The following is a 142550-nucleotide window of genomic DNA, read 5'->3' as shown; positions in this document are numbered from 1 at the left end:
ATTAATTTCCAAACTTCAGAAATTCCTGATTTTGATCAAGTTTTTACAGTGCAAAACGTTATGTAACGTTTTATAAACGTTGTAACGTTTTTGAAACGTTTGTGTAACGTTTTGGTGCAGCTCTCAGACTTTTGAAGGCTCATCGTTACCAACGTTTCTGGAAAACGTTGTAACGTTTTAGCTCAATCAGCTCATTTTTGAGCTGCCACTATAAATAGACCGAAGGGATCACTTTCAAATCTAACCTAGCCGTCCCTAAACTTCAAAAGAGGCGATTTTCTGAGAGCTTGGTTCCACCATTGTTGATTGAGCTTAAAACTTCAATATCTCTCAATCAATCTCAAACAACCTCAAATCCACTTCACTAATCTCTAATTAGATTAGGTTAGAGTGATCTATTGAGTGTTTCTCTTGTTCTTGAGTAGCTCGTGTGACTTCCCTTGGTTGTAAGGGCTCGCCGGCGCTCATCTCTCGTTGGCCGTGACTTCCCGTTTTGTAAGGGCTCACGGTTCACAATTGTAATCCTTTCATATTGGGTAATAGAAAGGCGCACCTAGAAAGAGGTTGCGACGCCCCGGAGACGTAGGCCATTGTTTTGCCGAACTCCGTTATCATCCCGCGTGTCAATTTCTCTAAATTCATCTCTTTTACTTTCAATTGCAATTTATTTTCAGTTTTTGTTCAATTAGAGGTGCCCCTTAGTGTAACAGTTTAAATTTAGTTAAAAACATGCTCACCACACAGACTGCTACATGGTTTATCACATTAAAACTAAATAAAATCTTAGCAATTTGTTTCCTTATTTCTCCTTATAACTATCTTCTATTCTTACAATTAAATTATTTCCTTATTTCTCCGTTTCCTCCATTTCATTTCCCTGCCATCTATAAGAACTAATTAATCTACGCATGCCATGTTTTGTTAACTCTCAATGAAGGTTTTTACAATAATCAATTGTCATTAATATGTGTAGACTAACTTATATAGAAAGTTTTTTAAATACCGAAAAATTAACTCACATAATGAACAAAGATAGAAAAATACAATCCAATATACGTATTTTATGAAATAATTAATAATACCACAAGTTATCTAGAGAATAATCATTATAATGAATATAAATAAATATAAAAAAATTAATAATAAGAATATCACTAGGTATTCTTTATACGAAATTATTCAGATGAGGGTTTCAACATAACAAATTTAAAATGTACAATTTGGGTTATCAATTTTTAAATATAAACAAAAAAATAAATTTTGCTACAAAATATCGTAGCATTATAGAGAATTTTTTATTTTTAGAATTTATTAATAATATAAGAATATAGATTCAGTACGTTAATTTTTTATGGCTTAGAAGACGCTGAGAGGGTAACTCGGATTTAAATTTTGGAATTGAGTTAGTAGTCTCGGTCCAAAGTTTAAGTCTGAACCACTAATTCGGCTTCAATGTTTGAATCTAAACTACTAACTTGGTTCGAAAGTTTTAATTCAAACCAATAACTTAGAGCCTTCTAGACCATTGAAATCTAATATACTCAATCTATTTTTCTATATTATTTAATAATAACTTTTAAAATTCAAAATTCTCTGGCAAATTTTTTGTGCTATAAAATGTTCAAAGTTTACTTTTTCATTTATATTTAAAAATTTATAGCTCAAATTGCACATAAAATTTATTGTATTCGAATTCTCCTCTATACAACTTACTTTTTTTTTTCATAAAAGAATATCTAATGATAATTTGTTATAAATTTATTTTACTTGTAGTATCATAATATAAGAATGGAGATTTCATAAAGACAAACTGTATTTTTATTGACCACGTGAGTCAATATTTCTATGCTTAGAAATATTAATGACGGATCAAGTATTTTAATTATTGTGAAAATCATCATTGAGAAGTCCAAAACGAGGCAGACCAGGATTGGTTAGTTTTCATAGATGGTAGAAAAATTCTGCCCATCTGTCCACCGGTTACGGGTGTCAATGGGTACGGTACGGGTCGGGTGGAGGCATTTTCATACCCATACCTATTAAAATTGACTATACTCATACCCATTAAAAATTGATTTTACCCTACCCTACCCTTACTCGTTAATATTATCGGGTAACGAAACGGTAGCGGGTGAATAACGGATAATATTATTATAATAATTAGTTTTATTATATTTTACAAATTAAACATCAAAAACTCATTTATTTCACAAATAATATTATTATAATAATTAGTTTTATTATATTTTACAAATTAAACGTTAAAAACTCATTTATTTCACACATATGTAATTGTATTTCTAATAAAAAATAAAAGTAAATGTGCAGTTAATTACAACTAAATTGTTTTTTATAAAGGAAGAAAATTCAAAACCACAAATATATATTTTGTTAGTTTGTAATAATCTAGAAGTCAATAATACGATAAATTATCATAAAACTTTGTTCATGAATTGAATGTTTATATCATTTTGTTGCCTTGAGTATTATTGCATTTATGGATCATTTCGAGTTCATGACTGAAATTGTGAAACTCCATAATATAGATGATATATACTCTTAAAAGGTCACTGACCAAGGTAATTAGCAGGAACACTAATTACCGCTATAAGGTTAGTATGTGGATTAAAAGATGGTTAAGTTTTACAAACCACTTGACACGAGATGTCATTTTAATCACATAGATACATGTTCTAGTAACATGGTATTTGACAGACCCCGAATGAGACATTAAATAGAATTGTGTTCGTGTCATTTATGTTTTCATTCAGTGTCACGTTCTACAGTATGAGGTATTTATCGTTCCCACTGAGAAATGTGTATGTGTGATTGTTATCCACCATTGTCCGTAAAAAGCAGTCATAACGGTAGCATTTCCATATGTATAGCTTAGCTGAGGAAGTGATAGTCTGCCAAGAATACTATTTGTCCCTCGTATCTCCATACGAGCTATAGCATCACTGAGCCCCTTGGTAGAGTTAGATTATCTGCATGCGGTATAATTACAAGAGTAATTATATTTGATAATCTACTCAAGATCAAGAAAAGATTCAGTTAGCAAGGATGACACCCATCTACCTTGAAACTGATCTGATAGCTATGAGACAGAAGAACAGACACAAGTAAATAGTTTACTGGATCGTGATATTGTACAGTACAGCATCATCTGTGTAATTGGATGGTCATGATGTGTTGCCAGATACCACTCATGATTATAGAAGTTAAAACAGTTTTAACTCTGTTTACCAACATAACACAGATCCTATTGGGTCACACCATATAGGAGTTACTCGGAGAATCTTACTGATTAATTATAAATTGATTATAATTAATATTAAGATGGTTATAATTAATTATACGTGATATAATTAAATTATAAATGTCATTTAGAATGACAAGCAGAAACAACGGTTAATTTATAAACGTACACGTTACGTTGTATAAAAGTTACCGAACAACAACCGAAAAGAAATATAATTGTATATGACAATTATATATATTTGATTTGGATTTTAATTTGTTAATTATGGATTTGAATTATGGGTTTAAAAGCCCAAAAATAATCAAAGCCTTAATTAAAATTAAAAGCCCAAAGTCAAAACCCAAAATCAAAGCATTTTACTATTCATGCCTTAATGGGCCAAGGGCAAAATGGTCATTTCACACCTATGCCACCTTGCATGACACCTTAGGGTGTAGAAGCATAGAGAAGAGTGTGGAAGGGGTATTTTGGTCATTTCACATATTAAAGCATGAGGTGTGAAGGTATTTTGGTAAATAGATTTGTTTTGAGGGGTATTTCGGTCTTTTGCGAACCTCCTCAAAACACTATAAATAGAGGGGTGAGGATAGAGAGAAAACTTACTAATTCACGTGTTAATCTGATTACTTCGTTAATCGGTTTTTCTCTCTTCCCCGATTTCGTTTATTACGAGATTCGAAAAAATATATTTTTGCAAACTCTGCGGTATTTCTTGTTTTGCTTTTAAGTGAAACGGAATAACTTGGAGTCTTAAATATATTTAATCTGTCCCTTTTCGGTGAATAGTGTTTCTACAGAATTCCGCGGTTTACAGTATTTCTGGCAGAAGAAAAAAAATGCTCTCCGGTTAGTCCTGGTGGATAACCGATAGAGGTATCACACGTGTGATACTCCGAGTCGATTCCTTCCCTGATGTAGCTCTTCTCGCTCGGTCTGCATTCCAACTGTGATTTGGAAAGAAGGTATAAACATGTTATATTAATCTATTTAATTGATAAATAGATTTAAAGCTTTAGAAAATCTATTATGGAGTAGATCTGTAAATAGAATTAAATGGATCTTCCTGATTCATTTAATCCGTAGCTTAAGGTAGATGTAAAATTTTTTGTTTTACTCTTTCCGCACCTTAAGCTAAATCAATGAGTTTGAATCGTGAAAAACCCAACATATTTAGGTGGGTTGAAAATTGAATTGAATATACATTTAGATTTTATAATTACCCTATAGGGTAACGGGTACGAAATAGTCATTACCCATACCCTTACCGACTTGGTTAACGAAAAAAAATTCTTATCCATATCCATACCCAATAAACTAACGAAATAGAAACCTTACCCATACCCGCCTTATCGAATACGATACGGGTCGGATAAACAGCTAAAAAGGTACCATTGACACCCCTACCACCGGTGGACAGAGGATTTGATTAATTCATTTCTTCTCTTCCTCTATAGTTTCGACAATGAAAATAGAAACAATCATATCTTTTTGTGTTTTGTTTAGGATTATTGTATTTTGGTAAATAGATGAATAGCAGATCTTGTGCTGACAAAAGCAATAAATCTTTCTAATCTGAAGAAAAAATGAAGAATATGTAGAACTTTTGTGTAGAGAAATTTCTATTGTTAAATTTTATTTTTTGAAAAATAGTGGTATTTACCACCGATTTCATTTGAAATAAAAAAAAAACCATTGCGTATCTGACCTGGTACCTAAAATTGGTAACAAAAAAAATACGACAAGTCTGTACAGCTGTTCAAAACAAAAAACAGAAAAAAAGGAGAAAAAACCAAAGACAACATAACATGTCCACAAAACTAAGTACTACAGATTTAATAAGTCTTCATCCTCTTCGTCGCCATACATTGAAGATAGGGGGTTGCCATCCCCAGAACCCTGCACCAGAAGGTCCAAAGCTTAAGTCGGTTCTGGACTTCTGTTCACTTCCAATAGAAGGAGATCTGAAAGATCCTTAACATCAAAAGACATTATAAGATTTAATTTAAGGAAATAATCATTACCTCTAGATTTACATCAAAATTGAGTTAAAGAAATAATCTTATTACCTATAACCTTAATAGAACAAGGGGTACTATCATTAAAACATAATCTATTTCGTTCTAACCAAATTATCCATAGGACAGCCTCTCTTAATAATTCAATTAATAATCTATCATTGAAAGGAATAGAAGCATCAATCAACCATAAATCTTCTAAAGTATAACAATTATAACTAAAGTTATTATGCTCGGCTATCCAGTTCCATATTAAGCTAATGTAAAAATAATTTCATCAATAATATATATGTAGAGAAAATCCTTATTTGAATTATTTAATTATATATTTTTTTACATATCATCTCCTCTAAATCGTTTAATGACATGTCTCGCTTGTGGAGAAAATTAGATATTGAATCGCAATGATATTTAAAAAAAAAATTCATGTTATATTTGATTCTTTTTTTTTCATTTGTTGTTGTTTCTTTTATTGTTATTTATTATTTGGATTTCCTTTTTTTTTTCAATTTGTCTTTTATTTTCATTTAATTTTTTTTAATTTTGTGTTAATTTCAAATAAAAAAGTCTCTTCATATTCTATTCAATCTTATAATATGTCTCCGTTGCAATGCACATGCACGATACTAGTATTAATATATGTACGATAAGATAATTTCGAAAGATGAAATTTAAGTGCATTAAATTATTCTAAAAATAAAATTATAACAGATGGAACCTGATTTACTTACATACACATGACAAAAAGCATGAAAGTTTAACAGTTATTGAAAATAACAATTGATTGTGAAACTCAGAAAAGCTCTTAAAATGACAGTTGAGAAGTGATATTGAGTTTGAGAAATAAGTTGACAACATATATAGGTGTCAATTTAACATCTAAAAAAAATGAAGATGAAGTTTAATAGTCCGGGCCTGGGCCTGGACCTGGGCCTAGTCAATTTGGTAGGGAGAGGGAGAGCACCTGATACGGCCCAACTTTATATACTTAGTTACTGGGTTTAGACCCAATTATCTATCTCCTCTTCTGCATCATCACTGTTCACTCCCCCAAATTCAAAATCCCGCCTCCTCCTCCTCCTCCTCCTTCTCCTCCTCCGCTTCTCGTCTAGTCTACTTCTCATTCAGCAGGAGCAGGAGCAGGAGCAGGAGCACGAGGAGTTGGCTTCTCATGGAGAAGATCTCAGTAGGAGTACGATTCCGACCGTTAGCATCCAATTGCGACTCCGATTCGTGTCGTAAATGGCAGATCAGCGACAAGGTCATCTCTCTCTGTCATTTCAACACTCCGGTCTCGGGTTTGACCTTCTCCTTCGGTATCTTTCTCTCTTCACCTAGCAATCACAAATTAACATTAAATTTTCTTTCTCTCTCGGGCTTGATGTTCACTGGTTCCTGGTTGGTAAAGAGAGAACCAATTGATAACTGACTCTCTAAGATTTCTGTTTGTCCGTTTTACTTTTACCTGATATATATGTTTACATGTTTCTTTTAATGCAGACCATGTGTTTGATCATAGTTCAAGTAATGTAATGGTTTATAACGTCCTCATCAAATCCATTATTACTGCTGCCATTGATGGCTTCAATGGTAATTTCTGATGGCTTCTTTTATTATTTTATCTCACTTACCCATTACCCTAGTGGACACAGACACAGATCGTACTTTATGCACAAATCATATCTTCATGCAAACCCTTTCTTTTATATTCTTCTAGATATGCATGCTCCAAAACATTTTATCTTTCATGCATACCAGCACAGAATTTCACTGGCATGATATTGCGTGCAGTATTGTTGTTGTCTAAGCTTCCGGGAAGCCTCAAGTAGAGAACATTTAGCCTTGATGTTAAGCAATAAAACAACAAAGATGAATCAAGAAAATATAAAATTTGGACTGGACCTGGATCCTAGAAACAAAAACTTCATCCATACACCGTTTAAGGATAACAATATTTTGTAAAGTTAAGCCCCTCTAAACCTTCTCTTTTACAGCTATCCCTCTAAGTTCATTCAAATTCATTTCAGGGACTGCATTTGCCTATGGTCAGACAAGCAGTGGTAAGACTTACACAATGAATGGTTCTGACAAGGATCCAGGAATAATCCCTCTAGCCATTAAAGATATTTTTCATACCATCCAGAAGGTATTCGATGAAATAATAATAAAAATTGATTTCTCTTTTTGTACATCTTGAATTCAAATTTGTTATTATTCTTTTGGACGATTATCTGTAGCAATGATGTTCTCACAGTCACAGAAATATGGAACTAGTTAAAAAAGCAGCTTTAAATATTATTCTTCACATAAGTTTCTATAACTTTGAATTTTGTAACATAAACACAGCTAAATTCTATCTTCTCTTGTCATATATTACTTGCAACTTGAGAATAGAACAATAAAATGCATACACTGAAGGTAATAATTAGTATATGTGATGATTACATAATGCGTATTCATGATTTATTTATGATTTTTCCTAATAGAATGAATTTTTATGCATTCTGCAAAATTCCAAAATTTAAAAACCTTCTGAATTATTTATTTATGGTATAGCTCTCTAAGTGTATTATATTGATTTCCACATGCAAATAGATTCCGGAGCGTGAATTCCTAATTAGAGTTTCTTACATGGAAATCTATAATGAAGAAATCAACGATCTTTTGGTGTTGGAGAGTCAGAAATTGCCAATTCATGAGAGCTTGGAGGTATGATGTTTCATTTCTAAATTTCTCTCCTTTTACTTATTGACTTTATATCATGAAGTGTTGTAATAGTTTTGTGGCATTTTGGCTGGTATGTAGCTTAACTTGGATATTTTATGAGAAACCTAAAACTTTCATGACCATTTCCTGATGTTCTATGCAATAAAATGACACGCATGAAGGTAACCACCAAGAATTCATGAAGTTTTATTTAAGACAAGAGTCTAGTACATGGTGAAATCAGCTGTAAGCAATCTAATATATGTGCATGCAAACATGCCTTATAAGCACAGTTTTGCCAAGGAAATGCTCAAAAGAGCGCCGGCATGGGTGTTCTGTTTGGAAATCTGGTTTAATAATCATAGTGAATAATAGCAAATATCATATATGGTACACAACTTGTTGATGAGATACTTTTGTCTAATGGTATTTGAATTATAGCGTGGTGTGTACGTGGCTGGGATTAGTGAAGAAATTGTTAGCAATGCTGAACAAGTGCTTCAGCTTCTTGAGCTTGGAGAAGGTACTGTTCTTATAAACAAGAAGAGTATTAGATTTTGTCCCTTGAATATTTCAAAATATTCATGAATATCCTTGCAAAAGAAGAAACATTAGTAGGCTCCTAATGTAAGTACTTCTATTCTAAGTTACCAAAACTACCTTTCTTGTTCTTCCACATTATACTGTAAAAAAGGGCAATGAGGAAGGTGCCATTACAGCATCCTTGAAGAAAATAAGAAAGTATTTAGTATGCGTGACTTCATCGTGAATTTAACAGTACATGTGATATTCTCTATCATAGAATGAAGATTTTTCAGGGAAAACTTCTAAAAGCTACAAGCAAAATGTTATTTCATTTATACATATTTGTTCTTTGGTTTCGTTAATCCCCTTGCATCTTATTATTCAGCAAATAGGCACTTTGGAGAAACAAACATGAATGCAAGAAGTAGCCGATCACACACTATATTCAGAATGGTACAAAATGCATACCCTAATTTCTTTGTGCCTTTTCTTTTCTTATGAATAAATAAATAGCACATTACTTTCTTTTATAGGTCATTGAAAGCCGTGCGAAGGAAGAAAATTCTTCTAAGGAAGACACTATCACAGATGCCATACGCGTGTCAGTTTTGGTACGTTTCAGATCCATCTGATGATTACCAACAAGAAGTTGGCTACTGAAACATGGTTTTAAGCCCCAACAAAATCATTTACATAGGATTAAATCAGTTGTAAATACACAACAGACCAAGAAAATAGCTAAATGGGACTAATAAGAGGTTTTTATGATTTCTAACCAGAAACAAATATTTTGATTGTAGAACTTGGTAGATCTTGCCGGTTCAGAGAGGATTGCCAAGACAGGTGCAGAAGGGGTTCGTCTTAAGGAGGGAAAACACATCAACAAAAGTTTAATGGTTCTTGGCAATGTTATTAACAAACTAAGTGAAGGTGGAAAAACAAGGTAGCATAAATCCATTTAAATTGCGTAGAATATCATCGGTATCATCCTAAATTGTATAAGGTCAATTTCGTGTGTTCACCTGCCAAATTGTGACATATATATCCTTGCAAAATGAGAAATCATCATGCATTCCGTAAAAACATAACAATATTTCAAGCACCTATGTGTTAACCTTTATTGCACTGTTAAAAAAATAATCCCTTCAAAATTATCTTCTTTCCTCCATATCGAAAATGACAAAGATTAAAGCAATTTTTTATTATTTTACTAAATTAGTTGTTGGAGTATAAGGAGAATGTTCAGTGTTATTCAGGGTCAGGTGTGAGGAGCTTCTCATTTTCAGGGATTTCTTATTTTTCAGGGAGGCCTCGAGGGACACATGAATTTGTTACACCTTTAGTATATATGTCAGTATTCTTAGGCCACAAACTTGTCTTTGAACATAGCAGACCACTCTTCATTGAGCAATCTATATTGGTTCCATTTCTTGCTACAGCAATAAATTGTTTATCTTCCTTTATTTTTTATTTTTTTATAATTACCTAAGATGGGATTACCAAAAGACGGTGGTTTTACTTGTTTATATGCTACCTTAATGGATAAGTTTTTTTATGCAGGGGTCACATTCCTTACCGTGATAGTAAGTTGACGCGCATACTCCAGCCTGCTCTCGGTGGAAATGCAAAAACCTCTATAATTTGTAATGTTGCACCGGAGGATGTATGTGCATTCTCTTTTCATGTCACTGAGCTAGGTTAATAATTGCTATTATGGGCGGGCTTAATACAACAACAAACAGTTGATGCTTAGCAAAAGTATTATGTTCTGTTCATACAGGTGTTGGTATTGTGCCTGTAAGTTGGCATGGAAACAGTATCCACGATATCTTTTCTTGGTTTTGTTTTACATTTTGTTCATGTATTGGCTTACCAGGTGTCTTTTACCGTTTATGAGTATACCATAGGTCTAAACTATAAAATATAAAATTAAGTTGAAAATTTGAAACATCCCATTTCAGCTACTAGAAACTTCAGTTTTCTTTTTGCTTTTTTTCCCTTCCACAGTGAACAGTGTTTTACCTACTAATTAATGATCTGGTCATTAAAATAGGTGCATATAGAAGAATCTAGGGGGACTCTCCAGTTTGCCAGTAGAGCCAAACGAATCACAAACTGTGTTCAAGTTAACGAGGTACGCTTGTTTCTAAGCTGAATAGTTTTGCAAATTAGAGAGAACAAAATTATATACAGACATTGAGAGTTGTGTCGTGTTGGTATGTAAAACAGATCCTAACAGATGCTGCTCTCCTGAAGAAGCAAAAGCTAGAGATTGAGGAGCTTAGGAAGAAACTTCAAGTTGTTTTTTCTCTTTCTTATCATGTTACATATAGGCATCAATTTTTTGTGGCATTCTGCATTAGATATATTATTAACTTCAGGTACCTTTGAATGATAGGGTTCCCACTCCGAGGTGCTCGAACAAGTGCTCTTAAAACAAAGAAATGACATGCATAAGGTTCATCCTCAGTATAAAATTCATGTTAACAAGTTTTTGATGCATTGTTCATGGGTTGAAATATTTAATGCTTTTTGATCGGTGGTGCAACACCTCAAACTCAGTGAGAACTTTTCTTTTAAAAAATAGTACTTGTTCATAAAATATGTGTTTTATTGTTTAGTCCGAACTGGAGAGAGATAGGCTAGCAATGGAACTGGAGGAGGAAAGAAAAGCCCGCCATGATCTAGAGCAACGCATATTTGAGCAAGAAAAGAAAATAGAAAGTCTCATGAACCACTCTATGTCACTGCATGTCTCCAGCGCCTCCACTCAGGTAATGGTACTTAAATGGTCGTTGGTGGTATATGTAGGTATATATTGCTTGTGGAATGGTAACCCTTCTCTTATAATTTATTTTAGTTGATTTGTGGATATATGTAAGTTATATTCCAAACTCCACATTTAGACAAAATTTTGCCAGATCTAAGAGTGATCTGACCTTCTGACATGTCATTTGAAAGAATTGTTCCTCTGGTATTGATTCAGTGCACTACTCCTTGGTACCGGTGACCTGAATTTTTTTTCTTTGTTGAAAACTAAATGCTGATATGTCAAGATCCATTGCCAGTGGTATTGTGCAGCACATGATTCTTTTACTGGTCAAAGCCATACAACCTGCTAATGGGCTTGTTTCACAGCATATCGTATTTCACAAATTTATTAATTTTACATGTTAATTTGGCTACTGTGTAGAAAAAGGTTGGTGAAAGAAGTGCAACACCTGACGAGACACACTTATTGGAGTTTGATTCCTTGAAAACTCCAAATTTCAAACAGCCATCAATTGATTTTGTTGTGAGGAGGCCCAACTATAAGGAGCTGGAGTCCAGCCCAATCCCTGACAACTTTGCTGGTGTGGCAGGCGAAGATCTCTGGGCTCGCCTCAACAATGGGCGCATTACTGATCTTGATGCACTTCAGATGACTCCTGGCTTGCCAAGTCAGCTATTTCCATCCAGCGAGACCTCTCTTGTAAGTGTAATGTGTTGCATCATACATAAAAGAACCTAGAGGCTTTTTTGTGGTTTCCAATCATGCAGAGTTCTTTTGTGGCATACCGGTACCAAACTGTACAGGCATGCATGATGTTGCTGATGTAGCTTCTCTTATGTGATCCAGTTCCAGTACTGGTTCATCAGTAATGCATACTTGAGACATATTGGCTAGTATTGTACTATGCTGTCTGTATTGTATATTTAAACCCTGACCACTGCCCGTTATAGTAATATTAATTCACTGGATGATACTGCAAGGATGGAATATCTTTTCATGTTCATTCAACTAATTTAGTTAATCCAACCATTATCTTATTGAAAATAGGGTGTCCTGTCGAATGAAGAGAAGAGGTGCCCAAGGCTTGAAGAAGAGTTAGACAATGTACGAAAGCAAAATGAGGTATTAACAGAACAATACTCTAAGCTGGAAGAAGAGAATAATGTCTTGAAGGAAGAGAAAATTGGCTTGGCAGATGATGTTGCATGTCTGGAGAATGAAAGGAATCAGCTGAAAAGTGAAAAACAATGCCTGATTAAGGAGCTGAGAGAAGAGAAAAGAAAGCTGAACGATCTCAGAGACGATGTGCGTAATTTAATTGCTGCATTTTCACAAAGGGAAGTAATGCTGACCTCCCTTTGTACTAAATCCAGAGCCATTGTTGAGAACATCAAAACAGCTCCTATTGCACCTCCTCCTGACTCCTGAGTAGTTGAAACGATAATCTGACGGGTTGTGATTGCAACTCAAGTTGCATTTGACTTGATAGTTCTAAAACTAGGGCATGTTGCTTGTACAACCATAGACTAATATAGTGGAGGATTTGACATGCACTAATATTTCATTATCTATTTTATTTTATTTTTATTTTCAATTTTTTTTTTTGGTCAATTTAAAGAAAATATAGGAATACTAGCCTCTATTATGTAGTACTACTATAGGAATATTGGTAAAGCTTGGTTCCTTTTCAGATTATAACTTAAACACCAAAAGATTCGATTTAGCATGTTGGCATAAGCTTCAAAATTGGATCTAAGCATTAAAAAAGAAAGTGGGAGAAGGAATAAATGTTGTACAGCAAGTGTGTAAAATATATATATATATATATATATATGTGTGTGTGTGTGTGTGTAATATGTTACAGTTAAGGGGCAAAGAGAAGATAAGAATAAGAATAAACATGTTTGTTGAATGAGTTGGGCCAGTTGGCTTTTCCACAAGTGGGAAGTGGGAACCACAACATAAGAAGTCGGGTGAAAATTAAATTAAATTAAATTAAATTAATGGTAATCCGAATCTCAGGAAAAAGACATCAGAACTGGAGGAAGTTTCATAAAGCACAATGCAGTACTTTTTATTTTCATTTGGCTTTATACATGACAAAAGTTGGAGAATTTAAATAATATATCTTTCTATAAGACGAAAAGCGTCACCAAGAAGGGAAAAAGAAGATACGGTGGTTGTTTTTATAAATTATAATAGAAGATAATTTGTCATTTAGTGCGGCGAGTAGTTGATAGCTTTGTCTTGACATCCTCAGTTCAGTTCCTTTTATTACTTGTATTGCATTGTTGGGAGTAGATTTAAATAGTTGTCTTGTTTTGTTTATTACAAATTTATTAGGTAATAAATCAGCTGTTATTTCTGATCCCAACCATTCAAATTTTTCAGTACGTGAATCTCAATGAATAAACATTTTCATGTGTGCATCTTAATGAAGATCAACGGTTGAAATTAGAATAACATGTTCCTGTTATTCCTTTGAAATATATAATAGCAGATTTATTTCCCTCTTGTTAGGTGTAACTAGTGTATGAATAAAACCCGTTAAGGGTATACCCGCCCGTACCCGCCCGTACCCGCCAGCTAGGGTACCCGTGCCCGAGCCCGGGTATGGGTCGGGTACTCGGGTATGCGGGTACGGGCAAAAATCGGACCGGACCCGTTATTTTGGACCAATACCCGACCATACCCTACCCGAGTTTACCCGTACCCGACTAAACCCGTACCCGTATACCCGAGTTACTGTTCATCCCATTTCAAAATTCAAAAATTCTGATTTTTTCCCCCCCAAACCAACAAAAAAAACCAGAAAAAAAGGAAAAAACCAGAAAAAAACCAGAAAAAAACCAAAAAAAACCAAAAAAAACAAAAAAACCAGAAAAAAAAACAGCAAAAAAAATAAAATAAAATAAATACCCGTACCCGCCCTACCCGTACCCGTACCCGCCTTACCCGTCAAGGGTACACGGGTAAGGGTATAGGGCGGGTAGGGTATGGTTTTTGAAAACTATACCCGCCATACCCGTACCCGAATACCCTTCTACCCGAGTATACCCGTACCCGAGTTGTACCCGTACCCGAGTCGGGTATACCCGGGGTACCCGTACCCGCCCGAGTATTAGAACACTAGGTGTAACTCACCATACTTTGGTCACGGTCTGCCCAACGTGACTGACAACACAGTGTTGCTAGTCATATGTCACATGATTATTTTTTTTTTAATCAGCTCGAGGGTGTTCGGCAAGTTGGTTTGGCTTAAATTTTAAGCTCCACTAAGGAAGAGGTGTTTGGCAAGATAAATTTAAGAAAGTGAATCTTTAGCTTTCTTAAGGAGGCTTAATGCCTTAAGCCATGTAGAATGGTGGCTTAAAAATTAGAGCAAGCTTAAGAAAGTGGGCAAAAGGAAGCTTAAGAAAGTGGTTTTAAGCTTTGCAAAGGAGCAAGTATTTGGCAAGCTTAAGACTCCTTAGAGCACTAAGGAGCTCTAAGGAAGCCTAAGCTACCCTTGCCGAACACTACCCTTGGGCTTCAATGCTTAGGTTGAATGCACGGAGTATCCTCTCATATATTATATATGAGGGGATCAGGTTTTTCAAAATTGGGGTTTGGTAAATTTATGAAACATACCAATAAGGAGCGAACAGAGCTAATTAATTAATTTGTAACGAATAGTTGGAATATAATCTAAAACTCCTTTAGCTAAGTTTGGCCATCTGAACTCGTATGCACAAGGGCACGATTTTTGTAATTTTACTTTCATGAGTAATAAATGTTGATATAATAGTTTTGTGAACCCTTCGGTTAAAATTAAATAATGATATTTTTTGAAGATTTTTTAATTTTGATCGGACGTTACACATACAAGCTATTGCAATATTTGTATTGTATAATATATGAAGTCTTGATCTACGTAATATATAGAATTTTTTTTATAAACCATAAACAATTAAATTATTTTTACGGAACCAATATGATTACTTTTTTTTTAAAAAAACCATAAGGACTGGACGGTCCGTCCGGTCTCAAAATCAGTTTTTTCCCAGACCGGACAGACCGTTCGGTTTCACATTTTTTAAAAAAAAAAATAGAATTTTTAAATTTTTATTTTTTGTATTAAAATATTAGAAATGTTGAATATATTTCTTTAAAAATAGATGAAATACAATATAATTTGATTTATTAGAAAGACTGCAACAAATAACCCGGATCAATATATTTCAGATCGGATTTTTCACGGCTGTAAGAAAAATTAATATATTTATTTATGTGTTATTGGAAAAAAATAAAAATGCTTAGATTCTGAGTTATTGACCCCGGCTCAAAAGTCATTTCTAGGTAATCCATAAAATATTGTGATCCTTCTAGTACATTTAATTTATGAAAAGTTGTATCTATTTTTGAAAAAAAACAAAAACTTTAAGTTATTTAATGATTATTATTCAAAAAGAATTTTCAAAATAGATACAACTTTTTATAAATTAAATGTTCTAGAAGGATCACAATATTTTCTGGATTACCTAGAAGTGACTTGAACCGGGATCAATAACTCAGAATCTAAGCATTTTTTTTTTCTAATAACACATAAAGAAATATATTAATTTTTCTTACAGCCACGAAAAATCCAATATGAAAAATATTGATCCGGCTTATTTGTTGCAGTATTTCTAATAAATCAAATTATATTGTATTTCATCTATTTTCAAAGAAATATATTCAACATTTCTAATATTTTAATACAAAAAATAAAATAAAAATTTTTAAAAAAAAAAAAAAATGTGAGACCGAACTGTCTGAGGAAAAACTGATTTTGAGACCAGACGGACCGTCGGGTCCTTATGGTTTTTAAAAAAAAAAAAGTAATCATATTGGTTCTGTAAAAATAATTTAATTATTTATGGTTTATAAAAAAAATTCTAATATATAGCATTCTGTTGATCTTTATAAAAAAAAAAATACAAAAGACCAACAAAACCAAAAACAAAAACAAAAACGGAGCCTATCATCCTTGTGTATTTTGTTATTTACCAAATGGAAGGACACGACAAATATTTCAATAAATAAGATAAGAAAGGATCCAGACATTATTTTTTTATTTTAAAGGAAATCTGTCGTACACATGCATTTGATTAAACAGCCTAACACAAGACAAGAGGACAGCTAGCATATATATATATATAATATATATATCTCTAGTTTTAAAAACAAAAAATTATCAACAATTTGATTACTTCTTGAGGTCTCTTCAGGTCAACAACAACAACCCATGTCATGTGTGACCCCAAAAAAGAAAAAAAGAAAAAAGTTGCAACTCACGGTCACGTTCTTCTCGAGTGATTACGCAAGGCCACGGTTAAGAGTCTATCTCACCATTTAATTACTTCTTTATTGTTAATCTAGCTGTTTAATGTCTATATATTAAGTGAAATTATATTATCAACTGCTTATTTATTTCTTCAAGCTTTTATAGATTTTGTAACATCTTTATTGTTAATAATTATATATTTTTAATTAGGTGATAAATAAATATAATATTTTTAACATTAAAAAATGAACAGTAAGATAGACAGTTGCAAGGAGGTTTCCAATACACAGATGGTTCTTCAAGTTCCAAAAATTTTTTGTTCTTAATTTTAATCTAAAAAAATCAATTTATATATATCAAAATTGTTAGACTGTTAATATATGTCTATTCAGAAATAAAGATAGAAATCCGTATCGACGTGGAGTCCAATATATATATCTGATGAGAAATATATATGCTTTTGTTACTATATAAAATTATAAATGTCCACGCGAATGTTTGTGTTATTTTTCTCACTTTAATAATGCATTGATGATATATATTAAGAATAATTATATGAATCCCTCCATCATCCTCTCATTTCTTAAAGGAAGCTGATAACAGTACCTGTGCTACAGTACCCGCAGGGAAGACCACCGAAAATTAAATGTAAAAAAATAACTTTTTGTGGGGATCGCAAAAACTCCACAATTCAATTTTTTTCCTAAAGTATTAATATCTATGCATGAAAGTATTTATACCTATGACGTGAACATTTATTTATTATGCGGGTACTGTAGCGCGAAGATAATAGTACCCGCACTGTTCACGTGAGGGGACCACCGAAAATTAAATGCAGAAAGATAACTTCCTGCAGGGACTGCAAAATCTCTACAATTTTTTTTCCATATTATTAATATCTACGTAATATTTTTTTTCAAATGAGATCCATGATGACGTACTTTCAGACTCGTCATCGCACAAGTATTTATACCCCACCGTACAAGTATTTATACCTATACTTGCAAGTATTTTTTAAATATGACACTGAAAGTATTAATATCTAAGTATTGAAAGTATTTATACATTGAAGTATTTATACGTATGAGGTTAACTATTTTTGTTAGAGGAAGGCTGACGCAGACATGATTGGAGAACTCCAAAAAGGATGATCATAACAAGTCACGCATCAAAGTATTAATATTTTTTTAAGTGTTAATATCTTATCTTCTAAGTATTTATAACTATGGAGGTATACATATTTAAGTTTTTTTTTACATATGACACTGAAAGTATTTTATAACTATGAAGGTATACATATCTAAGTATTTTTTACATATAACACTGAAAATATTAATATTTAAGTACTAAAAATATTTATATCTATGCATTGAAGTATTTATTCCTATGAAGTCAACTATTTTTGTTATAGAAATGTTAACGCAAGAACAATTGCGGAGATTGTAAAAGAGAAACTATATAATTAATGGGGACCATAGATAAATGATGCTGCTGAGATTTTAGAATAATAATTAGTTTAGACTATATAATTACTGGGGACCATAATATATTATTTCTCTAAGTGCGGGTACTGTAGCACGATTACTGTGGCGCGGGTACTATGAGCGTACTAAAATGATTATTCTTTCTTAAACCCCCCCCATACACCTTTTTAGAGGTGAATTCTTTTTTCAATGTTGTTCATATTTCTCACAATCTATGAGGAATTTTGCGAATCTAAAACCACAAACGCATTCTACGCAATTTTATCTTTCAAATGAGATCCATGATGACATACTTTCGGGCATATCGTCACACAATTATTTATACCCCATCGTGCAAGTATTTATACCTATACTTGTAAGTATTTATCCCTATACTTGTAAGTATTTATCTCCAATTGTGTTTAATTTTCATAAACTAACTTAACAAACTAGTTTAATTAAATTTATTCAAAACACTGTGGTCTTCCAAGTTTAATTAAATTCATAGGTATAAATACTCGGAAGATAATAAATTAATACTTGCAAACCAAGATATTAATACTTGCATGTCTAACTTGATATGACTATATGAGGGGACCACTCAAACTGCATTGGGAGAATAATCATCCACGTTTTAGAGGTGATTTTTTTTTCTTTTTTTAATGTCGTTCACATTTCTCATGATCTATGAGAAATTTTGTGAATATAAAACCACGAACGTATTCTATGCAATTTTATCTTTCAAATGAGATCCATGATGGCATACTTTCAGGCTCATCGTCACACAAATATTTATACCTCATCGTGCAAGCATTTATACCTATACTTGTAAGTATTTATCTCTAATCGTGGACTCCGCATCTCTGCATCAACCTTCTCCAATCGTCCCTGTGTCAACCTCTCTCTAACAAAAATAGTTGACTATATAGATATAAATACTTCAGTGCATAGATATAAATACTTGATGTTAATACTTTTAAATGTCAGCAATGTCATATGTGTAAAATACTAGGTATAAATACTTGCGTGATCACGAGCTCGAAAGTATGTTATCATGGATCTCATTTGAAAGATAAAATTGCGTAGAAGACGTTCGTGGTTTTAGATTCACAAAATTACTTAGAGATCATGAGAAATATGAACGAGATTAAATAAATAAAATTGGGAGGATAATGGAGGAATGAGAATGGAGGAAAAATTATCAGCGCCCATATATTAATTAAGACATTAGCGTTTATTTTTCTAAAATTTTACTGTCGGCATGAGCTGCATGTGAAAAAAAATATTTGTGTCCACATCATTGTCCATATAAGCAAATTATTATGATTACTTCACCATGATAAGGTTTGTCCGTGACGGCTTTACCAAATATTTTTTTATTTCTGTAGTATATATATATATAAATGAAGCGCATCTCCTTCTCCATCTCTTCGTCTTCTATACCTAGCTCCCTTCTTCTTCCTCTAATTCCAGCATGGCACATCCCTCTTCTACATCTTCTCCGAGAGCACGGCGCCTCTATGAGCTTTTAGAAGAACAGCAAGAGCCTTTCTATCTAGACATGTACCTTTTGGAAAAAGGATACTCTACGAGATTCTTAGATGAAGGTCCAATCATGTGTTGGCCTGGAAATGAAAAGAGAATGCTTCGGAAGTTTACTAGTAGCCAGTTCAAAAGAAAGAGGAGAGAAGGTTTCTTGAAAAGAATACTACTTGCAAAACTTGCGCAAATAAAATACCCGAAAAGGGCATTGGATAGGGATGATAATATTAAAAGTGATCAGGAATTTGAGCATAATTCAGAGAGAATATTTTGTGAGCACAAGATGGATATTAAGCAGCTCAGTCCAGTTTCAGTATTTGATTTGGCTTCTTACACAAGCTCCCCTGCTAGCCAGAGTAAGTTCAAATTAATTGCTTACCTTTTTTATATTTCATGTTTCAATTTTTTACTTCATCCATATATGAATTGTTTCATTTATTTTTCTTCCTTCAATATATGCAATATGTATACATTGGTTTTGATTTTGTTTTTTTATTGCATTCATGAGTAGGTAAAGAAAAGCATATATATGTTCTAGCTAGCTAGATTCCATTGATTTTTCATAAGAATTGACAGTATTGAATTGTTTATGATGTTTCAATTATATATATATAGGCGAAGAAGAGAAAGCCAAACCCCCCAAAACAATCATCTTAGACCCCAAAATCATGGATATTTTCAATAAGTTAGTTGAGACAGCATACACCCCTGATTTTGAGAAGACTCTAAAACCTCTTGATGATCAAGACCAGTTCAAAAGGAAACCTCCATCTTCTGTACATGTTAGTAGATACAATCAAGAGAGAATTTGGGACTTTGAAGGCCAAAATTTGAGGTCAGACGAGAAAAAGGAATCATTAATGGATGTACAGGAAAGGCCATCTGATTTATTGGAAAACCATATAATTGAGTTGGAGAAATTAAGAAACATAATTATATCAAAAGATATTACAGAGACACCCAGGTGGAGAGAATTCAGCTCTGAAATTGAAGGAATTGCAATGGAGATTGGAGATGCAATACTTGATGATAGTATCTTAGATATATGTAGTACGTTGTACTGTACATTGTAGAAATTAATGCTAATCCATGTATAGTTAAATAGAAAAGAGTGTAATTAAATATAATATTTTAATATAAGTCGACCTATATATGGACATGCTAATAATTAATAATTAAGTATATATAGAAGATACGCACAATAATTAATTAATTGTTTGATTAAAATTGTAGGTGAGTTTGGTTGATTAAAGTTAAATAAGAGTTCACACTTTCTATTAAGTTTTGTGTTATGATTGTGATGTTCCAACTTTAGTTCCTTGTCAACTTCTTTTAGGTGCTAGCTAAAAGCAGCAGCTGCTTAATTAATTATAATCATGCTCCAGTTTCTCGATCGGTTGATTAATTAGACTACTTTAATTTGGAACATATTTATGTCATGATATGATGGATCAATTATTATGTTTCACAAGCCTAATTAAATTAATGCGGTATTAGTCAATTTTAAGTTGTTGGTTCCATGAAATATATATACATGCATGGTCACACAGACACAGGGCACTTGTCATAGATGTTAGAACTTCATTTTCTTCTCTCGATCTCTTCCTTAATTTTTTTTTATCATCCTAGCTAGCTAATTGCTATTTTAATTTATATTGGTTGCTGATACGTACTACTTTCTAATTATTGAGGAATCGAAGGATTTGATCTTCTATGGCACTAATGCTAATGGTAGTTTGAAGCCAAAAAAATTATATATTAAAAATCCCTCATGCAGTCATGCATGCTTCACAACTGACAACTTACGACTAACGATCAACAGTTAATTTGTTTGATATATATTTGTAGGAAAACAATTTGCTAGATCTCTTCGGGAAAAAGTGAATGTAAAGAACATAATTAAGCAGTAATATATTAGAAAAAGTTAAATTTCATGATTACTAATTAAAAATAATAAGCTGTCATCTTAGCAATTAATTAACTTGACATTTTAGTTGAATTATGAATACAAAAAGATTACGATTTTATTCTCTTATTGTTAATAAAGATACAAAAGAATTAACAATCAAAACTTTTGAGTAATAAATTAATTTAAAAATACAAATATTGCGGACATGAGAAACAAAAAATACATTTGTAAATTAAGACAATAAGAGGCGTTGTGTTGAGGTTGAGGTTGAGGTTGTTCTGAATCTGATGAGTAGGAGTGTAGAAATTTGAATCCAATCGATCCAACAAGACACCGAATCTCATCTCGTGAAAGTGAAACAATCGAAAGTGCGCCAACTCTTATCTGGTGGTGGGCCCAAACATATATAATTCATGTATTCATGTTTTGTTGGCCCAACCGCCTCTTTATTAACACACCACCAGTGGGAGTGGGACACGCTAGCTTCTTTCTATAAATTAATAACCTCATTTTAAATTGTGTTGGACTTGGAGTTTAATGATATTTTCATAAGTGCAAAAATTAATTTTTAATTTTTAAATATGACAGTTCAATACAATCTATACATTTTACAGTCTGCGTATAAAAGATGGTACAATTTGATACCAATTTCACCGTTAATTAAATTCTCAAAGTTCATGAGCACATTCAAAGACTCTTCTGTTATTCATGCCTACCTCATTCATATTTTATATTCTTATTTTTCTTTAATTTTGATTAAATATTTTTACTTTTATTTTAAGAACTTTTAAAACAGGGATAAAAAATTAAGACATATTCTTCAACTTTTATGAATTGGTTGTGTATTTAATTTTATATAATTTAAATAATTATTTTTTATTTCATCAAAATATTTTTTTTTTTGAGGAAAAACCTTTAGGCACTATATATATTATTGGTATGCATCATATATTATTACTGATGTGCATCATATAATAAAATTCACAACAAATATATTATTATTGGTATGCATCATATATATTATTTTTTTTTTTTTTATCACAGTCTGTAGGCAACACACCCACCTCACAACTCTAATTTCGTGCAAACACATAATTCCATCCAATGACCTTGTGAAAGAAGGATTATACCACTTCCAACCATAGTGACAAACGAAAAATTCAGGTTCGGTTCGGCGGGTTCAAATTTTCGTAATTCGGGAATGATTCGGTACAATATGGAAGTAAGAAAACCCCCGCAAAAAAAATGGCATTTTTTTCGCGCTTTTCTCGCGAATAAAATGTGATTCGCATTTTATTCGTGATTAAAATGTATTATAATTTTTGCGTTTTAAACGGAGTTCGATTCGAAAACATAAAAAAAAATGTTTTATACGTGAATTATACACGAATCTTGTTACTATGCTTTCAACTGTACTGACACAATGGTGATGGAATGCATCAGATGAATATACAATATACGTCACATATTTTAAAATTATCTTTTATCACTTTTAAATTTGTGTTGAGTTAAACTATTATCTTCTTTTTTTAAGCTCAAGTTAAACTATTATCAGTAGTGGATCCTTCCCAAACAAAAAAGTTGAAATACCTTTGATATCAACAGCTTAGAAATACTGATCATATGGTGCTTGCTTAATTATATTCTGCCTAAGAGACAAATGCAGTGATTAATAATTTTGAACTTAATTACGAGACATCAAAAGTGGCATTAGAAGTTTGTCCTACATATTATTTTTCATTTTTGTGGATATAAACTGTTCGGATAATTAACAATCAAGGTTGATTTTTGATATATCAAGATGCAAAATTGTAAATTGGTTCACTATTAAGGTATAAATAGAGGTGCTACCTTATATATAGTATACAGTATTCAAAACGAACAAGTAACAATTTAATTAATAATTTCATCAAGGGACTATGATGATATAATCATAATGTAATGAGTAGAGTTCTTGGTTTTGTACTTCAATTATATTCCGAATTCTTATCTTCATTTTCAAAGTCTAAACAGTCGATCCAAATCGTTTAACACGGTTTTCATATTAAAATATAAAGAAATGTTTTGGTACCCCGAGCCATCATACTTGAGCGCGTCCCCCAAGTAGTTTAACAGAAAAAACTTCCAATATTATCTAACTTCCATTAATTTCCAGCGTGAATATCAAAACATTTAAAGCTATGTTTATAACATTTTACAATGCTACTTGCAAGCATGTAAACCTCTGACTTAAAACATTAAAATTCTAAATTTGCATAGTTTTAACTCCTAATTACTTTTGTTTTCAAGTCAAAAACGGAAAAAAATCCTTTTACCCACTCTTTTTTATTTTTTCTCTGATCATTATAATTTATTTTTCCGATGATCCGTGATGATTTTTACGAATCTAAAAATACGAACATTTTATATTCGATTTTATATTTCAAATAAGATCCATGAAGAAATACTTTTGAGTAATTTTAAAGTCATTTATTTTTTTTTAAAGTAAAACTCATTAGCATTTTAAATTTTCAAGTTTTTAAATCTCAGTCTACAACCATTAAAATTTTCAAGGCTTTACATGAGGTTTATATGCTTTGTAAATGCAATGTTATTGTTGAGGTTTATATGCTTTTAAATGTTATTGTTGAGGTTTTAATTCTTTGTACATGAGGTTTATATGCTTTGTAAATGCAGTGTTATTGTTGAGGTTTATATGCTTTGAAATATTATTGTTAAGGTTTTAATTCTTTGTACATGAGGTTTATATGCTTTGTAAATGCAGTGTTATTGTTGAGGTTTATATGCTTTGAAATGTTATTGTTGAGGTTTTAATGTTGGGTTTTTGGGAACGGTTCAAACCCATTTAATTAGCTTAAGCTGCAGAAAGAGTAAAACAAAATTTTTTACATCTAACTTAAGCTACGGATTAAATGAATCAAGAAGATTCGTTTAATCCTATTTACAGATCTACTCCATAATTGATTTCCTAAAGCATTAAATCTATTTACAAATTAAATAGATTAATATAACAATTTATACCTTGATTCCAAATCTCAGTTGGAATGCAGACCGAGCGAGTAGTGCCTCACCAGGGATGGAATCGACTCGTAGTATCACACGTGTGACACCTCTATTGGTTATCCACCAGGACTAACCGGAGAGCGATTTACTTCTTCTGCCAGAAATACCGTAAACCGCGGAATTCTGCAGAAACACTATTCACCGAGAAAATGATGAAATAAATATATTTGTGTCCCGAAGTAACTCGGTTTTGCTTAAAAGCTAAACCGCAGGATTACACAAAATATATTATTTCCTAATCTCGAAATAACCGAAATCAAGGAAGAGAGAAAAACCGATTAACGAAGTAATCAGATTAACACGTGAATTAGTGAGTCTTTCTCTCTACCCCTACCCCTCTATTTATAGAGTTTTGAGGAGGTTCGCAAAAGACCGAAATACCCCTCAAAACAAATCTATTTACCAAAAGCCCTTGACACCTCATCCTTTTATCATGTGAAATGACCAAAATACCCTTGCCACCTCACATGACACATGTCAACACATGGGAAGTCGGCACCAAGGTAAAAAGACCATTTTACCCTTGGTCCATTAAGGCATGAATAGTGTTGGGCTTTGATTTTGGGCTTTGACTTTTGGGCTTTTAATTTTAATTAAGGCTTTGATTATTTTGGGCTTTTAAATCCATAATTCAAACCCATAATTAACAAATTAAAATCCAAATCAAATATATATAATTGTCATATACAATTATATTTCTTTTCGGTTGTTGTTCGTGTTAGTTTGTAATAATCTAGAAGTCAATAATACGATAAGTTAATCATAAAGCTTTGTTCATGAATTGAATGTTTATTTATATATCATTTTGTTGCCTTGAGTATTATTGCATTTGTGGATCATTTCGAGTTCATGACTGAAATTGTGAAACTCCGTAATATAGATAATATATACTCTTAAAAGGTCACTGACCAAGGTAATTAGCAGGAACACTAATTACCGCTATAAGGTTAGTATGTGGATTAAAAGATGGTTAAGTTTTACAAACCACCTGACACGAGATGTCATTTTAATCACATAGATACATGTTCTAGGAACATGGTATTTGACAGACCCCGAATGAAACATTAAATGGAATTGTGTTCGTGTCATTTATGTTTTCATTCAGTGTCAAAGTTCTACAGTATGAGGTATTTATCGTTCCCACTAAGAAATATATATGAGTAAGTGTTATCTAACGCTGTCCGTAAAAAGCAGCCATAACGGTAGCATTTCCATATATATAACTTAACTGAGGAAGTGATAGTCTGCCAAGAATACTACTTGTCCCTCGTATCTCTATACGAGCTATAGCATCACTGGGCCCCTTGATAGAGTTAGATTATCTGCATGCGGTATAATTACAAGAGTAATTATATTTGATAATCTACTCAAGATCAAGAAAAGATACAGTTACCAAGGATGACACACATCTACCTTGAAACTGATCTGATAGCTATGAGACAGAAGAACTGACACAAGTAAATTGTTTACTGGATCATGATATTGTACATTACAGCATCATCTGTGTAATTGGATGGTCATGATGTGTTGCCAGATGCCACCCATGACTAACAGAAGTTAAAACAGTTTTAACTCTGTTTACCAACATAACACAGATCCTATTGGGTCACACCATATAGGAGCTACTCGGAGAACCTTACTGATTAATTATAAATTGATTATAATTAATATTAAGATGGTTATAATTAATTATACGTGATATAATTAAATTATAAATGTCATTTAGAATGACAAGCAGAAACAACGGTTAATTTATAAACGTACACGTTACGTTGTATAAAAGTTACCGAACAATAACCGAAAAGAAATATAATTGTACATGACAATTATATATATATGATTTGGAATTTTAATTGTTAATTATGGGCTTGAATTATGGATTTAAAAGCCCAAAATAATCAAAGTCTTAATTAAAATTAAAGGCCCAAAGTCAAAGCCCAAAATCAAAGCCCAACACTATTCATGTCTTAATGGGCCAAGGGTATTTTGGTCATTTTCACCCCTATGCCGACTTCCCTTGTGTTGACATGTGTCATGTGAGGTGGCAAGGGTATTTTGGTCATTTCACATGATAAAAGGATGAGGTGTCAAGGGCTTTTGGTAAATAGATTTGTTTTGAGGGGTATTTTGGTCTTTTGCCAACCTCCTCAAAAGTCTATAAATAGAGGGGTAGGGGTAGAGAGAAAAACTTACTAATTCACGTGTTAATCTGATTATTTCGTTAATCGGTTTTTCTCTCTTTCTCGGTTTCGGTGAATAGTGTTTCTGCAGAATTCCGCGGTTTACGGTATTTCTGGCAGAAGAAGTAAATCGCTCTCCGGTTAGTCCTGGTGGATAACCAATAGAGGTATCACACGTGTGATACTGCGAGTCGATTCCATCCCTGGTGAGGCTCTACTCGCTCGGTCTGCATTCCAACTGAGATTTGGAATCAAGGTATAAATTGTTATATTAATCTATTTAATTTGTAAATAGATTTAATGCTTTAGAAAATCAATTATGGAGTAGATCTGTAAATGAATTAAATGAGGTTTTGATGCCGAAGGAATACTGAAGGTGGACCGCCTTGGAAGGTTTCCTGACATACCTCGTTTAATTTTTAGCTTAACTTAACCGTAAATTTTTGTTTTACACACTTCCGCTGTTAAGCTAAACTAATGGGTTTGAACCGTTCCATAAGACCCAACAGTTCGGTAACTTTTATACAACGTAACGTGTACGTTTATAAATTAACCGTTGTTTCTGCTTGTCATTCTAAATGACATTTATAATTTAATTATATCATGTATAATTAATTATAACCATCTTAATATTAATTATAATCAATTTATAATTAATCAGTAAGATTCTTCGAGTAGCTCCTATATGGTGTGACCCAATAGGATCTGTGTTATGTTGGTAAACAGAGTTAAAACTGTTTTAACTTCTATAATCATGGGTGGCGTCTGGCAACACATCATGACCATCCAATTACACAGATGATGCTGTACTGTACAATATCACGATCCAGTAAACAATTTACTTGTGTCAGTTTTTCTGTCTCATAGTTATCAGATCATTTTCAAGGTAGATGTGTGTCATCCTTGGTAACTGTATCTTTTCTTGATCTTGAGTAGATTATCAAATATAATTACTCTTGTAATTATACCGCATGCAGATAATCTAACTCTATCAAGGGGCCCAGTGATGCTATAGCTCGTATAGAGATACAAGGGACAAATAGTATTCTTGGCAGACTATCACTTCCTCAGCTAAGTTATACATATGGAAATGCTACCGTTATGGCTGCTTTTTACGGACAGCGTTAGATAACACTTACTCATATATATTTCTTAGTGGGAACGATAAATACCTTATACTGTAGAACTTTGACACTGAATGAAAACATTAATGACACGAACACAATTCTATTTAATGTTTCATTCGGGGTCTATCAAATACCATGTTCCTAGAACATGTATCTATGTGATTAAAATGACATCTCGTGTCAAGTGGTTTGTAAAACGTAACCATCTTTTAATCCACATACTAACCTTATAGCTGTAATTAGTGTTCTTGCTAATTACCTTGGTCAGTGACATTTTAAGAGTATATATATCATCTATATTATGGAGTTTCACAATTTCAGTCATGAACTCGAAATGATCCATAAATGCAATAATACTCACGGCAACAAAATGATATAAATAAACATTCAATTCATGAACAAAGCTTTATGATTAATTTATCGTATTATTTACTTCTAGATTATTACAAACTAACATTTAATTCTTTGTACATGAGGTTTATATGCTTTGTAAATGAGCTTTGTAAATGCAGTGTTATTGTTGAGGTTTATATGCTTTGAAATGTTATTGTTGAAGTTTTAATTCTTTGTACATGAGGTTTATATGTTTTATTCTAGAGATTTAAAGTGTTATTAATGAGGTTTATATGCTTGTAAACAGCGGTTTAAATTATTTTGAAGTAAAATTAAAAAAAAAACTGAAAGTCACAAAGATTTAAAGTGGTAAAAAAAATTATGACATAAATATAACTCGAAAGTTATTCTTCATGGATCTCATTTGAAAGAGAAAATCGGATAAAAAACGTTCATATTTTTAGATTCGCAAAATTCATCACGGATCGTCGAGAAAATGGATGAGAATGATCAGAAAAAAATTAAAAAAAGTGGGTGAAATGAATCTTTCCGTTTATGGCTTGAAAACAAAAGTAGTTAGGAGTTAAAACTATACAGATTTAGAATTTTAATGCTTGCAGACAGATGTTTAAATGCTTGTGAGTAGCATTGTAAAATGTTATAAACAACGCTTTAAATGCTTGGATATTGGTGCTGAAAATGGAAGTTATATAACATTTGAAGTTTTTTCTGTTAAACTACTCGGGGGACATGCCTGGGGATTTTGTTTGGGGTACAATTATCAGGCTCCTAAAATATACTTGGAGACCAAATTTTATATTTTGTAGAATTCTTTTACTAATCTTTTAGATAGGTACAAAATTTCTGTTTTGGATGGTACATAATATTATGAAAATAATGATTTTGTACTTATATCAAAAATAGTAAAAAATTTCCAAAAAATATAATATTTGGTCTCAAACACATCTTAGTATGAAGATCATGTTAAGCAGTTTAGATTAACTATTCAAACTTTGAAAACAGAGATAAAAATATAAAACATGATTGAAGTACAAAACTAATTATGCATTTGAACTATACTCTTTGTCCATGAATTTGATCATTCACAAACAAGTTAAAAAAATATTTATTTAATGAAACAGGGCCTTTTAACCAAAAAAAAATTATTTATTTACCTGGACTCGAATTACTCAAAATTTAGAATTCATTAGGCATATATCCGAATTCAAATGAGTATCGATTGAAAATATATATATATATATATGAGGAGGGTTCAAATGCACCCAAATTTTTGTGCACCCAAATGTATCCTATCTTTCAAATTCTTTTTCTCCGTTTTCAAAGTCCGAATAGTCAATCCGAACCGTTAGATGCGATCTATATATTAAGATGTGCTTGGAGACCAAATTTTACATTTTTTGGAATGTTTTTACTATTTATTAAGCCACTTTGAAAATCGCTGATTTTACATTTTCTGGACCATTGGATCAGCAATTTTCCAAGTGGCTTAGGGTGCGTTTGGATTGGGTTAGAATAGCACTAACCCAGGAATTGCTCCGCTATTCTTAAATTGTGTGATCCAAACGTAAAGTTGGGTTTAAGAATAGCTCAGGAAATGTGCTATTCTGCTATTCCAACGAAAAGCTGGGTTATCAAATTTCTCATATGGCTGGGTTAGCAATATTAATAAAATAATAACCTACCCATATTATTTTAGATTAAATATCATATCATAGTCATTTAAATAATAAATATAATATAATATTAGTTTAAATATTATATTAAATAAATATAATAGATTAGTATTAAATAAAATATTATATTAAATATAATATAATATTAGTTTAAATATTAAATGTAATACAGTATTAGTTTAAATGTTAAATGTAATATAATATTAGTTTAAATATTAAATGTAATATAATACTAATTTAAATATTAGATTAATAATTAAATAACTATAATATCAAATTAGATTAATATTAAATAAAATATTAATTTAAATATTATATTAGTATTAAATAAATATAATATAATATTTTTTTGAATATTAAATAAATATAATATAATATTTTTTGAATATTAAATGTAATATAATATTACTTTAAATATTAGATTGGTATTAAATTAAATATTAAATTAAATATTAAATTAAAAATAAAATAATATTAGTTTAAATATTAGATTAGTATTAAATTAAAAATTAAATTAAATATTAATTTAAAAATAAAATAATATTAGTTTAAATATTAAATTTAATATTAATTTAAAAATAAAATAATATTAGTTTAAATATTAATATAATATAATATTAATTTAAATATTAGATTGAAGTATTATTGAAAAATATGATGCTTTATATATATTTAACAAGTCATTATAAATATAAAAGTTAGTTGAAAAAATAAAAACAAATAAATCATTATTATATTTCTTCCCTTCATTTGCTATTCCTAACATACAATCCAAACAACATTTCTACAAATTCGGAATAGCCAAAGTTAGTGTTATTCTTGAAAACCCTTCGATTAGCACTATTCTCAATCACTAACCCAAAAATTGCTATTCTTGAGCTATTCCTTGCATGATCAATAAATAGTAAAAAAATTCCAAAAAATATAAATTTGGTCTCCAAGCACATCTTAATATATAGATCGCATCTAACGGTTCGGATTGACTATTCGGACTTTGAAAATAGAGAAAAAAGATAGGGTGCATTTGGGTGCACAAAAATTTGGATGCATTTGAACCCTCCTCTATATATATATATACATATTAAGTCCCAATATAATTTTACGACCATACCTGCCGGATGAGTTGAGCCTAATCTCACTTTCTAAGTGTTAGAAAAATATTAACTAACCAACTAATTTAAATATGAAATTTGATCAATAAAATAAGTAATAATTATATTAAAAATATAATCAAGAATATAATTAAAACTTTATTACCCAGAGCTGCAAAATGCGGACCTAAGGCAACTTCCCGTCCTAAGCGCAGGAATAATCGGTTAAGCTTGTCCCAAGTTAAGCCGGTATTCCTTTACCTGCGAGGGCAACCGTGGTAGAGGTTGATGTAGCTTCTTTTAACAATGATAGGAGAATAATATGTTTTCTATAAAGAAAAATATATATTTGTGGGAGAATAGAAATTGAATTTATGAAATATGAAGCTAATAGGAAGAAGATCTAGAGTATATAGATTATTGGATCAATGAAATTAAGTTAGAAATAGGTCCATAATTTATAAAGTTAGAAAAACGTTAATATTAAAATAAGTATTTATTTTTATAAATTTAGTGTTTTGAAAATATATTTGGAACACTAAGCCTAAGGTGACGACATTGCGTTGGCACGTTTAAAGAAAATTATAAATGATATTACTGGGTGGCCGGGCCCGGGCATATGAAAGAAATGACGAAAGCACGGCCCATTCCATACATAGGCCTCTGGTACGGGCAAACTCACATTAGAGGTAATACAATATTATTTATTTTATTTCTTGTCAGAATCTTCTATTTGCCAACTTTTAGCTTCCCCTGACTATATGTAGGGTGCAGTATTTTAAACTTCTTTTTCGCTTTTTTAATAGCCGGGTGCATGCTTATCATCTTTAGTCAATCTAGATTTTCAATGGAAATAATATGTACATGTCTAAAAGAATGGTAAAAAAGAACAAAAGAAAAAAAAATAGGTATGAAATCAGAGACAAACTTTCAAATTATGGAGGTTAGATACGAATGAAGTCATATAAAATTTTCACACTACAAATAGAGGTAAATTTTACGGTATCCATAACATTTTGCTCTGAATTGTATAGAAAATCATACATAACTATGAAAAATTTCAAAATAAATGAGAATGATCAATTGATCACCATTTACTTAAAGTGAATTCGTCTCTGTATGAAATACATAAATCACATTGAATAACTTGGATTAGTTATTTGAATATGAAATTTTTTGATTTCAACCGAATCGAAATGAGTCATCAAACTCTATGCACCATAGCATTCTTAATTAACAGCTGGCTTAGTGGCTTTCTAACTTTTCTCTGAGGTCGGTGAATTTTTAACGACAAATCAACACTAAAACTATAGAGAAAATATTTCTGTCCACTGAGTTTTGTTCACAAAGCCTTATCCATCGTCTCTTAACTCATTTTAACGAACCGGTCCCACCTTGGGCTCTCATCTCCGCCTATTTAAACCTTCTCCGGTTATTCATTTCCTTTTTTGAATATTTCCTTTCCGATTATTCATTTCCTTTCTTAGGCGATTTTCTTCCTTGCTGAGGCGATTTTCTTCCTTCCCTGATCTGCACGATTTCATTCAAATCAATTTCGCTAGTTCATTCAAATTGATTTTGCTACGTTTTATAGATGGATCGGTGAACGACTTTATAGATGGATCTGGACGATTATAGAAGTTGTTCCTTCCCTGATCACTACGTTCCTTCCTTGATCGGTGAACGACTTTATAGAAGTTGATTTCGCTACGTTCCTTCCCTGATCGCAATTTATTTCGCCAGGAGTTCTGATCTTAAAGGTTGAATCAGCCATTTATTTCGCCAATGCCACCTATATCAGAGAAAAGTAAGGAACACAAATTTTATTGTATTAATAAATCTTTTATTTTTTTTATTTAATATGTTTATTTTCGGCAGCGTCTTCGATTTTTTATACATGATCGCAATGGAACCTTCAATCGTGGAGCGCGATCGAATAGAAGTTGTTTTTGTTGAAGAGCACGGCAAAATTCAAATCTAGTAAATTATTTCTATTGAATTTGTTGTTTTCGTTGTATGTAGTAACAGATCTAGCATTTCAAATGAAATCTGGAGGAAAGAGATGATAGAGAGACAATATGGAGTATTGATCTGTTAATTTTACTGTATTGTCCCGTTAATTTTACAGTATTCATCTTGTGGAAATCTGGAAGAAATAGATGATAGAGAGGCGATATGGAGTATTAATCTGTTAATTTTACAGTATTGCCTTGTTAATTTTACAGTATTCATCTTGTCATTTTACAGTATTCATCTTGTGAAAATCTGGAAGAAAGAGATGATAGAGAGGCGATATGGAGTATTGATCTATTAATTTTATAGTATTGCCTCGTTAATTTTACAGTATTCATTTTGTCATTTTACAGTATTCATCTTGTGGAAATATGGAGGAAAGAGATGATAGAAAGGCGATATGGACTATTGATTTGTTAATTTTACAGTATTTATCTTGTAATTTTACAGTATTCATCTTGTAATTTTACGATATTCATCTTGTGAAAATCTGGAAGAAAGAGATGATAGAGAGGCTTCTTACTCATGCGAACAATATTCAATTGAAAATTCTACTGTATACAAGATTCAATTTTATAGTTCTGCTGATTCAATTTTACAGTATACAAGATTCAACTATAAATTTTACTGTGTACAAGATTCAATTTTACAATATACAAGATTCAATTGAAAATTGTACTGTATACAAGATTCAATTTTACAGTATACAAGATTCAATTTTACAGTATATAAGATTCAATTTTACAGTATACAAGATTCAACCCAGTGCGGACGCTAATAATTAACTCTAACTGCCAATAACCGCTAATAACCGCTAATAACTAACTCTAACTGCCAATAACTTCCTATAACTGTAATTTTCGAAAGTATAGTTTGAAAGTACATTTATTTTGTCCTGTTGTGCAAGTTGCAATCTTTTTCTAACTATCTTGGGACCACTTTAAATAGTTGCTGGATGTTGTATGATTAACTGATATATTTTATGGGATATATTGTATAATTATACAGCATTTAGAAGTAATTTTACAGTATTCGCGCAAGTCAAAACTGTGGACAAATGGTGGACAAAAGGCTGTGGACAATTAGACGCTTCCAAAACTATATATATAGAGGTAGGCTAATATACAATCGATTGTTCCTGAGGTCCCGTACAACCAAGTGATTTTTTTTATTTTTAAAGTCCAAATGATCGATCCAAACCGTTCATCTTGTTCTCCATATTAATATGTGCTTGGAGACCAAATTTTACATTTTTCTGAATTTTTTTAGTATTTATTAAGCCACTTTGAAAATCGCTGATCCAACGGTAGCTTCCGGTTTTACTGTTTTGTTAAGCCACCGTTGGATCAGCGGTTTTCAAAGTGGCTTAATAAATAGTAAAAAAATTCAGAAAAATGAATTTGGTCTCCAAGCACATATTAATATGGAGAACAAGATGAACGGTTTTGATCGATAATTTGGACTTCAAAAATCGGAGAATGACTTGGTTGTACGGGACCTCAGGAACAATCGATTGTATATTAGCCTACCTCTCTCTCTCTCTATATATATATATATGGTGAGCTAAACTCTAAAACTCATCAAATCGATTTCAAATGACGAATTCGAACTGTTGAAACCCGCCTACCTTACGTGTGATGCATCTACATGTGAAATTTTTAAACATTCGAATTAATTTAGTATAAAGTCAAGCGGTCAAAAAACGTTCAAAAAATGAATGCACTAAAATTAATTTATTAACCTTCCAGTTTTGACCGCTTGACTTTATACTAAATTAATTTGAATGTTTAAAAATTTCACATGTAAATGCATCACACGTAAGGTAGGCGGATTTCAACGGTTTGGATTCGTCATTTGAAATCGATTTGATGAGTTTTAGAGTTAAGCTCACCAAAACTTTGGTGAGCTTAAGAGCACCCTGGTTCTACTCATATATATATATAGGGTCGGTCTAAATTGCTGCTGGCAGCATTTCAGCAGAGGTGCTGCCGGGGCTATATTTAGCCGTGTGATGTCCAAACAACAAATCCAAACCGTTAGATGTTTAATCTATATTATAATCTACTTGGAGACCAAATTTTACATTTTTTGGAATTTTTTTACTATATATTAAGCTGGTTTGAAAACAGCTGATTTCAGTAAATTTCTGCAGCATTGAAATCAGTGGTTTTCAAACCAGCTTAATAGTAAAAAATAGTAAAAAAATACTAAAAATTATAAAATTTCATCCCTAACCATATTTTAGTATGGATATTATGTTAAACGGTTTGGATCGAAAATTTAGACTTTGAATATGAAAAAAATGAAGATATAAAATATGAGGTATAAAAAAATGAGGCATTGGAACCCTCCTATATATATATATATATGTATGAGCTACGCTACTCCATGGAGTAAAACGCATTGGTGCTCCATGGCACTATAATTTTATTTTGAAAATCCAAACGACCGATCCGAACCCTCAACATGATTTCCATATTGAAATGTGCTTGGATACCAAATTTTACATTTTTTGGAATTTTTTTACTATTTATTAAGCAATTTTAAAAATCGCTGATCCGATGGTCCAGAAATTTTTACTGTTCACAACAAAACAACAATTTTCAAAATTGCTTAATAAATAGTAAAAAAATTATAAAAAAATGTAAAATTTGGTCTCCAAGCACATTTCAATATGGAGATCACATATAACAGTTCGGATCGGTCGTTTGGACTTTCAAAATGAAAATACGGCGTGGAGTACAAACGCGTTTCACCTCATATATATATATATAGAGGTAGGCTAATAAACAATTGATTGTTCCTAGCCTCCCGTGCAACCAAGTCGTTTTTCAATTTTTAAAGTCCAAATGATCGATCCAAACCGTTAGATGTGATCTCCATATTAAAATGTGCTAGGAGACCAAATTTTACATTTTTTGGAATTTATTTACTATTTATTAAGCCACTTTGAAAATCGCTGATCCAACGGTAGCTTCTGATTTTACTGTTTGGTTAAGCCACCGTTGGATCAGCGATTTTCAAAGTGGCTTAATAAATAGTAAAAAAATTCCAAAAATGTAAAATTTGGTCTCGTAGCACATTTTAATATGGAGATTACATCTAATGGTTTGGATCGATCATTTAGACTTTAAAAATCGGAAAATGACTTGATTGCACGGGAGGTTAGGAACAATCGATTCTTTATTAGCCTACCTCTATATATATATATATTATAGTTTCTTTGAGCTCCGGCGAATTTTTAACGACAAATCAACACTGAAACTATATATATATATACAGAGAGAGAGAGATTGGCTACTCTAATTACATAAGCATATGAGGGTATATGCTTATAAGTCATTTTTTCATTTTCAAAATCCAAAGAGTCAATTTGAACCGTTAGATGTGATCTCTATATTGAAATGTGCTTGGAGACCAAATTTTACATTTTTTCTGAATTTTTTTACTATTTATTAAGCCACTTTGAAAATCGTTGATTCAACGGTGGCTTAATAAAACAGTAAAATCAGAAGCCACTTTGAAAATCAAAGCTGACTTATTTATATTTTGTACAAGTTGATAATTTACCAAAATTTATAATTAATTTTATCTTAGGATGTGATTATTTTGTTATTTTGTTATTTTATTTGGCATCGAGAGAAGTGTTCCATTAAAATACTATACTAATAATACATCATCAACCTCTAAGTTACCGTTTACTTTTATTATTGACTAATACATGATAAAGAAATTAAATAAAAATTAGTTACATCTAAAAAAAATGATCAAAACAATATTTCAATGTGCGTGCGTGCACTTAACTAATAGTTTTAAAAAAAAAAAAAGGAAAAAAAAAAAGGATGAGAAGGCTAGTCAAACAGGATCAAAATTAGTTAAAAAAAAAAAAGAATGAATGCAGTGGAAGAAGTTGAATTAGGTTGGTGTCAGCGCCACAGTGCAGTGGCACTAGGTGTAGGACAGCACTCCTGCTGCATGCTTAATTTCTCTATCAGCCCAGCCAGTGATGCCAATGCAGAGAGAAGAGACATATATGGATCAACAGAAAGAAAGGGAATCCTACTGTATATCCATGATAGCCAAAGTAGCTAGCTTAATTGCTCTTCCTAATTCCTAAATATATAAATTAATACATTGCGATCCTGTAACTCATCAAGAGGTCATTAATTAATTGTTCCTATGAGGTTTGGAAATTGGAGTTGCACAAATCTTGATGTCATCGATCGAACGGCGGAGAAGCGCACTGAAATTTGAGTCTGTAAAGTCACAAAATTTTACCGGATAGAAAACGAATTTTCCGGTTTGAAATGTCCTATATATATAAATTCACAGAAAAAGGTAGCTAGCCTTCAATAAACTAACATAAACAGTTAGAGCCACTACTCATTGCTCTCTAAAATCACACAACGTACTCTATTTCTTTAGTAGTGCCCCATGCATGCTCATAACTCGCTCATTAAAATCACACAACGCACACTATATAATTTTGTTATGAGTCATAAGTCATAACTCGTGAGCCGCTCATAACTCGCTCATTAAAAGCTTGCTCATTTACAACTCGCTCATTTATCCGCTTATTTAAACTCGCTCATTTACTTAATGAGCGAGCATGAGAATACCCTAACTTGCTCATGCTCGCTTATTAATCACCCCTACTTGTGAGTTTTTGGCAAGTAAACTTAATTTCTCTCTCCAGTCTCCAACTGTAGTAGGGTCCTGTAGAGAGAGGCAATGATCAATAATTCCAGGCAGCAGTGTCAAGTATGCATGCATGAGAGAGAGAGAGAGAGAGAGAGAGAGAAATAGGATATATATATCTGACTGCTTAATTACTACTAGAGGTCAGGGAAAGATATATATGTTGCGTACATTCACGAGTCATCATTAATTTACACCAAGCATGATGCATTTTAATATTTAACAATCCAGTTCCTGCCTTCAATTAATTGCTTTCTCTTTCTAGCTCGATTATCTAATTTGCATTGCCAGAGAGAGTCAAATAACATTAATTAATTAGTAGATAGCTAGTGCTTTATCAACTTATTTGAGACTTATACACAATTAAGTGGATACTCTTCAACCGATCGAACTAAATCCCGACCAAGAAATTAAGTAACTAATTTTTTTGATGTGATAAATAAATTTAATTTTTTGTAATTGGAGAGAGGCTCCAACTCAAGATCAAACACATTACAAACCAAATTAGATAAATTGCTAACAGCACAATTAATTAAATCCAAACTTTTACATGTATCCAAGGCCAGATATCAAAACCTTAATTGGCCTCAGAGGAAATCCTTCTAATTAATACAAACAGCCAACACACTACATAAGCTAACTTAAAACACATGCATAATGACAAGTTTCATTCAAAGAAAAATATTAATAAACAAAACTGAGTAGAATTCTTTAGTAGTGCCCCATGCTCCCATGCATGCATAACCTCGATCCCCATTCCCCTTATTTCCCCAACCCCACACAACAGCTAGCGGGATCCAGTTACATTACATATATATATTATATATAGGTGGCAGGGCCGGGCACAAGCTCTGGCATAGCAGGGGGGAAGCACCAAATATTTTTCTGATTTTAACATCATATCAGGAACCGGTTCTAGCTAGCTAGCACACCTCAATAACAATTAATCCACACAGGTCATGCATGTTAGTTATTATAGCACGTACACCTCAATAACAATTAATTTATTTTTCTTGTAGAATAATCCCATCCCTTAAAGCAATGTAATTGATTGATCATTACATATAACCCCATTGTCTGGCCTTGGGCTACTCACATTGCTGCTTGAGACAGATCCAAAGTTATTCTTTTGAAGTACGCCTGTTGGAGATGAATTCAAATTAGGGATTAAATCCCAGCTGTCAGTTGATAAATTTAGAGACCTACAGTTGTTGCTTTCATCTTTTGATGCATAATTAGTATTGGAATTGGAATTGGAATTGGAATTGGAACTGTTTAAAACCTCCCCTAATGGACCACCAACAGAAGATTCCCATGACACTGGTATGGTGCCATTGAAGGTATGAGATGAGGCCAGTGGTGCTAGGCTAATTAGATTCTCATGACTAGACCAAGAAGACAAGTCAGGGGGAGCCGGAGCCACAGGTATGGCTATAGATAGTTGTGTTGCATCAGATTGGGCCTCTTCAATCTGGGTCCACCCGTTAGTAGCTTCAAACATGTTTTCCGATTTATTTCCATTAGAACATGAAGTTTCAAGTGCTTTCTGGTTTGTACAAGTTAGGAGAGAGAGACTTGGGGACCCATGCGGATGATCAGTCGTGCTTGGCTCATTTAACAAAACCCTGAAAGATCCAAAAAAGAAGGTTTAGCGTTCAGTTCGGCAAATTCAATTGTGCCAAAAAGAAAAATTAATTTTCTCCCAGACGAGCATGCATGTTATATTGTATTAAAACCTCCCAAAAATCAACCCCTTCAATTGATCGATCGAGCTCTCCAATTGCCTTGATCAAGGTAGGCTATATATGTTAATTAAACAGATTTTAAAATGGAAGTATATATATAGTAAAAAAACCAAAGGAAAAGAGTTACAATCATACGTTACCTATTCAGGTGTCCAGCAGAAGTATGGGCAGCAGCAGTCGTGCCCCCTCCATTGGTGTCAGGGGTCGGTGCATTGGCAGTCTGGCCGGCATTGGCAGTCCGGCCTTCCACATGCTTTCTTGAACGGTGGCGGCCTCGGTTGATGTGGCGCTCGCAGTACTTCTGGTCGGGGACTGCATCCCTTGAGCACCGCCACTTCTTTCCGTCAGTCCGACGGCATCTCCCTGGCTCAGGGTCACTACTCCCTGCGTAGCCTAGGTGCAGAGGCCCCCATCCCACTGTAACAACAATGCAATTAAGGTATAAATTACCCCCAAAAATGTGAACTAAGTTAATTTTATCATTCTTTGTATGCAGTGCATAGCATAGCTTACTAGGGCTTGATGCGAAAGAAGAGAAGGGGGAGAAAGCAGCAGGGGCGAGGCAGAGGCTCCTCCTAATTGAGATGAGAAGGCTAGTTGGTACAGGGGCATTTGCGACAATGTACTTGTAGATCAAAGCTTGGTGCTCCAACTCCATCCACTGGGATGGTGTAAAGGGACCCCTTATCCTTGACATTATTCCATTATTCATGCTCATGCTCATGCTCATGCTTGCTTCTAAAATCAAACAAACACAAGTATTCATAAAATAAGTTTAAGACCAGTATCAATTTATTAGAGTTGGGTCTTGGGTCTTGTCCATCATCAGATCCTTTTTGGATTCAGCTCATATCAGTTATGGTGTTTCGTAGCGGGTCATTTGGTTTCAGGTGAATTCATACGTGGGTCAGATTAACCGGGTATTCAGTTTGGTTTGGTGTTAATGCGTACCAGTTAAAAAATGCTATCTTTTTATTTAACATGTACAGGTAATGAATTTTAGAGGGAATAGTTAGGAGAGAAAGGTGGGAAGCAGAACAATCAGTGACACTGTTTCTTATTCTTTGCTGTTTTCACACCGAAAGATGCCTCTTTTTACATTTTTATTTTATCTTTTACCATAAAAGGGATAATAATCTCTAAGAAGCCACAACTATCAACTATGGTCTATGGGGACAAAAGAAAAAGAAGGGGGCTTTTCTCGCTTTTTCTCTTGACAAGACTAATCAAACCACATTGGTAAAATTTTAATAAAAATAAAAGAATAGCACCCCATCATTGTAATTAGTAAAGAAAGGTGGAAAACAGCTTGCATACTTTTCCCTTGACATGACCACCAAACTATGTTAAAAATGCAATGAAAGAGACACCTCATTTCAATCACTACTGGAATCAAAGAGACAAGAGCTTGGTATTAAAGTAATAAGATAAAAAATATTTATTATAGAGAAGGGAATGAGGGAAAAAGAAACAGAAAGAGAAGGTTGCTCTTGTCTAGATAAGATAAGGTTCCTAAGCTACAGTGCTCCCTTCTAATCGAAAGAATAGAGAATGATTGAGATTGGCACAACTACAGGAATCAAATAGAGAATCTCCTAACACCCCACAATAAATTTCAAAACGGTAAAAAGAAAAATGCCATTGAAGGGTGTGACTGAGGCACTAAAGGCACCCACCGCCACTGGGGTTTTTTTAGAGGGTTTTTTCTTCACAGGTAATTGTAACAAGTAGTAGATTGTATGGTTAATATAAAGCTTTTATACCGCCTTCTTTTTTTTTAAAAAGAAAAAGAAAATGCCATTATTACCTTCATGCATGTCATGTCTAACATGAGATTAGAAAGAAGTTATTTCTGTTATTTATCGTTTCCTTGACAAACAGGACTAGAAAACTGTCCTTGTTACAAAAAGAGAATAATGTAAATCACCCAAACATGTAAAGGATTAAGAGAAATATATATTAGTAACAGAATAAGTAAATCCCAAAAGCCCATCCTTCCAGCCACTAAAGAAATAAAAAAAAAGAAAAAAGGAAATAACAGTAGCGCCATTACCTCCATTTCTAAAATACGAAGACTCGAGAGAAGATTGGTGGTGGTGGTGGTAACGCAATGCAGCATCACTTGAGAGAACGGAGGCACTCTCTTTCCCTGAAGAGGAGGAGAAGCTCAACATCTGGGTCCCACCAGGAAACAGAGATCCTAAACCGGGTCTATACGATGAATACTTTGAGTGGTCATGGCGCATTTTCATCTCAGTCCTTGCCATTTTTGGAAATCCCAAATCAGTAGCCTCCAGATCACCAGTGGACCTTGTATGCTTGAGGCAAGTCGACGCAAATAGAGCTTTGTTATGCTCTGAAAAGGCGTCATTGCTAGTGCTCAGTGAAGAGGAGGAAGATGACGAAGATGCCAAAAAACCATCCATGGTTAGTACACCACCAAAATCCATGGTCGTCTATATATTTCAACCTTTCAACGACCTTTCTTTCAACCTCCCAGGACCAGGAAAGGCCAAGTTCTACTGGCTATGTATCATGCGGGGGATATGATATGATATGATATGGTATGATGGTATGTGGGAGTGGGAGAGACGGAGAGAGACATTTTAATGGTGGAAAGGTTTTTTTTGGGTTTGGGCTTTGTTTCAGAGACACCAGGTTGGTTTCTTTTTGGAGAAGGGATGCTTGTGACTTGTGAGTGTCTGTGGGTGGGAGAGAGACACGGAGATTGAGAGAGAGAGAGAGAGAGACACGGAGATTGAGAGAGAGAGAGAGAGAGAGAGTAGTATTTAAGGATTAAGTAGATACAAACAAAAGAACCTAGGGGTGGTGGCTTTTGCAGTTTTGGGGTGTTGGAAAATATCTTCAAAATGATTTCTTTCTTTTGCATCCAATAATTACAAATTAAGATTGCTTAACGGTTTTAGTAATTCAAATAGTTAGCTTTATGTCGTGGGATTCTATTAAGTTTAGATGTTATCTTTTAACAAACTACAGATAGTTCGTATTGTGCTTCACAAAAGATGAGATGAAGGTTATGGAGAAGAAATGAGAAAAAAAATTGGTAGGTGGAATTTTACTACTCAAATAGATAAAATAGGGATTAGAGGTAAGTAAATTGTTCATAATTTGTGACTTGTTTGTAACTCGCTTGTTAAAAGTTTGTTAATAATTTGTTCATTATCAACTCATTAACAACTCACTCATTATCAACTTTATCATTAACTTAATAAATCGAACATGAGCATACTCCAACTCGTTCATAATTCTCCCATTAAAAACTAAGTTACACAAAATCATGGCACATCCAATCTCAACTGGATCAAATCCAAATCCAACTCAGTTACACTCAGATCCAGGCACCCAGCGATCTAACTCAGTGGATCCAAAGTTCCTTCTCTGTCTATACTCTATTACTCTCTCATACTCACAAACTCACAATCCCGACTTCAATCACTCTCGCTAACCAGGGCCGGTCCTGAAGATTTTGGGGCCCGGGGCGGAAGAAAATTTGGAACCCTTTATATATACAAAAAATTTATGAGACCGGCCAATACACTTCGATAAGTACTTCAACACTATATGCTTTAAGCCATTTTTGTATTTTTAAAATCCAAATAGTCGATCCGAACCATTCAATATGATATCCATATTAAAACGTGCTTGGAGACCAAATTTTACATTTTTTTGATATCTTTTTTATTTTTTTAAGATAGGTAGAAAATTTATTAATTTAGGAGATTCTGAACCATAAAAAAAATTCTACTTACCTTAAAAAATAATAAAAAATTCAAAAAAAAAATGTAAAATTAGGTCTCCAAGCACGTTTTAATATGGATATTAGATTGAATGGTTTGGATCAACTATTTGGACTTTTAAAACGCAAAAACTACTTATAAACATATGGTGCTGAAGTGCTTATGGAAGCAATTAGGGGTGTTCATCGGTTCGGTTCGGTTTTAATTGAACCGAACTAGGCAAACCAAAGTTATAATTTGGTTTTAAAAATAGAACCGAACTGAACCGAACCGAACTAAAGTTTTATTTCGGTTTCTTCAGTTTCTTCGGTTCAAATCGAAAGATATTAATTTTTTTATTTAAAGCATTTGATTTATAATAAACTGAAGTATATTAAGAAATAAACCAGGGTATTAAGAAATAAACCAAAGTATTTAGAGCAATTGATTAAGAAATAAACGAGGTATTAAGAAATAAACTGGGGGTAGTCCGGACCAAATTCATAATATATAAAAATTCGACCGGTTCGGTTTTTTCGATTTTGAAAATTTCCAAACCGAAGTTATAAATTCGGTTTTAAAAAGCAAACTGAACCAAACCATTAAACCGAATAAATCAAACTGTTTAGTCCAAACTAATTTGATTTGGTTCAAAACCGACTAAACCGGACCCAATAAACACCCCTAGAAGCAATTAGCCGGTCAGATTTTTTATTGATATGCCAATAAGTCATATTTATTTATAGAAAAATTTGAACCATTTATATATACAAAATTTGAGCTCTAATAGTTTATTTATTTTTAATATATACAAATTTTTTTATATATATACAAACTAATTTTTCTTTTTTGAGGTCCCTAGAATTTTGGGGCCCGGGGCAGTCGCCCTGGCTGCACAGCCCTAGGGCCGGGCCTATCGCTAACCCTAAGTCCCTAGCTAACCCAGCGGATCCAGCACCGCCACCACATCCACAGACATCCAGTTGTTTGATTTTGTTAAATTTGCTTATATATGGATAATTTTTTGTTAAATTATGTACTATTTAAGCAGGTTGGATTATGATAAGTTGTTAAATTATTCTATCAATGTTAATTATGTTTTGAATGATGTATCTGAAACCAAAAACTCGAAACAAAATTGAAATTAACTACAAGCTTGATTTCTTAACGAGACGCTTAATGAGCACGATTCAACTCGAGCATTTAACAAACCGAGCATGAGCACAACTGTCAACTCGATATTGTCTTCTCAACCCGAGTCGGCTCTTTCATTAAACTAATAAATCAAGCATGATCATACCCCCAACTTGCTCGAATTCGCTCGCTAATAGTGAGGATGGCTCAAATGCACCATGATTTTGTGTTTCAATTATACTCCACATCCTTATCTTTGTTTTCAAAATTCAAACAATCAATCCGAATCGCTTGGAGACCAAATTTTTTATTTTTTTTAGATAGGTACAAAATCATTGTTTTCAGAGATTTTGGACCATCCATAAAAGTGATATTGTACCAATCTAACCAAATAATAAAAATATTTCAAAATGTATAAAATTTGGTCTCTAAGTATATTTTATTATAAAGATCATGTTGAGTAGTTTTGATTGATTGTTCGGACTTTGAAAATGAAGATAAAAATATGAAATATAATTGGAGCACAAAATCATAGTGCATTTGAACATCTCTTGTTTACTTATCTACCTTCAAAATTTTAAATTCTAAAGCAAATATGTTTGGAAAGATTTGATCACGTCTCTTCTCCATCCTCTCTCCTATTTTTCCAGTTTCTAAATTACCTATAATTATTTAAAATTTCCGAAAAATAAAGCTACCTTTTGAAAATTTCCGAAAAATAAATAGTAATTTTTTTTTAATTTTAGTTTATGTAATTTGAAATGTAGATAGTTCAGATCAACCATCTAAATATATAAAAAAAGTACATCATTAGTTATTGATCAATGAGATACTATATAACGTTTGTAAATTAAAGAACTCTCTTGTGGTTATAATAATTAACTTGGATCATGATACAGAGCATTTTATACTAAACAAGATCCCAATGTAGACAAAAGATTATATTCTCACAAAATGAATTCATCTTTCGATCATTATAAATTATTTATGGTTAGCCTAATACTTTATACCTAAAATTATTATTTCACTTCTTGTAAATCACTCATGTTTACTATAAGCATTTTAAAGTATTTAAACTATAACTACTTTATTTGGCAAACAATTTGCTAAGGATGTAAGTTATACTCTTATTTCAAAATGAAATGGGCTTAGGCCTTTTAATAAAAAAAAAAAATTGCAAAACAATTGAATAAGCAAGAAGAGGACCCAAGATTATTTAAAGATATTGAAAGTTTGCTAACTCACTATTGTTGGAGAAGACTAGAAGAGCAATTAAGGATATATTGTCTAATGTTTGTCCGAGCAGTAGCATTAATACTGATGCATCATGCATGTACAAATTAATTTGTATGGGCAGGCAACTTTTTATGCGCTAAAACGGATGAATCATGCATGTACATATATATATATTTGAATTTTTACATTAATTTCTGATGGGGATACTCTACATATATATATATATATATATAGAGAGAGAGAGAGGATTTGGCTAATATGCTATGGGTTGCATAGAGGCCTCCCGTGCTACGGCTCAATATTCGAGTTTTCAAAATTCAAACGGTCGATCCGAACCGTTCATCTTGTTCTTCATATTAATATGTGTTTGAAAATCAAATTTTACATTTTTGGAAATTGTTTACTATTTTTTTAGATTTATTGAATATCGCTGTTTTTTATGGTCCAGATTTGTCTAAAAAACAGCGATTTTCAATAAATCTAAAAAAATAGTAAACAATTTCCAAAAAATGTAAAATTTGATCTCCAAACACATATTAATATGGAGAACAAGATGAACGGTTCGGATCGACCGTTTGGATTTTGAAAAGTCGAATATTGAGCCGTAGCACGGGAGGCCTCTATGCAACCCATAGCACCATAGCCAAGTCCTATATATATATATATATATGTCCATGTCCTGTAGAGAAATCTAGAAATCCCCTGACCTATATATATACGCCTATTACTTACACGGCTGTTTCATAAAACTGATTTCAAAGATGGTTTATAAATGAAACAAACCAATAGCTAGCTCTCCTCGATTGCAAGAGATCAAACGCATATGCCATTGCCAGATCTTCAACCTTTAATTGAAAAAAAAAAAAAAAAACCTATTAACGAATAAAAGACAATTATAATATTGTCCCTCGTGCACACACATACAGAGTGAAATGGTAAAAATTAAATTATTGGGCGAGTCAAATTGATCATATCCTAGTTCAATTAAATTATATATATATACAGCCATGCCAAGTTGCCGATATGTTTTGGTATACCTCACGTGCAATGCACGTGGTGGTGGTCCTGCTCCAACTTGGATTCTAAGCAAGCATGCTACAGTTAAAAACTTTCCTTTAATCTAAGAAAGTTATCTAGTATATATATTACATAAATGATTTTTAAACAACTATCCCTCAAGAACATCAAAATTACGTATTACTCCTTCAAAACTTCACAATATTATATTTTCCCTTTTAAATTTCAAAAATTCACAAATTTATCCAACTCATTGTTTTTCTCAATTCAAACACATTATTTTTAAATTTATTTACATCTTTGTAAGAAATGTTTAGTCTTCTGATTAATAATTTGTTAAGGCAAATGATTTATATTTCTACTTGTGACTCACATAACATTTGTGTCAAAAGTAAAGAAATAAATTATTTATCCTCACAAACGGGCCAATGAGATCTTTTACATATGTTACACATTTTTATTTTATAATAAAGAGTCAATTGAACTTCATAAATTTGAAATAAGTTTAAATAGAAAAGACAATAAATAAATTGAGTAAATTTGTGAGTTCTAAAATTTGAGAAGAGTAAATATAATATTAAGAATTTTAAAAAAGAATAAATACGTAATTTGTGAGTTCTATCACTTGCGATATTAATTGATGATTTTACATTTGAAAATTTAATTAAATTAATCATAAAGTTTAGTAATGTTGGTCGGGTCGAGCACCCCGAGAGCTTGCCTCTTTGACACGCATGCCTAGCTAGCTTGTGCCACATCACAAATAGGTTGCCGTTGCCAAATAAAGTAGAATCAAATCATTAAATTACAAATATTTATAGGAAAATTTTCAATCGGATTTAACATTTCACATGAAAAATATCATTTTAGTCGGTAAATTAAAAATCGATTCTGCTTGCACTTTGCTTGTTGACTATACAAATAGATACAATTAAATTTGATAGGCAGGGGCGGATTCAGAATTTTCGTCAAGGGGGCAAAAAAATATCGAATCGGTTTTAAATAGCTTATCGGATTTAAACACATTAACTAATTGAATACTCGATAAAAAAAACAATGTTTTGTCAATACCCTGACTTATAATTTCTGACCTTATAACTTATAATTAATATTACCAATCATAATTCAAGAAATTTATTTTGATTTTAACATTAAATTTAACCCGAATTACAAATCAAACATTCAGAGGGACGCAAAAAATTTTTCAGAGAGCAACAAAGTCGATCGGTACCAATAGATCACTACTAAAATTCAACATCCAGGAGGGGCGGCTGCCCCTTTGTACTACAGTAGATCCGCCCCTGTTGATAGAGATTTTATATAAATTTGGAGTATGTCCGCCTCCCATCAGCATATCTATTTTTTTATTGTTTATCTTTGCTATTTTGATAGATAAAAGATATTGCAATCAGATTATGATATAATTCATGTAGCTAGATAAGTTGTAAATAAAATTAGAAATATAAAGAACAATTAAGTACAAGTAGAGAAAACACACGATAAAAGTGATTTTTCTTTAAGAAAGTTGGAGATTGAGCCTGAAGAGAGATCGTGCATTGTCACCTAATTAATTTTGAAGATAAAAATGATGGAGAAGCAATTAAGCATGTCGCATTTAAATTAAATATTTATAAAGGAGCTCGCATCTATATATAGATATATATAAATTTATGAGAAGACAGGGGAGGGGAGGGGAGGGGAAATTGGTTTCCCGGTGGCCAACATGATTGTGGGCCTCACATAACATAACATAATGCCGCATTTAAACGGTTTCCCGACTCGTCTCGTCTCGTCTCAATCCTTTTCCTTGTCGTAACACTCACAACATCACATATACACATATACATACTTATTTGACTTATTTCTCTCAATTCAAATGTCGCAATTTTACTAATTAAGTTGGATTTATAGATAAACAGACCCAAAATTATCCCTTTGCAAATCAACATTTTAATTGTAGAGTTGTAAACTTAGAAAGAAAGAAAGAATTGAAGATCCAAGTGCATGTGCATGTGCATGTGCATGTTATCTGTGGGGTGGGGCTACCGTTAGACAACAAGCAATAATTTATTGATGGCTTTTTAGTTTTTACTCTACTAGCTAGCTAGATTTTGCGGTCCTCACTAAAATTAAAACAAACAATTCATGGAGAAGGAGGCCTAGTAAACATATTTTTTATAAGCAAAGACGAATATTCCCTTTTTAGTGATTAAGAAATTTTGACAAGGTTCTTATCAAATAAAAATATTAATAACGTTATTTTTTTTTTATTTTACTCCGTGCACAAGTTATAAACTTTATTATTCGTTTGTATAAATTAATTAAGTCAAAACAATAATATTGTAATATATGCGTTCTTACTTCTTACAATAATGTGTAATGTGTAGTCTTAAAAGCTATGTATACTAACATTGTATGTATGTATGTATGTATGTATGTATGTATGTACATGTGTGAATATATAGGCTTAATTTAGTAATTAGCACTAATAAGAGAATAACAAATTAATTAGGAGATCGAGGTCGTTTTTGGTTTGGTAGTGTGAAGGAGAGTTTCCCAATGGCTTAATTAAATTGTGTCGCTAGCTGAATTACAATTAATTAACACATTCCTAGGAAAGGAACACATCACATTATCACATTATCACATTATCACATCAAGCTAGGATTCAAGGTGCCGTGCCAGTGCCACCCATCGTTTGGGAAACTAAATATATTCATTTAGACCAACAACCAAGTACCAACAATCAATCCTACATTACATTACATATATCCAAATTTAGTTTATTGGAAATGCTAATTAAAGTTCGTTCATCATTTGTTGGACTTTGTCACACTATTGCTAATTATGACTTGTATATATATTAGACGGAGCTCCATAATTTGTTTCCAATTCATCAATTTAAATTTTTAAAAGTATGACAAGAGGAAATCTTTTTATTTATTTTTTTACCACATGTGCATTCTTTCCTAATTTCGACCTTAATTTCCTTTTTTACATCACAGGGTCATTTATATAAACTCTCTGTTTTTTTTTTTTTTTTTTTTTGAACAAATTCTCTCATTGCCATTAATTTTTAACTTCTGAAAGATGGCTTACCTATTGCGTAATTAATATTCAAGTTTAAATATTTTACCGTGTATGTTTAAATATTTGAACATCAGTTTATGCAAGTGTAAACATTCATAATATATATTTGATTTTAATATCTAAAATATATAAAAACTAGTTTTTGATCTACCAATAAAGATATATGGTTTTCATATGAAAGGTCATGGATTTAAAATCTAAATAGAGAAATTTCTTAATTGTAATAATAAGGATATGGAGGCTGGACCTTCATCTTTTCTTTCAAACAAACAATATTGTAATCACATCAGCAATATTTGGAATTGTAAATCTGCACATTAGTTTTTGCAAATATAAACATTAAAACTGTTAATCTTAACATCTAAATATAAAGTGTATATCTAATTAGTAGTTAGAAAGTTGTGTAAGTCTGCTGAACACTAGTTTGTACATGAATACCAAAAGTATTCAATTATAACACAACAAACATGAAATATGAATTCAAATTAAACATAAAATGTATATCCAAATTAACAATACTTAGAAAGTTATAAAGTTGTATAATTATACACATTAGTGTATGCACTGGGGTAGACCCATTAAGGGTTGGTAGGGGTGTCAATGATACCCTTTTAGCCGTTTATCCGATTCGGACCGTATTTGATAAGGTGGGTATGAGTAAGATTTTTTTTTCGTTAGCTTATTGGGTATGGGGTATGGGTATGGGTAAGGATTTTTTTCGTTAGCTAAATGGGTAAGGGTACGGGTAAAGGCTATTTCGTACCCGTTACCCTGTAGGGTAATTATTTTTTTGAGCAATAATTAGTGAGTACTTTTGTTATTTAGTGTATTTTTTGTTGTAAGAAAAATATTAACATATTATTTGTACTTGTATGTCTTATTCTTTAATTAAATAATTAAATTTGTCGGAATATATATTTTTGTTTTTGACCAAATCTTTTGTGTGATGTGCCTTGTCGTACCAAATTTTTGAAAGATGGTCATGACACAGGACCCGCGAGTCACGTTATGTAACCGTCACATGTGCCGTGACATAACTGTGTCCTGTCGTGTCGTGATTTTTTTAGATCCCTATCTACTACTGTGTTCTGATTTGTCAAAAAACAAATTGTACTCTTGTTAATATATTGTGCCTATCCATAAATTAATATTCTGCATCCGCCCTTGTATCAAATAAATAAATAAAAGAGGGAAGCGTCTAATTGTCCACAGCCTTTTGTCTACCATTTGTCCACAGCTTTGACTTGCGCGAATACTGTAAAATTACTTATACATGCTGTATAATTATACAATATATTACATAAAATATATCAGTTAATCACAAAACATCCAGCAACTATTTGAAGTGGTCCCATGATAGTTAGAAAAAGATTGCAACTTGCACAACATGACAAAATAAATGTACTTTCAAATTGTACTTTCGAAAATTACAGTTATATGAAGTTATTGGCAGTTAGAGTTAGTTATTAGCAGTTATTAGCGGTTATTGGCAGTTAGAGTTAATTATTAGCTTCCGCACTGGGTTGAATCTTGTATACTGTAAAATTGAATCTTGTATACTGTAAAATTGAATCTTGTATACTGTAAAATTGAATCTTGTATACAGTAAAATTTTCAATTAAATCTTGTATACTGTAAAATTGAATTTTCTACACAGTAAAATTGAATTTTCTACACAATAAAATTTACAATTGAATCTTATATACTGTAAAATTGAATCAGCAGAACTGTAAAATTGAATATTGTATACAGTAGAATTTTCAATTGAATCTTGTATATTGTAAAATTGAATCTTGTATACAGTAGAATTTTCAATTGAATCTTGTATATTGTAAAATATATTGTGTAAAATTGAATCTTGTATACTGTAAAATTCTCAAATAATACTGTAAATTTTCAATTAAACCTTGTATACTGTAAAATTTTCACATAATACTGTAAATTTTCAATTGATTCTTGTATACTGTAAAATTTCTAAAACTAAACCATAAAATAATACCATCTATACTGTAAAATTTATTTAAATGGGTTCAACGGGCCTTGTTTCAATGGGTTCAACGGGCCTTGTTTCTACTTTCAGTTCAATTGATTCTTGTATACTGTAAAATTTCTAAAACTAAACCATAAAATAATACCATCTATATTGTAAAATTTATTTAAAATTTATTTAAAATTTATGTAAAATATTTTGACATAAAATATTTATAGTTATTATTATTAAAAACGAAAAAATGAAGAGATGATAGAAATACAAATTAAAAAGAAATCCAAATATGTTTTTCTTCTTTCTCTTTCCTTCTCTTTTTCTATCTCTTTCTCTCTCTAAAAGCAGAGCGAAAAAGAATATCAGATTTGAATTCCAAAAATAAAGATATTTGAACTCAACTCCTAAATAATTTGGTCTTTTAATTAAGACCTATAATTGGTATTGGTACGGTAATGAACTGTACATATATATTACAGACATTTTGTTTCCTATTCTCTGCAATAGTCGTGTAACATATTAGAGTTGGCTGAAGTTATTAGGAACTGAAAGTAGAAACAAGGCCCGTTGAACTAATTAAGTTAGCCCGCTTAATTAGTTAAATGGGTTGAAATTTGTTTATATATGCGTATTTCAGTTATGTGGGGACCGGAGTCGTTAAAACAAGTTAAACGAAAGTTGGATAAGATTGTGGACAAATGGTGAACAAAATTCAGTGAACATAAATCTTTTCTCATAAAAGAGTGTCATTAACAGCCTATAACATAACAACCGGAGAAAATTGTTGGAGAGGGCTGTCTCCCTCCCTGCCCTTTGAATATATATAGGACACGGGACATGGCAATTGCAAATCTCTATTACCTCCGGTAGGTAGCTAGCTAGCTAGGGTCGTTTCTCGTTAACCGAGAGTCATATGCGTGCGCCAAGTCACATGCACAAGGATGGAAAACAACATTAATCAAATCATTAATATCTAATTAAACATTATTTAGCAAACAAAAGTATTGAAAAGCGTTGGCTCTGCCCTCTGCATGTTCTCCAGAGTTGGGATTTGCGCAATTTTATGAATAGTTTTAGTTATCGAACCGATGTGGAATCGAAACTTACGACCACAAACAGACTATATCTATCTGCATAATAGAGAATATATTCATGAGGGTCACGATGGCATAAACAAATTCCAATATTTCAAAAAAAAAAAAAAAAGTAAGCTACATGATGTGAGACCATACAATGATAAATTGTAAAACAACATATCTGATTCATTAAAAATATTATACTTAATAAATCCGCACTAAAATAAAAAGAAAAGGCGTACTCTACCAAAAAAATAAAAAGGAAAGTAACTTATTGGATGCTACATTTTGTAGGTTAGAAATTCTAAAGATCCCTTGTAGTTATTTAAAATAATAGTGTTTTTTTTAATCTAAAAAAACAATAGGCATTACATTTTGCATGCAAATGTTTTCTTTATTTGTTTCTTGTTTTTATTTAATTTGTGTTGTATGCAGATAAACTATAGTACAAAGTCTATAGGACTTGTTCGGCACAAAAAAAATTGTGGTAGAATAGAGGAAGAGTGAGGAATTATGACGGAATAGTAACCGAACGTGAGTGGATTGAATGAAATAGAGAAAAAGTGAAAAAATTAAATTATGATGAAAATATACAGTCAAATCCTTCTCTTTTACACTTTAGCCCCTCTTTATTCCACCCCACTATTCCATGATAGAGATAGAATTGAGGAATAATTATTTTTTCACATATGAGAATTAACTCAATTCCACTATTGCACTATTTCAAATATGTCAAACATGATTGGAATTATATGGAATCAATGTTATCAGAACTGGACCGGGCGTTGTCCTGGTAAAGCTTCAGTTCAATGGTTTATTGGTCAGACCGATGGGTCAATCGGTTCTATCACTGATTTTTAAAATGATTATATACATATTATATTTCAAATATATATAAAAATAACCATAATTTTACATCTCTTTGATAAAAATTACTCTAATGTTACATACTGTGTATTTCTATTTGCAACTTAACCTTTAAAATGCGGAGATTGTATTAAATTATTTTCTGTTAGAGAGAAGGCCACTACATATTTTGTTTTATAGAAACATGAAAGGTTGCATAATAACAACCATAAATAATCCAATGTGTAGCTAAAAGAAAAGAAAATAGAAAATATGGGTTCTCTGAACTAGCAGCCCCTCCTCATTTGAGTTCTTCCAATATTCGTTCTAAGCCAAATCACCCCTCCTCACTTCCCTTCTCTTCCAATTCATGCTTAATTGCTTAGCTAGTTCCCAATATACTTGCTTACTAGAACGTTACCTCAAATACGTTATCTCTTTGAAACACTATTTGAAATCCACTAAACGGCTAAAACTCGAGCACGAAATCAAGATCTTGCTTAGTGCGAGAGAAGGATTGCTCCGTTTGGTGAAGCATGAGCCATCAAATATCCACAAGCAACAGTTCAGATGAGAGATAGGAAAAGAGGAAGGAAACAAGGAACCAAATATTATTCATTAAAATCGGTTTTTCTCTTTCTAAACGGTTGCCGGTTTGAAATAAAACCAAGAAAAAACCGGGTTTGAACCGGTTCAGTTACATACACGATTCCTTTAAAGAACCAAACAAGACTGGAGTCTGGTTCCGATTTTTTCCGGCTAAACCGTCTGGTCCTGTCCGGTTTTAATAACACTATGGAATAGAAGCCTCTTTCACTATTCTCTACATTTGCTCGAACGGGACCATAAAGTTTTAGAAACTCATAAAACAGAACAATTAATAAATAACAAATTATGTATAGTCTGATACTGATACAGCCAAAGCTTTGATTAAGTGGAAGTGGAAGCGTTCTCACGCTAGTATAGCTGGATCTCCAGTTTGAGTCCTTCCAGTATCGTTTTTTTCCATTATTTCGCGGCCTTTTGCTGTCGCAGCACTGGAGCCCCTGCGCAGTGTATAAATTTTTCTGCAACGTGGCGACAGCGTGTCATCGTTCATTTTTGTTGACCGTGTCATGTCATGCATGCATCCGTGTCAGATACGGATACGGAATGGTTTTTGAAGTATCTGGACCACTAAACAAATTCGATAGAAAATGAAGGGAGAGGATTAATGATCGTAACTTTTAAGCAACTGAATTAGCAATTACCGGCCCAATAGAGACTGTATGCAAAATTGCATTAATTTAAACGGCCCAATGACGCTTCCTATATGTTATTACTATGCAGCAGTTACCCTGAAACATTTACTGGCCCAATAACGCTTCTTTCATATGCTGAAGAGTGCAATATTTATTTCGCAAAATTTTTGAAAGCTCTACCTCAATTACGCTTCTTTAATTCCACATGTTGAGAATTCAGTACTCATAATATGCATGCACGGTGCACAAAAGAAAGTTATACACCACATTTTATGATTGAAAAAAAAAAACCAAATCCCTTCCATTACTTCCAAACTTTTTTCTTAACATGAAATGCCATAAAAAAAACTCTTAAGAAACGATATATTGCTCAAGACAACATGGCACAATTTTCAGAAATTATCTAAGATAGCAAATATATAGTTAAGATCAAAGACGCATCAATAGCCTGCTAAGCATTCCCGCGGTGGTACCGGATACCTTGACCTGTCGGTGCAGTAGTCATAAATCATGTGGTTTGTCCGGACCCACTTATACAGCCGAGCTTGTTGAGGGTTGAGTTGGCGGTAAATGGGTTGCTCCCACCAATTGTTATTAGGATTCATAATGCACCTTCTCATATCCGGCATGTCACAACCCTCAATGTCGAAATCTTTGTAGTAGGCAAAGAAAGGAGCCTTGTTCCAATCTATCTTCTCTAGACCTCCACGTGTGGCCCAGTCGTCAGCCTCCCATAGAGTGGAGTATACCCCCATTGGTTGCGCCTTGGGAAACGGGATACCCCGCGCTTCGTTGTTTTTGTAAACCCTTATTGGAACATTGTCCACAAAGAAACTGCAATAGAATTATATTAGTTGGTTCATTTCCCATAAATGGGAAAGTTAGTACTTGTATGCATTCTGAATTACAATTTGTAAGATGCTATTTGTGAACTAAGTGTAGGTTTGAGGATATATACTTTTGATGTGGTTCGGGTAACACTTTCACAAACGGGCTTTAATGGGCTGGAACCAGGAGTAGTTGGGTTCATCCGCTAGAAGCAAAACAATTTAGACAACTTATGTTAAAATGGGCCACATAAATAAATTAAGAAAAAATTATGAGCGTTTATATATTGAAGTTAAATCCCATTGCATTTCAGTCGCAGTTTGATTAACCGCATATCTCATCAAATTTTATTTGATTGATTTTACAAAATTAGTTATTTTAGTGACTTGGTGTAGTGAAACATATACTTACACAACGTGGTAATGGTTCCAGAGGATCGAGTAGGTGTGAAATTCGGCAGCAGGGTCGAACCAGAGGTTGACGCGCTGCTCCCGGTCACCTTTGCCGTGAGCATACACATTCGTCTGAACCGTGTATGGGTGCCCCGAACGGTTCCCTAAGAACTCAAAATCCAGCTCATCTCTCACAGTATTAGTATCTGAGTTCATCTGTTTGTAACAATTGACAAGACGAAATGTGGTGAGATTGAGATCAAGCTAGTAGTAGCGGATATTATCATGTCGGCAATTGACGGACCTGATCAGATCAGGTTGGGTCTAATTTCTGGTTGGCATTGTTCCAACATGGGTTCAGTATTTCTCAGGTCCTAAATTTGTACTGTTCTCAGTTAAATCAGGTATGGGTGATGAAAGTTTTTTATTTGGGTAATGGATTAATGGTAGTGTCAAAACTGACTCAATTATTGAAATTTAAAATGAAAAAACCGTTAAAAGTCGGTGCTGCAAATATGTACATAGAATGCAGCAACAGTTCCTGCTGAGTCACCGGGAATGAGCTTGATCTTCATGCTAACATGGCCAAACAAATACTGCTTCCTGGAAGCAAACCCACATCCTGGATTGATAAATATCGGGAAACAAAAGTGATTAATTTCAGAATTTTTTATCACTCTGACTTTAATTTAACTTATTTAAGCATTGCGTTTGTGTTTGTAAAAAGGAAGTGATTAAGCATCGGAGTTAGTAAAGTATTACTTGAGAAATCAATCAAATGAAAAGAACTTTTTTGTGCTAATGCCAGTTAGAAACCTCCTCTAGGAAGTAGGAATACCAGCTAGTAGTATTTTGGTATATATGGTACTAATATGATATGACTGTGAATATTCAACCTGGTCTATTAGTCTATTCCAGTCTTTTGTACCATTTGCTTGTATGCCCTGATATAATTTATAATACATTTTAGGATCTGTATGGCAAATTAAAGATTAAATGTAGGTCCGAGAACTCAACCTGACGACTGATCGAGAATGAGTTGGATAGCCCTCCCGCCTTCCAATTGCTTGATATGATTGTCAGACCAAGTTATTTGAAAATCCTGAAGAAAGGTGGCCGGTCGTGCCGAGACAGTGCACAGATTGAAAGCTCCAGCAAGAAAGAAGAAGAGAAGGCTTGTAGAAATGCTGGTGTAGTCCATATGAAGAAGAGAGAGCAATTTTCTTTTGTTTTTTTTTTAAAGTAGTAACAGTGGCGGATGTAAGAACTAAGAAGAGAGAATGGCAGCTGGTTATAAATGGCTGGCTGAACATGTTGTCGTATTGAGGTGCTTTTATAGAACCAGAGAAGAGAAGAGAGGATATCCTCCTTGTTTTACTGTTGCCAATACCAGCAGTAGTAGTCTTATTTAGTCTTTTGTATTAATTAACTCGATCGCCACACCAATTTCAAGGAGTTTTAACTTTTTGGGTGTTTTTTACTTCAATTGTTTAATCAAAAATCATGCACACATATGTTTCTTTGAACTCTCTTTGATCACATATGCGTCTCCATGATAAAAGTTTAAACATGAGATATAATATAGTAATTGTTTATTACTAAAGAGTATTTTATAAGTTAACTTGGTAGATGGAAATAAATAATTGTCATTAGATTTATAAATGAGAAAATCAAAGATTGTGATATAAATTTTTTTAGAGTGAGGCTATGGTGATATGCATATTATTGAGTGGTCCATACTATGAATTTATATATTTTCAAAGTTTAAACTGTTAATCTAAACCATTAAACATGATCTTCATATGTATGAAAATGTATCGGAACACCCAATTTATATTGTTTAGATTTGTTTTCTATTCTTTTAGATAGGTAAAAAATCAATACTATTGAATGATCCACAGTTTTTAAATCAAGTGATTTTCTATCTATTTAATAAAATAGTAAAATAAAATCTCAAAAATGTAAATTTGATCTGCAAGTACATTTTTATATGAAATAGGTTGAGCAGTTCATATCAATTATTTAAACTTTGAAAACAGAAGTATGAATCTACAGTACAAATCACTCATGGATCTATAATATGTATATTATCAGTCTTACTCGTGTTTTTTTTTTTACATAAATATATTCAATTTGATCCATTGTTAGAAATTATTTACTTTGCCCTTTAAAAAGAAACAACTACTCTTCTGAATATACGCTAAGACAATTTTGTATAAATTATCTAATTTTCGTGTAGACGTCGTCAATTTATTCACCACACTAGCTATATTCCATATGCATGCCACTAGGCGCTAGATCTGCATTTCCTCCGATGCTGTACTATCTAAAGATATACTTATGTGCACACAACAACAAAATTTCCATACTCTCTAGATTTAATTTTGCACGAAGAAACAATAAATTAAATCCTAATTAATAAAAAAAAAAGTGGATGAATAAATAATAGTAAAATATTAAAAGACAGCTCCTAGTGAGGTCGCACCTCTTTCATTCATTAATTCATTAATTCATTCATGCACAGTTGCACACACGCAGAGCAGAGCAGCGGACTCATCGATCATTCATCAATCACTTCTCATATTCATTCATAGATTCATGCATTTGGATCAGAGGCCCACTTATCAGATGGTATTCTGAACTAATTAATTAAATTAATTAATGTTTTTGTTTGCATCTTCCACTTCCAGTTTTTCGAGTTGATGACAGCTATGGAGGTCGTCGGCGCGCCTTCATTACATGCCACGTCAAACATTGGGACAACAGGATAAGGTTATAAATTATAATATAATACATTTGTATATGTTGCTTTGCATGTTCTTTTGTACCAAGCAAACAGAGCTACTAGACATTTCGTACCATGCTCACATAACTGCAACATATACCAATTTAATTTAATGCCTACCGCGCACTTTCCATCAAAACTTGTGCATACCAAACGAAAACTAAATTATATTTTCTTAAGACTTTCAATTTTACAAATTGCAGCATATATCATATAATATACTAGAAATTAATTTCCCCTTCCGTAAAACAATAATACAAGTGAGGCTGCATGACTATTGTGCACAGTGAAGATCGATCCTTATTATGAATTAATTATTCTATTTTTAAAGTTTAAATAATCATTCTGAATTGCTTAATATGCAACTGCATTTCAAAACCAATTTTACATTTTTAATATATTTTTATTATATTTTTAGATAGGCAAAATTAATATCACTTAATTAGAAATTTTTGGACCAGATAGTGATTTTTGAGTGAGTCTATGGTACTATGCATATCACGGGTTGTTACCGTGCTACGGCTCTATATTCGAGTTTTCAAATTCTAACGGTCGATCCGAACAGTTCATCTTGTTCTCCATATTAATATGTGTTTGGAGACCAAATTTTACATTTTTTGAAAAAAATTTTACTATTTTTTTAGATATTTAAAAAATCACTTGATCTGAAAATTCTGGACCATCCAAAAACAGTGATTTTCAATAAATCTAAAAAAATAGTAAACAAATTTCAAAAAATGTAAAATTTGGTCTCCAAACACATATTAATATGGAGAACAAGATGAACGGTTTGGATCGATCATTAAGATTTGAAAACTCGAATATAGAGCCGTAGCACTGTAACAAATCGTAATATGCATAGTACCATAGACTCACTCGTGATTTTTACCTATCTAACAAAATAATAATCAATTATAAAAGCTATGAATAAGGTTCAATTGTGAATGGAGCAACAGATTACAGATTACAGATGGGGATAGGATCGGAGTAGGACGAACAAATAATGAGGAACGGCATCTATACATTGATTCCAATACCATTAACAAAGCCCACAAGCTGCATTCAATTATACAAACCAGCCCATATTTTTGCCCCCACTATGAATCAAAATTAAGCCTCTTCTGCTTTTAACGGGCTAAATTTCGGCCACAACTTGCTCTCTTTTTCTGGGCCACCTTCAAGTGGAATTTTCTATACTATTTCCTTTAGCTCTTCATTCAAAACTTAAAACAATCTATTTTCTATACTGCTTTTAACGGGCTAAATTCGGGCGATAAAACCACAACTTGGAAATTTGGAAAATTACAAGTGAACCGTTGACGCTACTGGATGTCTAAAGACTAAAAGTAATGTATTCATATGAAATTTCTAAACCTTTTACATTTTATTTTATTCGATATCATTACGTGCAAAAATTATTTTTTCCTGAGTAATTAGTAATTAGTAATACTCATTGATTTTAATTTTTTTATTTATGTATTTTGTGAAAAGAAAGCTCTAACGTAAAAAAAACGAACATACACAACGGGACCCAAAATCAAAGGACATTAGATCTCTGAAACATTTGCAAATATAATAATAAAATTCGGGTATAATTTGTAACTCGTAAGAGCATTGTTAAACGAATTATTTACAAATTTTATAAATAGTTCAGAAATCATTTCTAAATATTGTTTTCTTTCAATAAACATCAGATTTTTGTAATGTTTACCAGCATCGTAAATATATATATAGAGAGAGAGGTGGTAGTTCCTGAGCTTTGGTGCTACCAATTCGTTTTTCAATTTTCAAAGTTCAAAACGTGGATCCGAACCGTTCAAGTTGATCTCTATATTAATATGTGCTTGGAGACCAATTTTATATTTTTTTCTAAAATTTTTAACTATTTTTTAAGCAACTTTGAAAATTGTCGATTCAACGGTGGCTTAACAAAACAGTAAAATCAGAAGCCATCATTGGATCAGCGATTTTCAAAGTGGCTTAATAAATAGTAAAAAGAATAAAAAAAATGTAAAATTTGGTCTCCAAGCACATTTTAATATAAAGATCAACTTGAACTGTTCGGATCGACGTTTTGAACTTTGAAAATTGAAAAATGAATTGGTAGCACCAAAGCTCAGGAACTACCACTTTGATCTTAGCCAGTCTCTATATATATATATAGATGAGCTACGGTGAGCCATGGAGTAAAACACGTTTGTACTCCACGTTGAATTTTCATTTTGAAAGTCCAAACGACCGATCCGAACCGTTAGATGTGATCTCCATATTGAAATGCGCTTGGAGACCAAATTTTATATTTTTTTGGAATTTTTTTACTATTTATTAAGCAATTTTGAAAATTACTGTTTTGCTGTGAACAGTAAAAAATTCTGGACTATCGGATCAGCGGTTTTCAAAATTGCTTAATAAATAGTAAAACAATTCTAAAAAAATGTAAAATTTGGTCTCCAAGCACATTTCAATATGGAGGTCATGTTGAGCGGTTCAGATCGGTCGTTTGAATTTTCAAAATAAAAATATAGTGACATGGAGCACCAACTCATTTTATTCCATGGCTCACCGTAGCCCATATCTCTCTCTCTATATATATATCATGTAAGATAGTTTGAAATATATTATTGATGAGTATGGCTAATATAACATCAGTGTCATTTCAGTCCATATAACACCAACTTCAAAACCTATAAAATGGAGTTCAAATAGTGAATCCAAACCGTTCAAACAAATTTACTTTATGAGTGATGCGTTTACATGCAAACTTTTTATATTTTCGAGTTATTTTAGTATCAAATCAAGCGGCAAATAAATTGAAAAATGAATGTATTAAAATTAACTTAAAAACTCGCACATTTGACCGCTTGACTTGATACCAATTAAACTCAAAAACTTATAAATTTTACATGTAAACGCACAACTAATGAAGTACATCGGTTTGAACGGTTTTGTTTCATTATTTGAACTCAATTTGATAGATTTTGAAATTGGTGTTATATAGACTGAAATGACGCTGATATTATATTAGCCATACTCATTATTGGTACAATTTCCAAATACTGAATTATTTGTTTGCAAACAGTATAATGAGGAGAGAAAGGTATTGCGCTCGTGATTCGTGACAGCACGCGTGAATGCCAACAGCAAAGCAAAACAAGGCTCCAAAATGGAACATTAATTAATTTATCCCCATCATTTTTTTTTTATGAAAAGCCCTCGGGCGAGAGACGATGCTCCCTGCTCCCATCGTACACCTTAAAACCTTTTCATGTGACTCCTGCTCATTACTTCCGCTTCCTTTGTACGTAGAAGATCTAATGTCACAATTTGCCTTTTAAATCGCTCAAAAAAGCTCTTGGATCATGTTTTTGTTAAATGCCATGTTCAATTTGTAACTATAATATTCAATTTAAATTTACCATCTATTAATATAAGAAGCATAATATAATATAAGTACTTACTTTTTTTATATGTGTATTTTCAAACTTTATTTAAAATATAACAAAACATTGATAATTAAATAAATAAAATCTTATAATGAATATAAATTATTTTACACACTAGTTATTTACAATGATACAAACATAAAATAAATAAAGGTCTAAGAATTAAACATTATTTGTTTTGTTCAAATTAATAAGCTTAAGCTTGATATATAGTGACGGTTAAATTTGAGTTTCAATTCTACTCGATGACACTTGCAAATTGCAATCAAATCTAAGTTACAAGTTACGGTCAACTTATTGGATTTGGGGCTCCATTTATAACCCTGAATTAATTCATCTTTTGCATGTATCGCCCGCCCAAAAGAAAACAGTGGGAAAATAATCCATCTCCTTCTCCTTGCACAGTAGCACACTTCCCACTGGGATTCCCAGCCAGAGAGAGAGGGACATGAATACATGATAATATGAATATATGAATATGAGGAGAGCTGGAGAGCTGGAGAGGTGGTATAGCGTGTATAGATGGGACTGCTCAGAAAAATATTTCAGAATCAAGCAGCACAAGTAAAACAACAGGACTGAATTTGATTTTCACGTCTCTCTCTCTCTCTCTCTCTCGTTACTAGCTCTTTCCCTGCCCCTTTGCGGTAAGAATTAGAATCCCTTTTTATCCACCACAGACTTTCCTCTCTATTCCCCGTTTCAAAACAAATACAAAACCAACAACTTGGCTCAATCACATTTATACTTTGGCAAGTTCGTGTTAGGTAGACAACTAGCAATAGTATTTTTTTTTTAATATTTTATAGTTAGATTGTAATAGTAGCCTACATCCCTGTTCTCTGGCGATTGCATATTATTTTAAGCATCTTTCTCTAGCCCAAAGCCCCAAACCCTATGGCAATGCTTCAGCCATTTCTTTCCTTTTCGTCTCTCCCTAGCTTCAACATCTCTCCTGAAGGACTAATACTTTAAAATATTTTATTTAAACATATCAATAACAAATTTATTTCAAAACTATAACAATTGATCAGGTGATTATTTGCAGGAAAAATAATTGTTGAAAATTACTCGGTATACATATATATCTCCAGACACAGACACATCCTGTGTTTCAAACTGATGCAATTTGAAAAGTTATTGGTCCACACAATCCACAATCATTGAGATTGTCTAAGTTAACAATTTAATTATATGAGTATATAACAAATATTTAAATAACTTCTAAATTATACAAAAACTAATACATATATAAATTATCTAAATCACAAAAAAAAAAAACACATCTATCATTTTAATTTTTTTATAATTACTTTATTTCAATATTACGATTGTTAAACAAATATAACCGTCATTATGTCATCTTTCTCTTTAATTTTGTCAACCATTCAGCAATCAAATAATGCACAAAGTGATGTATGAGAACACTTCTCAGTGGTACTTTGAATTTGTTAAGCACAACTAATTAGCACGTAGGTGTTACTAATTATTGGATTTTTAGTGGTACTCAAGATAATATCCAAACATGTAAGTTTGAATTTTTTTTTCTAGTTACCATTTCAAAAAAAATATATACAAAGTAGTACGTAGGTGTTACTAATTATTGGATTTTTAGTGGTACTCAGATAATATCCGAGAGGGTAACTTTGAATTTTTTTCCAAATATATGTTAACTCTGTATTCTTTTTCTTTTAACCACTGACCATCAAAAACTCTGTATTTTTTTTTTCAAGTGATAACTAAAAATAATCGGAGATAAAAGAGCAACAGATACATTACAAATGCATGCTTTGGTGATTTGTTCTGTTTTCTGATTAATTTTCTTTCATTTTTTCCTTCGATCTGCGAATAATTTTGACATTCTTAAAAAAAATGGTAAGATTGAGATGTGAACGCACAAGAAGTATTAATTAGTGAGATGTTAAATAGGCCAATAACCCTTTACACAGGCAATGCAAAGATCATTTGTTAAGCACAACTGTCGAGACGTGCATGAGAATATGAGATGTAGATGTAGTGTTCCTCAATAGATAATATTCCAAAACAAAATACAAAATACAAAATACAAGAAGGAATTTGTCATTTGGGCTATTCAACTACAGTTCCCTCAAACTAAGCAACAAACCAGAAATATATTCAATTAGGTCCATTTATTTATTATTTTTTTTTTTTTTGCTTTAAGTCAGTTAGCTAAATAATTGCAGATTTTGATTTAATCAAGCATCTAATTTGGGTTGATTCAGTTACTATTAACATATTTTGACAACAATAAAAACTAACTTCAAAGTTTGTCAAAATCTAAAAAAAAAAAAAAAAAAAATCATAGATGTATACGCGCGTATCATTTCAAATTTTAGATTGCACCAAGTATGGTGAAATTTATTTGTCATCTGGTTGCCGATTAAAATTTGAAAAATAAAAGTTGTTATATAAAAAGCAACTAATAATTTATTTTTATTTTGTTTGAGTTGACTAATACTAATAATATCAATATGTGAAGAGTGGGTGGAGAAAACAATGTGAAGGTGGGAGCATTGAGCAGCGGGGAAAACATTGTTTGATAAATTAGTGAAAAAGGTAGGGGGTGATAGCGTGATGTACAAGACGCTTCAAGCCTTCAAGTTTGCAAGTTAGCGTAGTTTGGTGCTTTACTGCTTAGGGGTCTATGAGACTATGACTATGCAAAGGAAATGCAATCAGAGCTACTGAGCTAACTCTGTTCTCTCTTGTAATCTCTGATCCAACTGTTATGTCCTCTCTCTCCCTCTTTCTTTCTTGCTTGCTCAGTCTGTCTCAGACTCTCAGGGACTGAAAAGAGAAAAAGGCCAAGACAGAGCAGGGCTGGGCTGCTCTGTTCTGAATTTCTGATGGCTATGAGATGAGAGTATTCAATGCCTCGACTATTCGTTCAACTTTCCAGGTACCTTACCTTACAGCCAGCCTTACACCTCCATTTCCATCTGTTCACCACTACTAACCAATCATATTCCTACAACAAAACCAATATTTCTTTCGGAACTCCCCAATTTTCTCCCGAAAATTATATCCTTGGACTGGTAGACTGGTAGGAGTAAATCATATCAAGTCATTGGAATTATGCTAATGGGGTCAAATCAATATAATTTTATTCAACAATCAACTACAAATATTTTTCTTCACTGAAAGAACTATCATTTGTTTTGAATTGAAACAAATAATCGAAAATTTACATATAATCTAAATTATAATAATCCTGTAGAAAGTTTATATTTAAGTACTGATCAAAAGAAAAAAAAGAAATAAATAGTAGTAATTAGCTGTGTACAAATAAAAATGCACACCGAAACGAAATTACATGTGAGCAAACAAAACAGTAGAAATGAAAATAAATAAATGAAGCCCTTTGGTGAAGTATGAGAAGAATGTTTGGCGAACAATATCAAAACCTCAGCTCTCTTTTTTATTTTAAATTTTAAATAAATAAATAAATAAAGCTTGCTGGAAGCCGTATAAATAAACTCATCTCCGTCAGGACTGAGGACCATCTATCAGACTATCAGACTATCACTCAAGACTCAAGTGAAGTCTCATTTATTCATCACCATTCAAATCAGAGTATCAGACAGACGCAACTTCAATTCAAATGGTTTGCCTCCTTCACTCCACCTCCACCTCCACCTCCAATACCACCACAACTACTCTCACCTTCTCAATCTTTCTTCTCATCACATCCTCTCTCTCCATTGCCTATGTTGATGGTATCAATTCATTCATCTTTCTCCTTTTATTTCTTTTTATAATCTTTCTCCCTGTTTCAAGTTCCATATATATATAGTCGCTTTGTCAGATCCTCTTATATATATATATTTGCAAACTTATCCATTTTCGTGTTTTAATTTCAGGTAGACCTCTTACACCAGAGCACACAAAGGTATATATCTTCTTAATATAATTATTCAAAAGTTTTAACTACAAATTAAATTGATCATCTTAATTGGATATTAATTGCAATATATATATATATATATATATAGGTGAAATGAAATTAAGTAGTATATATAATATAAATATAAATAAGAAATTAAAAAAAGGTTGAAATTAATTAATACAGGAAGAAAGAATGGTGGGAATGGCATTGATCGGGTCAAGGCCGCCGAGGTGTGAAGGAAGATGCATCTCTTGTGGTCACTGCGAAGCTGTTCAAGTCCCCATTGCACCACAAAATAAGTTGAGAAGAATTTTTCATGGTGATGAGATCCTTTCAAGGGGAGATGAGAGTAGTACAAATTACAAGCCTCTTAACTGGAAATGCAAGTGTGGGGATGTCATCATCAACCCTTGATTAATTATTTAATTATTCTGTTTGTAATTTTGACTGTTTAATTAATTTCTTTTGTTTTTATTTTTGTCGTTGCTGACGATTATAAAGATCCCTCGCTCCTTTTGGTTTTATTAATAGGTCGGGGATTTGTATGTAGGAGGAGGAGTAGGACTAGCTAGCCTAGCTACGGGATATAATCATATAATTATATATGCTCACGCACCTAATTTTTTTCTTTGTAACCAGATTTCATATGTTCAGATTCTGATATTAAGTAGTAGTATTATACGGTTTCATATTTCCTGGTATTCCATACTTAGAGATAGAGTACCTTTTGGATGAAATATTAGATATGCATAATTTTAATGAAGAAAGTCATGATGGTTACTGTTAAGCTGTTGATGAAAGATTGAAAATTGTATTTAAACACAAAATTAAAATGTGGTTCCAACTTCCAAGTGATGTATATATAGCATCTGCCATGTAGCTTGCAGTAAATGCCACTCATTCATGTCAGATGATATTGTGGTGGATTGTTGTAGGGAGATAAATGTGCCTGACAACTAGCTAGGGTTTCTGGTACGGGTACTGGTACTGGTACGAGATAGATGCTATGCGAATTCCTACACAATATCAGCATCTGAAACTTAACCTTTGTGATTTCATCACTGCTCTTAGTGGCATTAATTAATTCGGCATAAAAATTTCGTTACTCCATCTCTCAATAGGATAAAAATTACTCTTAAAATTTTCATCATATTATCTTTCTTCGAAATAAAAAATAATAAAAAAAAAGCATAGAAAAGTGATGTCAACCGCATTCTTTCATCACAATTATCCGACCAATTTATTTTGTTAATTTGCAATTCCAAATTTTGGAAGCATAATATCCTCCCTTGTTTTTTTTTTAACGTGAGGGTTGATGTGTGCATTTAGCTAAAATAATTATAAAAAAACAGTAATTTTTTTTATAAAATAAGAACGTCAGTTCTTAAGCACGTTTATTTTGTTAACATACTGAGATGCAAGGCGTTATTTTTCTTAACATTTACGAATTTGATAAATAATAAAATGCATATCCAAATTAGTGCAAGTTAGCAGAATTGCTGTGAACCTTTTTGGCAAGAAATTAAAGATACTATTTTTTTACCACGGAGAAATTCGACCGATTTGATTTTATCCTTCCTTTTTTTCTGAAAATAATCAAAATATTAACCTTATCCTTTTATTCATCCCATATTCCCGGATACAGGATATGACATTCAGATCGGTCACTCACACTCACAAGTCACACCAAGTCATATATTCATATTGCAGGGGAAAAGGAAAAGAAACATTGCAGAGAAATGTCCCAATTTGCACACACACACTCAATTCTCAAAGATACGCCACGTGGCCCACTCTCTCTCTCTTCTGTGAAAAGGAGGGTTAAAATACGCCACGTAGGTACCAAAGGCAGCAGCCCACTTACTCTCTATGAAAGGTCATATCAAAATCAAACGGGATCTTCAAAGAATGACACTACATCTCAACCGTTTTTTATTTTTATTTTTATTTTTATTTTGCTCTTTCGTCTTGGGCATGATTTCATTTTATTCGCACCCTCAAAAGTCTCCGAATATGAACTTGAAGTGCATTTTTTAATCTTTCAAAAGAAAACTAGGAATGAGTTAAAGTGTTATTTACATAAAGTGCATTTTGTATGGGTATGCATGAAATTAATTTGTTGTTGTCCCGTAGTCCCGTGCATGCCGTGTTACAAGCAAATGAATCCAGTTGTCAAGGACGAAGCGGCCGTCATGTCTTGGATGTGGTATGAATATGATTGATATTTGATAGCTCGTAAAACTGGTAACGAGTTACTGAATCATCCGCTTTTACAAAAACATGGCTTTGCGCCTTTGCCTCATCAGTCATCAGGATAAATATTCGCTTTTATATTCGCTTTTATAGGCTGGACCTCGACAAGTCAATTAATTCATTTATTAAATAGTGTATTACTGCCGCAGCGCCGGAACAATTTTGTCTTCTTCTTTTCATTATTCTTATAATTAATTAAATTAGGAGACAATGTCTGAAATTTATCTTTGAAAATACTTAATGACTTCATATGTGACATTTTACGTACCATTTCCAACTGTAGAGAAGTCGCCGAGTACATGAACATGCAACAGTCAAAATAGGATTTTTGTTTGAACGCATGGTGCTCACTAAGAGTAAATAAAGTTGCATTGTTTCAACTATAATAAGTTTTTGACTGTTGCAGACTCAATTGAGTTTCTTTTTTTTCACCCAACTATTTAATATTTATTATTATTACAATAAAGAATTTCTTTCATTTAATCTTTGAAACCATGACTTTATATGTATGTATATATGTTTATATATGCATGGGCGCTCCCCCCTGAATTTCGAGTTTTAGTGGTGATCTATCGGTACCGATCGACTTTGTTCCCCCATGACAAAAATTCTGGGTCCGCCCCTGTATACATGTATGTATATAAGTTATATATATGTATGTGTGTATATACGTGTGTGTCTGTGTGTGTGTGTAAAAAAGACAGCGGGGCAATGAAAGAGACTAATTTTACCATAGTGCAACAAGTAGATATAGGGTGTTCTTAAGTTCACCAAACTCTTTGGTGAATTCAAGTCTAAAACTTTTCAAATCGGCTTTAAGCAACGAATCTAAACCGTTGAAACCTCCCTACTTTACGAGTGATGTATCTACATAGGGGTGTCAATGATACCCGTTTACTCATTTACCCTGCCCGTCTACATAGGGGCGTCAATGATACCCGTTTACATGGGTAAGATTTTTTCCGTTAGCTTATTGAGTATGAGTATGGGTAAGGATTTTTTTTTCGTTAGATAAACAGATATGGATACAAGTAAATACTATTTCGTACTCGTTAGGTAACGGGTAATTATATAAAATAAATTACGTCATGAGAAAAATGTATGCATGTTATTGTAAGAAGAATATTATACTAAACATGTTATTTTTTTATTTGAATATTTTGTTATTTAGTTAACGAATTGAATTTGTTAGAAGAGTTATTTGTGATTTTGATTTGTATATTTATATTTTAATTTTATATATTGGTAATTGTGATTGCATATGTATGACATGATAAGTTTTGATAATTTATTTGTAAAACTAATAAAATTATTATATTTATATTATCTGTTATTCGTCCACTACCGTTTTGTTACCCGTTAACTTAACGGGTATGGGTAGGGTATGGGTAAGGTATGGATAAAGTCAATTTTTCGTAGGTATAAGTATGAAAATAGTTGATACCTACCCATATCGTATCCATTGACACCCCTACGTCTACATGTAAAAAAAAGTTAGTTTTGGAATTAATTTTTTCAAAAAGTCAAGTGGTCAAAAAGCGTTTAAAAAATGAATTTATTAACCTTCTAATTTTGACCGCTTGAGTTTATACTAAATTAATTTGAATGTTTAAAATTTTGTCATGTAAATGTATCACTGGTAAAGTAAGCAGATTTGAACGGTTTGAATTTATTATTTGAAACGTGAGTTGAATTGATGAACTTAAGTTCTTACTCGAGTACAGCTGTAAGGCTGTATATCAGAATCAGACCGATGGACTTGGGAATACGGAATAGTAGAATATATCCTATTTTGTTTCAACTGTCTGACATTCAATTTCAGATAGTAAGACTAAGATAGAGCCATGAATATATAGTCTGATTCGCTTCATGATTTCTGTATGTTGCTTTTAATATTCGTATAGATCGATCAAACGTACGTTCACAAATTAACAAGTAAATCAGATGGTTCCGACCGACCGAACGAACATCAAATCGATTTGAATCCAACGCACCCCGCTTTTCTTGAATGTACAAAATCGGACAAATATTGCTCTTGAATAATTTTTTATCAGATTATCTTAGATACCGAGCTGAGGCTGATGATATTGATGCTACTTTTTTGGATCTTGACTTTACTAATGAGAATATAGATCCGTACTTGAATTATCATATTCTTATTGAATATGGATTTGTACGTAAATCTTGTAAAATTTTAATTAATTCGTATTTGATCATACTTAAGTAAATCCAATTCAAACACAATTACTTACAGCCTCGAAGTGTTGATATCCAAAAGTCCAATTTAAAACGGTGACAGTTCTCTAACAAAAAGCCCAATATCTGACTAAGAAATTTGCACCTGGGCCAGGCTTGGGAGATTTATGGATCTCCTCTGCTACGGCCTCTTTACTCCTTATCCTTTCTCCTCCATCCTATTCCTATCTCTTAATACGAACCTGCGAGAAGTGAATTAAGCGCCTGGCTCACATCCACTCAGACTCAGACGCAACAATGGCTTCTCTCACAAGCCTTGTAATACCAACCCCAATCTTCACCAAGCCGAGAACTTCTCTTTCCTCGAGGTCTACGCCTATCACCATCGAGTGTTCGTCTCGACCGAAGAAGAAGGCCACGTCACACCACGCCAAGACCCGACCCAAGAAGACCGCGAAATGGGACATGAAGCGTAAGCCCACTCAGTACGCGCCTCTCCCACCGCTCCCTCCTGAATGGACGCTTGTGGAGTCTGGAAGTAGCTTGGCCACAACAGCGGTAGCAGTGGCGGAGGGGACGGACGTTGACGCTGAGTAGTGAAGTGAGTGGAGACTGGTTGTGCTTCTATCTGTCTGTCTATCTATCTATCTATCTATCTCTATGCCTTTTAATCATGTAATTCTGCTTCAAAAATTTGTTTGAATGTGCACATTATGTGTTTGTTGAAATGCTTCTTACTTTGTTTGTATTCTGTGTTTTGCGTTTCTTTGGTAATTGTCGGGGTTTTTAACCATATCTGCAAATGGAAAAATCAAGTTAGAGTAAAGACCTACGAATTTGATGCAAATGTAGCGTAGCTCCTGGAAATTGACATTTATGGTCTTCTATGTTATACTGTTCATGGTAAAATGTTTATCCTGTGGAAGCGCCGAAGCGGGCCGTCCGTTGGGATCCGACCCAAATTGGTCGAATGTAGGGTGCAAATGGTCATATTCGCTTTTAATTTTTAGATACGGATCAGATATCCGTAGATATATACATAACTTTTTTTTTCATAATATATATCAAACTAAATGGTATATATTTACTATTCAGCTATAAATAATTAAAATTTAAAATTACATCCGTATATGTATTCGTACAGATATTGAACTTCTGGATATGAATTTGAATATGATTGAATAATATCCGATCCGTTTACACTCCTAGTCGGATGCATGCTCAAAACGGTTTGATTCGCTTCATGATTTGTATGTGTCATTTCAATTTTGCGTGATATCAATATTCATGCATGCCACGGAACGATGTCGATGCGATGCCCATTAGACACATCCTGCTCCGTTATCCTATTCCTATCTAATATCTATGAAATATTTCAGCTTTATACAAACGAGTGTTAACTCAATTTACTAATCTTGTATTAACAAGTACAAATTCTATAAAAACACAGCCTCCCTTTACATGAATCAGATAATATTCCTAGTTGGGTCGGAGGCCCCTATCTAAAGCCCATCGGAGCCCTTAATTATGGGCCTTAATCGGGCTAGTGAGCAGTGTGCTAGTGTTATATGCAATTTTGGTATGTTAATTATTAGTGAGAGTAGGATTAGAGTGTTCTTAAGCTCATTAAGTTCTTTGGTGAGTTTAATTTCAGTATATATTAAATTAAATTTAAAAGATAAATTTAATTGGTCTTCTTCACGAATTATGTATTTATATATCAAATTTTTTACTTTTTAACTTTTCAAATTAATTTAGTACAAGTCAAGTGGTCAAAAAAAAGAAAGTTTTGTAAGTTAAGTTTAATAAATTTTTTTTTTGTTTTTTTTTTCAAATTAATTTATACTACTTTTTTAACCGTCTTGGGGGGGATTCTAGTGGTATCTATTTTTCTCTTCTAATTCCTTTGATTGTTATCAGAAAAAGTTTCTTCTGGCTATACTTTCAGAAAAATAGCATAAATTTTCTGTAAGGTTCTCGCTGTGGTCTTATTATCGTATTAATTCTATAATATTTGACGTATAAATGCATCATTTAGAATCATTTTGATAAATTTTAAAGTTAAGTTCACTGAAAGACTTAAAGGCTTTGTGATGGGCCCCGCCTTCCACGCCAGCAATCGACTTAGCGGGATTCTAATGGTAGTGGGTTTTGCTCTTCTAATTCCTTTGATTGTACCGGAGAAAGTTTCTTGTAGTTTGTTCTAATTTTATGTAATTTTTGGTTTTCACTGTTGTGTTATTATCATATTAATTTTATAATTGTTACATGTAAATGCATTATTTAAAATTATTTTGATAAATTTTGAAGTTAATTAACGGACTTAAGAACAATCTAGCTCTACTATTATTGGTAAAACAATTCACCAATTTAGGGCAATTAACATTTCCCGTCATTATAAGTTACCGTTCTTGTTTTGAAAATTGTCAAAGCTGAAAAATAAAAGTTTTGTTCGGGAACAAGTAGATTTGATATGGCTCACCTGTTAAACTAACGGATAAATTAGGTTCATAAATTTTACAAATGTTAAAGGTTTATCAATTGATTTTTTTTTTTTTTTTGTTGAGAAAATTGGAGGGATATCTTACATTTAATTGACAATCATGATAATCAATAAATAATTATCAAAATAATGCAGTCGAAATTTTAAAGATGTCCCTAATTGATATAATCCGTGAATTGTGTATTTTGGAAGCGGGGTTACTTATAAGTTATAAGCAATTTGGAAAATTATTTTTTTATTGCCACTCGATTGACCAAATAGTTCTGTATAGTGTACTAAATTGGATAAACAATCTATAAAAAGTAGGAATAAATTTTGACTGTAGTAAATACAACTGTTAAATAAACTATTGAATCCGACTAGTATGACATCGGTGTTATATGACACTAACTTCAAAATTAATTGAATAGACTTTAAACGATTAATCTAAACCGTTCAAACCGATGTACTTTAAGAGTGGTGTGTTTACATGATTTTTTTATTTTATTTTTTATATTTTCGAGTTGTTTTAGTATCAAATTAAGCGGTAAAATGTTAAAAAATGAATGTATTTAAATTAACTTAAAAACTCACACATTTGACTGCTTGACCTGATACTAAATAAATTCGAAAAATTATAAATTTTGATATAAACGCACAACTAATGGAGTAGATCAGTTTGAACGGTTTGAATTCACCGTTTAAAGTCAATTCGATAGATTTTAGAATTGATGTTATATATTATGAAATGACTTTGATGTTATACTAATGAGACTTTAAACTGTTTCCTAATATATTATTTATTTTTTGAGGAAAATTCGTAATTTAGACCGTTTGATACCCGCCACACCCCTGTTTTGCATATTGTTCACCAATCCAATCCAATCCAACCACTCTCGAGTCTCGACCTATTTAATGCCCCTTGCATTGGAACGATTTTTGTTTGGCCGATTTCAAAGCCGCAAAAACGACCAAAATTTTGTCGCAACACGACGCACCTCTCTCCAATCACTAGTTCACTACACGCATTATTGCGCTTCGGAGTACTCCATCGTCACCACAACAAAAGCTCAACTAGACACGGAACATATTAACTGTTCCTCCCTTATGCCCACTGATATGTGGGTCCAATATTCTAAAATTTATAATTTGGGACTAGTTAGGAGTTCGTGACCAAATCTTCTCCTAGTTTACGGCATTGCATTACCCCACCGCACAAAGTCTCGAAATTTCTCATGTATATCCGGTGTGATTACCGAAAGAAGCGGTGATCCGATCCGATCCGATCGACCCTTCCTTCTCCAGTTCTCCTGTTCCTTTTCCTGCTCCTATTCCTATTCCTTGTCAGTTCAGTTTTGTTAGCGGCGAAATAGGAGTGAAAATGGCATGTCTACAGTTGGCTCGATCCGGCCTGGTGCCAACCTTTCGCAGCTTTCCGCGCCACCGCTTTGTGACGGGCCCTGCTTTCCACGTCAGCTGCCGTCTCGGCGGAGATTCTAATGGTATTCCTTTGTTTGCTATACTTTTGGAAAAATAGCATAAATTTCTGTAATTTTTGGTTCTCACTTCTCACTGTTGTTGTTGTCTTATTATCATATTACCAAATTGTTGTGGATAGCAATACAATTATACAATCTAATCCGTTGCCAGTATTTCTGTTGCCTTCTCACGCCAGAGTTTCAAAACTGATTCTAGTACTTCTAAAATTTGGTATCTTTATTTAAAAAACTTTTGGAAGGGGAGGAGCCACCGGAGTCCCTCTTCATGAAAGAGTTGAAGAGGCGAGGGATGACACCAGGCTCCCTTTTAGAGAAGGATATTGCCGAGTCCGAACAGGAGACTGACAGTAAAGCGGGACCCACTGGACCCATCTCCGGCCTGGAATTTGAGAAGGGTATATCAGACCAGAGGAAGCGGTCAATGGCATTGAATAGTGAGGGCCTTGAGGTCCGTGTTTTCATTTACAAGTAGAAATTTTTAATTTTAGTATTGATTACTCATAACTTAACAGACTCGTAATCTAGTACACTACTGTTGAACACTGTCTAATGGGAAGACCCAAGAGAGAAAAGAAATGGAACAACCATACCATAAGCAGATATGGCCAAATTATCCAAAGATATATAATACTAACCAACGTATTTCTAAGCAGTTTGGTTTCTCTGAAGTTTAATAATTTTTAACGAGGAAGACTGAAAACCTATCCTCTAAAAAAGACTCTAAAAAAGAATAATAAAAAGAGTTGAGCCCCTGAAAGTTTGATTAACTGGGTTATTGTCAAGGTGACAGTATTAAAGTCTTCGTGAAAGGTCCTTTAATCATTGAATATTTCTAAATTCAATGCCTCAACTGTGGAGTCACTATCTATGTTTTTTTTTATTCAAGTTGATAAGCCTTTTAAGACTTAACAGTGCAGGAATAGGTGATTAGTATAAAATAAGAATAAAATTGAGGCACAGTTGAAGCAAATGAAAGTGATATTTAGAGAATTCTATCAGCTTCTCTAACCTGTACAATAGTACAACCACTGGCGGACCCAAATGGATACAGGGGTAGGCAAGTGCCTACCCCTGGATTCGATTTTTTTTTTTAGACGTAGTGATATTTTATACTTGTGCCTACCCCTGAATAGATATCATGCCTACCCCGAATGTATTTCACGGTCCAATGGAAGAAAATTGCACGGAAAAGAAAGTCAGTCCAGACTGATTCACGTAAAAGAAAGAAAGAAAAAAAAAACATAGTCTGATTCGCTACTCCACTTAGAAGAATCGTTGATTTGTTAGGAGAAAAAAAAAGATCAACTACTAAGTATATAAATATGTATTATGAATTGGATCATGTGTCGTGTTGTACTGTAACTAAATTTGGAAGAATGGTCATGGCAAGTGAATGTTCAGAGCACATTAATCACGCCATGACATGACGTGTTATGTTTTGTCATATTTAACTATTTTTTTCATAATTTAGGTTAGTTTATTCAGGATTCGCCATGCTATTACGATCTAACGATCCTAATTATATGTGACCGCACGTGTTGTGCTGTGACTAAATCTTTTACGTGATGGGCCTTGTCGTGTCAAATTTTCGAAAGGTGGTGTTATGAGACAGGACACGCGAGTCATAGCACGTAATCGGCACATGTGCTCTGACAGAACCGTGTTGTGCTGTGACTTTTTTTAGATCCCTATATGCTACTTTGCTCTGATTCATCAAGAGAAAATTGCACTCATAATATTTTGTGCCTACCCCTTATCAAAATCCTGGATCCACCCCTGAGTACAAGGTTTTCATATCAATTGCTTGACTAAACATCTAGCAGTTAAGTGTGTTATGAGCAATTAAGCTACTACAAACTTAAAACTCTGTTTTTTAGGTCACCTATTTCAAATGATTCCGAATTTAGCTGGTTCATAATTTTAGGTACGCACACAGCCTGACTGGTACTGCATGGTTTATAAGGGGCAATTTTCATATGTTCTTAACTCGCACTATTAGCAATGTATCTGCAAAGACTTTGATGTCGTGATAACATAATTTAATGGTCAAATGTCTGATATGACTGATAATAAAAATGGAACAGCTACAAGTATACAGTATACTCGATTAAGGTTGGTACAAGTTTTTGTCTTATGTGGCCTGAGTATCGTTTCTAGATATCAAGTTTCATTTATTTTGATTTTAAGTTATGATATATAATGGAAACTTTAAATTTTCTTTGATACTTGACAGGGTTTGATTCCAAGGGCAAAGTTGCTGTTGTCGATTGGCAGCACCTTCTTTTTGGGATTTTGGCCCCTTATGACAGTTACTATCGGTTTATTCGCAATTCTGTACTTTGTAAGCCCCTTTTATCCTTCTCCTTTTTTTCTTCGACATTTTTTCTTTTCAAGAAAGTTTAACGCTTTTGAGAAAAATCAAAGGTCCACTTAATTGAAGTGGCTTTATGCTAAAAATAGCAATCTGTATGTTCATTGCGGGCAATTTTATTTCCCCCCCTGAAGTTATAGAGGTCATACCTAACTCTTGACCTGAGCCGGCCAGCCATCGGGTCAACAAAGCCAAACTTGATCTGACAAACACACTCTGTTGGGCTGGTCTACACTGGATTTGCTCATGTCATGTTCGGTTGTGCGGTTGACCATTTCAAGTCAACATGCCAAGTTTTTAAATCTGGAACCTGGGAAGTGGGAAGTGATCTCAATGCATATTTGCATCTGGAGCCTGAAAAGTGGTAGTAATGCATGTTGCATTTCATCTGTTTAACTGAGCTGCTTCAAAATTGACTGTTTATGTTTGGAAAAAGTAAAGGAATTAGCTCTGAGCACATTGATCATGTAATTACCCCTTTGGCTTAACGAAACTGATCATCAACCAATTTATCCATTTTGCCCTGGTCGGGTTGTTTTCATCACCTCAACCGGTCTTATTTGGGTCAACAATCAGCAACCTAATATTTTCTGGGCCTATGCTTACTCTTGATATATGTAGTATTTTGGACCGAGCTTCCTTCACGATGCAAGCAAGACACCAATCTCACCACCTCCTTACATTGATCCATACACACTTCTTGAAGATGAGCGGCTATCTGAAGCTGCCAAGATGTGAAGAAATTATAGTTTACAGATTACTTAGATGGTAGCTACACCCATGTTGAACTTGTGCTGTATTCTTTCTAAATCTCCTGTTTCACACCCATAATTGTAAATTCACATGTCAACTTCCATGTTCTGTATTTAATGTTACCATAATCAGTGTGAAGACTTTATTTTCTATCTTACAAAATATTTTACACGCATCACCAAAATATGATGATGCTAGATAGGAGTTTTACTTGAGGATATATTTGATTTACAGCAATACTATAAAAGAAATATCTGAAGCTATTGGTGCATTATTTCTTTATCATTTGAGCAACCTTTTGCTCAATAGATATATCTAAATTCAAGCAGTCAACAGGTAAGCATGATTTCTTTATCAAATTGAACACTAATTTAGTTATATTCCACAGACCATGAATTTTTTTTTTGCCACTGTTCTGCTTTTTTTTTTTTTTTTTAAAAACTCCATATTGATTGATTTGATTCCCAGTGCTAGAATCCAAAAAGAAAAAGAAATGAGATATAGTTATTTGAGCTTTGAGAGTGGCAAAGCGGGGGCAAACGTATCTTTAGGAAAATCCACAAAATTCTCCTCCTAAAGTGTGGGCATAGTTTTTACAGGTAAAACACAACATTTGTGTTTCTATGTGAACTATTCGTGATATGGAGAGGTCACGGTATTTGTTTATATTAAGTAAAATAGATATAGTCTTCCAACTTAAATATTTACTGCGAATTTTTCAATTGTACTTCGAACATGTGACAGTACCTTTCCAGGTTGGTTTTGCAAGCAACAAAGAAAGAAGCGATCCCTTAGTTCCATATCTAAACCAAGATGAATTTACAATTATTAAAAGGAGGTTTCATTTTTTGGTTTCTCAAGTGTTAATGAACCACTTATCCAATTAGACACTAGCTTTTAGTGTTTTCTTTTCTTCAGCAAATGCTGAACATTTACTGTATATACCAAATGACCCCTCCAAACATTATCGAGAGGAATTCGTGCTTGAAAGTTCTCATGTAGTACCGAAAAGACAGGTACTTGTTTCAAAGCTTGAACTGCTTATTGCTAAAGAACAAACTAGAACATAATTAAAAAATGGTCTGTGCATTGAATGGGATATTTGGTCGCAACTTACCGAGTCTTTAGATCACGCTGTTGAATTTTGGTTTGATTGAGAATAAGCTATTTTTAGGATTAAACTATTTGGAATAGTCTATTTGTTTTGTTGGGTTAGAGTAGTTAAAATAGTAATTTCACTTTTTTGTCTTACTAGAATAGGCTATTTTTAAGAGTTTGGAGATTTGGCTATTTTTTATTTGACTCTTGGTTAGGAAAAAAAATTCTAAGTCTCTTGGTTACCCAAAATTCGAGTTTGATTCTCTCATGACTTTGCAATGTCTGCGAAGGTTTTAAAAAAAAAAAAAAATGTTGATCTGTTATTCCTACAAAGTGTTAGGTTATAAAATAATACTGATACGACACTATTCCAAAGAGAGAAATATGTTTGGATTGTATTCAAATAAGAATAACATCACGAATATAGAAATAGTGCTATTCATGATCCAAATATACCAGAAGTAAAATAAAATAAGAGCTCCGACAGAAATACAATGAGTTGCGGTGTACCATTTTTATATTTCTTCTGTCACACTTCAACTGAAGTTTATAGAGAGGAGAAATAGCACAAAACATTGCATTGCCCCGAAAGATTAAAAATTGTAGTATGTAGTGGAATAAACTAGAACCAAGTTAGTTTGCAGTGATTTTGCATTTGATCCTTTCTACTACATCAATTTGTTAGAGTGCAAGCTTGCTTGAAATCAACATGAGCCATACTCTGTACACATATTTCTACTTTGGAATGTCAGGCTTTTGCTATATGGTATTGATAGCTCTTAGAACATAGCATAGCACCAGCCAGGGTATATCAACATTCAATCTAATCTGATTACACATCCTCAAAGTGAAAACTGTACAAAATCTATTAGGTACAAAATCAACAACAAAAACATCTTCTGATTCCCTATTACTCCTCATCATCATCACTATTGCTATTGCATAAGAGGCACAGAAATGCAAAAATCATATTGCAAACTTAACTGAAACTATATCGGACATCACATACTTCACATCCCAAATAATTAATTAATAAGATATGAAGCACTACATTATCGGAACTCAAAGAGAATGCAAAAAAGCAATATGCTATGCATCTTACCAGAAACTCATTACTGATATCCTCAGTGCCAATTACTGTAACCGAGCCGTTTGATTAAGGGAAGGCCATGCTATCTCATCATCAGAGGTATGGCCATGCACCCAGAAATCGGTACAGTTTTTGCGGCAGCCATGATTGTAGGGATTCCTAAAACGGCCCTCAGGCCCTTGGAGATACTCATACCGCCTGGAGTTTGCCATCTCATTTGTTGTAATGTTTCTAGCTATCTGACATGCAAAACAAAGATAAACAAGTACATTAGTTTTATTCTTTTTTTGATAATGTACTGTACACCAGTTTACTTGGTTCAAGTTTGGTTCAATTTTGACTTCAAAAACCAAAAGTGAATCGATGCAATCTTAGGATTTGTTGTATTTGCAAAATTCCAACAGGCTGCTTTTTTCAAGCACGACAATTGCAGAGTGATTTTGCAAGATCATCAGAGACAACAGAGAAGTTTGGAATTTTTTGGAAGGTTGGACATGGACCTTTTTAGGTACACTTTGAATGACTGAGCATCAAATTTGGATCAATTGGTTAAATTTTCATATGATTAATGCAGTTGGTACTTGAGGTAGACATGAAGAAGGTGATGCTACATTTAGATCAGCATACATTGGACAGGGGTGTCAGTCTCATACAAAAGTTTGGTATATGTCAAAGGCATGACATGTTTCCAAATGTTACAGCCGAACAAATCACTCCTCTTTAAAAAACAAAGAAGTGAATAAAGATTATAACCTGTGATACCTGAGCCACTGTTAGAATAAGGGCTCCGGTTAGCATAAAAAAATCCAAAAAAATAAAAAATGCAGCTCCAGTGTGCCTCATCACCATGTAATGGATCCATTTCTCAGTTGGATCCAGCACCACTGGCTCTGTCCAAACCCCTGTCATCATATTACAATTAACAAATATAACAAAGGTTCCAGAATGACAGTCTGTACAATTAATGCTCCACATAAAAATTATCAACTCCCAGAAGCAAAAGGTAAACCAGACAAGCCCAAAAAGCAAAAAGGTGGATAACAAAACCATATTGCATGATAGTCAAAATGCACTACTAGTCTGCTACTGCTGTTACCACACTGTCCTTGATTGTTAATAGTCTAGAAACAAGTGATGCCAAGAGTACTTACGGTGAATGCCAACAGTAGCACCTATCAGCAATGTTGTTGTTCCCATACAAAGAAACACAAAGAAGTCCCTTTTATTCCTCTGCAGTTCCATAAAAATAATATAATTTTCCAAAAATGCATAGCTAGAAGAACCTGAAGAAAGAAACAAGAGAGATCATTGCTGGAAATAATATTACCTTTCCAACACAATTAGAGATCCACGGGCAGTGGTGGTCGAACTGTTCCACACAGTGTTTGCAGGTTGGACAATGCTTTGATCTAATAGGTCGTATAATCTGATAGAGAAAATAAAATTAATAACACGAAGTAAAAGATTCAAGAGAAGAGCTGTCACGTATAAAACACTGGTAATAAGTTAACAAAAGAAACCTTAAAAAAAAAAAAAAGTTAACAAAAGAAATAAAGCCAACATTGTTTCATGTTCAAACTTCAAAAAAGTCTTTTTATACTTTCAAGTTTCTCCAGTACTCAACAGAAAAAAAAAAAAACAGAGATTATTTTATGATTTGGATTTTGGCAGCAGGAGAACAAATAGATATTAATTCGGTAATTCACAAACTATTCATCTAATATGCATAAACTGCATCCTTTCCTGTCAAATGTGAGGAAAGATAATGTTGAATTCAAAAATTTTCCAACAATAACTTTTCACTCTTTTGACAGTGCTCAGATCATGTGAGTAGAGTGAGAAAGAGAGAGAGGAGGGTAAGCAAGAATAGAGTAGGCTCGTAGCTGGTCACCGCAACCTTTTCTCTCTCTCTTTGCATAGACTGATAATGGTGAGTTAGTTACTTGGATAAAGCTTTATTTGGCCTTCTTCCGAAAAAATATTTAAATCAATAACCTTCTCTTCTCATTTTAAATTTACACAATCAATTATTTTAATAGTTAAACATATTCATTTGATTAAAAAAAAGAAAGAAATATTCATTCAAACACTCTTGAACAGCCCACCAAAAATAGAAAATATAGAGATCAAATGAGACGATACTTTATGGACTGTTGTATTTTTCAAAATGTTATAACCGACTTCTCTCCAAACTCTTACTAAATGAGACAATACTTATGAACTATTCCTAAATTTCTTTTCATGAATCTGAACCAATTTCCAGACCTTGCTGAATTTTTCCATAATTCTCAATTTGTTACTATGGTACTCCACAGCTATATGAAAACATCTCCTGGTTACCAAAAACTAGCAAGTTTCCAATTTGGCTAGTATATGAAGGAAACAATTATTTTGGACAGATGATCAAACAATAATAAAAAGATGGATATTAAAGAAAGGTCAAAGATAATACCTTGCAAGTGGGGCATAATTGGGACCAGTTGCCAGTCCAAACAGAGGAATTGTTTAGATCAGTCTCCAATAATGGATCCTATCAATAAGACCACTACTCATAATTACAAATAAACAAAATTTCAAATACCAATCAATATGTTTCTTAGATACTTGCTGATAGCACCCAGCAGGATAAAAGAGCTATAGTAAGATATTAATCATATTCTTATCCGAAATGCTAGTTGTCAGTTGCAAGTAAACAGAAAATGAGTATCACGCAAACAAGTGTTCTTCAAGGTTTTACGAGAAATAGCATAATATTTGGGTGTAAACAGAAAATAACAAGAAAAGAATGGTACTTTGCATACCTTTCCATCATTGGGACGTCTAATATTTGATTGGATGAAACCTGGATCTTTTCTAAAAGAAGGTAAAAAAAAAGTTCCAGTATCAGTTATGTTAACCAATAAATCCTAGTGCTTTTCATAAAATACTATTGCAATGGACATCACTTTTCAAGTAGAAAGTCACCTGCTACATATGTAGAACATATAAATCGATGCGAATGCAAGAGAAATACCCACCCAGGACCAAAACCCAGCGACAGCACCTATCTTTGTAAAATTAGGAACTAAAAAGAATAGTACAGAAGTCAGAATTTCTTTTTCTTCTTTTGAATTAAAGACAAAATTTAGAATTCCACTTGTAATAAACAACAAGAGACAGAAGTCAAAATTCTGCTTTCTATTTACAAATTTTTGTATACTCATACAAACTGTTAACTATCATGATATTACTCTTAAAACAAAGTAAGAAATAAATTTCTTTTCCAAAAACACAAAAAAAAAATCTCTTGACCCCTCCCTCCCTCTCAAAAAAAGAAAAAAAAAAGAAACCTTTTTCTTCCTTTCTTCTTTTGAATTAAAGACAAAATTTAGAATTCCACTTGTAATAAACAATAAGAGACAAAAGTCACAATTCCACTTGAAATAAACGACAAGAGACAAAAGTCACAATTCTACTTTGCATTTACAAATTTTTGTATACTCATACAAACTGTTAACTATCATGATATTACTCTTAAAACAAAGTAAGCAACAAAAAAAATCTCAAAAACATGAAAAAAAATTCTCTCGACCCCTCCCTCCCATTCAACTTAGAAAGACACCCAACACATCTCATCTCTCCTTACTATTTATCACTATTTGTACACAATGGGTAACTTTCGATAAATAGTGTCGCATGGGTGAAACTAGTTATGATTAGAGCACATCTAATATTTCTCATATTTCAGGGCATTTATATTTCATAGGGTCAGTAAACTATTAGGTACGCGATTAATGATTTTGATCCCAGAAAGCTAGAGTATCCACATACCGAATATAATCTTGCTTATGAAAAGGAGAATGAGTAGAACTAGTAAAATTAACAGGATAGGGGCATATCCAACAATTCCAAATCTGCCAGCAAAGTACTTGACTTCCCAGCTCTCTTTTAAAGCATTTGTCTGCAATAAGCAGTGCCAACACAATGTTTATAGAACAACAGAAGAAATTGTAAAGTAGCTTACTACCCCAGTAATAGCATAAACACTGTATTAGTAATACCCCATCTAGCATTTTCCTTGGGACTGTCATTTTTCTATAGGAACGTCTGTGTGTGGTAGTGTGTTTTTCTTTTTTTTTGTTTGGAGGGGGGGGGGGGGGGGTGTATCATTGCAGTTAGGACTTTACAAATGTTTAGCTTTGAAAGAATCAGTTGGTGCAAGTAGTCTTTTCTAAATGCTACACCCAAGTAAGAAAAAGATGAAGGGTAGTCAGCTAAAAGCCCACTGCATAATCACATTTGGGGAAAAATGAATTGTAAAACTCTAAATTCTCCAATCTTATGTGATGCAATATCCTAGAGCTCCAATCCTTTTAAGCATTAAATATAAGTATGATAAAATACTTCTAGTGCAGCTAATATAGTGACCTCCATCCTTGGTCCTTCATTAAAGCATATTACAAATGTTGCAGATGTAGTAAAAGACTACTAGGTGGAACAATATGGCAATTCCTAGTCACAAATGTCGACCAGGTGGGAGCTTTATGAGTATAGGGACATTTTTTTTTAAATCTCCAAATGATAAAAACTGAGAACATACAAGAATGTTCGCAAGATGGCGATGACCTTTATCAGCTGCAAGCTGAGCAGGAGTCAAACCGCTAGTATCCTTAACAAGCAGCTCTTTTTTGGTACCAGCATGAACAAGAATGGTACACACCTCCAAGTGACCTCTTACTGCAGCCCAATGTAAAGGGGTGCATCCTACAAGGAATAACAGATCATAAATAATAAAGCATGTATAGATCAAATTCTTATATGGATAAAAATTAAAATTTGTTTCTAGTTGAATGAATATACTGCCAGAAAGCCAGAAAAAAAAGGACAGAGAGCATACCATGGCTATCTTGGCGCCCTTGATATGCATCTCTAAATAGCAATAGCCTAACTGTATCTGTATATCCCTTATAGGCTGCCCTGGAAATGAAAATCCAAACTTATAACTCCATGTAGTTCTCAAGTTTGAAACAAAGGTGCTTATAACTAATACAGAGGGGTGTGGAAATCAACATGGATGCCTGCACCAGGAGATGTCAAAGAATACTTCATTTTGCTATTTTCATCAATGCCTTTCACAGACTAAAGAAAGAGTTTGGCATACCAGTGTAAGGGGCTCCTTCCATCATTATCCAGAGCATCAAAATCAACACCATATTTAGAAATAATATGATTCAAGAAAGTTGTTTGGCCATACTGAGCGGCAACATGAACTGCCTGATTCAGAGATAAGAGATTATTACACTCTATGTTTTCTATATGTGTATACTTACTGTGAGAGACAAAGGAGAAAAATAAATTTTGCAAGTTGTACCCAATATTTCATGATACTCGCAATTTGGAAATGATATTCAACAATTTAAACCTTTGCAGATAATTGCCATTCAACTAGTGGAATGGAAAAAGTATATTGTTGACAATTCTGTCAATTAAAAGAAAAGGGTAGAAGATTAGCAATTCCATCCCTCCTTTGGACGCAAAGGGAAGGGACATATTAGACTTATGTGATTGAGTATTGAGTTATTTTTCAAAGTTTGGGCTGACCAAATTCATACTTAGAAGTGCCTTTTTCAAACACAAAATACTTGGTTTGTTTGCATTTTGTAAGTGGCCACAGGATATCTGTATGGATTCTGTGGCATTACTATTGCAGGAGCAGACTTAACCGGTCTTGCATCCCAGTAACTTGTAACACACGAGAGCAACTTACACAAAAAACCACTAGCAAAAGTATATATTCTAAATTTGTTAAATCAGGCTTGAGACGTGAAAATGATGGGGTGATATACCCGATAACCGTGAATGTCAGCAGCCTCGGGGTGGGCTCCATTCTGCAGCAAAATGTCAGTAACCGGTGTAGCTCCACGCACTGCAGCCCAATGCAATGCAGTCTGTCCTCCAAGGTCAGCTGAATTCACATCCCCTCCATTCTACCACCAAAATTAGAACAATCAAGTATCATAAATACATCTTAAAGTGGCCAATTTTTTCTGGAAATGTTGGCAAAAGACACTCCCAGAAATTTTCAATTATTTATCTAAGATTGATATCCAAATATTCTTGGGATACTTGCAAATGATACAAAAATGTGAATGTGACTGAAAAGACACATTTAGTTAGACTATCTGGTCCCTTAATTTTAAATGGTTACTTGTCCTCATTGGTTAATCTACATTGAGCTAAAGTAAAAAAAAAAAAAACAGATTGCTGGGGTGGCAACTTAAAAGAAAATAGTTTAATTCATATGGAAAGACAGTGTAAGCATGTTTTGCCTTTGCTATCCATGGCCCTAATGATCAGTTGTGAAGCTAATAATCTTGGTATAAACTGGAAACATGAAAATATTTTTGGTTTTATTTGGAAAAATAATTTTGCAAGGGGGTGTTATGCAAAGAACTTTTGTGTTGGTTCTGTATTTAGGAGTAAATCTTAAAATAGGTGGTTGAACCCAGCTAAAGAGGGTTGACGGGTCTTAATTAAAAGCATTCAAGACAAACTCTGTAACTAAATTTGATAGTTCCATGTTTTACTCTTAAAGCTGAAATCATGTCAAGTCCAGAGCCAACAAAGTTATTCCACCAGTATCTATTTTCTATTTCAAGCAATGCATTCCAAATATCAACAAATAGCACACATCATATTTAATTTCAAATTTAATTTCATTTTAGTCCTTCAAAGAAAAGAAAAGAAAAACAGCTGAATATTCTCAGGTAGTGTTTTCTAGATTAGAATGAGAGATTTTCTAATTAGGTTTTAGGATTGGGTACTTGCCTACTTGGAACTTAATGTTATAATTATATGAAAATAAGAATGTAAGATGAAGTAGATTTGTTGCTAAGCTAATATTTTTCCGTTCTTCCCCTGCCATTTATTAATGGAAGAATTGGAGTATGGAATCAGTAGGAAAGTAGGAATAATGCTTAAATGTAACTTATAGCTACTGTATGGTTTACAATATCCCTCGTAAACTCAAATTTAGTTATGCTAGATTACTAAGAAAATTAATGCGCTTACCTCGATGATATATTGAGCTATTCCCGGGAAACTATTGAGCGCTGCCCATTGGAGAGCGTAGTAGCCATTACCATCGGGTTTGGATAAAGAAGTCCCGTCTTTCTCCACGAACTCGCGAAGCTTCTCAAAATCTCCGTACGCAGCGGCGCCGTACACGTCAGAAATAACATTGCTCTGATCGGAGCGAGCGTTAATGTCAGGATTTGCAGTGGAGGTGCCGTTTTGCTGGTGCTTCGGATCAGACACGATCTCGATCTCGACATCTCCAGTCGCCATGGCGATATGGGACTGTAGTGACGAGATCCTTTTCTTGAGGTGTTAGGTTTTGTTAGGTGCCTTTTGTTTCTTCTCTTCTTATATATCCTTCAATTTGTGTCTGGTTTTTGTCCATTATTAACTAGGCAGCATTGATCTGGGCTGAGGTCAGCTTGGAACCGGGGAAGATAAAGAGAAATTGCTGACTAGACCTGGTTCAAAGTGTATACTGAGGACTTTTACCAGTTGGGTTGGGTGACCATGAATGTTACATTTTGTATGGGTTTTGTCTGGTTACTTACACCTGGTCCATGAATAGATATAACTTGATTTATTTTATGCTTTTGCTGGTAGTGGTCTGGTCTGGTGGATTCATAAGATCTGATAGATTGGGAAATGATCTGAACAGAAATGGTTTAGAAACTTTTACTGTTTTGTTACATAGGCTCAGGAACCATTAAAAAATGCGGATGGGAGAATTTGAAATTGATGTAAGTGGACCGTGTCCAGGTGGTAGTTAAGATATTCGCTTTTTAGATGAAAAGAGAGTACAACTAAAGTCTAAACTAATCTATATTTATCCATTCGGTCTCAGAAGGTTATTGAAATGGTTGATCCATCCAATTTCCAGAGAGCGATATCAATACGTCTTTGGTCTTTCTTTCACACGGTACACGTGAGAAAGTATAGATTTGAAAAGAATAATGAAGCCTCTAAACTAAAGTTGTATTTCAACAATAATCGCATCGAACGATGCTTCATCCCCAGACGGCCCCAGCAGCCAACCTAGACTAAACTTTGAAATTCTTGATTTCTCTTTCTTTTTGTTTTTATTTCTGATGGAAGTTTCCCGACGACACTAAATTTCGTTTCCGAAGCGCATTTACAAAAATAACAAATTAATTTCAAAATATAGATTTTCAAAATGTTGGGCCAAAATGCAAATAGGGCTCACAGCATATAACGATGGGTGACCAACAAATTTGAAAATCCTCTGAATGAAGAACGATATGCACTACAATTATGAATTATCTAATTGTATCGCAATTATCAATATATTATTTTCATCCCTACACTTGTCAAATCTGCCCTGACCCGACCTCATGTAGTCACAGTCACAGCCAATAATAATTCTTTGACCCAAAACCAAAGGGCACCTGGAGCTGACCTGTGTATCAACTAAAATATATTTGCAGTGTGTATTGCTACAAAGCACAAGGAGGAGATGGTTAAGGCTAGCTGTTAGTTTTGTGAATTCGTATCCTCTCCATTAACTCAGACTTTGAATTAATGCATAATGAATCCGAACCGTTCAATCCGTGTAGGCACGAATATTAAGAGATCTTCCTGCATTTCACCTTGGAATGGATTGGATCAAATTCTAATCGGACAGCTAGGCTCTGTTTCTCTAAATTCGAATCATAAACAGATTCGGACCGTATTATCCGGATCCGTTTACATCTCCAACTCTAAAGATTTTAAGTGTTTTTAAAATTTAAAAGGATAAATCATGAGCTTTTGAGGGAAAACGTAATTTCAAAGTTTTTGAGGATTACCATAAAATTTCCCCTATAAAAAAATCAAAACCCCCTCTCCCCCTCCGCCGAAATTTTTAAATATACCATACCCCAAAAAATAATAAACTAAACAACCACGTTTTCTGAAAAATTCAAATTTTGACACGGCCTCCTCCCCTAGATGCAGCCCTGATAACTATTGAAGAACAGTAAAAGAGAGAGAGAAATGTTTTCTTGATTTTTGATTTTCCATGATTGTTACATTTATAGAGAGGGCTATTTATAACTTGTAGTATCAGCCAACAGATGCTTGATAACTATTCTAACAAACTAATCTAACAACCTTTTCATAACAAATATGCTAACAACCTTTGACCATAGTCAAAGTTGTGTTATCACTATCACCCCCCTCAAGTCCTGTGTAGATGGAAGAACACAGAGCTTGGTACGCAAATTGGTAAACCGAGATGTGCCTAGGCTTTTGGTTAGAGCATCAGCTAGCTGATCTTGAGATGACATGAATCGGACAACTAGGCGACGAGAGGCAACCAAGTCCCGAACAAAATGTATGTCAACCTCAATGTGTTTGGTGCGGGCATGATGGACTGGGTTGGCAGCAAGAAAAGTCGCACCATAAAATCGGAGGAGCGATATGATCAGAAATTAGCTCTTGAAGAAGGGACTGAAGCCACACAACTTCAGTAGCAGCAGCGGCAAGTGCCGGTACTCTATCTCTGTACTAGACCGAGCAACAGTTGTTTGCTTTTTGGAAGACCAAGAGACAAGAGAATTTCCAAGAAAAACACAATAGCCAGTAGTTGTCCGGCGGTCATCAGGGCTGCCAGTCCAGTCAGCATCTAAGAAGACTTGAAGAGAAAGATGAGAAGAGGGTCGAAGAAGCAGACTATAGGTAACAGTGCCTTTGAGGTAGCGAAGCAGCCACTTGACTGTTGTCCAGTGAGATTCAGTGGGAGAATGCATGAATAGGGAAACCTGATTAACCCCAAAGGCGATTTCAGGCCTGGTAATAGTAGCATACTGTAGAGCCCCCACAATACTTCTATACAGATGAGGATCAGGAAAGAGATCACCTTGAAGTTTGGAAAGTTGGAGATCACTTTGCATAGGAGTAGAAACAGATTTTGCGCCGTCCATTTTTGCTCTATGTAAAAGATCATCAATATACTGACTTTGGGAAAGAAGCAGACCCGAATCAGTAAATGTAGCCTTGATACCCAAAAAGTAAGAAAGGCAGCCAAGATCTTTGATGGTGAAGGTAGCATGAAGACTAGAGATAGGATGGTCAATAAAAGGCTAAGAAGTGCTGGTGATAACAATATCATCGACATAAACAAGAAGATAAATGTCATCATGAGTAGTGCGCTTAATAAAGAGGGAAGAGTCAGAATGAGAAGCCACAAACCTAAGAGAGGCAAGAAAGTCCCGAAGTTGGTGAAACCACACACGGGGTGCTTGCATGAGACCATAGAGGGCCTTTTTGAGGAGACAAACATGATGAGGGAATTCAGGATCAACAAAACCCGGTGGTTAAGCCATGTAAACCACTTCGTTGAGATCGCCATGAAGAAAGGCCTTGTTCACGTCAAGCTGACGAAGTGTCCAGTCCTTGGAAAGAGTTAAGGAGAGAAGAGTGCGAATGGTTGCCAGCTTCACCACAGGACTAAAAGTTTATGTGTAGTCAATTCCCTCTTCCTGTGTGTACCCCTTGGCTACAAGTTGAGCTTTGAAGCGGTCAATGCTCCCATCAGCTTTGCGTTTAATGCGGTAGATCCATTTACAACCAACAATATGTTGATGCTCGCGAGGTGGAACAAGTTCCCAAGTTTTGTTTTGAGCAAGGGCATTAAGTTCAAGAGCCATGGAACGTTGCCAATCAGGAGAAGATTTGGCTTGAGTGAAACAAGTCGGTTCATGGTCAATAGAAGGTGAAACCGTGTAAGTAACAAAATCTGAAAATTTTCTTTGGATCCTTGTATTATCCCTTGTCCGAGTAGTTAGTTGGTGAGTGTGGGGGGAAGGGGCAGGAGGTGAAGAAGAAGGTGGAGGAGAAGGTTGAGGTGAAGGGGATGCGGCCCTCAGAAAAGGTGAAGTGGTCAAAGCTGTGTTATCACTATCAGGTTCTCAGAAAGGTGGCCGCATTTAAGAAATGCGGCTGTGTCAAAATTCGAATTTTTCAAAAAATATTGTTGTTTGGTTATTTTTTGGAGTACAGTATTTTTAAAAATTACGGCTCCCTCCGACTCCGAGTTGAATAAAAAAGTTTGTGAAGAAACATTGTTATTATCAGCATTTACGAGTTTCGAGCTGAAAAAAAAATAGTCAATAAATATTTTTGCTATAAAATGAAATTTGTCAAATGTTATAATCCTTTTAGATTCTTTTATTAAAAAAAAAAAATCAAAATCCCCTCCGTCAGAGTTCGATTCGTTTGCAGAATTAATAAATACGAAATACAATAGTGTAGGGGTTTCATTGCGTTAATTAATAAATGAGGGGTAGAAATCATAATTTTCTTCTCTTCGTGTTTTCGAAGCAGACAAGCAGTCTCTGAGCTTTTATCTCCACAAATAGATTCTCCTCCAGTCTCCTGGGAACTCAATTCCAATTTCCAATTTGATTGCTGCATGACTTGCTCTCTCTCGTTCGCTCGCTAGCTAAGTTTAATGGCGTCGGAAGATACTCCAGCACCTTCTTCTGCATCTTTTCATGTAAGTCCTTCAATTGAACTATTTTATTTCATTCCAAATTTTCTTTTCCTTCATTGTAAATTTTTCACACTGCGTCGATGCGAACTACCAAGTAAGTGAGTTCAAAATTGAGTAGTGAACTATAGCTTTGCATTTTGAATATGCTTTTTCATTGAATTCCAGATTATGGTAATGTGCCTTAGTTAGGCGTTACAGAGTTTGTTTGAGATGTAACAGTAATATCCGCATTCTGGTAGAGAAGTGTTGAAGTATGCTGGAGTTCCCAGTGTAATCTTCAATGGATGGATCCAGTCCAGTCAATGCTCTATTACAGTTCAACATTTTTTTCATGCACACCTTAAAATTTTATATTTACATATGTACATTGTCCTTGAGTCTGGAACAATCATTGAAAGGTGTACGGCTATGAGGTCTTAATGAAAATGTGCATAATTGAAGGATAATTCATATTTATTTTTCTGTTCTAACTGCAGCTAATATTGGGATCGTCATCTGTGGCCAGAAGAAAGATTTTGACTGAGATGGGATACAAGTTTCAAGTCATGGTGAGTTTAAAAAATTAAACCTATTTTAATTTCCTTTTTTTTTTTTGGCAGTGATGTCTTCTTTTAAAATTAGTTATTTTGCTTGTGTACACAGACTGCAAATATCAATGAGAAAAGTATTAGGAGAGAAAAACCAGAGGAATTGGTTATAGTTCTAGCAGAAGCAAAGGTTAGCCAAATTCATCTTCCCAATTAATATACACAAGTTAATTAGCCCATGACTATGCATATGTTTTGATTTACAGTTATATATATATATGTTTGAAACTTTAGAAATGTGAGAAACTTATTGTAAAATATACACATATCAGGATTTGCAAACTTCGCAAACTTAAGTTTATACGTATTAGACATATGACTTTAGTTTAGGAAAAAGTACTTCATTAAACGTGACATTTTTATTCTATAAAGGGCTTCCATTTTTTTTTAATAACTTAATTTGCTTTATTATGATAAAGGGTTATTTTGCTCACGTTCTAATATTTCCCATTCAGGCAGATGCTATTATGTCAAGGATGAATATTTCTGACTATAGAAAAGATGGTGCTGATCCAACTTTACTAATTACTTCAGATATAGTATGTCTTATTTTGATATTTTCGAAATCTTTATGCCATCAATCCAATGATTTAACATCAGAAGTGGTCTTATAAGACGTCTCGGTACCATGTTACTATTGGAAAATGAGAAATGCAATGCAGAACCCTAAGCATAGGAAGCATCATATATACCATAAAAACCAAATTTGCTTCAAAAGATAACCAGACTTTCTTTAGGACTACTCTCTCTATGATTGAGGAATGGAGGAGGATTATGTTAGGTTGAAAAAAATGGCGGGGAAAATATGTGGCCTGATAGCTAATTGCAATAGATTATTGTTTTCTTTTTGCAAATAGAACTCTAATTTCTCATATTTGCAACGAACATGCAACAGTTTGAGTTATTTTAGAAATAAACACCTAATTTAGGATAGTTCGATGAAAATCACATATTACCATTAAATTTTTATAATTTTGCTCCTTAGCAAATGGAATAAGACCAAGCCTTGCAGATTTACACACAAGGTACCTATTTTGAAGTGTTGCTGATGAAATATAAGAAAGTTAGGGGAAGTTGTGATAATTTTTTTGCTCGACTTAACATTCATTCACCTGTCTTTGACTGAGGCAACTTAGCTTATCAAAATCTTCTCTTTCACCACCAGTTTTCAGTTTAGCTTAAGCTATATTTAATTTTAAATATCACACTGTTGGGTGAAATACAGAAGATATGGGGTTAAACTTGCAAATTTCTGATGTATTATATAACTGAATTTTTAATGTTTGAACTTCTGAGTGAATCTAGGTGGTAGTGCATAAAGGAATCATTAAGGAGAAGCCGACTACCAAAGAAGAAGCATGCCAGTTTCTAAAAGGTTGATTCATAATATTTTAACTTTGCCTTATTATATATTTTTTTGTCTTTTTTTATGAAGTGAATTATCTTCATCGAAAAATAAAATAGGATACTCTGGTGGGCATGTATCGACTGTTGGATCTGTTGTAGTCACCAATCTCAAATCTGGCAAGAGATGCAGCGCTATTGACATTGCAGAGGTAAACCACCAACCCAATCACTGGCACCGCCATATATAGGCATATACCACTCTCTGACCAAAAAGTGCGGGGAATTTAGCTGAATTTGGCTGCAAAGTAAACACTGTTAAATATTCCCTGGTATAAATTTTTAACTTGATATTATACATTTTATGCTTTTTCTGAAACATACTTCATTATTATTTATATGTTTACATGTTTTGTGGTTCTTTTCTTTATACAATTTTTTTATCTTCCTGACCTTTTTTTTTTTTAAACCTTTATGGCTGAATTTTAGTTGAATAAAACGTGCTTTACAGTACCTGGAGGTCTATTCTGTTACATTTGTTGGCTTTTGTGTGCATATTCTCTGATAATTTGTTTGGAGTTGTTCTCTGTTGATTTGAGAAATAAAAAGGTTCGACAAGGGCCTTGGTTACATTTTTGAGTGAGTCTATGGTACTATGCATATTACGATTTGGCACTGTGCTACGGCTCTATATTCGAGTTTTCAAATCCTAACGGTCGATCCGAACCGTTCATCTCGTTCTCCATATTAATATGTGTTTGGAGACCAAATTTTACATTTTTTGAAATTTTTTTACTATTTTTTTAGATTTATTGAAAATCACTGTTTTTGGATGGTCCAGAATTTTCAGATCAAGTGATTTTCTAAATATCTAAAAAAAATAGTAAAAAAATTTCAAAAAATGTAAAATTTGGTCTCCAAACACATATTAATATGGAGAACAAGATGAACGGTTTGGATCGACTGTTAGGATTTGAAAACTCGAATATAGAGCCGTAGCATGGTAACAACCCGTGATATGCATAGTACCATAGACTCACTCTACATTTTTTTAGACCTGTTTTTGATAGCATAATAGGACATAGAATGACAATCAATTTTTACCATGCAAAAAAAGGAGTAATCAGCTTTGGTAGGTGAAAAAAAAAGATTGTAGTAAAGAAAAGATTTGTAACAAGCATTTATTGGAAACATTTGAAAAAATCAAAAAGGGGGAGGAGAGAGAAATAATACTCATTGGGCTCAGGAATCTACTATTCCTGAGCCATACAATTATGAAACTTTTCTTTTTTTCGAAATACTAAAAAAAATGCAATCAAAACCTATGACCAAGAAACATGAATGAAAATCTATTTCCTTTATCCGCCACAGTTGTAGATTACATTATAGTCGTTTCATGCTATCGTCGCTTAAGGAAGGTCAGGCTAATGACATAGAATAACAATCAATCTTTTCAATGCAAAAAAAAGAGTAATCAGGTGTGATAGGTGAAAAAAGAAGGATTGTCAAAAAAAAGATTGTAGTAAAGAAAAAATTTGTAGCTAAACATTTATTGGAAACATTTGAGAAAATCAAAAAGGGGGAGGAGAGAGAAATAATAAAATTGATTTAAGAAGATCTAATTAAGAATTTGATTATAGCCTTTCCTCAAATATTTTTTTTATATATGAGAATATTGAATTCTTTATTTAAGAATGGGAAGAAAAACAAGAATCGTGGTTGGGAAGGTTCTAGTAGCAAAAGCCATTGGAATCGATATTTGATATATTGGAATAATAGCGTTTTGTTATTGATTGACCCTAGACGGATAAAAGAATAACTAAAATAAAAGAAATCCAATCTATTAGTTATTTGCAAAAATACAAAAAAGGAGGAATTTTATATGCCTCTAGGTATACCAAAGGTGCCTTATATTTTAAGATACTGCATCATCTTCTACTAGGACTAACAGTATGGTGTGCTAATTGCCTGTTGCAGGTGTACTTCCATGAAATACCAGATGAGGTCATTCAGAACTTGGTAATTTTTTTTTTTCCATCTCTCGTCTCACTTATTTTATATTTGCATCTGTTCTTTTTATTCACTACTTATGAACAAAGTTCAGGTTAATTTTGCAAAGAAATTTAGAACAACACTTTTTTGCAAATTACAAATAACACCTCAAATGAAGTAATAGGATCACTTCTTGACCAGCTCATACATATCAAATCTTGACATCTCTGTTCTCTTTGATTTGATTTTAATCTACTTTGGGCTTTAGGATAGAAGTCAATAACGCAAAGGCAAAATTATGATTGGTACACACTGTCCACTAAATACCAGGGTTTATTGGTAAGTTGTGAAACAGATTGTGCGTGGTTTACAAATGTTTAAACTATAGAAATTGTGTTTGTACCTGCTTGTCAGACAAAAGGCTAATCTAATTTGCAAGATTCGTATATTGTTACATTGGCATCTTAAGATTTTATTTTTGGTTGCCATTTTTCGATTTTGTAAATTTCAGATTGACGAGGGCGTGGTGTTCAATGTAGCTGGTGGGTTGCTTTTAGAACATCCCCTCATTTTGCCAGTTGTTGAAGCTGTGGTCAGTCATTTTATCTGACTTCATTATTTTTGAATTAAATACATATGACCATGAAAGCCAAAAGTGTATATTAGTATGTTACAAATTCTCAAATTTCCTCCTTCAAATGTTTACTTCTGAAGTCCTTCACAGTTTGCTCAGTTAAGTTTTTTTGCTATCACATAGACCGCCTCCTTATTACAAAGGCAACACTTTAAAAGTTCAAATAAATGTTAGGTAAACTTCATTTCATGAATGCCAAACATCTACATGTGGCAATTTGAGTATTTACAACAAGAGTTAAATGTGCGTTTAGCCTATAAGAAAATCAAAGAAAACAAATGTGGATTTGATAAAAAAATTCTTGATTTACAGATTGGTACAACAGATAGTGTGATGGGACTTCCGAAGGCTCTAACAGAAAAACTCATTCATGACGCATTGGGCTCACCATAGGCTTCTAAAGTACTAAAACAACTATTATTTTCCCAAAATTTTGAATTTAGTGATAGAAAGTTCACAGGTGTTTAGAAAAAGAAGAAGACATGTACTCGTTTTTAATGAGAAATTCATTTTTGATTCATCCTACGGAGCTTAATCAAGTTATTTGAATTTATTGCAACGTCTAAATAAGTTAATGCAATTTTGAGTTATCTGTATAGCATTTTGTTTTGCCACCAATTATATTAGATCTCATTTTGGCATCTGTGGCTGCTTCTGCTTGGCAAGTTTTGAAACTATTAATCCTACAATTGATGATCGTCAAGGTCTCAAGGAACGCAGCCAGGATAATTTGCATGATTGAAAAAAAAAAATGGCTGAGACATAATTTTATATATATTTTGCATATTAAGTATATTTTTATGATTTTTCTGAAAAAAATTAATAAAAAATATAAAAATAAAAAGCATATTTTGAAGACGATGATGCATTATATCTAAAAAAATCGGCTAAAAGGAAATAGAATTTTAGGTCCCACCGAGATTTGAACTCGGGTTACTGGATTCAGAGTCCAATGTCCTAACCACTAGACCATGGGACCGTTGATGCAACGAAGATTCACCTTTTCTTACTTGTACCTAATACAGTCCGAAACTATCCAGAAATCTTATTGAAGCTTTACACAATTGCGTCATTGCGTGCGCAGTTGAGGACGGGGCCCACCGCACTTCGGCACACATTACATATGTGAAAATCGGAAAAACAAAACAAAAAAAAATTTAGGTCCCACCGAGACTTGAACTCGGGTTACTGGATTCAGAGTCCAATGTCCTAACCACTAGACCATGGGACCGTTGATGCTTCGTGGTTTTCATCTTACACCTATGTATACATAATAGAGTGGGAAACTGAAGGTGACAAATTGAGATAGTTTTTTGTAAATACAAAATTATTTTAGATTGATCTAGCAGTTTCATAATTTTGATCTCCGTCTGAAGGTGACAAAAATGAAACACTCACTTTTCTCTTATAAAAGGTCTTCTTAATTCTTATTAGGAGATCTTTCTATAGAATGCAAATTTTAAAATGTTTTTTTTGACCAATATAAATAGGTGTTTATCAAGTATCTTTTTTGAACTCAACTCTAAAATCTATCGGAATGGTTTCAAATGACCAATTTGAACCGTTGAAACGTGTCTACCTTACGATTGATGCGTCTACATGTGAAATTTTAAATTTTCAAATTAATTTTGTAGAGTCAAGTGGTCAAATAACGTTCAAAAAATAAATGCATTAAAATTAATTTGTAAACCTTCTAATTTTGACTGCTTGACTTTATACTAAATTAATTCGAAAGTTAATTTTTTTTTGTATATAGACGCATCACTTGTAAAGTAGGTCAAATAACATTCAAAAAAATAAATGCATTAAAATTAATTTCTAGACCTTCTAATTTTGACTGCTTGATTTTACATTAAATTAATTCGAAAGTTTTTTTTTTTTTTTTGTATTTAGACGCATCACTTGTAAGGTAGATGAGTTTCAATAATTTAGATTCATCATTTGAAGCTATTCCAATATATTTTGGAGTTGAGTTCGTAAAAAAACTCGATCAACTTGGGAACACCCAAGTTCTATTCTTTTGCACGGTGCTTTTATTTTTAAATTTTCAATAACTCAACATTTTGAACTCAAACATCAAAATTAAACCAATAAATATTATTTTTTCCATGCATAACTAAAAATTATAACATTTTCACTATTTTAGTTCAGTAAGTTTGTAAAAACACACTAATGTGAATAATTTATAAATATTTTTAATTCATATACAATTAAAAGATTGATAGTACTTTATGTACATATAGAAAAATAAAAATAAAATCACGTCTAACAATTTTATTTTGACATTTTAGTTTTAAAATATTTATTATTAATAAAAAAAAAGGTATTTAAACACCCCTCCTCTCTTTCCCAAATCCACAATTATTGCGACTGATTTTGAATCTTGCGATAAATGCAAATTCTATACTAGCAACAGAAATGAATATATATCAATGCTTCAAAATTCAAATAGATCTTATAAAATGAAATGAATTTAAAAGATTAGAAAAAGCACCAGTCCGTAGAATTATTATAGTATAAAGCTACAATTTCTAATCCATTTATTACCCTGATGATAAACCAAAACTTAAATTACCCAAAAAATAGGAAAAAGAAGAAGAGCAGCCATATAAAAGAAGCATAATACATCCTGCTCAAATTTCACTCAGTCTTCTTTTCAAATTTAGCTCTGTCAGCACCACTGTATGGTGCAACGTGATAGGCATACTGTTGAATGACAGAGAACAAAACCATTTCTACTATAACCAGAGCATTTTGAATGGCCTCTTGGATGTGCTCAACGTCTAGCCAGAAATGTTTCGATTTTATGATTCCTAAGGCCGTCAAGACCTTCAGCACCACTCCCTGCCATATTCAAATAATTTCATAAATTGACTATTCAGAGAAATCTAGTACGCAATGAATAGAGCAATGAACTTTGTGCAATTACTTCTCTCCTCCCTCCAGTATAAATTGAGGAACCTTTTGCAAAAAATCAACCATTGGATTCATTTTAAATCTCTTACAATCAAGTAAGACTTAAGAATTACTTTACCAGATTGTAATGCTACAGTAGTTCAGCTCTCGTTCCCTTTATCCCCATGAAAAAAAAAAGTTATAACAAAAGAAGAAAAAAGAAAAAGAAAATGCAGCGCAACAAACACAATCAGAAGCACATGAAGGAAGTATGGATGTACTGGAGGGTTATATTATGTAATTTATGCAAAAGAAATGTCACCTGCCAAAAGCAGAAAAAGACGATGCCTTTAACGCAGATGAACTTTGCAAGAGGTTTGTGTGGGGCCAGCTCCTTGGCAAAAATATGATAAAATAATACCAACGCGTATAGTGCCATAGAGACGGATATGTTTAGTATCATGGTGATGGTCCAGTCGAGCCAAGTCGGATATATCCCTACCAGCTCTAGCAGTATCATCAGAACTGAGCACACTGGACGCACTACCACAAATTGCCATGTCCAGTATTTCAATGCCCTCAAAGTGTTATGTTCCACTCTCACTTTGCGGGGCTGCAATTGGAGATACGTAACGTACCAATTTATTGAGTTTCAACCAAAAAAGTATTAATACTTGATGCTGGTACCAAATTCTTTGGGTAATGACCCTGTACCAGTTTGAGAATCAATTGGTTGCAAACAGGTTATGACCCCTACTAGTCTGTTTATTTGCAATTATCAGTCCTGGAAACATATAGGAAGACGTCAAAGAAAGGTAAGGTTGTTAAAATTACCATGAACAATGAGACCGGAAAAGAGTGGTGGATTTCCCTCCCTTTGATTTCGTCAGGCACTATGTTCTTACTAAGAGAAATGTTTAAATAGCTATACATCAAGGCCATGAACTTCGCAATCACCTGCATATACCAAACAAAACATATATCTTATAAAAAAGAATATAAAAAAATCTATCACAATAATCCAGATGAAAATTAAATAAAAAGCAAATTATACATACAATTATCTGGAAGTATACTTTTTTTTTTTTTGAAGTTATCTGGAACCTCAAAGTATACTGATGATGGACTTTTCCAGAAGAGGAAATATTATCTACACAGACTGCCCTTTAGCGACCAAAACTCCTAGTTCTTTATTTTCAGCCTTTTTAATTATTTTTGTTATAAACAAAGTTGTTGTTTCATCTTAAAACCAATATTACTTCTTGCAGATAACACAGCATTGTTTGGGTTAGTTACAACTAACAGCCACTCATAAACCAATATCTAACTCGCTGTTCTTGATTACAATTCAATTTAACCTCAGAGAAGGAAAAAAACTTCTAAGCCTTTAATTTCCAAAGTAGGAAAAAAACACTCACTCCAGTTTCATGAAAAACAGTCCCTACCCACAGAAGTATACTGTTTACATCAAACTAATTAAGAATCTGTTGATTTTTGCAAACTAAAAATTATATGGGCTTATTCACAGTAAAGACCTAATTCTCTCAAAAACTGCTCACCAGTGCTTCATAGCATTCTTTAACTGATTCCAAGAAGGTGAAGAAAACCTTGCTTCCCTGTATATCTAACAGACCGACAAAAGAGACTATGGCATATATAGGAGCCATTGAAGCAATTATTAATATAGCCTTCTGCTCCTTTGGATTTTTCCAATAGAAGAGATGCTGAGTAATAAGTTGAACAGTGAAGTGCATCGACAGCATCACACAGAAGGCTGCACCGAGAAGTGTCAGAGTTTCTGGGTCCATAGCTGTGAGATCCATTCCTGGAATCATCTGTGAAAAAAGTAAATCTCATCATTTGTTTGTAAGCATATAAAGACCAATTATTTTATATTAAAAGTAGGCACTCTGATCTTAGTTTTGCCAAATTCAATCATGTTGCTCTAATTCTCTTATCTTTTCCTTTGTTTGGATATGAACCTTCAAAAGCAAGAAAAACAGAAGAGAAAACCTAGTTGGAAAAAAAAAAAAAAAAAAACACCTAACAGAACTGTAAAGTACCAAATATTAATGAAATTGAAATCATTGAACTTCAACCTTCAACAACTTTTGAATATAGCTAGAATTCCTGATCCACTCAAACCCCAACTAAGATTTATTTTTTTCCCTTTCCTCAAAGTCCTAAAAAATATATTTAATTGATTGAATCTCTCAATCCTCAAGGATTTAAGGCCTACAAAGAAGCACAACAAAAGGTAACAATTACTGATACTGATCTCACAGCAGGTCAATTATCCTTTATTTTTGTAGAGTATTAGGCGAACTGTATAAATCTGCCTCTTCTCGTGAAAGATCCAGTCAGCCAACAATGAATCTTATCAGAAATAATAATAATAATAATAATAAAAAAAAAAAAAAAATCTGAAATGTCAACTCTATCTACGCTTATGATCCAGAAACCCTAGCAAAACCTCAATCATATTCGCAACGTAATGGCAACAATGGAAAGCTAATCCAAGCAACAATTCGGGTGAACTAATACAAATCGAACTGACGAAAGTATAAAATATATTACCTTGTTGGTCCGTCAGATTTCCTCTTTTCTTCTAGAATCAAAAGAACGTAGCAACTACCAAGCGACAAGCGTGCCTCACGCTCGGTTATAAAAAATAAGAAACTTTGCTCAGACTCAGAGCCATGAGAATCTCGATACTGCGGGTAGGTGCGGGGGATGAATTAAAAGAATCTCCTACAGCACAGGCGTTAAATGCCACAAAAAATAATAATTGAATAGTCAGCACATGTAGAGCAAGTCCAACTTTTCCTTGACTCTTAATGTACTTCGATCAGTGTAACGACTACTTAGGACCTGTCCAATCAGCCGACTATGAATACTACACGAGTATATGCATAATTTCGTCGCATATAAGATCATTGATTTGTTCTCTTGTCAAGGTATAGTTAGTTTCTTTTCGTGGACACGTTCCACTGGATGCCCTCTAGGCCGGAAGCACAGTCCCAAACATTCACAGAAACTTTTTATGATCGAACGGACTCTGCTGCTTTTATTTTTATAATATTTGGGCTTTAAAAAAACATATAAATATTTAATTAAAAAGGGAAAATCTACAAAAAGAAGTCCATTCAGAGGGCGAAAACACTGATTGCATTTTAGAGCCATCGGGGAAATTAAGTAAGTGTCGATGGTCATCAGTGCAGATAAATTTGTGGACCCAGTGATTTATAAAACCCACATTTATTTATATCTTCTCCATTTGAATCAAACAGGAGCCGCACCCTTTCTTTCTGGTAAGTGCCAAATAAGCCACCCCGTGTCTTCATGATCCTTGACAAATATGACGAGGTAGGACTAGGACCTCTGCAGTCTATTAATTTCAGCTTATATATATGGTAGCCGACTAGAACTGCAGAATTGCAATTTATCGGAAAAGGAAAAGAAAAGAGAAAACAAATTTTTTTTTTTTTTTTTCTTATACCTTCTGTCGGCACTCGGCACAACCTCCACATACTCGTTACTTGTTAAATTGATGCAAAAGTAAAGCTAAGATGAGCTTAGGCTCATCAATCAATTGATAAGTTTTAATTAACGAATTTGAATTTTAAATTCGGATTTATTTGACAAGTCAAATATTTTCATATTAAATATTTATATTTTAGAAGAAAAAAAACAATTACCTCGTCATGTAAATCAAAATCAATGGTTCAAATATGTTTTTTAAAATCAATATAATTAACTAAGCTCTTTTAGATAGGTTAAAACTTGCAATGTTTCACTTCATGTAGTCGTGCTCCGTACTAGACCAAGCGCACTGTAAAATGAGCGCGAATTATGGACGAATTTTGTCCAGATGTATAATAACGAGTTCATTTTGGGCAGATAACTAATAATGGAGAGGAAAAAAGTTTAGTACCAGGTCCACATCCAAACAAAAATGAGATATCTATCCATAATCAATCCATGACCACATGGGCTTAACATCAAAATTTCCTAACAAAACATTACTTAAAAATAAATAAATAGATCAACTACAACTTCTACATAGTGCAAGTATTCGTCCACAGAAAATCTATTCCAGCTGCTTCTCTCTCCTTTTCTTTGAATGTTTTCTTCTTTTAGAAACTGGCAAATCGTCGATCCAATCTTTTTCTTCAGGTTCATCAACCCCACTAATCTGTTCCTCATCTTGCATTTTGGTTTTCTTTTTCTTCTTATCGGCCACTTCTTTTCGTTTTTTCTTAAATTTACGAATCCTTTCTTCATCTTCATCTGATTGATCAATCACCTCTGGCTCTGGCTGACTTGAAGGCACAAGTTTGGTACCTTCCAACTCTGAAAACAAAGAGCACGCATGCATTTAAGTACCAACTGAAGAGCAGGTGGGTGTGCCCGAATTTCTGATTGGACAGTCCAGATCAAAACTAAAAAATTGGGTTACTTTAGGGGATCCAAATTTGGAGAGAGATACCTTGAGCAGTAAAGTGCGAATCAATGACCACACTAGTGAGGTGCTGCTTGAGGAAGACCTGTTATGGAACAAAACCATTGCTAACTCTCAGATTTTTTAGGATACCACAAGCTTTTTAAATTTTTTAATTAAATGATAGCATAAATACCGCGGAAAGAAGTTGCCTCTTATTTGTATCCCATATACGTAAATAGCTGTCAAGACCTACAGACAAAAGCACAAGTTCTCTTGTAAGTCCAACTGTTTCTGATAATTTCACAGATCAGGTCAGGTCAGGCATCAGTAAAGGTTATAATACCAGTTGGGGAAAAATACAAGAGCAGTGACTTAACAAAAGTTAAACAGAAAACCAAAATTAGCAAAAAATGATAAAAATATATCAGAATGAAAACATCTCAGCTTAATTTATCTTACCACAAGATGCTATCAAAGGTAACTGTGGGTGTTTTGCAATTGATCTTATGCTCCCACTACACTTTCCCTTGTAGCACCCCACCATTTTCCCTGTAGCAGAAGTAATACTTGTTATCAACTTTAAATCGGAAGTCCAATTGAGATTTTGGTACCATCTTCATTTGCTATTACTAGTCAGTCTCAGCAAATAATAGTCCCTGCCAGCGAATCAATACAGGTGAGACCAGGCACGGTCAGAACAGTTCGGTAGCTCAATGAAATTGTTTCATCCCGTACCAAGACTAACAGGCCAGTATAGCAATGGATAAATTATATACCAGTTCTAATGTCGAAGGAAGCAAGGTCACCAATTGCTGTGCCCACATAAACAGTGTGGCCATCTGTGTCCTCTCTCACTGCTTTAATTGGAGCCTCACGAAAATCTATTGAGATAACTGCTCTCCTTTGAGAAGTGATATCATAAAGACGTACCTGAGGAACGATAAAAAAGACAACCATTTACTGCCTCTTGTTGCTGCTCTAACAATTTGCCATTTTTAAATGGAAAAATGATGAAAAGAAAATTTGAAAATGGTACCTGATGTTGGCTCGTCCCAGCTACAATTTTACGGTGATCATCTTTGCATAGAAAAGTCGAAGCAGTGAACCAAGTAGGAATACACATACCAAGATTATTGGGTCGTGGCTAAGAATAAAGAAAGACGACATAAATTAAAATTCATGCCCACAGAAAAGAACTTTTGACCAGCTGACATTCAATGTGTGATAAATTGAATTAAAGAGAACAAGCTCACTGATTTAGCAGTCCATGTTTTTACAGAAGTGTTCAAATCCCATAAATTTAGCTCAACATGCCTCCTAGGTAAAATAAAAGAAAAATAAGAAAAAGATAAACAAAAGTTCATGATAACAAAATTGCAACATACTTTTCTAGAATGCCCCCAGCTTATAGTACCAACATGTAAGCTAGTGTGATGGAAAGACATATATCCTGTTCAATTGTGACAATTTATGCTCAACTTCACATCCTGTCCCTACAGAGCCTTTTCTAATCTAAGCTAAAGTTAAACTAAAATTAAGCTTATATAGGTCATAGCCTACAAGCATTTCTAAACTGGCTATGCAATTTGGACAAGCTAATGTGAAAAAAGTAAGCAGCAGTTAAGTCATTTATTTATTTCACATCCCCCCTGCCCCCAAAAAAAATAGCATGTATCCAGATGAAATAAATAGCAATAAAGAGAAAAACACACCCTCCAAATAAAGCATAATTTTCACTTGGGTCAAGGGAAGAACACAACACTTGACCACCATTAGTGACACTCCATTCACTTGGAGAATCAACTATTTTATTTGATGGTGCATCACTCTTGGCTATTGTTCTGACACAAACTTTTCCCTTCTCTGTACATGTCAGAAGTGTACCCAACCTGACACAAACAGAAAATGCAAATTAAGACTTACAACAAAATCACAAAAGTGTACATGGCAGATACAATTTTGGACTTAAAAGCAAAAAAGTTAAATCAAACAAATTTCAATGCATTTACAAATAACAACCAACATTTCTTGTTTCTATACAAGTTAGTCTCAATGGCAAATCAAGACTGCAACACAAGCATCAAACATGAGCACAAAGAGCTAATTTTGCCAAATGTATTAGGCAAGCCTGCTCCTTCCTAAGTGATAATACATAAAAGCCAGGCAACTTTTACAATTTATGCTTGATTTATAAATAGATAGAGAGTAAGGATCTAAAAGCTATCTCAGATTTTAAGCCTAGGCACGGGCCTAGACTTGGGTCATTCCTGGGTCAGTATCTGCAAGTGATGACCAACGTCTTTTCGAGTATAGCCTCATTTGATTACAAAAATAATCAGTTAAAGTGAACAGTTTTGGTCCTAATCTAATTTTTTTTATTTTCCTAAAACCCAAAATATGGCAAGTTTATTAAGATGTCAGATCAAAAGTATAGAGAACTAGTCATGGAGCGATTTGTTAGGATTGTTAAGGAAAAGTTGGTTGTACTTCAGTCAATTTTTTGCCTACTAACTTGATTTTAGGGATGGTATTATCTGGAGAAGTAATGCAAAAATACATTCATTGGAATAAAATATGAGAAATTTTGGGTGCTGCTTGAAAATACAATATATAGCTCATTTTTTTCCAGAAAAACCCGGAGGCTTTCAAGCCAAGCACAATGCTTCGTATTTGACAGTAGCAGTCAACTAATGGGGTACTGGGTTTTATACCCTTTACTACTAACAAGAAGAAGGTATTACATGGAGGATAAATCTTCATTCTTTGATTTGAAGAAATGCAATCCGATTAGGGGATCATTTGCAGAAGAAGACTGATCAGTCTTCCCACTTTCACTTGCTTTTACAGTAGCCAGAACATCTCCTTCTAAAGGATTAAAAAATTCAATCTGCCATTGAAGAAATGGGTATTAACATTGGTAGAGAAAATCCACCACCAAAATAAAGAAACAGACAAGGATGAAGTGACTCACCAAGCCATTTTTTCTTGCAACTGCAAGGACCTGAGAAATGTTCACCAGTAAAACAAAGTTAGTAGAAAAAAGGAAAAATAAATATAGAAAAATCAGTCTTTTGAAACCTTAAACAAACTGTCCAAAAATTGCTAGCAGTTTAATATTGAAAAAATATTAGCTCATAAAAATTAAAATATTGAAAAAAAAAAAAACGCACTGGATCCTTCTTCCTGTCAGTAAAGGATGTACAAAGCACACTTCTGGAGGCGTCCGGTGGGCCCCACGTCTCTACCACCTGCGGTGTGCCCCCACCCTTCCCACGCACCTCCACAACTACAAATAGCGTTTCAGTTAGCGAAACTCAAATGATTAAACAATGATAACATATGAAAGAATTCACAAAAAAGAAAAAAAAAAACACTACTATTTGAACCTAATGGAGATACCTTTAATAAGACCAAGAGAATCGGTGGTAAGCGCGCGCAAAGGAGGGCATCCGGGGCTCTCCAACGTACTTAATCGCGGCATTTATTAATTTAATCTGCCGAGAATTCAACTAGGGTTTAAATTGGCAAAACAAAATATAGGTTTGGGGAAACTTTTACTTTTGAGGGTTCAGGGTTTAGAAGGAGAACTGCGTCTTGCGCAGTGTTATAAAATGTGGTTTTTATGCGGTATGTGGAAGGTCACCGCATACCGCATATACGGTATACGGCCGCATATGTGGATTTTTATGCGGACTAATATATGCGGATTTTAAAATAAGAATTCATATATAATTTGTATACAAAACTATCATTAGTGCACATTAGAGGCATATCTAAGATAAGAAAGAAAGCATCTAATAAATGATTGATATAACTGCAAGTATTCTAGCTTTAGCACTTTGAAATATAACTAGTATTCTAGCTAGCTTGTTCTGACAGGTTAAAGCAACTAAAAATGCAAACTTATGTATCACTTAGTCTTCAAGAATAAATTCTTTTATTAAGAACACAAACAATCCAATAATTTTAGAAATTTCCATCCTTGACTCTTTCCATTAAATAGGAGAAGTACAGAAATAAAATCTATCAATATAAAAAGTAATAATTATTTGCAACTCCAGATGACAAATGAAAATAACATGCCATGCATATAAATTGCTCAACCTTTAGAATTTGAGAAATTCTAGGGCGCCTTGTTTTTCATTGACATACTTCAAATCGTACTACAACTGTGTTTCATCCAAATGTGCTTTAACAAGCTACCAAGTTAACAACATTTTTTACTTAGGAACCTAACAATAATCTGAGCTAGTATACAAGTTCTTATTCAAATTAATTTCAACACAAAATCCTTTTTGCTATGACTTCCAACCTTACTACTCTTCACTCTGTGGTCAACCATTTCTTCAAAAATCCACTTACCTTTCTGAGAGCAAACCAAGTTTTCTTCAAATTCAAGAGAGAAAATCAGTGACTAATTAATCAATTTGGTATCTCCTCTATTCTGTTTTCATCTACAGTTTATGTAATTTGACAAATCAGGTTTACCTAAATACCAGTATCTCCTTCAATTTGATATTTATTTACCAGAGGCAGTGACTACTGAGTACTGACTACATCAACAAAATTTAGAGGAGAGACAATACCTGGAGACTACTTGCGTATTTTTATCTACTGGCTACAGAGTAGTGACTACATCAACAATACCTGGAGACTGGAGGAGAAACAATCGAGGTGGAGATGCGCTGGGAGGATAAATTGTGAACTGGGTGGAGAGGTGGAGGAGGGAGAGGCGATCGGTGGAGAGTGGAGAGGAGACGGCGGAGGAGAAAGGCGATTCGTTTTGGAGGAGGGTGAGAGACGGAGATGGCAGGAGGAGCCGGCGGAGGAGGAGAGAGGCGATCCTGCCGCAGGAGCGATTGGGACTTAGGTTATGCGGAGCGCTGGAGAGTGGAGAGCGATGTTGGGTTGGGTTATGCGGATTGCGGATCCGATATATTTCTTTTTAAATCCGGATTTTATGCGGCCGATTAGATTATATGCGGCAATAATTATGCGGGCTTTAGCTGTTCAGCATCCATGAACAATCTAATGATACACTTCGATTTAACGAAGATTAAATTGCTTACTCCATCTTACTTCTCATATTTTTATATCTTGTTTGCTAGTTTAAATTATGAATTAAACTAATTTATATGAAATAATAAGATGTTAGAAAATTAACTTATGTCTATGATAATGGATCTTATAAATGAAATCAATGTGGAATAAGTTAATCCATCTCTTAACTTACTTTAAATTAATTTATCTCTCACTTCATCTTATTCTTTCTATTTTACTCATCGTTTGATTCCTTAAGTGATTTACTATCTCTTACTCCACAACTAAATATGTCATTCTTAACTATGTTGTAACATGAATTTGCATGTGACAGAAATATACATGACCAAAAAAAAAACTATGATGTAACATTTAGAACTTTAATATTAATGTGTTTAATTATTTAACTGATTAATCAGAAAATTATACGAAACTGACACTGGAATTTGCATGTGGCAGAAATTAGCTTGACAAGTTGATGTGTGTTGGAAGTTTGGATAGTAGCGATCCAGAGAATAAAAAAATATTTCGTAGACAATCAAAAGTTTTTCTAAGAGCAATCAGAGTGCTCATTAAATCAATCAATTCACATTGACTGTCATATAAGTTGCGTCATTCAATTTCAGAGAGAGAGAGAAATTAATAGCAAAAGAGATGAGGGAAAAAAAGATAAATTTCAGCAATAATAATAATTATCCAAAGTACTAAAATTTTCATTAATTTATCTATGGCTTAATAATTTTTTTTTGTACATCCATTGGTATTCATGTCGACATTATCCTATTTAAAAAATTTTAATTTATAGGCGTTCTGTATCATTTAAATATGCCATGTAATAAACATTTCATAATTTTAAAGTTATTTGGCCACTAATCAAATGATTAAAATACTTCGATGATTTGAAAAAAAAAAATACTTCAATGATTTGAAAAAGACTGACATTTTTATTTTTATCATTTGAAAAAAAAAACAAGTAACCACAATTTGGTCAGAATTCCCTTTTTGACACCGCAATGTGAAATTGCGGTAAAAAATTATGTGGTTGCAAACAACATCTTTTTCACTCACAACCACTCAATTTTTGGCTGCAATTTCACATTGTGGCTGTATCAAAAATAAAATTTCTTATATTTCGTGGTTTTCTGGTTTATTTTTTTTCTAATGGTAAAATAAAAAATTCGGTGAAAAAGATTCTAAGTTATTAAAGTTGTCAATACGTTGATAGATGACAAAACACTATTCAAATTACATCAAATTTTATACATATTATATCAACATGATAAGAACATATTTATAATTTCACTTTTAAAAAAAATAATAGTATTGTAAAAAAAATTCAAAATAATGTACCATAAGAAATCAATTTACACTCGAACTAAACTACAAGTAATTTTAGTACAAACAAATAAATTAAGCACATCCTAAATATTTAATTTATTCATTTGTATAAGCTCAATATCCAAACTAAACAATACACAACTTATATATGAAAGTTTGATTCATTTAATTTGCCAAATTATATTAATGTATGTTTACTAATATTAAAAACTTGTATTGGCAGCCCCTTGTCAAACTCAACATATGGAAATGCCGTGGGCTCATCGTGCTTGGCCAATTCCCACCTGTAATTCAGAACAAGATGATGCAAGAAGACTGCTAATTCCAACTTTGCTAGCTCTGCTCCGGCACATAACCGATTACCGCCTCCGTACGGCATAAATTCTACCGCACTTGCTGACTTGTTCTACATACATACATGTAAACAAAACAAAACAAACAAAAAAAAAATGATCCAATTAATTAAGTTTTAGTGTACGTGGTCTAAAATATATAAACATCGAACACTATTGTGAGAAATTGAAGTTGTACCAGTGATATTCAAACATTTGCACCTAGTAAACACTTATACTCTGTTGTTACAACCTCCAAATGAATTGTACCATGCATGAATTCATGGTATTTTTGTTCTTAATTATTTTACAAACCTGCCACCTCCAAGGATTAAACTCTTGGGGATCTTTGTGAATTGAGCCATCCAAATGAACAGCCGAAAGAACGGGAAGGAACTTCCAGCCGCGCGGTATGTCATAACCTTCAATATTTAATTTATAATTTTAGTTCGATCGGTGTTATTATGGAATGAACATTTTCACAAAGATATGCAAATTAATACTTGCACTTTTACGAGCGCACCTTGGTAATGCACATCTTGTGTGGCTTTCCTATGCAAGAACTTAACAACATTGCCTAGCCTCAAAGTCTCCTTTACAACCTTCATACACCAGCAATAATTTTTATAGCTAGTTAGTATTATATATATGGTACTATTAATCGATAGAGAAATATAGATTAATTAAGAGATAATACGCGCGTACGCATTCCGTGAACTCCATCTGCTTGTAGTCTTCCCAATTTAGTTTAGTTTCTCCTCGTTCTGTCTTTTTTCTTGCAATTTGAAGGTGCTCATCCTAATTAATCCAGAAATTAGAAATAAATATCAAAGACTTCTGATTAATTTGTACAGAGAATTAATATATACAATCGATCGATCGATCCTTTTGAAATTAAGAAGGTAATTGAAGAGAGAAAATTAAGGGATGGAATTAAAATAATAAAAAAAAATCTGAATTATAACCCTTAATTGTTGAAATGCTTTAGGGCAATGGGCGAGGAAGAAAATGGCAAGAGAGAGTGCAACAGTCGAGGTCTCATGACCGGCAAAGAGCATGCTCAAGAGGAGATCAAGGATCTGTTCCCTTGATAGCTTTGATTCTGTCAGACACCAGCAAAGCATGTCATTATTATTTCCTTTCAAGTCTCCTTGCCTATTCATTTCCTTCATCCTTGAATCCATCATACGTCCAATCTCATTACAAATCTCTCTTCGGGACTGTATATATATGTTTACTTGTCATATATACCTTGTTGTTTGATAATTATATATACAGTTCCAACATACTTTTTTTTATCTTTTTGTAAAAGAAGTAGTACTTATGCACCTTGAGAGCCTTCGAATATGGAGTTCCAGGGAATTCGAGAGGCATGGATACAACCCCTTCCATGAAAGTGGTATATTCTCTCCTTATCTTCTCTGTTTCTGGCTTTCCAGGCTCCATGCTCAAAATATTCTTCACCATCATATAAAATGTAAACTACATATATAGATACAAAAAAATACAATGCTGAATGAATAAGATAATCGAACGTTATGCATTAATCTATTAGCAGTGTTATTACATTGCTCGATCGTGTATAACTGTATATATATAGTATATATGCCTGATTAACTTATAGAACATTACACTACTGGTTTGTTCTACGTGCTTCAAAAAATATATTTACAAATTGTAAGCCACTTAGTCATTAGTTATGGTATACATGTACTGGCTAATTAATATGTTAATTTTACATTGTATATATAGATATGAATATAATCCTCAGAGCACATTACAATTTTTACATGTTGCATGTACTATTGTCATATTACTTACCTTTTTGGTCTCCTCTGTGGCAGAAAGGTACAAACCATCCTTCCACGTGTTAATGACGAGGAGCGCATGTTGCTCTATATCCGGCAATAACCGATTACGCAAGATGTCGCTAGACAGGAAGTTCAGTGCAATAGATCTCATCTCTTTGTGTCCCTCACCGGTCAGTGCTAACATTGACCACTCCCCCATGATCCGCACCACGCTTTCTGGATAAGAGGCTTCGAAAAATCGCCCCTCATTTTGCAGTATAAACCGGTTAAACCCTGCATCAGCTGAGACTATTGTTGGTTCGCCGAAGAGATTTGATTTGAAAATCTTTCCATATCTACAAATACAGAAAAGCTTGATTTGAATTTGTTTAGATATATGCAATTAAGTACGTACTCTAATGTAGAATTATATAAAATGTGTATAACCCTATCAACTGTGTATCTATCTCTTATTTTGATATAATTATATATCTAGCTACTCAGGAATTTTTTCTTTTTTTTTCTTTTTTAAGTGAAATATGGATGAGAAAAGGAAGGGTTGTTAATTACCTGTGAATATGGGTTTGCAAATAGGTACCGAGAGAAAAGGAAGGATGGTGCTTAAGATATGCAAAGGTTTCTCCAATAAATGGCCATCCCATGCTTCCTGGCGGGAGATTAATATTGGGTCCATTCTTTCTTTTTCCATGCTTTGTATACACAAAAATAATTGAAGAAAGAGCAAGGAGCAGCAGGCTCGATAGGATAGAGGAAGAAGAAAGAGCCTCCATCCAGTCAGAGCTGGAGAGGAGGGTTCGATAATATTTGCTTTTGAGGTGATTTAATTTGAGCTCAATTTAAAGATAAATTAATTAACGGTATCTCAACAAAACAACACAGGTTCAACTTTCATGAAACAAAATATATATGTGAAAGATATGCTCGATCGATCGAGTGTATCTACGTCGTCGTAATTAATTATATAAGAATTGTTTAAAATATATATACAACATTAATTTGTTGTGCAGTACCTTAATTTCTGGAACCGTTTGGCCTATAATTAGAGTGTGAGTTAATTCTAATCAGAACCCTAACATGACATGCATAACATGTTTGTTAGTCTGATCGAAGCAGCACGCTAAATATAGAAAGTCAGTTAGTCTCCCTCAAAAATCTAAATCTAATATCACATACCATACATTTAACTGAGATCTCACTCGACTTGACAATTACTCTAATCCAAGATGACATGTCTTGTTAGAAATCATATTCTCTATTTTCAAAATTCAAACAATTAATCTGAACCATTCAATATTATATCTATATGAAAATTTACTTGTAAATTGAATTTTATTTTATTTTTTTACTATATTTTTAGATATGTAGAAAATGATCACTTGATCTAAAAAATTTAGACCATTCAAAAGTAATGATATTCTACCTATCTAAAATATAGTAAAAAAATGTATAATTTAGCTTGCAAGTACATTTTTAAATGAAGATTAATTATATTGAATTGGTTCAGATCGACTATTTTAATTTTGAAAATGAAAATATCATTCCATAGTACGGGCTAAACCCCACTATGCACAGTACCAAAGCCTCACTCTTAATTCTTATAATTCTAAATTGTCGATAGGAACAATTTTCTCCTTGTCAAAAAATATATCAGAAGAATCTTAAGAAATATAAATTTGATTCTCCAAAAAGATTTAGACAAGAAGATTAAATTGAGCAGCTCAAATCTATTATTTAGATTCTAAAAACTCAGAAATTTTGAAACATATATAGTATGGACGGATTGGTACTAGTATCATATCGACAAATTTATCCTTGATAAAAATGTCATATCTTTTTGGCATCTTTTTTAAGATTGCTTAAATTTTATCTCTAGATGTCATATATTTTTAGGATGGACTTTCCTTATATCAATGATCACTGATTATTTATTTTATTTTCATAACTTATAAAACGTCAGGTGAAATATTCAAAAAATTGATTATTTATTTTATTTTCATAACTTATAAAACGTCAGGTGAAATATTCAAAAAATTGTATATATAAAGCGTTCAAACTTTTCTTCCGCCTAGAATTCCAAATTTTTAGGACCGATTCTTAATCTAGTGACAAAGATAATGTTATTTATATTAAAGGTGTTAGTTTGTAATAATCTAGAAATCAATAATACGATAAATTATCATATAAAGCTTTGTTCATGAATTAGATGATTAATAAACTATTATTTTGTTGCCTTAAGTATTATTGCATTTATGAATCATTTCGAGTCAATGACTGGAATTGTGAAACTTCATAATATAGATGATATATATTTTTAAAAGTCTTTAACCGAGGTAATTAGCAGGAACACTAATTAACCGCTACAAGGTTAGTATGTGGATTAAAATATGGTTAAGTTTTACAAACCACTGACAAGAGATGTCATTTTAATCACATAGATACATGTTCCAGGAACATGATATTTGACAGACCCCGAATGAAACATTAAATAGAATTATGTTCGTATCATTAATGTTTTCATTCAGTGTTAAGTTCTACAGTATGAGGTATTCATCTTTCATACTAAGATATGTGTATGTGTGATTATTACCTAACGCTATCCGTAAAAAGTAGCTATAACGGTAGCTCTTCGGTATACATAGCTTATGCTGAGGAAGTGATGGTTTACCAAAAGTATTATTGTCCCTCGTATTTATGTACGAGTTATAGTATCACTGGGCCTCTTGATAGAGTAAGATTATTTGCTAGCGATATAATTACAAGAGTATATATTTGATAATATGCTCAAGATCAAGAAAAGATTAAGTTTGCAAGGATGACACACACCTACCTTGAAACTGATCTAATAGCTATGAGACAAAGAATTAACACGAGTAAAATAGTTTACTAGATCATGATATTGTACAGTACAGCATCATCTGTGTAATTAGATGGTCATGATGCGTTCTGCCAGATGCCTCTCATGATTATAGAAGTTAAAACAGTTTTAATTCTATTTACCAACATAACACAGATCCTATCGGGTCACACCGTATAGGAGCTACTCGGAGAATCTTATTGATTAATTATAAATTGATTATGATTAATAATAAGATGGTTATAATTAATTATACGTGATATAATTAAATTATAAATGTCATGTAAAAATGGCAAAGCAAAAACAAAATGTTAATTTATAAACGTACTCGGTACATTGTATAAAAGTTACCGAAACAACAACCGAAAAAAATATGATTGTACATGACAATTATATATGTTTGATTTGGATTTTAAATATTAATTGTGGATTAATATTTTGGGCCCAAAGCCCATTAATAATTAAGCCTTAATTAATGATTAAAGCCCAAAACTAATCAATTGAATTTTGGGCCAAAGTGCAAAAATCCAATTTGATTTCTTCCTCTCAAAACCGCCACATATGGAGGGTATTTCGGTCATTTCACACCTCCACATTTGCCTATAAATAGAGGGGTAGGGGTAGAGAGAAAATCATTAATTCACTCGTATCGAATCGAATCGGTATTTTCTCTCTTTCTCGGTTTCTCTCCCAAATAGTGTTTTGGGTTAGAAATGAAAGTTATACATAATCCACGTATAATATTTCGGGTTGTTGAATAGTGTTTGCGGGATCAGTGAATAGTGTTTTCTCGAATTTCACGGTATTTCAGTTTTTGCTTATTAGTGAATCTGAATAACTGTAAGTTCTTGTTTATGTGTTTTCGTCTTTTCTCGGTGAATAGTATTTTTGTGAAATACTGCAGTTTATAGTATTTCTGGCAAAAGAAATAAACCGCTCTTCGGCTAGTTCTGGTGGATAACCGATAGAGGCATCAGACCTCTGGTGCTCCGAGGTGAGTCGGTCTTTATTCCAATCCGAATTTGAAAACAAAGTATAAATGTTATATTAATCTATTTAATTGGTAAGTAGATTAAAGTTTTAGAAATCAATCAAGGTGTAGATCTATAAATGATTAAAAAGGTCCTTACAATGAAAGACTTGAGAAGGAACTCTTCTTTGGTCTTTCCGGCATATCTCTTTTAATTCATGGCTTGAGTTAGAAGTAAATTTTTTTTATTTTACAATCTTTTCGCAGTTTAAGTCTAAATAAGTTTGACACCTCCGAAACCCAACAAAAGGTGGTATGTCCGAAACTTAAATAGAAGTTTTTTTTTTTTTTTTTTTTTTTTTTTTTTTTTTTTTTGAAGCCCTTAGGCGAGTGCATTTCATTCATCAAACATCTGTTACAGGGGTGCAGCATAGTCATAGTTATTACAAAAGAGGGAAAAGGCTACCTAAAGAGAACCTATGCAATGCACATCCTATACATGTTCTATCTGCTATAGAGAAGGGAATAAGGGAAACGTAAAACCCACAGCTTTGAGCTGTTGTATTCGTGCCAGATTTGCAAGTTTGTCAGCCTGATGATTCTCTTCTCTTGGGATGTAGTAGCAGTAGTAAGACCGTTGGCGGTTCAGGTGGTGCTTGATTCTGATTAGTGTTGAGTATGAACGCCAATCGGCTGCACAGAGCGGTTGTAGCTTTCTTTTCACATCAAATGTGTCAGCCAGCAGTTGTGAATCGGTGAGGAAGTTGCAACTCTCTATTCCCAATGATACTGCTCCCTCTATTGCAATTAGAAGGGCCATTGCTTCCATATGAAATGGTGATACTGCCTTGTCAAAGTTTAGAACTTCATATCTTAGCAAACATTCTCCACCAAAAATGATATATGCAGCTCCACCCCGCTCGTTTGCTCCAAAAGACCCATCTACCCAAGCTACATGCTCTGACCTTATTTGAGAGTTTCCTTCACCCATCCTTGCACTGGTTGGCATCTGAGTTGGTACAGCTGCTATTCGTGCAGAGGTAATCGTCGGTGCACAACTCGTGAGTGCCTGTGCCTCTCTCAGTGTTTTTGCCGGGGTGCAGCTCCTTTGTTGAAAAATTGCTGCGCATCTTGTTTTCCAAATAACCCATGCCATAGTCATGAATTGTGCCACCTGCACCTCGTTTAGGTCCTTCCAAATCTGTTGCAAGCCTTGCAATATGCCATCTTGTTGGATTATTGTTGATCTGATTCCCAAAGGGGATATGAACCAAGTTCCCTTGCATGTGGACATAAAAACAGAGAATGCAAAGCATCTTCTATATGTTCTCCACACAGAGCACAATCGGGTTGGATTGATGAAATTCTTTTCGCAATAGCTGCAGCTGTTGGTAAAGCCTTCTGTAAGGTCCTCCAAAAAAACATTCTGACTCGTGGTGGTACATTGGGCGTTTTCCAGATTTGTTTCCAAACCCTTTTTTCCGCCGATGATATAACCCTCCTAAAGTTCGGCTGTAGCTGTTCTAGCATTCTATATGCACCCTTGATCGAAAATTCTCCATTTTTAGCCCATTTAAAGAGTAACTTATCAGCAATTCCATACCTCAAGATTGTCCCCCTATGCTGAACCAGTATATTGTTCATAATATCTATCCCCCCAAATTGAGAAAGCAATGCCGAGTCCCAATTTAAAGCGTCAAAATTGAAGAGAGCTGCAACTTTCACCCGTAGCTGTAACCTTGTTGGCACATGTAGCTGCCTCCAATCATTAAACCACGGTTGACCGTAGGCCGGGCATGTGAGCCCGTTTCCTAGAACCCAAGTGGTATTGTGTGCCAAAATCTCTCTGTTCTGAATCATGGACTGCCAGAGTCTTGTGCAGTTTTGTCTGCGTTGAGAGAGCCAAAAATTAGCCCCCTGGCAATACTTTTCTTCCATGGCTTTAACCCATAGCGCCGAGTGGCCTGAGACAAGCTTCCAGACCACTTTTAGCACCAATGCCTTGTTCAGCGTATGCAATTTTCTCAACCCCAGGCCACCTTCCAGTTTTGGTTCTGTTAGCTTATCCCATTTAGCATAGCATATTGACCTTTTACTTCCCTTTCCCCAGAAGAATTGCACACATCTAGATTGAATCTTGTCCAGAACAGACTTGTGAATTGCACACATCTAGATTGAAACTTAAATAGAAGTTTCTTGTTAATATTAAACAGCTTGATAACTTAGGTCATGTTGGACCGCTTATATATTTCCTTGAGATTACGTAGAATCATTTGGGCCTAACTAAAATTTATTAATCTAACAACCCAGAATAAGGTCGGCCCGGCCCAAAGATCGGACAGTCTTCAGCGCGACATTGGTGGGGAGAACATGCAAAGGTGCAATCCGCCATTTCGTTACCATCCCCGCCATTACGGTTCATCCAACCAAAAGATAGAGCTTCGGATTGTCGCGCCTTGGAGACAGAGAGATGGCCGGGAGAGATAGAGAGCTTCTGATTCCCGTCGCAACCGAAGCTCTAGGTCTAAATGGATGCTGTGACGTTGCGGGCCCCACACCTGTCAGCCCGGCTATTGTTGCGCCTCCTTACCATGCCATGACCCTCGAGGTCGGCTCTTCCTCCCCTCTCTTTCTCAATTGCTGGATGCCTTCATGGGAATTGGATCACTAGGAGACGACCTTGCCTGTTCGTTTTCAATTAGTCAAAACTAAATTAAGTGCGTCATAAATATTTTGTTTTAGATTTCTGACTATCTGTCAGAAATGCTTCAAATTGATCCAATAAACATACACAGTATTTATTAGATTTTTTTTTTTTTTTTGTGGAAACCAGGCATGACAATATATCTCCTTGAGAGATTAATTTTGCAGCATTTTTTCAGTGTTTCCATGATTTATAAGGCGCCACTGTTGCACACCAATATCCAAGACTAAAGATATAACTATTTTCCTACTGGATGCAGCAGTTTACCAACTCACAATAATTGAACCACCGTGCAACTGTGCAAGGATTAACTAATTTAGTGTTCATACAAATTACATATAATGTATTCACAGTTGTAGAAGGTGTCTTTTTTGTCTCAGTGGATTGAAATTTTCCCTCTGTTCGATTGAGCTTATACCAGTGTGTTTTTCTTGTTACTATCAATAGGGAAGCTCCAAGTACATAAGAAGCTGGGTATGGAAAAAGTTTATGAGTGGATGGTAAGTTATTTGCCTTTTATTTTTCTTCAAATTATTTGAACAAGCAATTGCCTACTTTGCATTAAACAACAAGTATAAGAATGCATTCTGAAATCTTGACTTTTAAAGCTCTTAACAATAAACAGAAATTAACAAATGGCCTGCACTTATGCTTATTTTACCACCCTGTGAATTGTCCTAAGAGAATGTGTCATATATCCACTGAGGTGCATTTTTATATATTGTACATGATGACTTATGAAACTTATCTCTAACAAGTAAGGTGTTTATGTAGATTTACATCCATGGCTTTGTTTTTTTCTTAAGAATTTGTTATCAAATTTGTAGTGTGATTCTGTTTCCCATTGCTATCACTTTCTACACTACTTGGTGGTTTATCAGCTTCTTTGATGGATTCTTCTCTCCTATTTATGCTCATTTGGGGATTGATCTCTTTGGTAATACATTTCTAAGTCAATAATACAAAATTTCTCCTGTTATCGAAATTACAGAAAGACCATTACATTTTCAGTTTACCATATTTACTGTACATTGATGAAGAAATCCAGAAAATAAATAAAATATTCTTCTCATTTGACCATCTGGATCTTATAAGACTAACTAGTTCTTTTTTGGTGGTTTCAAAGGTATAGGCTTTGTAACGTCAATAACCTTCATATTTCTGGTCGGGGTGTTCACTTCATCATATCTCGGGGCTTCTCTTCTTGGGCTTGGTGAATGGTTTATTAAGAAAATGCCACTTATTAGTAGTCTCTATTCTGCCTCGAAGCAGATTAGTGCTGCTATTTCGCCAGGTAAAATGTTTAAATCCACACAAGATACCACTAGTTAAGTACAACTAGTGCAACAACATATTAATTAAATTTTCAATAATGTTATGCATGTGCCTGTGCATCTCGTGACTATATCTGGTATTTTCTTTCATAGTTACAGTATCAAAAGGTGATTGTCATTTATTCAGGTTGAGCCAGTGAATAATAACTACAGAGACAAATGTACCCTGTGGACATGTGCCTTTTCTAACACCCCAAAAATTGATGTGATTACACCCGTCCAGAGTTTTTATGAGGTTGTATATCACAACTGATAAATTCTAATGTATATTTAGTAATAATCTGAAACAGATCAGACTTCACGGGCGTTCAAAGAAGTAGTAATAGTACGCCACCCTAGAATTGGTGAATATGCATTCGGCTTCATCACATCAACCATAATTCTTCGTACGAGAGATGGGGAGGAAGAGCTTTACTCTGTCTACCTGCCGACCAACCACCTTTACCTCGGTGATATTTTTCTCATGAGTAGTAATGATGTGATCAGGCCGGACTTAACTGTGAGGGAAGCTATTGGTACATGCCAACACTGTCTTTTCTTCAACTTCCAATAGTTTAGGGGATATAATATGTATCAAATTTGGTGCAGTTTGGAAACTAATTGGTCATTCACTTGGCAATTTATAAAAAGAAAAAAAAATATATAATTTTATCTGCACTTGATTGTTGCTAAACAAATTGCGCCAAGTTTGATACTCAGGCTATCTAAATACAAATAGCACGTCTATTATTTTAGTTTTCAATTATAACAAATCCTGGTGTCAGTGGTCACTGTTGTGATATACGTCTGGTTGTAAATATATCCCTTTAAACCAATCTGACTTTTTTTGTTCATTTTTTTTTGCAGAAATTGTGCTTTCTGGTGGCATGTCGATTCCTCAAATTATTTCCACTATGGATTGTGGCATCCCAGTTCTCAGAGACCATGCAAAAGTATAGAAAAGGATATGACAGAATTTTTTTTTTTTAGGTACAATTTCTTTCTGTCAGCAAAGCAATAAATTATAGTAAGCTGACTCAATAATAGAAAGGGACAAGAAAGGTTATAACAAGACGTGCTTTTTGTTTTCTGTCTTGTTCCTTTTTCCCTCTACTATATATTCAGATCAACAAGTCTTAACATGAAATAGGTTTTGTACTTATCTAACTTATATGTAATTATCTTTTAATGAATCTGATGTTATTTCTTCATAATGTAAATATTAACAAAATCATGCACCCAGTGTTGGGGAATTATAAAGGCAAAACAATTATACTTTATCTAGAGATCAAACAATTACATCTCATCTAGAAGTCAAACACTTATACCCCGGGAAAGGAGAAACAGTTCCTCACCTTAACCTAAGGACCGTCCTATGCCAAAGAAACCCAAAAAATAAATCATAAGTGCGGAACATAATACATGATTCAAAGTCATTTGTCATGGAATAACCAAAGCCATAGTAAAGCAAGCAGTCTCCGTGAGCATGAAACAAGTCTTCAATGGCAAGAAGTCATTCTCGCCTTTTGTCGTCCGGTCGAGGAATAAGTCTTCAAAGACAGTAAGGTGTGACTCTTGAGAAATCCTCTCCACATTTCCTAATGGATTTCTCTTCTCTATTCTTTGATGGTGGAAGAAAAAGAGAATGCACACAGAATTGTATTTTTCTTAAGAGAAAAATATATGTTCAGTTTCTGTGCTTTTTTTGGTTACCTTGTGTCTTGGGAACCAATCTTTATATATAATAACCTTTATGGTTATCTGTCAAATTGAAAAAGGTATAATTAGATTACATATATGCTCAATGTTGACATTAAATCTAACGAGGTTAACAATAAATCCAACACCCAGTGCACAACTGTGATAAGAAAACCGTGATGCTTTTGGGTTGATGCAATTATTTCTAGTCCTTTAACAGTAGAGACACAATTGCTTATAGTTAGTTGACTATCATGCATGCTCTTAGAAACGCTCATTGGTCATTACAACATATCATACATGTATAAAAAACAGTAGACGTGCTAGTCACATCTTAACGTGGCGATTGCAAAGCATCTCACATGAGATTGACTTGCAAAATTTACATGTATAAAAAACAGTAGACGTTTTAATATTCGTTGTAACGAGACATCATTTACATGAGATTGACTTGCAAAATTTAAATGCAAAGATAGAGGAGACATTGGGGTTCTGATGGATATCAGACCAAAATTAAGTGGATGTTGTATGAGTCTTCGATCCAAAATTTAGTTTAAAAATGTCTTGGTTGGTCAATTAGATATCATATTGGATAACTGATTTGATAAATTGAAGTAGTTTAATAAATATTCAATTTCTGAAATGAAAGGCCTTCTAAATTAGACATCTACTAGGTTCTTTAAATATTTACTTTCACAGGGAAGTGTAAGCCAGACATTCTTTTGTTGCGGTCAGTGGTTTTTTCTATTTTAAATGGACAGATTGGGCCGGTCGATCCGACTATATTTTAAATGCCAATTTTTTCTTCTTGGTTATTTTTATTGATAGGCGGTCTAATCCGTAATATAGTGGGTCGTAAACCAATGGCTCAAAGGAAACCCAAATGCAATGATCAATATGACTTAGTTATAACTCTTTTGAGTTAATGCAGAGGATAAGGATTCGGAACAAATTGCAACTTGAAGCCTTGTCAGCGTAGGCGGAGACTAGTAGGACCTCTCTGGCCTGCCGAATGAATTCCCTACCAGTGAAGTCTCTTCTTGCCCCTTCCCTTCTTCCCAAATCAATCCATTATTAAATATTAAAACGACGCAGCCACCAATCCTACCAATTCCCTCTTTCAAATGGCAATGAAATGGAAGAAGATCCTACCAATTCCCTCTTTCAAATGGCAATGAAATGGAAGAAGATCCTACCAATTCCCTCTTTCAAATGGCAATGAAATGGAAGAAGATCCTACCAATTCCCTCTTTCAAATGGCAATGAAATGGAAGAAGATGAAGAAGAAGAAGAAGAAGAAAAGCAGCAGCACCAGCACCAGCAATAACACGCAACAAGTTTGACTGTTGAGATCCTCATCCTTTATAATCTCTACTGCTTGCACCACTAATTCTATTAAAATGGCTTTGTCATCAGAACCAAACCGCCACCACCGCACCCATAGCGATGGGCCCATCTCCACCTCCCTCAACCGTCCAGTCAAACCGCCACCTCTCCAGACAATCCCCTCTAGAAAGTATTCACTAAATATAATCCAATCAAGCCAATGGAATTTAGCCGAGATGGATACCATGAAGAGAAGGAAACCGCCGAAAAGCCCACTGAGAAGGAGCAAGTCAGAGCTGGAGTTGGAGTTGAAGGAGTTGGAGGAGTTGGAGGAGCTCAAAATCTGTGACAGTGATGAAGAAGTGGAGAGAGATATTGTGCCAGGGCTGAGAAAGAAGAAAAGCGAGGTGAAGGTGAAGACGAAAACAAGGCGCTACTCGTCAGATTGGAGTCCCATAGACGACGAGGAGAGGAGACGGGTGCTGGGAGACTGGAGCGTTCTTGCAAATGGAGATGACAGAGACGTCAAAGAGCAGCTTCGCCAGTGGGCCCATGTCGTCGCATCGAGTCGCCTGTTCCCTGAATGAGGAATAATTACTAACTATCCCCTCAAGGCTCAAAGTGTGGAATGAATTATGAGTTGCGATTTTCTTTTCCTTTTTTATTTTTGCATAATTCTCATTTCTCAGTGTATCTGTATAAACTTTTAAAGTAATTAATATACTGATCAGAACATCGTAATATTGTTCAGTTTGTAATCAATATTTTGAAATTTCTATATTTGAATCCCCTAGTTGATTCAAATGATTCTCTAAATTCGTTTTTTCTTGATTCAAATAACACTCTCAGCTATTCAATTTTCTTCAATTAAATTCATCACTTAACCTCTAATTATATGTCAGTACAGTAATCTTAATTACTCTTTTTTTTCTCCAATAAACTCAAGACGAGTCTAATTATATGTCTCGCATCCCCTAGTTGCCTCACCCCTCCTCTTTTTTCTTTTTCCTTTGGCGCATTTCAATTCAAACCAAAAATTGACTGCAATATTTGACCGCATCTAACAGAGAGCTTGAAAGTTTGACTAATTGACCGCATCTAACAGAGAGAAGGAAAAGGAAAAGAAAAAGAAAAAGAAAAAAAAAATGAGGGGCGCATCTATGGGATGTAGATCTCATTTATGATCCGCATTCTCTATATGCGGTCTTCAGAAGAGAGGTCCGCATTTAGGGGATGCGGTCATGATATTTTTTGAACTTTTATAATTTTATGTTTTTTTTTTTTTTTTTTGAAATATGATATTTTAAAAAATTTCGGCATGGTACGTGAGTTCTCTCAAATTTGTTAAATAAGGCCACACAATTAATAAATTGTTTGAATCAAATCAGAATGTGTAGTCAAAATAATAACATCAAATGTGTAGTTAAAAGTTGAACGATTATATATAAACTAAAAAGACTGTTACACTAAGTGCACAACTAATTGTTCAAAAACTGAAATTAAATTGCAATTGAAAGTAAATAGATGAGTTTAGAAAAATTTGACACGCGGGATGTTAACGAAGTTCGGCAAAACAAATGCCTACGTTTCCGGGGCGTCGCAACCTCTTCTAGGTGCGCCTTTCTATTACCCAATACGAAAGGATTACAACTTGTGAACCGGTGAGCCCTTACAAAGTAACTGGGAAGTCACACGGCCAACTAGAGATGAGAGCCGGCAAGCCCTTACAACCAAGGAAAGTCACACGAGCTACTCGAGGTGAGAACGAAGTCTCAAAGTCTAGATGCTCAAGAAAAACACTCAATAGATCACTCTAACCTAATCTAACTCAAGATTGGTGAAGTGAGTTTGAGGTTGTTTGAGAGATATTGAAGTTTTAAGCTCAATCAACAATGGTGGAACCAAGCTCACAGAAAATCGCCTCTTTTGCAATTAGGGACGGCTGAGTTTTTTTTGGGAAGAAAGCCCAATCCCCTATTTATAGAGTCAGCTCAAAAATGAGCTAATTGAGCTAAAACGTTACAACGTTTTTTCCTTTGCGATTTTAGTTTTTCAAATGGTCTGACAGCTCAGCTTAAACGATCTAAAACGTTACAACGTTTATAAAACGTTACATAACGTTTTGCTCTGTAAAAACTTGATCAAAATCAGGAATTTCTGAAGTTTTGAAATTAATTAAAACGTTACCAACTTTTTAAAATGTTATAGCCATAACTTTTTAAAACGTTACAGAAAACATTATAACTTTTTAAAACGTTACAGAAAACATTATAACTTTTTAAAACGTTACAACAACGTTTTTGATGTTTTTTTACTTTAACTGAGTTGTTTCACAACGTTTTCTTAAGATATAATCGTTATAACGTTTTACAAACGTTACCAACATTTTTATCCTGTTGAAACAACATCAAAAATACTTTACCAACTTTAAAATATTACAAATTAAATTCTTGATAAATATCTTCATGATATCTTCAGTTCAAGCATTCTACATTGCAATTCCAATTCGGCTTGAACCTACATAATTCTAAAATAGAAGAAATCGTAAAATTCAATAATTGTATGTTTTGCAAATGAGTCAAATAGACGAAAAAGATTATTGCTCGAACAAGAATCTCCCCCTTTTGACGATTTGCAAAAACATACAATGCCAGTAAGTGCATAAATCGATTTTTTTTTTTCAATTTGGTTTACCCAATTGTTATTTTGCATGTCTAGCAAATTCTCCCCCTTTTGAAAATCGACGAAAATGAGAAAAATTAGCACGAATTTAAGGTGCTCCCCCTCAAAATATGCACTCCCCCTCAATTTAGCAATATAATATCGATAAATCACAAATGAAATAAAATTGAGGGATTACTCTAACATTTTACATGACAATTGACAAGTCCATTTCAATTCGCAATTTTTTTAAAAACAATGATTGTCAATTGACAAATTAATTCATACATATCATAATGCATATAACAATATACACATGTCAATTCATTTCATGCATTTCAACATATCATATAACTTGTCAAGGTTCCAAGATATACACATATACGCATTCAACAATTTTGCAATTTAACCCTTGACAAGTTATCAATTCATACAATTCATATAAATTCCTACATCTCATACATATCAATCATCAATAAACAAATTTCCAAGATATAGCAATTCAAACAAGTCAAGCAATTGATATTTTTGCATTTAAACCCCTACTATATCCTTAATTCATAAAATCCAACAATTTAGCAATTTTTGTAAGAATTGGCAATTTGGTTTTTGTTGTCAATATGTATGAGCTGTAACTAACACAAACATTTCTATTTTGCTTAGTTTTATGTCACTAGTGTTGTCACACATAATTGGTATGTAGCGGAAGCGAATTTCATAATTATGCAGAGTTTAGATTACGCATAATATTTGTGTGTAACAACAACTATCAATGATCCAAGCATTTTCTTTATGAGATGTAATCAATCACTCCTACAATAGTATATATTAGTTATTGTTGAGTTAGTAACTAACATATATCTTGTTTAATCTTCCCCTTGATTTTTGGCAATTTGAATAAATTAGGGGAGATTATGTATGAATCTAAGCTAATTTAGCTTTAGGAACCCAAACAACATTTGAGTTGTTGTCTCCATTCCTAAACCTACAATCTAAGGAGGTACGACCAATTTTGCAACAATAATTACAAAATGTAATTGATTATTTTTGAGTAATATTACTTTGTTTGAAAGTGGCATGGTATTTTGTTTTCACTTCATGAATTTTGTTCTTTGGATTAACAAATGACCTATTTGTAACTCTAGATGTGACACTTTTGGTGTTGTTAGACTCAATTCTATTGTGATGTTGAGGAACATCTTTTGTTAAACCATTTCTTTGAGTTTGATTTTGTAAAACATTTTTATTTTTGAGTTCATAAAAGCATTCATCCGATCCTTTGAAATAAGTTTTGTTTGACCCTTTTGGATTAAATGTGTTCCTATCACTATAGCGAAAGTTATCATAGCGAAAATGCTAAAAAAAAAGCTATTGTGAATAGCGTAACTATAGCGAAAGTTATCATACATAACATTTTAAAAAAAAAATTATATTTTATATTTCTACTAATTTTCAACATTATCTAAAGTCTCATAAAGCAATAAATAACACAAAATTAATTTAGGAATTAGAATATTCATATTGCTATTCAAAATATCTCTAATAATATCATAAACTATCTATTTTTTCATTCAAAATAACCAGAGTATCATGACATAAACTATATATTTTTTCTATTGAAAAAAACCTTGGCATCATGGAATAAACTATCTATCATTTTCTATTTAAAAGCAAAGTGAGTCTAAACCTTAAAAAAAATTGATCTTTAAAATTAATTTTCAGTTTGGACCTTTATATAAAAGTCCTATGTAGCATAGCGTGTAGCGTAGATAGTAAACCGATATTACCGCTATAGCGGTCGTAGCTGAAATATCACACTTTTATTCTATAGCTTAGTGTTCAAGGTCCGAAAAATGCTATTACATTGCTATAGCGCGCTATTTAGAACACTGATGATAAGTATGTATTGAAAATTTGTGCCATTCAAATTAAACAAATAATAAAAATGAATCACACATTCACATGAATGAAGTGCCTTGAGCTATGGTCAGCGGACATCTATGTTGCATGGATATTGGGTACATATATTGTATTGGATATGATACGGATAGGGGTGTTCATCGGTTCCGTTCAGTTGAAATCGAACTGAACTAGACAAACTAAAGTTATAATTTGGTTTAAAAATAGAACCAAACTGAACCGAACCAAGTTTGTTCGGTTTGTTCGGTTCAAACCAAAATATATTATTATTTTTATTTAAAGCAATTGATTTATAATAAACCGAAGTATATTAAGAAATAAACCAGAGTATTAAGAAATAAACTGAGGTATTAAGAAATGGACCGAAGTATTTAAAGCAATTGATTAATAAAAAAAACTGGACAGTCTAGACCAAAATCATAACATATTAAAGTTCAGTCAGTTCGGTTATTATGGTTTCGAAAATTTTCAAATCAAACCGAAATAAAGTTATAATTCAATTTTAAAAAGCAAACCGAATTGAACCATTAAACTGAAAAAACCAAAACGTTTAGTTCAATTGATTTATAATAAACCGAAGTATATTAAGAAATAAACCAGAGTATTAAGAAATAAACTGAGGTATTAAGAAATGGACCGAAGTATTTAAAGCAATTGATTAATAAAAAAAAACTGGACAGTTTAGACCAAAATCATAACATATTAAAGTTCGGTCAGTTCGGTTATTATGGTTTTGAAAATTTTCAAATCAAACCGAAATAAAGTTATAATTCAATTTTAAAAAGCAAACCGAACTGAACCATTAAACTGAAAAAACCAAAACGTTTAGTTCAAACTAAAAAGAATGAACACCCTTAGATACGGATAGCGATATAGTACTTTTTTAAAAATCTCAGATATATGTCTATTATATATTTTTTTATTTTAATTATATTATTAATCCAATACTGATATTATATAAATTAAATATAAAAATATATTGAATACAATAATCCAAGTATATATTAAACATCCAAGCTACATTGTTTTGGTAACAAAAATGAGTTGCGATTCCCCATTCTACGAGTTGCACAAAAAAGGTTTCCTCTTCTCCTCCTCTTCGTCAATGGAAGAGTGAGTGGTAGAGTTATAAATATTATTAATATATATAGTTTGTGTTGTTTGTTAGTGACGATGGCGCTGTCTACTCCTCCTTCCTGCTTTCTTCTTCTCGTGCCTCTCCTCCTTTTCTCTATTATCTGATTCTTGTCTTTTCCTCCCTCACTAACTCCTCTCCTGTTCTCTAATGCTCCATTTGCTTCTCTCTCCAATATGCTCCCTCTCTATCTTCCCCTCCCTTACCTCTTTTTTACTGTTATTTCTACTCACTCAACTCCTTCCCCTATTATGTCTCCTACCTAGCTACTACAATTCTCCCTCTTCTACCTCACTCCTCCTTAGGGTGCGTTTGGATGAAACAAAGAATAGCTCGGAATAGCTGCTAACCCGACATTTCGGAATAACTACTAACCCAACATTTCTAAGGAATAGCGGAATAGCAGCTAACCCGAGCTATTCCTTGTGTTGAGAATAGCTTTTTTTTCATCCAAACGTGAAAAACAAAAAATAGCTCACTAGGAATAGCTGCTATTCCTGAGTTAGAGCTATTCCTGTGTCACTAGGAATAGACCTTACTCCTCACCGTGCCCTACTTTTTGAAGGGGGATTGTGCAGGCTTCAAGCAAACTGACAGAGTGGACCACCAATTTTTATTGTGCACCGCCCTTGCATGCCACTCCTATGGATGGTTCATTAACACCGGCTCTATAGAAGACATGCAGTGATAATGATGGTTGTTGCTACAGTTACACGTACTACTTCTACTTTTACTACATGGGCTACAGCTAGAGGTAAATAAAGTGACTCTACTATGTGTAAGGACATGTGTCTACTTTCTCCCAGCTCATAGAACCCGATAATTCACACCTTACACCTAAATTCGTGCCTTTAGGCCCATCCTGAGAGTTTGCTTTTTTTGGGCCACATTTGGGCTTCTATGGTGCCCGAGTTGGTTTTTGAAGACCTTTAATGTCGTTTTCGGCTCTCGCACAGGCACCGACTTTTTAATGGGATCTTTAAGTAGTGACTGTCTAGGTTCGGTTGATTCGGTTTATGTTTTGGTTTGATTCAGTGTCTTTATTGAGATCTTTAAGTGGTGACTGTCCTGGTCTTGTTGATTTAGTTCTCAGTCTAATTTGATTCAGTGTCTTCTACAATAAAGTCGGTCAGCATGACAAACTTTGTGCACAGAGAAAACAATCAGTAGGCTCTTATCATTTACATTAAGCAAGGATGACTAAATTTGTGTCCATAAAATGCACACATCTTTATGTATTTTTAGTTTGTTTACAGCTGTATACTTTTTAAGACACTTGTTGTCTTATTTTATTTCCGTAGCTCTTTAAATAAATAAAATTGCGGGCTTTTCATAAAAAAAAAAAAAAATGAGTTGGAGTGTGTGTCGCTCAATTTCTTCTAAGCAAAACTTTAATTTTAGGTATGCGTCCATGCGCGGTGCATAGAGCGGGCCATGGTGCACGGTGTACGGAGCAGTATCGTGTGTCCAAACAGAATTGACATCGTCTCCATTATCTAATCTTTTACAATTAGTGGATCTGGACCGTTCTTTTTAACTTAGGACCGTGTGTACAATGGACCGTGATCCGTTTTCCCAGCGCAACTCAATTACGCCATAAAATGAAGAAACATTACTAGTCTAGTCGATGACGAATCCGTATCACCCCAGGTACCTGAGGTGCAAGCGGAGAATCTGGATCGTTCATTTCACTTGGCATGAATCTCAAAGCATACCCCCTACCACCTAAGCAGCTACCGGATTGAGTTTGGCCTAAATGAAATTAATCTGGGCCGTCAATTTTTATTAATTGCACCGCAGGTACCTGGGGGATAAGGACTCGTCGATGACGGACAGATTCCATGCTTCCCCATTGAAAACTTTTGCTCTTCTTTCGTCTCGTCGGAATTAAGTTGGAAAAATGGAGAGAGTGGCGGAACTGGCCGGGCCGCTTGAGGTGCTCCCTCCAGTTGATTTCTGCTGCGCTTATGGCTCCTCTCTTCTACCGAAAAATTCTGATAAGGTATCTTCTCTCTCAGCAATGAGTACTAATTGTGAGATACAAGGGGATAACTAACAGGAAAGACGAAGCCAAAGTTTAGATGATCTATATTGCTGTTGACCTTGTGTTCATTTCCTGTTTTCTAACTTTTTCTTATTAAATTAAATGTTCAGGCTACGATGGTTGATTATATACTAGGCGTTTCAGATCCTGTTCAGTGGCATTCTGAGGCAAGTTTCTTCTCTCAGAGTCACTTTTTTGCAGAAATAAAATTGGCCTACCCTGTGGTCTTCTCGGAGTACCTTCATCCAAAATATCCATACTACAAGTGTTGTTCCCAAAATTAGCCTCCAGGACCCATTATCAGATTACAGATTCAAATACCAATGGTGTATTACTGGAGTTTAGTCTTTTCTATTTCTCGATATAGAGAAAAGCTGAAATTTGTGTAAAACGGTCCAAGTTTGGTGAAATTCTGTGACTGTTTGACTGCTCAGATTATACAATTTTTATACTAACTACAGGGAACTTAATTTGGATTTTTCCTTAAAAGTTTTCTTGAGAGGGGATAATGGAGGCTATTTTGCAAAAGGGTTCAGGAAATACCAACTTGGCCTGTTCAATGGATAGTTACTTCTCTATGTTTTAGTTTTTCCCCAACAAAGTACCTCCTTGTTTAAATGTGTCTATGAGCTTGTGGTCATTTGAAAGAAAATAGAGCTGTTAATTTCTCTATTAAGCCCTCAAATTTTAAATTTTCTTCAAACCAGAATTTGGAGAGGAACAGGAAGCACTACTCCAATTGTATGGCTCGTCTCGGCCCAAAAACGGTTTGTTTTCTGTCAACAATTCACATTATTTTCATTTTTGGCTAAACTTGTCTTTTTTACTTGATCAAATCATTAGTTTTTATCAAATCCATCTCCTGTGCTAATATGGGCAAAACCTGAAATATAAAATTTGTAGATTTGAGTTGAAAACCATCATTGAGGGTTTTACAAGCGTATTATTTTCTTCCTGATGTTTCCTAATCTTTGTAAGTGACAATTTTTTGACTGTCCAGATTACATGCCTTGCTGATGATATTGGTGCCGGCGTGCATTTCAATCCATTTGTGGAGTGGAGAGACAAGGTTGGTTTTTTGGTTCATCTGATGATAGTTCAGCATGTAGGAATGGTAAAATAAGGATGTTGTTAAAAACAGTATAAACTGTAAGGCAGCGATATGGAACGGAGCACAGTTCACTGGAGGATTACCCTACTGGTCCTGCTCAATTATTAGACACATGCCGGTACCATCTCGACTGGCTATTGCATATAAGGTTTTGTAAGTTAGGTTTTAGGATTAGCAACAGAATACTGGGTGGTAGATGAGACGGCAAACAAAGCGAGTAGATGCACAGGGGGGCTTTTGAAGAGAAATACTCGGCTTTTCTTAACTCGTCATACCTTCTTTAACTATATTTGTACTCAATTTTGGCCTGTTAGTTGAAGGGCGGGGATTTATTGTCAATGTATTTAGGTGACAATCTTGACAATTGTCAAAATTAATTATTACTGTCGAATTCTGACATTTGGAGTGTGATTTACTATGTGTGTCATCAGTGTCATGCGCGTAAAAAATGATAGAATTTGATGCAAGTTTTGCTGTGCATCACAAGTTGAAAACTTCAAAGGATCACATTTAATGGACTTTGGTTGAATACAAAATGGCATTCATATTTCATGAAATTTGATACAACTAATTTATAAGGGTAAAAGTATGTCTGTTAATAGAAGCTTTTTTTTATTTAATTTGAAAAATATTTCCAAGATTGTCAAGTTAACTCATTGTGGACGGATCCCTACCCTTAATTAAATGATTTGAATAATAATCCTAGACTTGACTTCAGCTTTTACACACCATGCATTTTTTTTAATTTGCATTACTGGCATGACATAAAGCCAGTCAGGTAATGGATTTTCTGTCTTTCATTTTGGATTCTTATTGTGTAAATTTACTGTAAATCTTCTAATTTGATTGTAGTAAGTCGTGTAACTGAATCTAGAAAAAATAATTAAGGTTATGTCAGGCTGAAAATGCAGCTTTAGTGTCTTTATAATTTCTAGTTTTAAAATTAATTTAAGGTTATGTGATATCTCAGAGGATAAAGTATGGTGTGGTGAGGATGCATGATTTGGCAATGGATGTGCTGAGTTGGAATCGGTTCTACTTGAGCGGTCGCTTGCAGAAACCTGTATGTTTGTACCTGAGGTCTGCTTTTAAGTTTTTTCTTTTATGAAATTTACAATGTTGTTTTGCTCATTGAACCAGTAATTATTTAATAAATACAGTTATACTTGATTGGCTCTCTACTATATGTGCTGACGAATGGACACTGTTGATTTTGACTATTAGTTGGTTCTTTCTTGGGATCGTAGAGCCTTTTACCTCAATTAAGCATGCAACAAGGAGAATAATATTTATACTGATATAAAAAGAAAGAGCAAAACTAAATAAAAATATTTCAAGTACAGAGCATAGCAAAACCCATTTTGTGTATACTAATGTAATCCCGATGCAGGTTTGTGTACTTGTTGATAATTGGGAGATAAGCAAAGTTAACAGTCTTAACCTAAAATCAGCTCTGTCAGCTTCATTTCTCCTTTTGCCTCAGGAGTTCACCGAGGTTTACTATTTTATAATTTTTTGTTTTCTCTACCTTCTCAGATGCAAGCCCCAATATGATTGCTCTTTATTCCTTCCTGTTTTTGCAGGATGATTTATATGCTAAAATATGTAGCTTGTCATACATGGGTGACCTAAGAATGTTATTTGCAGAAGATAAAAATAAGGTTAGTACAGAAAGCTTGGAACATCTTTTGTTTATGAGGCACATGGTACCCAAAACTTTTAAACTGCTTTTATGCTGAAGTACCAAGGATCACAGTAGCACCTGCTACTGATACCAACCAGTATTAAGCAAAACCTGCTCAATACACAAATACAGATCCCATCACATCATACGGAAGTATTAGCCCTTTTTAAGGATTTTTTGGGACAAGAAGGGCCCAATTAAGTTCCAGTTGCCCTTGAATGAATTTTCAGTTCAATCTGAAATTGCGCAGGCTAAAAAAATAGAAAATTAATGATAATGGCATTATAATGGAAAAGTACAATTAGTGACTTCTCATTTTAAGAGTATCTGCTGAACCTATGCTTAAAACAAAAGTCATATCTATTGAAATTATGTTTCAGGTGAAAATTATAGTTCAAGGAAGCTTCAAGTTATTCCAATCAATGTATGGACCACTATTACATGAGTATGTGTCAGAAAGGCTACTCAAAGTTTCTTCTTTTGGAGGGACAGAGTCTTTTAAGCAGGTAGCTTTTTCGTATTTAATCTTAGTTCTGATGTTACATTTTTTTTTCTTTTGGAAATAGTTGTACCCAACAGGTACCTGTTTCATTAGACTAAAATACCAAAATTTACTAACATCTCAAAGCACCTTCATAATCCATCATAAACAAATTCTCTACTGATATATATTGCCCTATCCTACTGCATGATATACTATGTCTCAGTGAAAAAAATAACCTCATTAAATTGGCAAACCTCAGAAAAAAAATACCCCTCTCAGCCTATAAGGCACAAATAGGGGGTGCACCAACCTCAGTTTAAGTAAGAAATCAGCCATCATCTACATACTCTATTCCCAAAGCCCTTAATACCAGCATAGACCAAAACTCATACCAAAACCAGAGAGGCTACATATTACACACTAAGCAAAACATACAAAATGCACTTATTTAATTGATCTTTCTATAATTTTGATATATGGTTATAACAATAATAGCCAGTGTAAGTAGCCATCTGTTATGGTAAGTTTCTAAAGGGTGGAGTTTTGGTTGTAATTGCATGGCCCTTCTGTGGGTCTTGTGCTTAGAACATCCATTATTTTGCCAAAGTTCTTCCCTGTTTTGCTCATTAATTAATAGGAACTGAATTTTGATATTTTGACACTGGTCGAATTATGGAATTCAACTACAAATCACATGCATTAGGGGTTCAATACAAAATTAAAATTCTTCTGTGTTATAGGAGAAAGAATTTCATGGGAGGGTTGTTTTGGATCAAAACTGTGGCAGGAAAGTTATATATATTTGTTCTCTATATTGTGTTTACTTTTGGCTTGAACTTGATGTTGAACTGACAGATATAATTTCTTCTGTGTATTACCAAAAGATATAACAAAAGGAAAAAGAAACAAGGCTCTAATATTGTAATTTTAATATATTTGGCAGGATTGCAGTTCCTCCTCCACAAACTACCTCTTTTCAACTCTTCCATGGACAATTCAACGACACGTGGGAGGCAGCTCCACTCTAGGTCACAGTGGTATTTTTCTTCTCTTGTGAATTACTCTCTGTCTATGCTTATCCATGATTCATTATCATTAAATGGTCGCTCTTTGTAGGAACTGCAACTCCTCAAATCATAGTCTCATCAAAAGATGTGGCAGCTAAGTGCGTGAGGAAAGGTTTGAGACGGCTTGTCATGGTATCAAGCACGAGGCAAGCTCTGTCAGGTTTGATTGCTACTGGCGGTTTAAATGCAGCAAAATATCTTGGAAGAAAGATTTCCAAAGCTTGGCAATCTAGAATCTCATGAAGTCAAATATGGAGAGAGTTCTTCACTTTTAACTTTGAATAAACAAAGTTTTTTATGATCTCTTTAATAAATGAATGAATCACTTGACCCTTTTGTTCGAGAAAGGTATCCAAATTTTGGTAAGTTTGGCAACATGAACCTCTTTATTGTGCAGAAGAGGCAATCTATCACTTTTTGGAACTTTTTGCGTAAAATGATCTGATATTTCTAATGTGTTGCGAGGTAAAACTAACTTGGCGCATCAGAGAGTTTTTTTTTCTTTGAGAAAGATATCACAAAGCTTGGTAATCTGAAATTTACTATCAGAATAGTGCAATTATATTTCATATATCATGCTAAGGGATATGAAAAATTGATGAGAGGGATTTCTTACAAGTTCAAACGTCCCAAGGAATTCTGTTGTTTCCTTGTCAACTCCGAATCAATACTCATGTAAATACATGGCAATTTAATGCCGAAATGACTTAAATTTGTCAGTGAGACTCATTTCTTTTTCCTTTTTCTTTTCTAAATGTTAACAATCTTTGGGAGACTTTTCGTTCTCAGCTCACTTCATATAGCAAAGCGTCGCATCAGTGCACAACTGATCCAAGATTAAAAAAAAGTATCAATCGGGCATAAATTCAGAATTTTATAGAATTCAAGGGTAGCAGCAAACAGTAGAATTTTTATTAACTATCTGAGACAACGAGCAGAGAAAAATAAAAATTCGTCGCCTGAGAGATTCGAACTCTCGCGGGGAAACCCCATGTACTTAGCAGGCACACGCCTTAACCACTCGGCCAAAGCGACGTTGCTGTCCATATATGTATTACATAATTAATAACATAAATATTAAATATAATTGTTTCTGACGAAAATCCTGGGTCCGTTACGAAAGAGGGAAATAAATCTTGCCCAATGTTAGTCTAATCCAGCGTCTTATGTAACAATACTTGGGCTTGGGCTTGGGCTTGGGCCTCCCTTAGTCCCTTTGTTGGTACTCAAAATCTTGTTAAAATTAACAGGCCACCTAAGTCCAAATTTACTAAGCCATCTTTTCTAAACTGGCCACTTATCTGGTAACATCGCAAAAAATGAATAAATGACATCTTTTAATTGCAAATGTTATTTTTCTTGAGACTTCATTCATTGTCCAACATTTCCGAAAGCAAAAGAATTCCGCAACAACTCTTGAATGATACAATCAATTAAATCCATTTCAGCTTACTACTGGCTTGACGAGCGAAGCACTCAAGCACTAGACGATAGTCTAATCTACGCACCACAACCACAAGCACCAAGTAGACACAACGAATAACAGTTCACTACTTAAATGTCTCGGTACTAGGAGTAGCAAAAAAGTTCATCCATCTTTTCTAAATCCTACTAACACAATCAATTCACCCATCCATTCATGATCTAAAAGGTCGTAATTAAAATATAACTTGTGATTTCTAAAATTCTAATACTCTCTATACCTTAATTATACTATGACCATCCAAATTGACTTAATTTGTTGACAGAATTTTCCAGTCCACCCACATGTGGGTAGATCTCATATCATATATGGTACATGGATCATGTCCACATATGTATTTAATAAATGATGATTTGTTGCATATTCCATCATTTATCAAACAATTTAAATTTTAAATTGTCCAAATAAAATAATCCTTGATGCATTATGAAATGACGTAAATTTATATAAATTCAATATGTAGCATACAGCATACCTATGGATTGAACAATTTGATTGCCAATGGTCTTGACCCGATTTTGTAACATTTTTTTTTGATAAAAGTGGGGGAATTCCACCGATTTCATTAGAAATCAGAATTTTTTTTTTAAACAAGAATATGGTACTCTTGACCCGATTGTATATACTCTTAACTAGCATTCTCAACTATGAGGTTATCTGTAGTGTCAATCACAACTAAAGAACGAACATACTTATATGAAAAAATTGGAGAATTCCGTGAACTAGATCCTTCAATTTATTTACAACAGCATGTCTTGTATCATTTATTTGCGATAGAAGTCCCATTGACTCTGCAAAGAGAACAGTAATAAGTTTGGAGGAAAAATATGAGAATTTTGAGAACAAGACAACAATAAAGGTTAAAGAGAAAAAAATTCACCAAGCAGCAGCTTTAAATAGAGATATGTAATGTTTATTCTAATTCGTGAGAAGGTATTCTTAACAAAGCCTGATACAGATAAACATGAATTAGAGATAGCATGCATATATATGAGAGAAAGAGAGAGAGAGAGGAGATATACACATATTTGGAAAAAGAAAAGAGAAAGATTAGAGGAGATATGCACCCTTTGAGCCATGTTGTTTTTCAACGCCATACAATGCATGTTTAGCATATGCAAGCAGACGAACATGCCGACCAACTCCGAGCTTGCCAATTATGGACCTCAACAGTCCACTGAGCAAAAAGCACAAAAAAAAAAGGTATGGATTATTAAATAATATTCTTATAGAGACTATTTGTCTTCTATGATTCTGCAAATGTTAAAATGGAAGGCAAATGAGCAGTGTTAATGGGCTTTACAATAATATAATCCATGAAGTATTTCTCACTTTTGCAGGTCTAACAGGCAATGACCAATGTTAATGTGATATTTTGTTAATGGGCTATATATACAATAATGTGATATTTTGTTGCTTCATAGCCTCATAGGGCATTGCCTAAGTATTGCACAACCGATCAATAATGTTTTTAAGGGCCGAAGGCAGGGGATGGTAGGGAGAGAAAGAGAGATTACTCTGTTCTAAGAATAACGAGAAAATCGGGAGGTAAAGAATCCATGAAGGATGTTAAGTCTTCTAATGTCAGATATCTAAGCTCGTCTTTTAGATGTTTACTTTCTTCCTTTGACATTTGAATGCCCAGGGCTGATTTACTAACATGAGCATAAAAAATGAACTGAAGTTATATATATTATAACTGAATATGGTGGGCAAGTTCAACAGAAGTGCCGAGTTTCCTGTAATCTACTAACATAAAACTGTTTGTGAGTCTCCAAACGACGTACTTGCACCAGTGTAATCTGGCAACAGCATATTTATTACATCTTTTGGTCAAAATTAATAGGTAAATTGAGGGTGATGAAGCTTTACCTTTCTATGGTTCTTCCAGTAAAAATAACAGGGAAATACTTGGAATACTTTCCAACACCAAACTTTTCACCTAAGTCCAGTATTTTTCTAGAATCTAACATGATAAGTGCTCTCCAGAGCTGACAATAATCAACCCTAAACTCCTCATCCAACTCTCTGTAGATTCCATGATCCAATAGCACTGCAACAGGAGCCAACAAAACAGAAAAGACATATTTTGATCAATATTATCAAGCAGGAACAGTAGCATATAAACGGTATGAGCACTCCCATTATTTAGTGACCTTGGAACTCCCACATTTGTCCTATGTCAAAAAGGGCAACAGCTCAACAGCTGACACAGTTAACTTCACAAACCAGAAAAGGAAGTAAACAAAAGCAAGAAATAAAGATAAAAATCAGCAGTTGTGCAAAAAAATTTGTCCAACTGTAAAATGCGCGAGTTGGTCTTAATAGGGTATAGTTGGAAGTTTAGGAACCAATGGGTCATGTGCAAATCTTCAGATGCCTTCCTTCATGAATATGACATTTGTTACTAAGTTACCTAAGTTGAACCTTCCATTGCCTTGAGAAGAAACCAATATGTTTCCTGGGTGAGGGTCACCGTGCACAAATCCATGGACAAATATCATTTCTGCAAAGAGCTCCATTAATGTTTTAGCTACCTGAAATAAACACCTACTCTCAGTATATTACCATGGGGGACCACATTAAAGGGACAAATATCATTTCTGCAAAGAGCTCCATTAATGTTTTAGATACCTGAAATAAACACCTACTCTCAGTATATTACCATGGGGGACCACATTAAAGGGATCTATGAAAGCTGCACACAATATACCATACTCTCAACACTCAATATCCCACAATATTTGGATGTCAGACCCAGAATTTACCTGATGTACAATTCATACATTCGCAAAACCTAACCCATGAATTGTTTTTTGATTTATCAATTGTAACTTAGGCTTACAGGGAAACACCTCCTTAAATACCAAGGAGATCAAAATTTAACAGAATGTACCTTTAACCAACAGTTGGGTGTAATATGCCATATAAAGCAGAGAATCTGAGGAGATAAAGTGATAATTGTGGAACACAGCAAATGTTTTTTGTTTTTTGTGGGTGTGGAAAATACAGGCCTTGTGGTTAACAACAAAGCTCCAAAAGCAACTGGCCTTGTGCTTCATCATATAAACAAGTATAAAATGCATCTAATATTGATAGAATTAAACAGGGAGAACTGTACAGTGGCTACCTCCTTAAACTTGAAATAACTATAAACCAACTAAATTGCCACAACTCTTACATGTATAGATTTGACAACCAACAATGCAAAAAAGAGCAACAAAAAATCAATAAATGATAGAATCATGTTGACAAACAAAATTCTGACCTTCGCAGGGTTTATACCCACTTCTTGCAAGTAGTCCAAATCATCCACCTAAATTTGAGGATTCCTAAGTTAGACATATTTGAAATGAATTAGAAATAGAACTGGGGGCATCAATTTACTGAGTACATACTTTTTGTCCATAGCAAAATTCCATTGTCAAAACCTGGGGGGTCGTTAGATCCTGAGAAATAAATGGTCTAAAAATTAGGATTGATAACAATCTTCAGAAGACTGATATAAAATTTACTTCAGATGAATATTTTGCACAAATATAGCTAATATTTTGTAAAATGTACTGTTCCAACCCTAAACACAATGGGAACTTTAACTGCCTTGTTTTTCCTAAAATAGGTTGCTACTCTCTGAGAATTGTTTGCCTCCTGGAGAAAATCTACAAATTTTTTTAATGATAACATTAAGTTCAGCATACTACGAAAAATTCAAAGAAAAGGAGGAGAAAGAGAGAGATACATATATTGTACTCACCAAGTTCAAGTGACATGGTCTGCTGAAATTGACGTAATACCCGCTCAAACCTGAATTCGGGAAAAACCTGTAAAATAAAATGAAGTCTTAACAATTGATATACCACAGATAAAGAACAAAATAAAACAACTAAATCTGCGATGGAAGTTTACCTTTGAAATGGATTTTGATAAGATTGCCATTGTCATGATATCTATCTTCATTCTCTGCTCCAGTCCAGGATATTGCACCTAGCATGACATGAAATTTTCAATTTTCAATTTACAAAATATATGCCACAGACAAACACTTTTTCCTGTTATAAACCAAGAAAAGGAATTTATCTTTTATATGCGAATAAGTAAACATCATATTTTATCCTCACCTTTATAGCTACTTCTTGCTTATTGTTCAATACACCATGATGCACCTGAGCAATTGAAGCGGCAGCAACTGGCTGTTCATCGAATGCCAAGAATCTAAGAAACCACAATTTACAAACTGATGGTTCATCAAAACCATCCACAATTTACCAAATAGTTCCTCAATCGATATCTTTGTTGTAGCGAGTGTTTTATACTTACAAGGTAGTTAAATCCTTTCCCAGGTTTCTCTCTATCACCACTTTGATATCTGCAAAATTATATGGAGTTGCCTGCTTTGCAATTCAGTACACGAAAATTATTAAGCATAATGCCTTCACAACAGAAGAATCATAAAGTATACTAAACAACAAGTACAATAACAGGAATAGAACACATAAAAGCACACACCTTATCTTGTAGGCATGAGAGAGTTGAAGTATATTCCTTGGGCACCTGCCTAAGTGAAGAAACAAATTGACCAGCTTTAACATAAAATCCACCATTGGCTTCACAGAGTTTGAGTAGTTTCTTGGCTGATCGTAAATGAACCTGGTAAGAGGTGATAAGTTCAGTAACCATCATTTTTAAGGTAGTTAAGAAAGATTTTTTTTTTTCAAAATAAATTTGCTATATTTAATTAATTTCAAATTAGCCAAAAAAAAATTTAGGTTGCTTTCAAATAGCATCCATTTTTAAAACAACAATCTAGTTAAGCAAATGTTGACTAATTAACTTTCTCAAAAATCAAAATACTTAAAACCTGTTTTTCATGCTAGCTATATAATTTGGAACCCAACACCTCAGTCCGGCTGGCAAGGTTTTAGTACAACTTGGACTAATGAAAAGAAATATTATTCCAGAGTTAAAGAGAAACATTCAGTATTTACTGCAATACAACTTAGAATCACTTAATATAGGATGGGGTTATTTGTAAATAACTCAAAATGCTCGGAAGCCAATCACATATACAACAATGTATATGTGTAATGGTGGTGTCATATACAAAAAAAATACAAATAACTAGAAACTTGACAGAAAACAAATGTAACCTCAGATAGCTTAAATAGGTAGTCTTCTGAATCTCGAGGCAACCCGCGTAAAGAATACTTGTAGTCCGCCACAACAAAAGCAATCTAGAAGAAAAATAATTTCTTACTGGTAAGACAAATAATTTCTTACTGACAAGAAAATGATTGATATGTTCATCTTGTAACATTTTTGTGGATTCATATATCTATTGGATCCTGAATATGCCGGAGGAGTTCCGATCGATTGATACAAGAAGCTGAGAAAAAACATACGGTGGATATAGCACGTGAGGAGCGGATGATTCCATCGGCCGCAAGACTGGCGCTCTCGCCGGAGGTAGAGGATGCGGCGGCAGTGAAGGCGGCAGCCGCTGCTGCGGAGAGTAGGAGTGAGGACCGCCCCCTCGAGGGAAATTTGAAGCGGAAACGGTCGACTCGCATTGATACTAAATCTTATAAGATTTGCTACAACGGAGTCCAACGGGGAACGAGTCCGGGGGAGCACCAGAGACGGTGCGTATCCTCTGAGATATCTCAACTTTTGCGTGACCGACGTGTCCGGTGCCTATTCGGGGTGATGTAGGGGGTCAGTATTATGCGTGCTTTGAGATTTGTGCAGAACGTATTTAAACGGTTGGGATTTTGCATAAAGTCACGCAAAGTTTGAGATATCTCAGAGGAAACCAATTCGCACCAGAGACGGTGCGTTTTGAGTGGAACCTTTATGCGGGTCCCGTTTGTCATCGATATGTGCTTAACTATGAGAAATTGAGAACGGAGCAATTCCACGCACCACTCCCCTGTGCCCTGTAACTTCTGGAAAAGAGAACCCGGGTAATTCCTCTTCTAGACCTGGTCTTTAAAGACGACAAGGACATAAAACGTTGGCATTCGCATTACGCACTTGGGTGTGGGGCCAGTGCATGGAACAAATAATAGCTTTGAGCCTTTGAGCCCGCTAAGGTAGAATAAATTAACCAATATAGAAGAAAAGAGGTTCTCTTTCTGTTGAATAAGAGAGTGGAATTGAATTTGAATTTTTATAATTAAATTTCTGTTTTTTATATTTTGGTTACTCTTCTATTTTTCTATAAATCAATTTT

At 33.7% G+C, this 142550-nt stretch overlaps 14 protein-coding genes and 3 non-coding genes across 29 annotated transcripts; 7 read left to right on the top strand and 10 right to left on the bottom strand.

The window, feature by feature from the left end:
* Positions 1-6409: 6409 nt before the first annotated feature.
* On the top strand, positions 6410-12868 carry ZCF125 (P-loop containing nucleoside triphosphate hydrolases superfamily protein). Its single transcript, XM_078316814.1, has 15 exons — positions 6410-6593; positions 6778-6867; positions 7305-7423; positions 7873-7986; positions 8425-8506; positions 8894-8961; positions 9042-9119; positions 9309-9451; positions 10069-10171; positions 10562-10642; positions 10738-10806; positions 10907-10966; positions 11130-11282; positions 11702-11980; positions 12329-12868. Exons 1-15 carry the CDS (start codon positions 6449-6451, stop codon positions 12707-12709), a joined length of 1965 nt encoding a protein of 654 aa, XP_078172940.1. The 5' UTR covers positions 6410-6448; the 3' UTR covers positions 12710-12868.
* Positions 12869-19476: 6608 nt separating this feature from the next.
* LOC144566372 (uncharacterized) lies at positions 19477-20734 on the top strand. Its single transcript, XM_078316390.1, has 2 exons — positions 19477-19947; positions 20207-20734. The coding sequence occupies exons 1-2, from the start codon at positions 19524-19526 to the stop codon at positions 20662-20664; spliced, it is 882 nt and encodes a 293-aa protein (XP_078172516.1). The 5' UTR covers positions 19477-19523; the 3' UTR covers positions 20665-20734.
* A 17781-nt stretch (positions 20735-38515) lies between these two features.
* Positions 38516-40231, bottom strand: LOC144566420 (growth-regulating factor 7-like). The gene is made up of 3 exons (XM_078316436.1): positions 39958-40231; positions 39585-39861; positions 38516-39324 (listed from the first exon to the last, which is right to left on the bottom strand). Exons 1-3 carry the CDS (start codon positions 40208-40210, stop codon positions 38733-38735), a joined length of 1122 nt encoding a protein of 373 aa, XP_078172562.1. The 5' UTR covers positions 40211-40231; the 3' UTR covers positions 38516-38732.
* A 14846-nt stretch (positions 40232-55077) lies between these two features.
* Positions 55078-57335, bottom strand: LOC144566433 (putative xyloglucan endotransglucosylase/hydrolase protein 6). Its single transcript, XM_078316448.1, has 4 exons — positions 57043-57335; positions 56547-56647; positions 56045-56241; positions 55078-55639 (listed from the first exon to the last, which is right to left on the bottom strand). Exons 1-4 carry the CDS (start codon positions 57224-57226, stop codon positions 55246-55248), a joined length of 876 nt encoding a protein of 291 aa, XP_078172574.1. The 5' UTR covers positions 57227-57335; the 3' UTR covers positions 55078-55245.
* An 8460-nt stretch (positions 57336-65795) lies between these two features.
* LOC144566706 (EPIDERMAL PATTERNING FACTOR-like protein 2) lies at positions 65796-66772 on the top strand. Its single transcript, XM_078316730.1, has 3 exons — positions 65796-65990; positions 66135-66163; positions 66344-66772. The coding sequence occupies exons 1-3, from the start codon at positions 65876-65878 to the stop codon at positions 66572-66574; spliced, it is 375 nt and encodes a 124-aa protein (XP_078172856.1). The 5' UTR covers positions 65796-65875; the 3' UTR covers positions 66575-66772.
* A 7529-nt stretch (positions 66773-74301) lies between these two features.
* On the top strand, positions 74302-77876 carry LOC144565953 (tubulin alpha-6 chain). The gene is made up of 4 exons (XM_078315811.1): positions 74302-74593; positions 74830-75038; positions 76824-76931; positions 77583-77876. The coding sequence occupies exons 1-4, from the start codon at positions 74473-74475 to the stop codon at positions 77697-77699; spliced, it is 555 nt and encodes a 184-aa protein (XP_078171937.1). The 5' UTR covers positions 74302-74472; the 3' UTR covers positions 77700-77876.
* A 1668-nt stretch (positions 77877-79544) lies between these two features.
* Positions 79545-87583, bottom strand: LOC144565952 (Ankyrin repeat family protein with DHHC zinc finger domain-containing protein). Of its 4 annotated transcripts, XR_013515078.1 has the most exons (14): positions 86953-87449; positions 85728-85868; positions 85043-85155; positions 84779-84858; positions 84482-84645; positions 83713-83842; positions 82867-82966; positions 82704-82755; positions 82355-82432; positions 81230-81328; positions 81054-81132; positions 80656-80804; positions 79651-80141; positions 79545-79588 (listed from the first exon to the last, which is right to left on the bottom strand). XR_013515078.1 is itself a non-coding variant. In XM_078315808.1 (13 exons), exons 1-13 carry the CDS (start codon positions 87226-87228, stop codon positions 79947-79949), a joined length of 1656 nt encoding a protein of 551 aa, XP_078171934.1. In that variant the 5' UTR covers positions 87229-87583; the 3' UTR covers positions 79545-79946. The 4 variants fall into 4 exon arrangements, 2 of the variants coding, with proteins under 2 accessions (XP_078171934.1, XP_078171936.1); XM_078315808.1 differs by having other exon boundaries at positions 79545-80141; positions 86953-87583; XR_013515079.1 differs by lacking the exon at positions 81054-81132 and having other exon boundaries at positions 79545-80141; positions 86953-87455.
* Positions 87584-91294: 3711 nt separating this feature from the next.
* Positions 91295-96480, top strand: LOC144566468 (uncharacterized). 2 transcript variants are annotated; one of them, XM_078316493.1, is made up of 9 exons: positions 91295-91453; positions 91927-91998; positions 92093-92167; positions 92493-92576; positions 93343-93412; positions 93502-93593; positions 95359-95400; positions 95885-95965; positions 96320-96480. In XM_078316493.1, the coding sequence occupies exons 1-9, from the start codon at positions 91409-91411 to the stop codon at positions 96398-96400; spliced, it is 642 nt and encodes a 213-aa protein (XP_078172619.1). In that variant the 5' UTR covers positions 91295-91408; the 3' UTR covers positions 96401-96480. The 2 variants fall into 2 exon arrangements, with proteins under 2 accessions (XP_078172619.1, XP_078172620.1); XM_078316494.1 differs by having other exon boundaries at positions 91406-91544.
* Positions 96481-96914: 434 nt separating this feature from the next.
* On the bottom strand, positions 96915-96986 carry TRNAQ-CUG (transfer RNA glutamine (anticodon CUG)). Its single transcript has one exon. It is a non-coding gene; the product is annotated as a tRNA-Gln (tRNA).
* A 180-nt stretch (positions 96987-97166) lies between these two features.
* TRNAQ-CUG (transfer RNA glutamine (anticodon CUG)) lies at positions 97167-97238 on the bottom strand. Its single transcript has one exon. It is a non-coding gene; the product is annotated as a tRNA-Gln (tRNA).
* A 1212-nt stretch (positions 97239-98450) lies between these two features.
* LOC144566166 (uncharacterized) lies at positions 98451-101677 on the bottom strand. The gene is made up of 5 exons (XM_078316077.1): positions 101480-101677; positions 100462-100737; positions 99737-99859; positions 99225-99515; positions 98451-98851 (listed from the first exon to the last, which is right to left on the bottom strand). The coding sequence occupies exons 2-5, from the start codon at positions 100735-100737 to the stop codon at positions 98648-98650; spliced, it is 894 nt and encodes a 297-aa protein (XP_078172203.1). The 5' UTR covers positions 101480-101677; the 3' UTR covers positions 98451-98647.
* A 1136-nt stretch (positions 101678-102813) lies between these two features.
* On the bottom strand, positions 102814-108231 carry LOC144566536 (Transducin/WD40 repeat-like superfamily protein). 3 transcript variants are annotated; one of them, XM_078316572.1, is made up of 13 exons: positions 107994-108231; positions 106746-106840; positions 106517-106632; positions 106318-106347; positions 106088-106233; positions 105059-105235; positions 104600-104663; positions 104383-104490; positions 104123-104276; positions 103806-103895; positions 103540-103595; positions 103392-103449; positions 102814-103255 (listed from the first exon to the last, which is right to left on the bottom strand). In XM_078316572.1, exons 2-13 carry the CDS (start codon positions 106825-106827, stop codon positions 102993-102995), a joined length of 1344 nt encoding a protein of 447 aa, XP_078172698.1. In that variant the 5' UTR covers positions 106828-106840; positions 107994-108231; the 3' UTR covers positions 102814-102992. The 3 variants fall into 3 exon arrangements, with proteins under 3 accessions (XP_078172698.1, XP_078172700.1, XP_078172699.1); XM_078316574.1 differs by lacking the exon at positions 107994-108231 and adding an exon at positions 106865-106942 and having other exon boundaries at positions 106746-106831; XM_078316573.1 differs by lacking the exon at positions 107994-108231 and adding an exon at positions 106880-106940 and having other exon boundaries at positions 106746-106830.
* Positions 108232-109819: 1588 nt separating this feature from the next.
* Positions 109820-112590, bottom strand: LOC144566510 (steroid (22S)-hydroxylase-like). Its single transcript, XM_078316545.1, has 8 exons — positions 112417-112590; positions 111878-112202; positions 111386-111538; positions 111022-111276; positions 110762-110854; positions 110580-110658; positions 110372-110478; positions 109820-110130 (listed from the first exon to the last, which is right to left on the bottom strand). The coding sequence occupies exons 1-8, from the start codon at positions 112506-112508 to the stop codon at positions 109903-109905; spliced, it is 1332 nt and encodes a 443-aa protein (XP_078172671.1). The 5' UTR covers positions 112509-112590; the 3' UTR covers positions 109820-109902.
* Positions 112591-118098: 5508 nt separating this feature from the next.
* LOC144566297 (protein LIKE COV 3-like) lies at positions 118099-120943 on the top strand. Its single transcript, XM_078316291.1, has 6 exons — positions 118099-118299; positions 118843-118895; positions 119223-119332; positions 119522-119689; positions 120020-120244; positions 120576-120943. Exons 1-6 carry the CDS (start codon positions 118162-118164, stop codon positions 120665-120667), a joined length of 786 nt encoding a protein of 261 aa, XP_078172417.1. The 5' UTR covers positions 118099-118161; the 3' UTR covers positions 120668-120943.
* Positions 120944-130293: 9350 nt separating this feature from the next.
* On the top strand, positions 130294-135292 carry LOC144566695 (translocator assembly/maintenance protein). 3 transcript variants are annotated; one of them, XM_078316718.1, is made up of 10 exons: positions 130294-130450; positions 130603-130659; positions 131200-131259; positions 131493-131561; positions 132574-132666; positions 132994-133098; positions 133187-133264; positions 133668-133793; positions 134715-134805; positions 134888-135292. In XM_078316718.1, exons 1-10 carry the CDS (start codon positions 130349-130351, stop codon positions 135079-135081), a joined length of 975 nt encoding a protein of 324 aa, XP_078172844.1. In that variant the 5' UTR covers positions 130294-130348; the 3' UTR covers positions 135082-135292. The 3 variants fall into 3 exon arrangements, with proteins under 3 accessions (XP_078172844.1, XP_078172843.1, XP_078172845.1); XM_078316717.1 differs by having other exon boundaries at positions 134715-134808; XM_078316719.1 differs by lacking the exon at positions 130603-130659 and having other exon boundaries at positions 130304-130450; positions 134715-134808.
* Positions 135293-135791: 499 nt separating this feature from the next.
* TRNAS-GCU (transfer RNA serine (anticodon GCU)) lies at positions 135792-135873 on the bottom strand. Its single transcript has one exon. It is a non-coding gene; the product is annotated as a tRNA-Ser (tRNA).
* Positions 135874-136741: 868 nt separating this feature from the next.
* Positions 136742-141995, bottom strand: LOC144566449 (Protein kinase superfamily protein). Of its 5 annotated transcripts, none has more exons than XM_078316466.1 (16): positions 141721-141995; positions 141469-141552; positions 140828-140968; positions 140639-140712; positions 140440-140533; positions 140228-140305; positions 140076-140142; positions 139886-139980; positions 139720-139770; positions 139590-139637; positions 138738-138858; positions 138194-138374; positions 137839-137976; positions 137389-137498; positions 137202-137270; positions 136742-137112 (listed from the first exon to the last, which is right to left on the bottom strand). In XM_078316466.1, the coding sequence occupies exons 1-16, from the start codon at positions 141886-141888 to the stop codon at positions 136997-136999; spliced, it is 1635 nt and encodes a 544-aa protein (XP_078172592.1). In that variant the 5' UTR covers positions 141889-141995; the 3' UTR covers positions 136742-136996. The 5 variants fall into 5 exon arrangements, with proteins under 5 accessions (XP_078172592.1, XP_078172594.1, XP_078172593.1 ...); XM_078316468.1 differs by having other exon boundaries at positions 139895-139980; XM_078316467.1 differs by having other exon boundaries at positions 140639-140709; positions 141721-141994.
* Positions 141996-142550: the final 555 nt, after the last annotated feature.

This window comes from Carex rostrata, chromosome 15, assembly GCF_964058835.1.
Source record: "Carex rostrata chromosome 15, lpCarRost1.2, whole genome shotgun sequence".
Lineage (NCBI taxonomy): Eukaryota > Viridiplantae > Streptophyta > Magnoliopsida > Poales > Cyperaceae > Carex > Carex rostrata.
This window is presented reverse-complemented; position numbering and strand designations above follow the sequence as displayed.

Coding starts and splice junctions, on each gene's coding strand:
- ZCF125 (XM_078316814.1), top strand. CDS start 6,449: ATGGAGAAGATCTCAGTAGGAGTACGATTCCGACCGTTAGCATCCAAT. Junction 7,424..7,872: donor TTTTTCATACCATCCAGAAG/GTATTCGATGAA, acceptor ACATGCAAATAG/ATTCCGGAGCGTGAATTCCT. Junction 9,452..10,068: donor AGTGAAGGTGGAAAAACAAG/GTAGCATAAATC, acceptor TTTTTTATGCAG/GGGTCACATTCCTTACCGTG.
- LOC144566372 (XM_078316390.1), top strand. CDS start 19,524: ATGGCACATCCCTCTTCTACATCTTCTCCGAGAGCACGGCGCCTCTAT. Junction 19,948..20,206: donor AAGCTCCCCTGCTAGCCAGA/GTAAGTTCAAAT, acceptor ATATATATATAG/GCGAAGAAGAGAAAGCCAAA.
- LOC144566420 (XM_078316436.1), bottom strand. CDS start 40,210: ATGAATACTTGTGTTTGTTTGATTTTAGAAGCAAGCATGAGCATGAGC. Junction 39,862..39,957: donor TTCTTTCGCATCAAGCCCTA/GTAAGCTATGCT, acceptor TTGTTGTTACAG/TGGGATGGGGGCCTCTGCAC. Junction 39,325..39,584: donor TCTGCTGGACACCTGAATAG/GTAACGTATGAT, acceptor TGGATCTTTCAG/GGTTTTGTTAAATGAGCCAA.
- LOC144566433 (XM_078316448.1), bottom strand. CDS start 57,226: ATGGACTACACCAGCATTTCTACAAGCCTTCTCTTCTTCTTTCTTGCT. Junction 56,242..56,546: donor GAACTGTTGCTGCATTCTAT/GTACATATTTGC, acceptor TGTTACAAACAG/ATGAACTCAGATACTAATAC. Junction 55,640..56,044: donor TGGAACCATTACCACGTTGT/GTAAGTATATGT, acceptor ATTCTATTGCAG/TTTCTTTGTGGACAATGTTC.
- LOC144566706 (XM_078316730.1), top strand. CDS start 65,876: ATGGTTTGCCTCCTTCACTCCACCTCCACCTCCACCTCCAATACCACC. Junction 65,991..66,134: donor CTCCATTGCCTATGTTGATG/GTATCAATTCAT, acceptor TTTTAATTTCAG/GTAGACCTCTTACACCAGAG. Junction 66,164..66,343: donor TTACACCAGAGCACACAAAG/GTATATATCTTC, acceptor TAATTAATACAG/GAAGAAAGAATGGTGGGAAT.
- LOC144565953 (XM_078315811.1), top strand. CDS start 74,473: ATGGCATGTCTACAGTTGGCTCGATCCGGCCTGGTGCCAACCTTTCGC. Junction 75,039..76,823: donor TGAATAGTGAGGGCCTTGAG/GTCCGTGTTTTC, acceptor GATACTTGACAG/GGTTTGATTCCAAGGGCAAA. Junction 76,932..77,582: donor TATTCGCAATTCTGTACTTT/GTAAGCCCCTTT, acceptor TGATATATGTAG/TATTTTGGACCGAGCTTCCT.
- LOC144565952 (XM_078315808.1), bottom strand. CDS start 87,228: ATGGCGACTGGAGATGTCGAGATCGAGATCGTGTCTGATCCGAAGCAC. Junction 84,859..85,042: donor GGAAGGAGCCCCTTACACTG/GTATGCCAAACT, acceptor TTTCATTTCCAG/GGCAGCCTATAAGGGATATA. Junction 83,843..84,481: donor GCCATCTTGCGAACATTCTT/GTATGTTCTCAG, acceptor TGCTTATTGCAG/ACAAATGCTTTAAAAGAGAG.
- LOC144566468 (XM_078316493.1), top strand. CDS start 91,409: ATGGCGTCGGAAGATACTCCAGCACCTTCTTCTGCATCTTTTCAT. Junction 91,999..92,092: donor GATACAAGTTTCAAGTCATG/GTGAGTTTAAAA, acceptor TTGTGTACACAG/ACTGCAAATATCAATGAGAA. Junction 93,413..93,501: donor AGCATGCCAGTTTCTAAAAG/GTTGATTCATAA, acceptor AAAATAAAATAG/GATACTCTGGTGGGCATGTA.
- LOC144566166 (XM_078316077.1), bottom strand. CDS start 100,737: ATGATTCCAGGAATGGATCTCACAGCTATGGACCCAGAAACTCTGACA. Junction 99,860..100,461: donor AAGAATGCTATGAAGCACTG/GTGAGCAGTTTT, acceptor TGGTATATGCAG/GTGATTGCGAAGTTCATGGC. Junction 99,516..99,736: donor TTCCGGTCTCATTGTTCATG/GTAATTTTAACA, acceptor CTCCAATTGCAG/CCCCGCAAAGTGAGAGTGGA.
- LOC144566536 (XM_078316572.1), bottom strand. CDS start 106,827: ATGCCGCGATTAAGTACGTTGGAGAGCCCCGGATGCCCTCCTTTGCGC. Junction 104,277..104,382: donor CTGGGACGAGCCAACATCAG/GTACCATTTTCA, acceptor ATCGTTCCTCAG/GTACGTCTTTATGATATCAC. Junction 103,450..103,539: donor AGAGGCAACTTCTTTCCGCG/GTATTTATGCTA, acceptor GTTCCATAACAG/GTCTTCCTCAAGCAGCACCT.
- LOC144566510 (XM_078316545.1), bottom strand. CDS start 112,508: ATGGGATGGCCATTTATTGGAGAAACCTTTGCATATCTTAAGCACCAT. Junction 111,277..111,385: donor CATATTCGAAGGCTCTCAAG/GTGCATAAGTAC, acceptor ATATATATACAG/TCCCGAAGAGAGATTTGTAA. Junction 110,131..110,371: donor TTAATCCTTGGAGGTGGCAG/GTTTGTAAAATA, acceptor GTATGTATGTAG/AACAAGTCAGCAAGTGCGGT.
- LOC144566297 (XM_078316291.1), top strand. CDS start 118,162: ATGGCCGGGAGAGATAGAGAGCTTCTGATTCCCGTCGCAACCGAAGCT. Junction 119,333..119,521: donor TTTGGGGATTGATCTCTTTG/GTAATACATTTC, acceptor GTGGTTTCAAAG/GTATAGGCTTTGTAACGTCA. Junction 120,245..120,575: donor AACTGTGAGGGAAGCTATTG/GTACATGCCAAC, acceptor TTTTTTTTGCAG/AAATTGTGCTTTCTGGTGGC.
- LOC144566695 (XM_078316717.1), top strand. CDS start 130,349: ATGGAGAGAGTGGCGGAACTGGCCGGGCCGCTTGAGGTGCTCCCTCCA. Junction 131,260..131,492: donor CTCGTCTCGGCCCAAAAACG/GTTTGTTTTCTG, acceptor TTGACTGTCCAG/ATTACATGCCTTGCTGATGA. Junction 133,099..133,186: donor TGCCTCAGGAGTTCACCGAG/GTTTACTATTTT, acceptor CTGTTTTTGCAG/GATGATTTATATGCTAAAAT.
- LOC144566449 (XM_078316466.1), bottom strand. CDS start 141,888: ATGCGAGTCGACCGTTTCCGCTTCAAATTTCCCTCGAGGGGGCGGTCC. Junction 139,638..139,719: donor AATTTTGCTATGGACAAAAA/GTATGTACTCAG, acceptor CCTCAAATTTAG/GTGGATGATTTGGACTACTT. Junction 138,375..138,737: donor CAATGGAAGGTTCAACTTAG/GTAACTTAGTAA, acceptor CTCCTGTTGCAG/TGCTATTGGATCATGGAATC.